Raw genomic sequence first — 103,755 nt, forward strand, 5'->3', positions numbered from 1 at the left:
GTTCAATTACTGCTTCTTCCTGATGTGGAGAATGGCTCTGCATGCCCTAACCAGGGGGCTGTGCACTAGTCTGACTGATGTCTTGGGACAGAAGTGTCACCATTCTGCCAAGTGATGGGATGCTTTTCATCATTCACCCTGTCTGTTCTTTGCAGCTTGGCCTGTGTAACTAGGCTGGTCAATTTCATTATTTCCCTAGTCAATTTCACTTCCTGCTGCTCCTGCTCTTAAACCCGCACCAGGGAGAGGTGAAATCAAAGCCAGGAGTTTTAATTAATTTTTTGTAAAGGACAAAACCTAGTATTAACAAACACAGTCCAAACTTTTGTCTCACCTACCTGAGAGCCTCTGTTTGAACTGTGATCAGCGTATATAATCTACACATTTTAATTCAATGGCCAGACACATTTTGTATGTAAGAAGAAAATTGATTTGGTTTAAAAGCCTGATATTTCCAAATAAAAGGTTGACCAGCTGTGCCTTTATCCTTAGATTGTAGCAATTTGGGAGGTAGATTCCAGCTTTCCATTTCACCTGTGTACAATGCCTAGAACTATTTATTTGTTTATATCATAGTGGTGGCAGCTGTATATATTACAGATTCATAGATTTTTAAAGCCAGCAAAGACCACTGAGATCATCTAGTTTCACGTCCTGTATAACCCAGGCCAGAGCACTTCCCCCACTGCTTTCTGCATCAATCCCAGAACTGGTGCTTGAGCTAGATCTTTTGGAAAGATACCCCATCTCGGTTTAAAGACCTCAAGCAAGGGAGGAATCTACCATTTCCCTGGGTGAGTTGCTCTGGCCTCTCAAACAGAGCAGTGATTCTGGGCACTGTACATTCACACGACTCTCACTCCCTGCCCCAGTGTGCTTACAATCTCAGGGTATGAGCTGAGATAACAAGGGCACGTGCCCAAGAAAGGGGGAGCATGGGCTGACAGACTTGATCAGTGTAGTAAGCCGTCCAGCTGCTCCCTAGCCAATTTTTTTGCAGGCATCACAGCCAAGGGGGACTCAAAGGAGGACAAAGTATAAGGGTTTTGCAGGTTTTTATGGGGCACTCCTCCCAAAAGGGATGGATCCCTGCTCCTTTCTTGGGGGCCTCTAGATACTACTGTACGCTTTCTCCTGCTATCCCACAGGTGTGCAGGCTGATTGGCTAGTAGGTGCATGCAGGGGGCAGATAGGCACTTCAGTTGCGCATGGGTGACACCTGACACACAGGCATGCTGGAACCTTGCTTCTACCAACCTGCCCCCATTGCATGCATTGCAATCACACGAGCCTAAAATGCAGGGTGTGTGTGTGTGTGAGAGACAGCGAGAGTGTGACCTGGTCTCTGTGGGAGGCGAAGGCCTCACACAAAACCTCCAGAGGGCAGCGTTCAATCTTTTGCCTCCCTTTTTCAGGGCACTGTTGCTTTAAGCTGCAGCCGGAGAGAGACCCAAGCTAGCCCGTGCTGTAGCCAGTGTGGCGGCCAGGCGAGGCTGGAGGAGGCATTGCGGAACCACTCGATCCTGCCTCTCTCGCTATTTTCATGACCTAGTGATCTGACATTTTATCGGATTGTATTTTTTGCGGTGGCTTTGGCACAGGTTTCTTTCTTCCCCTCTCCTGGTACCCCCTCGGCTAGCCCTGCCCACCGCTTGCCCAGACTCACACACAGACACACAACTCAGGAAACAGAAGCAGTTGTCAACGGGGTGGGAGACCAGCAAACCCGTAGCCGCATCCACGGCGAGGCAGGCCCGCCTCTCGTGCAAACACGCGCGGCGCCGCAGAGAGGAAGGGGAGCCGCTCGCAGAGGAGGCGAAGCTGATCAGAAATAAGGAAGAAGTGGAAGGGGCTGTCGCTGCAAAGCATCATGTGGATCTGTTGGTGAAAGGGGTGGGGGAACAACACCCCCCCTCTTCTTTCCCACCCCGGCCCCTCCGGCATCTAGAGGGGCAGAGAGGGGGCTCGGTCGGTAGCTGAGGCCGGAGACGCAAAAATTAATAATCTCTTAAGGTATTTAAAAAAAAGAGAGGAAAAAAAAAAAAAGAAAGGAGAAGAGAGAAGATTGCCTGGCAAGATGGCCGACCTGGAAGCGGTGCTAGCGGATGTGAGCTACTTGATGGCTATGGAGAAAAGCAAATCCACCCCTGCAGCCCGGGCCAGCAAGAAGATCCTGTTACCTGAGCCCAGGTGAGCTGGGGGCAGGTGTGGGGCAGCCGGCTGTGCCTTGCTGGCCCTTCGGTTGGAGATGGACCTCCCCCCCCCCCCCCCCCCAGCTCCCTGCAAGGTGTCTTGACCTAAGCAGAGTGGGCGCCCCAGCTTGGGCATGGGGGGGGGGGGCGGGCAGCAAAGTGGCATGGTTCTGTGAGTGTGTGTTGGGGGCAGCTGTGTGTTACTGGGGGAGGCTGGCACACTCTGCCCTGTTCAGGTTGTTTCTTCCTGATTGTTTCCCCCCTGTAGGCTGGATAGTTTTCCATTATTCTGTTTTTTTTCTGGCTCCTGTGTCTTGCTCTCCAGTACCAGGGAGATGGGAGAGGAGGGGCTGAGTTGACCTCCGCACCCCCTTTAAAACCCAGAGACCCTTCCCCACACCACCCCCTCCTCCTTTGTATCTGTCAGTTCCCAGTACCAGGGTTGTGATCTCCCTGCGCTTGGGAGGCTCTGAAGAGCAGCCCCTTTGTGCCCAACACGATCCTGGCAAATCAGATGCACTGTGCCTGCCATAGGCTGATCTGCACAGCTAGCGACATGCAGGCATGCATCAGACACAACCGTGCAATAGGGCTGCACTGGCGCCTGTCTAATGGTTGGGAGACACATGCAACGGGGTTTGAGATGCAATCCGTGCTAAGGATCATCTGTGCCCAGCACCAAACTTCCAACCCCACGTGCAATATCCATGCTTTTTAATGAGCTAGTGGCACTTACCCCGTGCCTGGGGGCCAGGGCCACTTGTGGCACAACAGACATGTACAATAGCGTGCGTGGCACCTTTTTTGGCCTTCGCTAATGCTGGGCATCAACCTGGCTTCAGGGGGAAGGGGGCAGAGAAAGTCATTGAAATGCAGCTGGCTCTGGGGTGGGAGGGAAAAGCTGCAGAGCGAAGGGCTGACCTCCTCTCTTATTGCATCCATGCCCTTATGGGGTCTGCAGTGCCTATGGTGGACAGACAGGGACACTTGGGTGTCGGAGGAGGTCATGTCAGAACTGGGCTAGGGCTTAGTGTATATAGCTGGGAAGGGAGCAGGGTTAGGTAGGGGGGATGGATGAGTAAGGAGGTGGGTGGATGGATGGGGGCAGAATCTGCCCTGCTGGGGCTGCTTTCCTGCTCTCATGGGCTGTTGACAGCACAGCACAAAGCTGGACCCATGGAGGCCCCCATCCCCACCAGTCCCTGCTCTTGAACCCCATCCCTTCCAGAAAAGAGCCCAGCCTTACGGGGGAACAGGGCTGCAGGATGAGGGAGAGGGGAGCTCAGAGTCAGGGCTCCTCACTGAGATATTCCCCCCTTCCCCCCGGCCACCCAGAGTAGAGGCTGTTGGCTCCAGCCCCCGAGCTCATCTCAGGCCCACAGCGCAATGGCAGACAAGCCCCAGGCTGGGCGGGGTGTGACTTGGCTTGAAGTGACACCTGTGAGTGGAGGGGAAGCTGGGGCAGCACGGGGCCTGGTATTACCTGGCAGTCACACAGGCCCAGGCCACTGGCATGTGTGAGAGCATCCATCCCCTGCCTGCTGAGCCCCCTTTGCTCCCATAGCCTGAGGGGAGCAGGCCCTAGGGCCGGCCAAGCTCCAGTCCCCTGTTTCCAGCTTCTCCATAGGGGCAGGTGCCCACGGGGATGGTAGGGAGACCCTTTTTAGCTAGGAGTCCCTAGAAGCACCGGGGGCTGCCTGGACTCCAGATTTCTCTGTGTTGGGCCCATGGAGGGCAATGGCTGGATGGTGCCCCCTGTCCTGCTCCCCGGAGCCAGGCCTGTCTGACCCCAGACCCCTACTTAGCTGCAGATTCCCCCACCCCAACTGCGCTGCTCCCCGTCACTGTGTGAGAGCAGGGTAGGCCTTGTGGGGACTGGGCCTGTGTGCTGGGGTGCAGCGGGGGCAGGGAGGGGCCAGGCCTGTGTCCTGGGGTGCAGTGGGGGTGGGGAGGGACTAGGCCTGTGTGCTGGGGGGCATGGGGAGCAGAGACATTTTCCGTAGCTGTGATAAGATGTCTGGGATGGTAGCCTAGGGCCCCCCCTGTCCTGGAGAGGGGTTACATCTGGGCCTTACCCAGTTGCCCCCTCTGGGGAGGGCTGTGGGCAGAGACTGCTGCTGAGTCTTGGCGCCGCAGGGAGCTGCTTCCTGCACTGCCCTACTCCTACGTGGCCCGTGAGATGGCCATCCCAGCGCTGCGTAGTGCCCTTGCTGTGGGGGATGGACCTGGGGGGGTGTTGGGGGCTGGCCATCTTTGTGCATGGGGGAGCTTTAAGGGGTGGGGTGGGGAATGGATCTCTGGGGGAGATGTAGTGGGGAAGGCATATCTCCTGTGTGGAGGTGACCTTGGGTTTGTAAAGTGGATGGGAGGTTGGATTAGGGGCTGGGGTCCCTCTCCCTTTGATCCCCACAATACCCTCCTCTGTGTTTTCCCTGGGAGCCTCTGGTGGCTCACACCTGGGCCAGCCCAGCCCTCATTTCCCCACATCCCACCAGCCAGGCCTGTGGGAAAGGCACTGCCGGCTGCTGCCTCGGGCCGGGACCCTGAGGGGATGGCCCTGGGGGCCAGGGACTAGTAGGGGCAGGGCCTGGGGTTGGGGTCTGAAGGAAGGGGCATGATAGGGCCCCATCATGCCGAGCCAGCTGTGACCCCATGGGGTCAGGAACTTGGTTGAGAGGGACATGCTGCCTTATGTCCGATCTGACTGTGGTGTGGAGAAGGAGGTGCAGGGGCTTCTGTGTCACACACACACACACGCACATGCACCCTAACCTGCTCCCCCACCCCTGTTGGGTTTGGGTTTACACTGGCCACAGAGGTGGGGACGGGAAGGGTCAAGCCTCCTGCCTCCCAGGCACTCCTCCCCCGCTGTAGGGCCCAACCAGAGGGGTTCCTCTTTTTTGCCTGCCTCTCTAGATACTAAAATCCTGGAGCCAGAGCCAATCAGGGAAACAGAACCCTGCGCCATGCTGGCATTGCCCACAGCAGCCATGGGCATGCAGCAAGGCACTGCCAGGTGTGTCTGGGCGGAGGTAGCCGGGGGTCATAGGCTGGGGTTGAGGGACATGGACAGGGCTCAGAGAGGAGCCCAGAGCTGGGATAGCAGAGGGGCTGCAGGGTGGGATGGAGGGGCAGCGGCAGAGCTGTGGGGGGAGCCCAGGGCTGGGCTAGCCCAGGTCTCTGGGTTGGGATTGAGGGGAGATCTGCCAGGAGATTGGCAATGACTGTGAATGACCGATCAAGCCCAGAGCTCTGCTGCAGGGAGGTATTGAAATATCTTGACAGAGCCAGTCTTTAAGGGTCGGACTGGGGCCAGAACTGAAATGTGGCTCCCAGGGACCCACCACCCCATCGTGCGAAGGCTGAGGCCCTCCTCCATCATCAAGGGAGCCTCTGCCCCCTGGCCCAGCCTTGGGGGAGGTCCCTCCCTTTTTCCCATTGCCTGTGGGACTAAGGAGAGTTTTTGGTTCCAAGTTTTCGTGAATTCGCCCAAGATCCTGAGACCTGGGAGGCTGGAAAGATGAGGGGTCGAGTCCCTCTGGATGCCCAGTAAGAGGGCAAGGCCAGAGGGCAGAAGTGGAGTTGATTAGGGCTAATCAGTCCTGGGGCCAGGTTTCCATTCTCTTTGGTGTCATCGAGAGCAGCCTCAGGGCTTCTCCAGTACCCCATAGGGCCTTGACACCAGCTCTGGCCACACCCTCAAAAACCCCACAGGAGCAGGTGGGGCAGAGCTGCCTCAGTCCCAGCAGAGACCTCCCCCTCCCAGGCCAAAGGAGCCCTTGGCTGCCCCAGCATGAAAGACCTGGCCCGGGCAAGCACCTGGCCCTAGTTCTTTGGCCCATGGTCTGTTAAAGAATCAGAGCACTGCTGCCCTTGGCAGGGCCAGGAGAGGATGGCACCTTCATGGGCAGGGCTTCACTGGCCAGCAGAAAGGCCTGTAGCCATATGGGCATGTCCAGACCAGGGGCCCATCTAGCCTGGTATCCCGTCTCTGATAATGCTCATGTCTGGCTGCTTCATGGGGAGGTGCAAGGAGCCTCCCAGTGGGCAGTTCTGGACCAGAGCTTTCACTTTTATCCCCCTTCCAGTAGCCACTAGGGAGCCCCAACTGCAGCCAGGGCCCTGCTGTGCCAGACGCTGCACGGACATGTGTTGAGAGAGCCCCTGCTCCGAAGAGCTCAGTCTGCATAGACCTGGCAGACCATGCCAGGGTTGTCATCCCCGCTGTACCAATGGGGAATTCAGGCACCGAGAGACGATGGTCACATGGAGTGTCTGCCGTAGAGCCAGGAATAGAATCCCAGCCCACCCTACTGTAACCTCTAGACCCCACTCCCCTCCCAGAGCTGGGAGAGAACCCAGGAGTCCTGGCTCCGAGCCCCCCCTGCTCTAATGATGAGACCTCCACACCCTTCCCAGAGAACCCAGGAGTCCTGCACAGCTCAAGTTCTTCTCTTTGCCCTGAACACTGTCAAGCCCTATTTGTACAGATCCCAGAGGAGGATGTTGCAAACCCCCACCCCTCCCTGTGGGTTGGAATGGAGGCAGCAGCCTCTCTCCATCTCCCCATTATCCACCAGACTTGACTTTCCTGCTGGTCTGAGATGTTCCTTGTGCCACAAGGCCTGGTGTCTTCCTGCTCAGGTCTGCTGGGTGCCAGCTGCTGTCTTGCAATGGCATTCATGCCCCTTGGGGAGCTGCCCATGGATACACTGGGCAGGTGGGATGTTCCCTAGGTTGAGATTTTGGCAGCCTGGTCAAGCATCATAGAAGCACCAGCTGGATCCCGGTGGGGCTAAAGGACTTGGGTGGGGCTTTAAGACTTCAGGACAGAGCTGCTGAGCCCCACAGGACTCCAGCCACTCTGACTGCCCCATGACAAAGGTCTCTGGCCCAAGCCCTGCAGGGACCGGCTGGACTGAATGACATTACACAGCCTGCAGGCCTGGCTTGGCTGGGCTGGGCCTCGTGTTGAACTCAAGGAGCCCGTCTGGACTCAGTGGCCATGCCACTGAAAGAGGGAGTGGCTCAGGTGTTAAGCTGGGGGGCAGGAGACCTGCTTTCAATTCCTTCCTCCTCCCTGTGTGACCTTGGGCACATCACTCAGCCACTCTGTGCTTCAGTGTCCCCATCTGGAACATGAGGCTACGAGCACTTCCCTCCCTCCCAGGGACATTGGGAGGCTAAATCCATTAAAGATCACGAGGTTCTCACCTGGAGCAGCGTAGGGGCCAGATGAGCCTGAGACAGATGGAAAACGATGGAGTTACGCTGGAGACCTGGACCCAGTTCTGGCACTGCTCAAAAACAAACCATGATTGTTTCACAAACATAAATTGTTGTGCAAAAGTCAACATGGCTTCTGTAAAGGGAGATCATGTCTTACTAATCTATTAGAGTTCTTTGAGGGGGGTCAACAAACATGTGGACAAGGGGGATCTAGTGGACATAGTGTACTTAGATTTCCAGAAAGGCTTTGACAAGGTCCCTCACCAAAGGCTCTTACGTACATTAAGTTGTCATGGGATAAGAGGGAAGATCGTTTCATGGATTGAGACAGGGAACAAAAGGGTAGGAATAAATGGTAAAATTTCAGAATGGAGAGGGATAACTAGTGGTGTTCCCCAAGGCTCAGTCCTAGGACCAATCCTATTCAACTTATTCATAAATGATCTGGAGACAGGGGTAAACAGTGAGGTGGCAAAGTTTGCAGATGATTCTAAACTGCTCAAGATAGTTAAGACCAAAGCAGACTGTAAAGAATGTCAAAAAGATCTCACAAAACTAAGTGATTGGGCAACAAAATGGCAAATGAAATTTAATGTGGACAAATGTAAAGTAATGCACATTGGAAAAAGTAACCCCAACTATACATACAATATGATGGGGGCTAATTTAGCTACAACTAATCAGGAAAGAGATCTTGGAGTCATTGTGGATAGTTCTCTGAAGACGTCCATGCAGTGTGCAGCAGCAGTCAAAAAAGCAAATGGGATGTTAAGAATCATTAAAAAAGGGATAGAGAATAAGATGGAGAATATCTTATTGCCCTTATATAAATCCATGGTACGCCCACATCTTGAATATTGTGTACAGATGTGTTCCCCTCATCTCAAAAAAGATACACTGGCATTAGAAAAGGTTCAAGAAAGGGCAACTAAAATGATTAGGGGTTTGGAACGGGTCCCATATGAGGAGAGATTAAAGAGGCAGGACTTTTCAGCTTGGAAAAGAGGAGACTAAGGGGGGATATGATAGAGGTCTATAAAATCATGAGTGGTGTGGAGAAAGTGAATAAGGAAAAGTTATTTACTTGTTCCCAGAATATAAGAACTAAGGGCCACCAAATGAAATTAATGGGCAGCAGGTTTAAAACAAATAAAAGGAAGTTCTTCACTGTGGAGGTGTGAAGGCCAGGACTATAACAGGGTTTAAAAGAGAACTGGATAAATTCATGGAGGTTAGATCCATTAATGGCTATTAGCCAGGATGGGTAAGGAATGGTGTCCCTAGCCTCTGTTTGTCGGAGGGTGGAGATGGATGGCAGGAGAGCGATCACTTGATCATTACCTGTTAGGTTCACTCCCTCTGGGGCACCTGGCATTGATCACTGTCAGTAGGCAGGATACTGGGCTGGATGGACCTTTGGTCTGACCCACTATGGCCATTCTTATGTTCTTATGATGTGGCCAGTTCGTGTGTCAGCGTCAAGAGGCAGCAGGGGCTAGTGAGTGGGGCTGGGTGACCTTGGGCCAGTCCCTTCCTGTCTCTGTGATTCAGTTTCTGTTCCTGGCCTTTGTCCTGTGTAGCTGGATTGGGAGATTCTAAGGGTAGAGGCTATTTCTTACAAGCGTGTACTGTGCCCGGTACAATGGGGTGCTGATCTCAACTGGGGCCCTTGGATGGCTACCTAATGGATGTGCTAGTGAGTGACTAATGCTCCCCCATGGCTGTTGTTTAAACAAACAAACAAGGAAATTCCCACCCAAAAAACTTGGTGAAGCTGCAGCTGGAGGCAGCTACTGAAGGGAGGGAAGGGTCTTAAAGGGAGCTGGAATTTAACAAACTAATCAATATTGGAAAGTCAAAGAAGGTTCGGTTCAGGGGAAAAAGCATATATTAAAATCCACAATATGGGAAAGCCTGGGGCTCCGGTGGGGAGATGCCTTTTCAGACACCCCCAGGCGTATAGATGCAGAATCCAAATGGGCCCAGGTGGTTTCTACTGGAGGAGAGAACAGGAGTGAGGGGTGGGTATCTCAATTAACCCCTTGTGTGCTGTGTGTCTCACCAGCATCCGCAGCGTCATGCAGAAATACCTGGAGGACCGGGGCGAAGTGACCTTTGACAAGATCTTTTCTCAGAAGATCGGTAAGTGGAGGGAGTGGGGGTGAAGTGCAGCAGGGGATGCACAGACACACATGCAGATACACCTATGCACATCCCCCTCCCCCCCCCCCCCCCGCCCTTGGTATGACTGTGTGTCTGGGAGGGTTGGGATTGAGGGACAACAGCAGAGCTGTGGGAGGGAGCCCAGCGCTGGGCTAACAGGGGGCTGCGGGTTGGGATTGAGGCACCAATAAAGCTGGGGGGGCTCTGTGCTCACACCTGTCTCCAGGGCTGGCCCTGCTCCTCACTGAACAGCTCCAGCCCTGGGGGAGGCAAGAGACCGTCTGTGAACACGGGTGGAGGGTGTTGAAGCACAAGAGGAAATTCTCCTTCCTCTTTGTGTGGCTTGGGCAGCTCCCATCCCCGCGCCTCCTCCCCACCACCCAGGCCCAGATCCCTTTCCCGGGTCTCTGGCTGGGGCAGGGGGCATGGACTGGAATGGGGAGGCGCTTGGTGAGATTTTCCAGTTGGGGGAGAATCCCAGGGTGGGGGTTGGAGGGAAGGGTCAGGTGGTGACTCCAATCAGGTGGTGAGTTGGGAGAAGGGTGGGTTTGGGATCGGGGGGGTGGGGGTGGGGGTGGGTTTGCTGGGTGGGTAGAGGTGTGTGGCAGGAGTGGGGGTGGGGGGAGTGTCATGTTTTGGTGCAGGATGGGAGGAGGCTGGGGTTCCCCAGTGGGTTTGGAGTTTGGGTTGGGGGTTGGGTGGGCATTAGGAATCCAGAGTCCTCCCAGTCACTTGGGGCTTCCTGGGAGTGGAGGGTACCTGGTGGATTGGGGTCTCTCGGGCAGTGGTGTCAGGATTGGGAGAGGGGAGGAGTCCCTGGTGGGCTGGGTTTGGGATGGGGATTGGAGTCAGAGGCTGGGGTCTCTGGTGAGTGGGGATCCCTGGGGGAAGGTCAGAGATGGGGATTACCAGGGGGCTTGGAGGTAGGGGCTTCTAAGGGGCTGGGGGCCCCCGTGGTCTCTGGCTGGCGTGGTGGGACACTTCCCCTTTCTGTCATTGGTAGCTAACGGCCTCCAGCAGGAAGCCCCTGTCACTTCCTCCCCCGCCCACGCTGGCGTTTGTGGTTTCCGTGCCAATACGCCCCATGCTCCCCTGCCTCCTCCCCCGCACTCCCCTGCCTGCTCCACACCACCTGGCCTTTTGCCCAACTAACCCTGTCAACTGCAGCCTATCCAGCAGGGTAGGAGCTGGCAGCACCTGGAGCCATTTAACCTCAGGGCCCCCGGGGGTACGATGGAGCCATCCGGAGAGCCTTGTGGCCCAGCCTGGCTCTGGGGAGAGGCCTGCTGCTACTGTCACCCTTTCTGGCAGTGACTACAGTAGGGGTGCTGGGCAGAAATAGCCCACTGTTGCTACCACTGGTATAGACAGGAGCTAGGTTTGAGGGAGTCAGGAGGGATTGCATGACTCGGGTGCAGGGAAGGGACATGGGGCCTTTGCCCTCTAGAGGGTGCTGGCTGCTATCCAGCCCCAGGAGGTTAGGGGCTGGGTTCAGGGCTCTGGGGCCCTGACTCTCTCCCTGTTTCCCAGGGTACCTGCTGTTCCGGGATTTCTGCCTGAATCAGGTGGAGGAGGCGAAGCCGCTGGTGGAGTTCTATGAAGAGGTGAGGCCCTGGGGGGCTGACCCCCATGCCATTGTAGACACACCGGAGTTTCCCTATCCCCACCCAGCAGGAAGGGGGAGGGGTAAATTCCCACCCTGTGGGTTGTTAGGGTGGCTGCTGGAAGGCTCCCCTGCCCTCTGGGGTGTTGGGAGATCACAGCCATGGCTTTGCAGCCTGCCCCAGGGTGACACTGTGCCCCCTGTCCCCAGATTAAGAAATATGAGAAACTGGACTCGGAGGAGGATCGAGCCACCAAGAGCCGCCAGATTTTTGACCAGTACATCATGAAGGAGCTGCTGTCCTGCTCCCATGTGAGTGTGCTACCCCAGAGGGGACCCAGAAACCACCACAGACCTTGCACTGGGGGGGACCCGAAAAACCACCACAGACATTTCCTGGGGAGACTCCAGAAACCAGCACAGACCCTGCCCAGGGGGACCCCAGAAATCTCCAGAAGCCCCACTCAGATGGGACCCTGAAACCGTCACACCCCTTGCCTCAGAAGGGACCCCCAAGACCTCCAGGAGCTCTGCCTCATGGGTGACCCTGAAGCAGTCACAGACCCTGCCCCAGATAAGAACCCTACACTGCTCCCCTGGCCCTCCCATCCTGGCCTGAGAGTTGGATTTCTCCTTGTTCACATAGTCCAGAGTCTCCCCTGGTGCCCCAGCCCTGCCCTGTAGGCTACCGTGGGATGGGGGTGGGGATAACCTAGACCCAGACCCACCCTGACCACCTGAGAAGGGGTGTGAGGACCACACAGGCTTTCATTGCTCCACTGCTTTCCCCACAGCCCTTCTCCAAGAGCGCCACAGAGCACGTGCAGAGCCGGCTCAGCAAGAAGCAGGTGCCACCAGATCTATTCCAGGTGTGTCCCCACCCCCCACCTTTTCCCTACCAACCCCACGGGGTCAGCCCCACGGGCCCCTCTAGGCCCGGATCCCCCCTGTGGTGCCAGTCCAACCCCATGGGCCTCTCTAGGCTAGTGCTGCACCAAATCAGTCCCATGAGTCCACGTAGCTCAGTATTTCCTCCCCAGCTGCACCAGATCAGAGCAATGAGCCCCTCTAGCCCGGTCTCCTGCCCCTTCCTGATGCTGTGTGGGAGGGGGTTGCTGTCGGGGAGGGTAAGGGGGGTGGGGCTGCCCTGGTGGCTGGGGAAGGGAGAGATACTAAGAAGCTCTGTCCCTCCCTCAATGCAGGGTGGGGTGGGGTTGACAGTCCCCAAGAGAAGGGTGTCCCATCCCATTCGCCACTGGGGGAGGATGGGGGGAAGGAATTTCCTGGCATGGCCCATCCCACTGGGGGTGGGTGGGGTTCCCTGCTGACCCCCTCTCTTCCCCACCCTGATCCCCATGTCTCCCCCAGCCGTACATTGAGGAGATCTGCCAGAACCTGCATGGAGCCATCTTCCAGAAATTCATCGAGAGGTGAGAGGAGCCACCTGCTGTGGGGACTGGCTGGGGGCCTGGACCTGGGGGGATCTCTGTCGAGGGCTGGAGGTTCTCTTCCTGCAAGGACCTTGGCAGGCGGGGGATGGGAAGGTCTCTGCACAGGGCTGAGGGGGTCTCTCTGGTTGCGGGGATGGGCAACCTCTCTTTGCAGGGGTCTCTCTGGGATGCGGTATGGGGTGTGTCTCTGCAGGGCTATGGGGGTCTCTCTGGGTGGTCTTGCTGCAGGGCTATGGGGGCAGGGGTCTCTGCATGACTGGGGTGATGCAGTCTCTGCAGGCCCATGGGGCGGGGGGGGTCCTCTCTGTGGGGGCTTCTGTAGTTTTTTCACCTCTTTCTGCTTTGTTGTAGCGACAAATTCACCCGCTTCTGCCAGTGGAAGAACGTGGAGCTGAACATCCATGTGAGTGTCTCCCAGGGCATAAGAACATAAGCACTGCTGCAGACTAGGGACCAAGTGGCTAGGCAGCAGTTCTGCAGAAAAGGACCTAGGGGTTACAGTGGACGAGAAGCTGGATATGAGTCATCAGTTTGCCCTTGTTTCCAAGAAGGCTAATAGCATTTGGGCTGTATAGGTAGGAGCATTGCCATCAGATCGAGGGACGTGATCATTCCCCTCTATTAGGCATTGATGAGGCCTCATCTGGAGTACTGTGTCCAGTTTTGGGCCCCACACTACAAGAAGGATGGGGAAAAATTGGAAAGAGTCCAGCAGAGGGCAACAAAAATGATTAGGGGACTGGAGCACATGACTTATGAGGAGAGGCTGAGGGAACTGGGATTGTTTCGTCTGCGGAAGAGAAGAATGAGGGGGGATTTGATAGCTGCTTTCAACTACCTGAAAGGGGGTTCCAAAGAGGATGGCGCTTGGCTGTTCTCAGTGGTGGCAGATGACAGAACAAGGAGTAATGGTCTCAAGTTGCAGTGGGGAAGGTTTAAGTTGGATATTAGGAAAAACTTTTCCACTAGGAGGGTGGTGAAGCACTGAAATGGGTTACTAGGGAGGTGGTGGAATCTCCTTCCTTAGAGGTTTTTAAGGTCAGGCTTGACAAAGCCCTGGCTGGGATGATTTATTTGGGGATTGGTCCTGCTTTGAGCAGGGGGTTGGACTAGATGACCTCCTGAGGTCCCTTCCAACCCTGATATTCTATGATAAAAACGGCCACACTGGGTCAGACCAATGGTCCATCTAGCCTAGTATCATGTCTGCAGACAGTGGCCGGTGCCAGGTGTTTCAGAGGAAATGAACAGAACAGGGCAATTATCCAGTGAGCTATCCTCTGTCATCCAGTCCCAGCTTCTGGCAAACAGAGGTTTAGGGACACCCAGAGCAGAGGGTTGTGTCCCTGACCGTCTTGGCTAATAACCACTGGCAAACCTCTACTGTTGGCTGTCACAACATCCCCTGGCAAAGAGTTCCACATGCTGACTGTGGGTTGTGTAAAGCACTTCCTTATCTTTGTTTTAAACCTGCTGCCTAGTAATTTCACTGGGTGACCACTGGTTCTTGTGTTATATAAAGGGGTAAATAACGCTTCCTTATTCGCTTTCTCCACACCAGTCATTATTTAATAGGCCACCAGCATATCCCCCCTTAGGTGTCTCTTTTCTAAACTGAACAGTCCCAGTCATTTTAACCTCTTCTCATACGGAAGCTGTTCCAGACCCCTCATCATTTTTGTTGCCCTTCTCTGAACTTTTTCCAGTTCTAACATACAATTTTTGGATTGGAGCAACCAGAACTGCATGCATTATTCAAAGTGTGGGCACACCATGCATTTATAGAGTGGCAGGTTCTATCTGCGGGGAGCCTGGCCTGGGCAAGGGATGGGGCTGTAGTCCATCTTGGGGGGCTTGGCCTGGAAGGGTTGACGGTTTGTATTTGGGGGGCAGACTTGCACGGAACTGTATCCCATTTCCATGTGCCCCTGGCACGGCACAGCGACCCCCTACTGCCCCTACCCCACCTCGCAGCTCCCTATGGAGCCCCTGGGTCCCAACCTAACCCCACTGCGACCGAATTGTCCCACATCCTGGGGCTATGCTCATTGTGGGGGAGACTGTGGGGGGCAGTAGCTGTGGGCAAGGGGGTCTCCTCAGCCCTGATTCACTGCGAGCTGGGGCTCCCTGGCTCGTACTGCGCGAGCCCCAACATTCAGATGCAGGTTGAGATCCAAGCCCCTCCCCCCCGCCCCTCCAGGGCTTAGAGGGAGCATGGCACAGAGAGGAGTTTTCCCCTCAGTTCTACAATGAACGTGCTTGTAGCGGTGGGAATGGCCAGGGAACAGGTGCTGCTGTTCCAATGAATGGTTGTCATTGTGCTGTGTACTGTGCATACATGCACATGCAGAGAAAAGTTGGGCCTGCCGCCGCCCGCCCCCCCCACCGAACATACAGTCCAGACGTAGGACGGATTATTCTCCCTGCTTTGTATCTGTGGAAACCGAGGCACAAACAGGGCCGGGGGGCAGGGGGAGTGACTTCCTCCACATCACCCAGGGAGTCAGTGGCAGAGCTGGGAACTGAATCCAGGAGTTCTAAATCTGAGGCCTTAATGCCAAGCCCAGCCTCTCGCTCCCTGCCTAGGCGTGGTGTGCCCTGAGAGCCCACACTGCGCTGTGCGATGTGCCATGAGTTTGCAGCAGTACAATACAATTAATGTGTGGATTTCTCCCCACCCTCACCTGCTCTCCCGTTGCCATGGGCCCAGCTGACCATGAACGACTTCAGCGTGCACCGGATCATCGGCCGCGGCGGCTTCGGAGAGGTGTACGGTTGCCGGAAAGCGGACACGGGCAAAATGTAATTAGCCAACACCGGGGGTGGGGTCCCCGGGGAGATGAACTGTGAGGGATATTATAGCCAGGAGATGGAGGGATATCTGCTGGGATTCTCCCGAGGGGTGGGGTATTATAGCTGGAAGGTGGAGGGGTATCTGCTGGGAATCTGGGGGTGGGGGAGTGTGTGTGTATTATAGCCGGGAGGTAGAGGGATAGCTGCTGGGGGCCGGGGGGGGGTATTATAGTCGGGAGGTGGAGGGTATCTGCTGGAGGTTGGGGGCGGATATTATAGTCGGGAGGTGGAGGAATATCTGTTGGGTTTCGGAGTGGGGTATATCTGCTGGGATGGGGGGTGCTGGAGCTGAGAGACACCTGTGAGAGCGAGGGAGAGTTGTTGTGGTCCAAGGGTGCAAGGGAGGATACCAGTAGTGCTGGTGTTGCCCTGGCCAGCAGAGGGATACCTTCAGTGAGGAGGAGGGTATTGTGGAAGTAGGAGAGATGAAAGGATACTTGTCATTACAGAGGATACCGGGGTGAGGGAATTTGCTGTGGGAGTGGAAGGAGATCAGCAGGGATTATTTTCTCTCTCGGGGCAGGTATGCCATGAAATGTCTGGACAAGAAGCGCATTAAGATGAAGCAGGGGGAGACGCTGGCCCTAAATGAGCGCATCATGCTGTCTCTTGTCAGCACCGGGGTGAGGACAGCTCTCCACACGCCATGCACTGCAGCCATGGGGCCTGTCTGGCTGGGCCAGCCTCGCCACAGGGCATACAAGGGGTGGGGGGTGTGTCAGAACAGGGCAAGCCTGATCTAAGGTAAAGGGGGGGCCTGTGTCTGGGGACAGCAGTGGAGGCGGTTAGCACAGGGGAGGGCAGGAGTGAGTGTGTTCAGAGAATGGGGGGTGCAAGCAAGGGGTGGGGAGCACATGGGGACAGGGAGCTTGAGGGGGCAACATGTAAGGGGTGGGAGCACACGTAGAGAGGATTGAAGAGGGGTGGGGGCAGCACGTGGGTAATGTGGAGGTTGGTGGGGGGCAGCATGCAGGGGAGCATGCAATGGGGTGGGGGCAGCACATGGGGCAGTGTGGAGGGAGGGGGAATCTGTGGGAGGGCAGTGCAAGGGGGAATGTAGAGGGCAGCGTGTGGGGGAGAAGGAGAGCCTGCGGTGGCACAGTTTGTTGGGTTCCCTTGATCGGTGGGTGACCCATCTCGACCTCTCGCCCCAGGACTGCCCCTTCATCGTGTGTATGTCCTACGCCTTCCATACCCCTGACAAACTCAGCTTCATCCTGGACCTGATGAACGGTGAGAATCCCCTGCTATCCTTGGGGGATACCCCAGCCCCCACACTGCCCACCCCTTACAATTAATAATACACCCTATCTCAAGCTAGGCGCCACTGTCCGGTGCTGCACATGCTTAGTGAGATAGTGCCTGCCCCGAAGAGCTTACTGACCACACAGGCAAAGAGTGGGAGGGGAACCGGGGCACGGAGTGGGGATGTGATTTGCCCAAGGAACCAGTGGTAGGGCTGGGGATTGAACCCAGGAGTTCTAGCGCCCAGCCTGGTGTTCTAGCCACTAGGCCACACTGCCACCTTGTGCATGGCCCACGCTGTATTTCCTGTGGGGCAGGGCCTTGTGTTGACCAGGAAGTCGGCTGTCTCTCGTGCAGGGGGCGACTTGCATTACCACCTCTCTCAGCACGGGGTCTTTTCCGAGGCCGAGATGCGCTTCTACGCTGCCGAGATCATCCTGGGCCTGGAGCACATGCACAACCGCTTCGTGGTGTACCGGGACCTCAAGGTAGCCCCACCACCCCCCACCACGGAGGGGTGTCTCCCACCCTCCCACACCAGGACCTCAAGGTAATCCCATCCCCTCCTGGAGCCCTGCCCCATCCCACCATGGGTGTCCCTTCTTCCCACACTGGGATCTCAAGGTAACCCCTCCTCCTCCCACCACGGGTGTCCATCCTCCCACACCGGGACCTCAGTGACACGCTGGCTGGCGTTCACGACCTCAGGGCAGAGACCCATGGGGGCGGGGGTGTTCTATAATTATGTTTCACCAACCCCATAAACAACTGTGAACTCCTAAAGCACTATACCAGTCTTACCATGGAGTCACAGCCAGTCACCTTGGGCATGCCAGTCTATGTTGCCGCCAGGCCAGCTGGACTTAATGATGATTCATTGCTATACACCAAAGCTCACAAAATATTCAGGTTGCTTCTAGTCCCGAGAGATCAGACACTTCCCCCCAGTCAATCTGTACCTCAGATCTCACACCAAAGACAACGCCTGTAGCCAGTCCTATAGTAAACGAACTAAGGATATATTAACTAGGAAAAAGAAATGAGCAAGTTACTTACAGATTAAAGCAGGCAAACATGTATACACCAATGAGTTGCAGTCTATGGTTCCAAAAGCTGACAGAGATGTAGTAATCTGTCAGCTCTGAATGTCTTTTAGGGCTAACCCAGGTTGACCCTGGGGATCTCTGCTTCTGCTTCCTGGCTCCAGTCCTGTGAGAGGCCAAACAGCAAAGAGATCAAAAATTTTCATGTCTGCTATCTTTATTTTCTTCTTCCAGAATTCAAGCTGATGGGACGAGCCTTTTGCACATAGCCTGTGCAGGGGCAAGTAGCAGTCTTTGTATTGTGATGTCCCACAGTGGGCCATTTAGTTTTGATAGCCCTTCCCGATGGGCAAGAGGTAATGCCTTTCATAGAGATTTAGCATTTTGCACTAGGCAAAGTTTTGTTCTTGTCTGGTGAGTGACATAGTTCAGAGCAAACATGTTAGAGCTCTATAGCAAACACTTACGTTTCACCTAACAACGTGGGATACCGACATTATAAGTAGGGTTAATACATGTAGTAATGTACAAGCATTTCATGAAATCTAAATACATTGTTGTAAGTCTGACACGTCTGACCCATACTGACACACAGGTGAGCTGGACAGGTTTCCAGCAATGAATATGTCTATGCTCGGCTGAGGCCTAAAGCCTTGGCAATAGCTGGCACCTGGTTTGCCAACATCACACCCTCCTCCTCCTCCTCCTCCTACCACATCTGGACCTTAAGGTAAACTCACCCCTTCCACCACAGGGTTCCGCCATGCCAGGGCCTCAGGGTAACCCTGTCTGCTCCCTCCTGGGGTTCCCACCTGCTCAGCCCCCTTGGGGGGGTGCTTGGAGATCTTGGGGTGAGAGCAGAGCCCCCATTCCAGGACCCCACCTCCATGGGTAGTAAAGTTAAGGGGAGAAGGGCAGGAGTGAGGGACTGGCTTTGCCCAGCTCCCACCTGCTGGCTTCTCTCCCATTCACAGAGCATTTCAGATGCTGCACTTCCCCTCCATCCCCACCCTGGGTCTCCCCGTCCCATCACCCCGGCTCATGGGGCTGCTCTTCTCTCTCTGCAGCCAGCAAATATCCTGCTGGATGAGTTCGGTCACGTCAGGATCTCGGACCTGGGACTGGCCTGTGATTTCTCAAAGAAGAAGCCTCATGCCAGTGTGTGAGTGTCCAGGAGCTCCCTTCATAGTCAGTGCCCCCGCCCTGCTCCCTACGAGTGCCCCTGTCTGGGAGAGGCTGGGGCTAGAGTAGCCAGGAGCACCTCCCAAAGCCAGTGCCCCCACTCTGCTCACCATAGCGCCCCCTGCTGGGAGAGGCTGGGCCTGGAGTAGCTGGGAACTCCCTTCACAGCCAGTGTTCCTGTCCCGCCCCCTACAGCGCCCCCTGCTGGGAGAGGCTGGGTGTGTAGTGGTTCTGTGATGGCTCTTTGACGCCCCCTGCAGGGAGAGTGGGGCACTGCAGTTCCTGGGCTGGCCATGGCTCTGTTGTACTCTGACCCCCTTCTCTTTCTATCTCTCTCTCCCCCCCACATGCCCCACAGTGGCACGCATGGGTACATGGCGCCGGAGGTGCTGCAGAAGGGTGTGGCTTATGACAGCAGTGCCGACTGGTTCTCTCTGGGCTGCATGCTCTTCAAGTTGCTGAGGGGGTGAGTGAGCAAGCAAGCTTGGGGGAGGGAGGGGGCGCATGTGGGACAGAGGTACCCATGGGGCAGGGGTATGGCATGGGCAGCATCTAACCACACTCTCCCCTCCCATCACAGGCACAGCCCCTTCCGGCAGCACAAGACCAAGGACAAGCATGAGATCGACCGCATGACCCTGACCATGGTGAGTGGGGGATCTCCGGTGGGGGGATCAGGCGCAGACAGGATCTCTGCTCTCCTCAGGGCTGCGCGGAGAGGGGCCCCGACCCATCTGTCGGTCCAGGCCAGGAACAGCCCTGCTTTTCAGCTCTGAGCCCATTGTACCTGCCACCCGTCCCGTTGGTCCTCAGCCAGGGCCCTGTCTAGCCCAGCCATACACACCCCACTCCATGGACCCGAGTCTGGCCCCGCCCTCCAGCCCCTGAGCAGAGTGGAGCTCCAGTGTGGCTGTGTGGATGAGACTGCCCCTGCAGGCTGGGATTGTGTGTGTGTACACAGCTGACCCGTGCTGGCTGGGTTTGGAACTGCAGTGTCCCTCCAGCCCCAGGAAGGGTCTGCCTAGCTCCCAGGGCTGGGGATTGGCCCCTCCCCATAAAATAATCCTCTCCCCACCCCCACAGCCTGTAGAGTTGCCCGACTCCTTCTCGCCTCAACTGCGCTCCCTGCTGGAAGGGCTGCTCCAGAGAGACGTCAACCGGAGGCTGGGCTGCATGGGGCATGGGTGAGTCTGTGACTGGGGAGCAGGGGGGTTATGCCACATCCTGGGGTGGCACTGGGACCCAGCAAGCATGTGGCAGGAGCCAGCCCAGGAAGGATGGGTGCATTGGGCTACAATCCCCCAACTGGAAGAGATCCATCCTTCAGCCTGAGTGGTGCTGTTTGCATAGGACCTTCAGAAATACAGTCATTGTGTTATTAGAACAGGTAGCTCTGGAGTTCCCCCTGCTGGTGTGGCAGCACCATCTCTCTCTGTCTCTACCCCCATGCTCCAGTCCTGCCCCTGCTAGAATTGGACCCCTTGGCTCCAGCATAGGTTGCTGCATCCTTTGCCCCTCATGTGGGGGGCCAGAGGGACCCTAAGGCCAGCTCTGCTGATTCACCCCACCCCTGGTCTTCCTCCCCAGGGCACAAGAGGTGAAGGAGGATCCTTTCTTCCAGAGCCTGGACTGGCAGATGGTTTTCCTGCAGAAGGTAAGTGGGGTGGGTAGGGAGAGTGGCTGGGTAAGGAGAGGGACAGGGGCATGTGGCGGGTGCTGCTGTCCTGTCCCCCCAGATTCTCTAACGCCTCCCCTGACCCCGCAGTACCCACCGTCCCTGATCCCGCCACGTGGGGAGGTGAATGCGGCTGATGCCTTCGACATTGGGTCTTTCGATGAAGAGGACACAAAAGGGATCAAGGTACCAGAGGGACCTCACGGGGGTTAGCACCGGCTGGAAATGGCAGGGCTGGGCCATGCAGGCTCCTCCCCCTCCCTGGTACAGGCTCCCATCCCCTCTCCCAGCACAAGCCCTGAGTTTGAGCATTCCCAGTGCAATGCGTAGGGACTCTGGTCATTAGGCCTTAGTGGGGCTCAGCTCCAACAGTAGCACAGGTATACAGTGGGGCGGGGGTCCCTCAGGGCACAGTGCCAGCTGCTGCCATTGGAGGGCGTCCCTAATGTGGCTTGGGGGCTGCAGGACACCCAGCTGCCCCTGTGGGAATTCTGACACTGTAGGCAGCAGAGGGAGGAGGCCCTGAGTGGGGTTATGGCATCACACAGTCCCAGCAGCATGGGGAGTAGATCTCAGCTTAGGGGGATGGATCTGTGGGGGTGTCTCTGAGTGGGGGGGGGGGGAAGGGAGGGGTGGGTCTCACCCCCCACCCCCATCATCCCACCCAGGGTGTCTCTGAGCGGGTGAGTGGGAAGCAGGGGTGGGTCTTGGTATGGGGGGTGTCTGGGAGTGGGTAGGAGGCATGGGTCACAGCCTGGAGAGAGAGAGAGAGACACACACACACACACACTCTGTGTGTGTGTGTGTGTGTGTGTGTGTGTCAGGGGTGTTTCTGAGTAAGGGGAAGGGGAGGAGAGGTGGGGTTCAGCCTGTGGGTGTCTGAGCTGGGAGAGGTTGGCTAAGCAGTGGGCGGGTGGGGCATGTTGGAGGATCTCAGGGAGGAGGGGACAGGGCTGAGGCTGGAGTCGCTTGGGGTTGGCAGCAGGAACTGGCTGGTGCTGGGATGAAGCTAGGAGGGGTCGCAGGGGAGCATATGCAGCATGCCCCACCTGAGTTTCCTCTAAGCTGTGTGGCTGCCTATTAAGCCCCATGCAGGGGCTCAGGGCTGTGGTGGGGAGGGCTGCCTCTCCCCCAGCATGGACCTGCCCTGGACTTGCTGAGGCTGGGGGAGAGGCGTCTAGCCCCAATCCAGCCCGGTACGGACCTGCCGCGGCTGGGGGAGAGGCGCCTCTCCCTCCACAGCCCAGATGCTGCTGCGGGGAGAGAGAGAGCTGAGGGGGGTCCTCTCTCCACGCTGTAGCCACCAGGCACCTGCACCCCAAACGCCTCAGCTCTGGCCCCTCACCTGTCCGTCCCCCCCACACCCCAATCCTCTGACCCAGCCCCACCACATGAGTTTTGTTATGTGCACCAATATTCATTCTGCACATGCGTGGGAAAAATTAGAGGGGGAACGCTGCCCCCCACCCGGCCCTTTACTCTCTCTGGAGCCCCAGTTCCCAACTGTGGAGGGAGAGGAGGCCCCTTCACCTTGCCACCAGCCTCCCACCACCCAGCCCTTCCCCCAGAGAGCTTGATGCCAGGAGAGTGTGTGGGGGATACCCAGCCACCTGGGTTGGGGGAGCTCCCAGCTGCCCACCCACCTGTCGTCTTTCTGTCCGTTCCCAGCTGTTGGATAGCGACCAGGAGTTGTACCGCAACTTCCCGCTCACCATCTCGGAGCGCTGGCAGCAGGAGGTGACGGAGACCGTCTTCGACGCTGTCAATGCTGAGACTGACAAGCTGGAGGCCCGCAAGAAGGCCAAGAACAAGCAGCTGGGCCACGAGGAGGGTGAGTGGGGGGAGCCCCCTCCCCACGGTGCCCCCTGCTGGGAGATACCTACTATGGCCGGCCCCCACGGTGACCTTGTTGGGAGATCCATCCTCCACCATGGCCTCCCCTGCTCTCTACAGTGTCCCCTGCTGGGATCTTTCCCACATGGCCAGCCCCACTCACCATCGCTCCCCACCTTCCCTACAGCCAACCCCTCTCCCTACAGTGTGCCCCACTGGAGGAGGCTGAGGCTGGAGTAGGCGGACGTGCCCCCAAAGCCAGCATTCCTGCCCTGCTCTCTACAGCGCCCCCTGCAGGCACTTCCCTGTGTGTTGATGGCTGGCTGGTGCTGCGATCTGACTCTCTCTCTGTCTCTCCCCGGCACAGACTACGCCCTGGGCAAGGACTGCATCATGCACGGGTACATGTCTAAGATGGGCAACCCCTTCCTGACACCATGGCAGCGGCGATACTTCTACCTGTTCCCCAACCGGCTGGAGTGGCGAGGGGAGGGCGAGTCCCCGGTAGGGAGCTGAGGGCAGGGCCTGGGGCATTGGGGAGGGGGATTCTTGGTGGGGGAGATGAGCCATGGTCTCTCTCTGACCCCCTGGCGCTCTGTCCTCTGCAGCAATCCCTGCTCACCATGGAGGAGATCCAATCCGTGGAGGACACTCAGATCAAGGAGCGCAAATGCATCCTCCTCAAGACTCGGGAGCACAGGCAGCTCATCCTCCAGTGTGATGTGAGTGTGCCCCAGCACCTCCCTCCCCTGCCACTGGCACCCTCTACTGCACCAGGGCTGCTCGATGTGTCTGCTCCACCCCCTCCCCCCTCCGGTTGTCTGCTCCCTAGGGCTGCTCCTTCCACGTCTTGGGCTCCCCTGGTTAATAATGCATCCTTTCTGTGACCTCTGACCCCTCCGTGTTGCTCCTGTGGCTGACCCCACCCCTGACTGTGACCTCTGACCCCTCCATGGTGCTCCCGTGCTAACCCCACCCTGTCACCCGGCACAGAGCGACCCTGAGCTGGTGCAGTGGAAGAAGGAGCTGCGTGACGCCTACCACGAGGCCCAGCAGCTGCTGCAGCGGGTGCCCAAGATGAAGAACAAGCCGCGCTCGCCCATAGTGGAGCTCAGCAAGGTGCCGCTGCTGCAGCGCTCCAGTGCCAATGGCCTCTGACCCCCACGCCCCCCTTTTTCCCCCGGCTTTAATTTATTGGGTTGGGTTTTACTCGCACCCCCAGCGGAACCGTAACTGTTAATTTGCTGATCCTTGTGACTCCCGCCCTGCCCCCTACTGGAGGAGGTGGGGCATCTGGAGGGGGTGAGGCAGACTCCGCCCTCTCCCTATTTGGGGATGGTTCCTACATGCTGGATCCATTTCTCCCCTCCTTCCCATCTCAGCTCATGGGGCAGGGGCCATGCTGGCCGTGCCCCTAGCAGGACGCGGGATGCAGGGATCACAGGGAGGAACTTCCTCTTTGGCACTTAACTTCCTCCTTTCTCTCTCCATTATCAAATCATTGCTGGTGCTGGAGAGCTCTGTGGCGGGGGGCATGGCCCAGATCCCTGACACACTGGAGGGCTCTGTCAGCAGGGGGGTTATGGCCCAGGGTATGCCCTTCCCAGCCTGTAGAATGCAGTGAGCATTGGCGAGTAGGGGACAGACCTTGCCTCCAGCCCCTTCTCCATGGGTTACCAGCTCTTACTGGAAGGGAATCTAGCCCCAGCAATGCTGTCCCATGGCTGAGGACCTACAGTGCCATCTGAGAGCCTTGGGGCTCAGAATTGGTCCTGCTTTGAGCAGGGGGTTGGACTAGATGACCTCCTGAGGTCCCTTCCAACCCTGATATTCTATGATTGGCCAGGGGCCCAAAGGGGTGGGGGCTGGGTGTGGGAGGAGCTTCACTGCCTGGCAGGATCAGGCCGGGGGGGGGCGGGGGAACCACCAATTCCAAGAGGAAGAGTCACATTAGGAATGAACAACGAATTATCTGATGGAGGCAAATACCTTCCCCCCACCGCACCCCTTCCCCTGGCAGCCTCTGCCCACGCCGACAGCCCCAGCCCTGCGCTCCTGCCCCCACTGTGCCAATGCCCCTCAGTTCTGACCCCACAGCCCCACCCTCCCCGCTATTGCATTGCTAGGATGCCCGCCTCCCAGGGTATTTATAATAAACTGTGCCAAATAGCAAGATGCCAGTCCCTGACCTGGCAGACCCAGGCAACTCGTTTCACCCATGAGTGATCCCAAACCCAGGTCTGTGCAGGTGGAACTGCCCCCATTGTGCCACGTCTCTGCCCTCCCAAGGAGACAGGCGCTTTGCTGGGCCCTAGCCTTAGGGGCACCTGGGCCTTGTGCCAAAGGAGAAGGAAGAGTTGCCTGATGCCAGTGCTGTCCGGCTGGCTGGGGTAGGGGCTGAGCTTTGCGGGAGGGAGGGGGGCGGTTGTTGCTCAGCTAGCCGGAGGGCCAGTGCCAACACCAAGTGCTGTGTGTCTGAGTTTGAGGACGGCCAATGTAAATATGTCTGTGCCATGGAGCCCCTGTGCCCAGGGGTGCTGGCCCTGCTGCCCCCTCCCATCCATGGCCCCCTGTATTATTGCTCCAGCCAGACCCCCCAGCTCCTCTCCCCTCCCCCACTCAGTGTTATAACACCCCCTCCCCCCGGGGCAGGGGGCTCTTGGGGTGACTTAACCCTGGGTCCTTTTCCACCCCCTCCATGGTGGGGTAGGAGAGAGGGCAGGGTATGGGGGGAACATTTGGCAAGGAGACTGGGGGAGAGGTCTCCCTTCCCCTGTTCTCCCACATCTCCATGGTCTCCCAGCCCCCAACCGCATGCGAACCTGGCTGTGCTGCATGCACCCTCCTCCCCCGCCCCGTGTGATGAGTTCTACCCGTTCTGCCAGTGGCTCTTTTTTTCCCCCTTGGGGAGCGATTTCCTTGGGGGGGGGAGGTTGGCCCTCCCCCCTCGCAGTGTCTGTAAATATTGGTTTCTGGACAGTCTCTTCTCGGGGTTAATTTTTGGCCGAGATTTGAATGTGATTTTAACGAGTGGAGAAGAAAAAAAGACAACTGAGTTTTATAATAAAAAAGTGAAAAAATGGGGCTTTGCCTGTGGCGGCCGGTCCGTGGGCTGGGCTGGGCTGGGGTGACTCAGAGCCGGTGCCCCCACCCCTTCTGGCAGCCTCCTAGACAGGGGTCACTTGGGATCCTGTTCCATGTGGGTGGTACACAATGGGGGGCTCAGCTGGGAGACCCTGGGCCTTGGGGGGCAGGAAGAGTTGTCGGGGGCTCAGTTGGGGGATCCTGGGCCACAGGGTTGTACATGGATGGGGGTATATGCTAGGGGATCCTGTGCTTTCGATGCTGAGCCGCAGCTCCCCCAGCTCTACCAATAAATCCTCTCCCCCTGTCAGTTTCGGTTCCCCTCTGCTGGGCCTTGTGGCTGTATCAAAGCCACCCCCTCAAGGCAGCTGTTTCTGGGCTACAGGAGCAAAGCCCTGCCTACCCGATGTGGGCCCTGCTCCTAGTCCGAGAAAAGGGTCCCTGGTCCTCGGAAAGAGCCCTGCGTTCCTGCTGGGAAGGCTCAAAGCCAGTGGGTCCCAGGGACAGTCCCTCTGTGCCCAGTATCCCTTCCCCAGCATCCCAGAGCCAGCTCCACCCTGGTTTTCAAACCCCTCAGTGGATAATGAACTGGCAGTGAACTGTTCCCATGGCTCATGCCTGGCTGGAATGGGAACTGCAGAGCTGTGTGTCAGAGACCCCATGCTGCTCCCCGCCACTGGAGATTCTCCCTGTTCTCCCCATGCCCCAGGCCTGTGTTCGGCTTCAGAAGCTGCTGGGCCCTTGTCCTGCCACTATTTCCTCCTGAGGGATTTGCTTCAAGGCAAACAGTGGCTCCAAGATGCTGAATGGGGGAGGTACGTTCCAGCTGAGAGGTGGATTTAACCAGCTGTAATAGAACAAGAAAACAACCAGGCAGTGTTATCCCCTTCTCCAGCGCTGGCACTAGACAGGCAGGGCTGGCACTAGGAGGTGCTGTGCTGTGCTGAAGGGAGCAGGGTGGGGACTCAGTTGAGGGCACTGTGTCCCCTTGCAGTCAGTGCTGACCCCAAAGTACCTGCAGAGTGCCATGCTCTGGGGGAGGGGGGGTGTCTTTCTCATGCCTAGCCAATCTTTGCCTTGTGCCCCTTGTGGTGGGTAAAGATCCCTGGCATGTTTGGGGAGAAGCAAGTTCATCATCCTGGCTTCCCGGCCAGCTTGACTGACTCCAGCCTGCCTCCCTGCATTCCTTCTTCGGCATTCCCCATGATTCACCATTACTGCCTTTCCTAACCTCTCATTATCCCTGCAGAACGTGGTGCCCTGTACCCCATGGGGGGGCACCTCCCCAGATCCAGATGCCCTCGTGCCAAACCAGCTCTGCCTGCAAACAGGAAGCACAGATGGCAGCAGGGCTTGCATCACAGCAACTGACCCAGCCTCCCTGAGATCCTCCAAGCTGGCCTGAAGCAGCCAGGATGCCCAGGGTAGCCAAGTCCCGGGCTTGCAGCGAATGCAGGACCCCAAATTGGGAGATGCCTCAGCAAGCTCCCAGGCTGAGGTGTATGGGTGGGAAGCAACCAGAGCAAAATGTAACCATTCCTGCTAGCCAGATTCTTGTGATGGGGGTTGCTCTGGTCTTTTAAACTGCCACTATGGCTCACCCCAGAGGTGACTGCATCTCATTGTTGGGTAATGCTTATAAATATGGCTGCTGCATCCCACCCCAGAGGTGGCTGCATCTCCATGTTGGGTATTATTTATATATATATGGCTGCATCTTAGTGCCTGGTTTTAGTTATATATACAGCCACTGCATCCCACCCCAGAGATGGATACATCACAGTGCCTGGTATTACTTACATATAGAGCAGCTGCATCCCACTCCAGAGGCACCTGCATCTCAGCACCAGGAGAGGGATCCCAGTGTAAACAGCTACTGCACCATGCCCCAGAAGAAGCTGCATCTTAGTGCTGCTGGATTAAGCAATTCCACCCTCATGCTACGTAGCTGGTTAAAGAACTTTCTGGTTGGCCAAGATGAACAGTGCTGCAAAAAGGGGATGAGCCAATTTGAGGCTGATTTCACTGGAAACTACATTCCACCCATAGGGGCAGCGGTAAGGCTGCAGGTAGTTATTTGCATGGTAGTAGCACAAGAGCCCAGCAGTGTACCAGGACCCCTGTTGTGCTAGGTGCTGTACACACAGAACACAGTCCCTGCCTCAGAGAGCTGACAGTCACAGGGTACAGTGTTACAGCCAGTGGAGGTGGCAGACCTGTGCTAGCCCTAAACTAGCCGGGGTAGGGAAGAAAAGCCATAATGATATGGCGGTTTGGGCTAGCCACCCCAATACCAGCCTGTCCTGGAGCCTGAGTACAGGCTGCGGGTGCCAAGAGTCCTACTATGGCCAAGACTCCATGCATCTGAAAAAGTGGGCTTTTTACCCACAAAAGCTTATGCCCAAATCAATGTTAGTCTTTAAGGTGCCACCGGACTCCTGGTTGTTTTTGTGGCTTCAGTCTAACATGGCTACCACTCTGATAAGAGTTCTGGCATTGCTAGTCCTGCCCACATGACAACTGCACCTTCACTTTGGAGTGTAGACGCATACTGTGTGCTTCCACAGTACAATAAGGTACTATTATCACAGGGGGCGGCTCAGGTGACCTATGGGGCAGGCAGGGCTAAGATGCCCAAGGGGGACAGTTAAGATGCAGGTGGCCCATGGAGGGGGACAGTTAAAATGCAGGAGGCGGGCAGAGCTAAGGTGGCCTCAGGGGAAGGGAACAGGGATCAGATGCCCCAAAGGAGGGCAGTTAAGATGCAGGGGGCTGGGCTAAAATGCCCCAAGGGGGCCAGTTAATCTATGGCTGGGCAGGGCTGAGATGCCCCAAGGGGGTAGTTAGGGTGCAGCGGGGCAGGGCTGAGATGCCCCAAGGGGGGGTAGTTGGGGTGCAGCGGGGCAGGGTTGAGACTCCCCGCAGGCAGTAAGCTGGGGGGCAGGCGCGGGGCGGCCCCCCAGGGCGGTGTAGGGCTCGGGCGGAGCAGGGTCCGGGGCGCCAGGGCCCAGCGAGGCCGCCCGCCGCGCTCCGCCCAGCGACGCGCCGCGCTCCGCCCCGCCGCCCCCGGCCGCTGCAGCGATTCCGGGCCAGGCCCCGCGCCCGCCGCCCGGAGCCGCCAGCGCCGCGCAGGGCAGCCGCAGCCTCGGCCGGGCTGGGGACATGGTGACGGGATGGCCCGGGCCGGAGACGCCTTCCCGCTGCACCTGCTGGCCTGGCACAACCGGCACCAGGCGCTGGAGAGCGAGCTGCGCACGGGGCAGGTGCGGGACCCCCTGGGATTTTCCCCACCCCGCCGGGCACCCGCGGGACCCCTCACCCCACCCCGCCGGGCACCCGCGGGACCCTCTCCGGGACCCCCCACCCCACCCCGCGGGACCCTCTCTGGAACCCCCACACCGCCGGGCACCCGCGGGAAGCTCCCTGGGACATCCCACCGGACCCCACTGGCACCCCTGGGGATCCCCCCGCTCTGCTGTGCACTCCTGGACCCCCCGGGATCCCCTCACCCCACCAGGCACCCCTAGAACCCCCCTGCTCCACTAGCCCTGGGATATCCCCCAGTCCGCTGGGCACCCCTGGGACTCCCTACCCAGCTTTGCCCAGCACCCCTGGAACTCTCCCCAGGACTTATCCCACCCCACCAGGACCCCCCACATCCCGCCAAGCACTATGGGATCCCCTAAGCTCCCAGAATCCCTCCATCCCATTGTGACACCACCAGAACCCCTCACTCGAGCACCCACTACCCTACCAGGCACCCCTGGGCAACACATTGCGGGCACCCCCCCACCCTGCTGGGTGACTCCCTATTCCTCCAACCCCCCACCCCCACCCTGGACCCCCTTGCATTCTCCACCCCACCAGGCACCAGCCATTCCTTGACTCCCCAGCACTCTCCACCCCAGGACCTCCATCCCGCGAAGCTCTCCCCATTCCACTGACCCCCGTCCCAGCAAGCACCCTGCCAGTCTGCTGGGTACTGGTCACCTGGCAACCCCTATACCCCCAGGACCCCCCATTCTGTTGGGACTCCCCAGAATCCCCCACTCCACTGGGCATCCCTACCCTGCTGCAGCCACCCGTGGTACCCCCTGGGGAACCCCACCCATCAGGCACTTCTGGGACCCCCTAATCCCACCAGGAGCCCCACCCTACCAGGCACCCCTCTGGACCTCTCACCCCACCAGGCGCACTTGGAACTCCACACTGCTGGGACCCCTCAGGGCACCCCACCCCCCATGGGTAGCCCCACCACAGGGACCCACTAACTCCTCCCAGGACCCCCACCCCACTGAGCACACCCCTCCTCTGGGGCTCCCTCCATGGGGACCCCTGGGACTTCCCCCACCCGATCAGGAACCCCCACCATAGGTATCCCGTAACCCACTTGGGATATCCCACTCTGGCGCGCGCACACACACACACACCACTGAGCATCCCCTACTAACTCCTATTCCTACACTAAGTACCCCCCACCCCTGAACCTCAATCCAGCATCCCACTAACCCTGCATCACCACTCCCCAGGTGTCCCCTAATCCCATATCCCCCCACTGGGTACCCCCTAAACCCGGGTACCCCCTAATCCCCATTCCTCTACCCAGGATCCCCACTCTCCATTTCTCCACTCTGGTACCCCCACCCCAACCCAATACCCTCTCTACTCACCCCTCTGGGTAGCCCCCATCCTCCATCCCTTCACCTGGTACCCCACACCAGGACCTCTATCCTTTCCACTTTGGTACCCTCGCTAGGTACCCCCTAACCCCCTCCTTCTGGTACCCCCCAGTACCCCTATCGAGGAGTCACCCCACATCCTCACCCCAGTATCTGCACCAGGTACCATCTTAATCCTACTCCTATCATTGCCCTATTATATACCCCGACCCTGGTACCCCCACCCTCCATTCCTCCACCTGACGCCTCTACCCAGCATCCACCCTACCAGGTACCCCCCACCCCAGGTTCCCCTGGTTCCTCTTTCCCTCCACCTGCCCCCTCCCTCTCCACCAGCATCACTCCAAATGGCACCAGGTACTGGAGAGCAAGCAGCACCCGGGCAGCCCCTGGCCCTTACTTCCCAATCAGCTCCCCCTGCCCCAATCCCTCTCACTAGGTCCCCACATTCCCCAACTGGTACCAGGCACTGGAGTGTGATCTGCTCACAGGGCAGGTGTGGGATCCACCCCAACCCATAGCCCAACCAGCACTGGGCTCTGGAGAGTGATCTCGGGGCATAAACCCACATCCCCTGCCCTCAGTGCCCCCCATGACCCGTATCTGCCTGCAGCCCTCCACAACCACAGTCAGGAGCTTGACAAGAAGTTGGGAGGAGCCATAGGGGAAGGGGGCAGGACAAGGCACCCCTACGTCCCCTCACTGCCATGGGAGGGGCACCTCTCTGCATAAGTGAGGCTGAGGAGCTGGGCAGGAGAGTCTCCTTGTGGGGGAAGGGGGCAGGCAGGAATGGGACCCAGGAGTCCGGGATGGCAGTGGGGGTGTTCACCCATAGAGGCCCAACAGCTTCCAGCCCCAGCAGAGAGGCCAGAGCCCAGGATGGTGAATGGGACCCAGGCCTCCAGAACGGCAGTGGTACAGTTGGGGCCCTAGCTTAGCCCATTGGGGAGTGGGGGGTGTACAGCTGTTGACCCTGCGGTTCCCGTTCAGCATGATATCGAGTTGATCGACCCACGGGGCCGCACGCCCCTGGAGCTGGCCGTGTCTCTGGGCAACCTTGAGTCGGCCCAGGTGCTGCTGCGGCACAACGCCAACGTGGGCAGGGAGAATGCCAATGGCTGGACAGGTACTGGCAGGGGGAGCACACGGAGCTGGGGGAGGGCAGGTATTGGGAGCTGGGGGGGCAGATATGGGGAGTCGGGAGGCTCTGGTGCCAGCCCCTCTGCTGCATGGCTCCTGCCCTATGGCACGGAATTTCTCCCCCACCAGCTGCTGGAGGTCTCAGCTGGAGTCTCAGCCTCCCCTCTGCCATGCTCCTCGGGGCTGGTGCCCATGGACCTGGCATTCAGACCTGGACTTCGCCAGCAAAGGGCCCTGTGTTGTGCCGTTGGGTACCTGGCTTTGCCTGCCCAGGGCAACGGGTTGGTGCTGGCCATGCCCGGGGGTGTGTGCAGGGGAGGGAGCTGGCTTGGATGCCAGTGTTCAGGGGGGACAGGCAGTGCCCTGCACCTGATGGCTCCGTGTTGCTCCCTCTCTACTCCCCCTCTCCTGCCGTCCCGCCCCCAGTCCTGCAGGAGGCCGTCAGCACTGGGGACCCTGAGATGGTGCAGCTGGTGCTCCAATATCGTGACTACCAGCGTGCCACTAACCGCCTGGCTGGCATCCCCGAGCTGCTCAACAAACTGCGCAGGGTCAGTGTGTGCGTGTGCCCCCAGCCAGCTTTGCCCTGGGGTACAGACACCCCCCCGGGACCCCAGCTCCCTGGCACCCCCATTCTGGGGTACAGACACCTCCCCCGGGACCCCAGGCCCTTGGCACCCCCGCCATGGGGTACAGACCGCCCCGGGACCCCCGCCGTGGGGTACAGAGCCCCCGGGACCCCAGCCGCCTGCCAGCCCTGCCCTGGGGTACAGATACACACACCCTGGGACCCCAGCCCCCTGGCCACCCCCGCCCTGGTGTACAGGCCCCCCTCCCCCCCCGGGACCCCAGCCTCCTGCCATCCTTGCCCTGGAGAACAGACCTCTCCCAGAACCCCAGCCCCCTGGCACTGCTGCCCTGGGGTACAGATGCCCCCTCCCCGGGACCCCATTCCTCTGGCACCCTCCCCCTGCCAGCCCCTAGGTGCTCCCTGAAAGCTAAGCCCTGGGCACCCGCAGTGCAATGGATCCTCCTGCTGCTCCTCTGGGGATGCATCTGGGATCCCCCAGGATCTCGGACAGGAGCACACCTCGGATCTCACCCAGCCCTGGGGATTTCCCAGTCTGAGATCTGTCCCCCAGGATCTCTGCTGGGATCCCCTCAATTCCCCTGGGATCCTGTTCTTACCCCCCACCCCCAATCAGGTCAGGGAATTCCCCTCATCTCCAGATCCGGATCTCTCTTCCCCTGCCCCTCCCCGATCTGATCACTGCAGGGAATCCCCCCATGATCTCCCAGACCCCAATCTCTGCAGGGATTCCCCCCTCCCCGCAGACCCTGATCTCCCCTAACCTGATCTCATCCCTTTGCTGTCTCCTCTCTTCCAGGCCCCTGATTTCTACGTGGAGATGAAGTGGGAGTTCACCAGCTGGGGTGAGTCCGTCCCTGGGGGCTCACAGCAGGACACCCCCAGTCGCCTTCCCCAGTGCCAGAGACCAGGGCTATCCGGCTACATGGAGGGGGGAGACTAGAGCCCCTTGGTCATTGTGCCCACCCAGCCCCTATCCTGCCCCTGATCTGCCAGCAGCTGGTGCCTCCCTTTCTGGGAGCTGAGCCCTAGGGTGGGGGTTTGGGGTGAGGGAGCTCTGCCTGGCAGTGTGAAGCCCAGCCCCATACTGGAGTTCCCGGTGGCTGGGAGGAGGAACTGCAGGCATGTAGACACAGACCCTCCCCAGCGGGGCGCAGGGCTGGGCTGTCAGCATGCAGGTGGGGCAGCTGCCTCCACTGCCACGCCCCTCCCCTGCTCACTCTCTGTCCCTCCCCCACAGTGCCCCTGGTCTCCAAGGTGTGCCCAAGCGACGTGTACCGGGTGTGGAAGCGCGGCGAGAGCCTGCGGGTCGACACCACCCTGCTGGGCTTCGAGCACATGACCTGGCAGCGCGGGCGGCGCAGCTATATCTTCAAGGGGGAAGGTCAGAGATGCCCCCAGCCTCCCCGGGTGGCAGGGCCCCTACCCGTTCCTGTGCCCCTGGGGGAATTGGGCTCTACTCCCTCTGGATGTCTGTGCAGGATGCACCTCCCCGATCTGGCTGAGTAGTAGAGCTGGGCCTCTTTCCACTCCCCCACATGAGGAGCTCCCAGAGATGGGACTGAGACCACAGCTGGCCCAGCCCCAGGGAGGGGAATGGGGTCACCGCCAAAGGGAGTTGGTGCTCCATTGGGATATGGCTGCTGGGAAGGGCCAGGGAAGCAGTCTGCCTGCACCTAGAGTCCCAGAGGATCCTGGAGGGAGGCTGAGGCAACATCACCATGGCACCTCCAGCCCAGCCACGGGTGGGGTGCGGCTGTGGCACTGATATGTCCCTTCTCCCCCGGCCAGAGGAGGGCGCCGTGGTGATGGAGGTGGATCACGACAAGCAGGTGGTCTACACAGAGACGCTGTCGCTGGCCCTGCACGAGCCGGAGCTGATGCTGGCTGCCATGCAGCCCACCGAGGAGCATGTGGCCAGCCGGCTGACCTCACCCATCGTCTCCACCCACCTCGACACCAAGAACATCGCCTTCGAGCGGTGAGCTGGGGAGTGGAGGCACGCGTGGGGGGCATTCATGCAGGCTGACCGCATGGGAGCGGGCCTCTGAGAGGGGAGCGAGTGTGGGAGGCAGGGTGCACGAGGACATCCATGAGGGAGGTGGGGGAGTACATGACTGGGGAGGGAGGCTAGTGAAGGAGGAGCATGCGCACAGGTGGTGGGTGAGGTGGCTGTGCACAAGATGTGCTTGTGCTAGAGGCTGTGGACAGTGGGGGAGGGGGGATGGGCACGACTGACATTTGTGTGGTCGCAAATGGTGAGCGGGGCCGTGGATCCATGTGTGTGATGGGCCCTTGTACAACCGCGTGTGCTAGTGAGCAGGGCAGGGGACCTGCATGTGTGATGGGCCCTTGTATGACCGCGGGCGCTAGTGAGTGGGGCAAGGGATCCGCATGTGTGATGGGCTTTTGTACGACCGCATGTGCTAGTGAGTGGGGCAGGGGATCTGCATGTGTGATGGGCCCTTGTACGACCACGTGTGCTAGTGAGCGGGGCAGGGGATCCACATGTGTGATGGGCCCTTGTATGACCATGTGTCCTAGTGAGCTTTGGATGCGGGGATAGTCTGTGTGTGCGACAGGCCCTTAAACAACCATGCGTATTAGTGAGATAGGCAGGGGATCCTCATACAACTGCATGTGCTAGTGAGAGGGACAGAGGAATCCACATGTGCAACAGGCATTCATGTGACCACATGTGCTAGTGAGTGGGATGGGGGTGTCTTCATGTACAACGGACCCTTGTACGACCGTGTGTGCTAGTGAGAGAGGCAGGGGGTCCACATGTGCAATGGGCTTTCGTATGACCACATGTGCTAGTGAGCGGGGAAGGGGGCGGTCCGCATGTGCAACCGGCCCTTGTATGCAATGGGCCCTCATATGGCTGCATATGCGAATGAGAGGGGTAGGGGGTCTGTATATGCAACAGGCCTTCATGTGACTGCACGTGCTAGTGAGTGGGGTAGGAGAACTGTGTGTGCTAGTGAGTGGGTCGGGGGGTCCGCATGTGCGATGGGCCTTCATATGGCTGCGTGTCTGAATGAAGGGGCAGGCAGTCCGTATATGCAATAGGCCTTCATATGATTGTGTGTGCTAGTGAGCAGGGCAGGGGATCTGCGTGTGTGATGGACACAATTGTGTGTGCTAGTGAGTGGGATGGGGGGTCCGCATGTGCGATGGACCCTCATACAACTGCGTGTACTAGTGAGCAGGGTGGGGGGGATGTGCATGTGACAGACCCTCATAGGACTGCTCATGCTAGTGAACAGGGTTGAGGGGTGACCAGGCCTTTCCTTGGGCATCTTGTCCTTCAGCACCATACCTGCCCTTGGGGTTGGAGAGCAGAGCCAGGGCTGGGAGGTGCACATGCCTGCAGCTCTTGTGCAGCAGCCCTACTCACACCTAGACACTGAAAGGAGGCGCCAGGGAGGAGCAGAGCTGGGCTTGAGCAGCTCCTTCTGGAGGGAGCCTGGGGGAGACGCAGCCAGGCATTGGGGCATATGGGGGAGGGGAGGGGTCTGTCTAGGGCAGGCTGGGGCAGAAGTGGAGGAACGCAGCATCTGACCCGGCCATTCCCATCTTGGCAGGAATAAGTCTGGGATCTGGGGCTGGCGCTCGGAGAAGATGGAAGTGATCAGTGGCTATGAAGCCAAGGTAAATTCCCATCCTGGGGGTGCAGGGGATGGGAACCTTAACTGGGAGGGGAAGACTGGGATGGGGTGGGACCTAGACCTCTGGGATGGCAGTGTGAAGTCCTTGCTTGTAGGGGCTTCACAGCTCACAGTTCCCCGAGGGAGGAGAGACTAGGAAGGGGAATGGGACCCAGGTGTCTAGGAGCAGGAGGAGGTGCTTACCGATACGGGCCTCGTACGACCGCATGTACTAGAGACACCAAACCAGCAAATGGGACCCAGGTGTCCAGGATGGCATGGTCAGGGGAGTAGCTCATGGGTGGGCCGGGGGGGCTGGGAAAACTGATTTGCACCCCATGTCCTGGCAGGTTTACAGCGCCAGCAACGTGGAGCTCATCACTAAAACAAGAACCGAGCACCTTTCGGACCAGGACAAGTCCCGCACCAAAGGTAACACGCTGTTCCTAGCCAACCAATCAGAACATGCAGTCTGCAATGACCCGCCCCCTTCCCCTCTGACACACCGACCCTGGACATCCAATCACAGTGCCAGATCCACACACATGCACAGCATAGGATTGCCAACTTGCTAATATTCAAAAACTGGGTACTCCAGCAGGAGTGCCGGAACCTCCCCTGCCCCGCCTCTTCCCCTGAGGGGCCCCCCCTACTCCTTCCCCCCCCCTTCATCCCTGTTGCTCGCTGCTTTTCCCCTCCCACCCCCCGGGTCACGATGGGCTTGCCTGCGGAGCCAGGGCTGGGAGCTGCAGCTGCCCGATAAAGGCAGGAGGTGGCCGTGGCTGAGTGGGGCTGGAGCAGATGATGACCCAATGCCTCTCCACCTCCCACACCCGAAGTAACTGGACATTGGGCGTCCAGTCAGTAGATCTGACCAGACACTGTCAGGTCCCCATTTCAGTCGGACTTTCCAGTCGAAAACCGGACACTTTGCCACCCTAGCACAGCACCCCTTCCCCTGCGACTGTCCACCCTGGCCCCAGCCCTCTGTTCAGACTGCCCCCTCCTACTCTGATATACCCACTCTGGACATCCAATCACAGCACCCCAACCCTCCCCCTCTGACATGCCGACCCACTGTGCCCTGTACTTCCCCTTTTGACAGACCTTCCAATCACAGCACCCACCTACAAGGGCCTGGCCCCACGCCCTGACCCTCCCGTTACAGTACCACACCCATCCCTCCCCTCCAGTCACTACCCCACAGACAACAGCCCGTCTCTCCACCTGTCCATCATGGCTCAGGCCCCACTCCCCGAGCACTTGTGTAAGCTGCCCCCCATGCTGAGCATTCTGTATCCACACCCACATCAGACCTGATTGGCCCTAGCAGATTAGCCTACCCCAGGGCACAGAATGAGCGTGGTGGATGTTTCCTCAGGGGGCGGGGGAGGTGTGGGAGGGAATTCATACATTCTAGGGAGGTCTTTGAGTCTAACCTACTCCCACCCACCCCATAGGCTCCAAGACACCCTTCCAGTCCTTCCTGGGGATCGCCCAGCAGCATGCCTCCCACAACGGGGTGAGTGACGGGCCCCGCATCTGCTCTGGGAACTCGAGACGCGCGCCTGGTGTGGCAGGGATCAGGGCAGAGGTGTCACGTTCCCAGCCACGAGGGTAGAATCTGGGGATGGGGCTGTTTGAGGGTTAGGGGTGGGGGGAATACAGCAAGTGAGGGGGAATTCAGCACAAGGGGCACAGCCAGAGAGCATGTGAATGGGGGATCTGACTCCCCCTCCTCATGCCTGCCCCCTCCAGGCCCCGGTGCTGCAGTCCGCCACCCTCACCAACCCCACGGCCATCACCCCAGAGGAGTACTTTGACCCCAGCTTCAACCTGGAGGCCCGCAACATTGGCCGCCCTATCGAGATGTCCAACAAAGTGCAGAGGTGAGGTGCGGGGTCAGGGCCTGGGATGACAGCAGAGTGGGAGAATGCGCTAGAGGAGTGGGAAGAGTCGCTCTGCACTCTCAGCCAGTGATACTGCGGGGCATGGAAAATCCACCCTAATTCTAGCTCCCCTCTGTCAGAGAATGGGACCCAGGTGTCTGGGATGGCAGGGCAGGTGTTCACCCCTAGAAGTTCCTGCAGCTCCCAGCCCCCAGAGTGAAGGAGAGGCCAGGACAAGGAATGGGACCCAGGCATCTGGGACAACAATGTTGAGTGCTCGCCCCTAAAGGGCGCCAGGCCTGGTCCTTTGCTCTGCGTAGCCAGTGCTGTGCAGGAAGAGGGGCTGGGGCAACTGGTTGTGATGCTCCCCCGGCCATGACAGGTTCAAGGCCACGCTGTGGCTATGTGAGGATCACCCCCTGTCACTGGTGGAGCAGGTGACGCCCATAATTGACCTCATGGCCATCAGCAATGCCCACTTCGCCAAGCTGCGTGATTTCATCACCCTCAAGCTGCCGCCTGGATTCCCTGTCAAAATCGGTGAGTGGGGCTTTTGGGGAAGGGGCGGGGCTGCAAACAGGGGAGGGGCAGTAGTGAGGGAGAGAAGGGAGCAGATCTGATGGGGAGTGGCCTGGCTGGATTTGGAGAGCAATAGATGTGGGCAGGGGATGGGTGGAGGGGAAGGAATGGCTAGTATCTGGGGAGTCTGAGGGGCACAGGGATGGCTGGAGATGTGGTGGGAATTGGGGGAAATGAGGGCCAATTGTGGGGGGGATGAGGGTTGGCAGGGGTCCTCCAGAGTGGGGGGGAGTTGGAGTGGGGTGGCAGGGATTGGGGGCAGGGGAGTTGGGAGGGGTGGCAAGGATCATGGAGAAGGGTGACTGGCATGATGGGCAAGGAGTGGCAGGGATCATGATGGGGACAGGTGGCTGGGGGCCATGGGGAGCTGGGTTGGGGAGAATGGGGGAGCTGGAGAGGGGTGATTACGGGGCAGGGGAGGGGCAGCAGGGATCACGAGGGGGACTGGAGGATGGGGGAGCTGGGGGGGGTCTGAGGGGCAGAGGAGGTGTGGCAGGGATCATGAGGGGGAGGGGTGGCTGGGTTTGTGAGGAGCTGGGCTGGGGTGGCCGGGGGAGGTGGGGAGGGGTGGCAGGGATCATGAGAGCAGTGGGGTCTGGGGGCCAGGGAGGATAGGGCAACTGGGGATGAGGGTCTGAGGGGCGGGGGAGGTGCAGCAGGGATCATGAGCAAAGAGGGGTGTCTGAGGGTTGTAGGGAGCTGGGCCGGGGGGGCTGGGGGCCGGAGAGGATGGGGGAGCTGGGGAGGGGCAGCAGGTATCCTGAGGGGGAGGGAGGCTGGGAGCCAGAGAGAGTGGGGGAGCTGGGGAAGGGAGTCTGAGGGGCAGGGGAGGTGCGGCAGGGATCATGAGGGGGAGGGGTGGCTGGGGGCTGTAGGGAACTGGGCTGGGGGGCTGGGGAGGATAGGGGAGCTGGGGAGGGGTGGTTATGGGGCAAGGGAGGTGCAGCAGGGATCATGACAGGAAGGGGTGGCTGGGGGCCATGGGGAGCTGGGCTGGGGGGGCTGATGGGCGAGGGGCATGCCTGGGGGCTGTACCATCTGTTGCTCCCAGTGTCTCACGCTGTCATGTTCATACACACACACACACGCACACACACACACACACACCAGAGATCCCCCTCTTCCATGTGCTCAATGCACGAATCACCTTCAGCAACCTGTGCGGGTGTGATGAGTCGTTGAGCTCCGTGCGGGTCTGTGGCCCTGCCCCCAGCTCCTCTCCAGGGGACGCCAGAGAGCCAGCTGCAGGGGCAGAGGCGCCCCCCAACCCCAAAGGTAGGGGAACCTGCAGGGGGCTGGGGGGCTGTGCACACCAGGCATCCCACTGCAAATCCCACAGTGACCCCAGTCTCCATGGGGTCGAGGGCCAAGGCAGTGTGTGTGTGGGATGGGTGTCTCTCTGGGCAGGGCAGACTCCTACGGGTGGAGCAGTGTGTCTGTGATCCCAATAGGGTATGGGACCCCCCACTCTCACCCCTCCCCCTTTCCCCAGTATTCCCGTTCCCCTGCGAGGTGGACCCGGTGGTGTTCGAGGTGCCACAGGGCTACGCTATGCTGGGCGCTGGCCGCAACGAGCCCATGCGGGACGAGGATGACGACCTGCTGCAGTTTGCCATCCAGCAGAGCCTGCTCGATGCTGGCACCGAGACTGACCAGGTGAGATCCGGGCCGGGACTTTTCCCTCTCAGGGTGCCAGCTCCGATCCGGCCTTAGGGTGGGGGGACTGATGGGCTCAGGGGGGCAGGGAATGGGACATGGGACCTCTCCCCACGTGGGGCACTGGCTCTGATCCAGCCCCAGGGTGAGGGGACTGGTGGGCTCAGAGGGGCAGTGAATGGGACATGGGGCCTTTCGCCTCTCAGGGGCACTGGCTCCAATCTGGCCCCAGGGCAGGGCACTGGCTGGCTCAGGGGGACCCGGAATGGGGGACAGGGCCTTTCTCCTCCAGGGCATGCCAGCTCCCTACTTTTGTTCCTGTGCGGTTGATGTGGGGAGCTGTCTGGCTGGTTCAGGGGTGTGGGATTTGGGGTCTCTGATTCAGCCAGGGAGGGGAATATTCCCGTGTTCTGATTGGTGCCCTGGACTGCAGGTGACTATCTGGGAGGCGCTGACCAACACGCGCCCAGGCTCCAACCCCCCTTCCTATGATGAGGAGTTGCAGCTGGAGCGGTGAGTGAGTGGAGCTGGGGTGGGACAAGATTCATGCCAGGCCTCCATGGGCAGCAGGCCCCTACCTTCCATCCCTGGCCTCCCACATAGCCATTCTCTGGGCTGGCAGGGTGAGGCAGGGGCTGGTCAGTGCGGGTGGGGCTGAGAGAGGCAGGTGCTGGTTGGTGGGGGGGTGGGGCTGTGAGGGAGGGGCTAGTTGGTGGGGGCAGGGCTGTGTGGAGGTGGGTGGGGCTGTGAGATGCAGATGTTGGTGGGTGGGGGCAGAGCTGTGACCGAGGGGCTGGTCGGCAGGTCCTTTCCTAGCTATTCTGGTGTCTTACGCAGCCCCAGGCCTCCACAGGCGGGAGCGGGGCGGGGGAGGCGGCTGTGTGGGCCCCACCCCAGGCCTCCATGGGATGGGGGGGACTGGCCACTTCCTGCAGGAAGTGGAATGACCTGGCCCCAGCCTGCTCCGCTCCCCTGGCTTTCAGCCGTGCTGCCGGCGAGTGCTGGGGGGGCGGTTCCCCCCAAGTCTGGGAGCCAGGGGAGCGGAGCAGGCTGGGGCTGGGTCACTCCACTTCCCGCAGGAAGTGGCCAGCCCCTGTCTCCCACAGAGGCCTGGGGCCCCACACAGCCCCCTCCCCCCGTGGAGGCCTGGTGCCAGCTCCCCCTGCTCCCGCCCGCGGAGGTCTGGGGCCCCAAGCTGTCATCCTCCCCGGCTCCTGGATGCAATCTTCAGGGGATTGGGGGCAGGACTGGGGAGAGGTGGGGTGGAGCAGAGGCGGAGGCCCTGCGCAAGAGCCGGAGCAGGGGCTGGAGGAGCACGCAGCTGTGCCGGGCACCAGGAAATTTGGTGCCCCAAATTTCTTAGTGCCCTACGCAGCTGCGTACTTTGTGTATGAGTAAGGACGGTCCTGCTGGATGGTGGAGGGGCTGTGAGAGGCAGGTGCTGGTCAGTGAGGGGATGGGATGGGACTGGGAGAGGCAGTTCCTGGTTGGTGGGGGAAGAGCTGTGAGGGAGGAGCTAAGGACTGTGTGGGAGAGGCTAGTCGGAAGGGGGCTGTGAGGGAGGGGTGAGTTGGTGGGGGCAGGGCTGTGAGGGAGGGGCTGGTCGGTGGGGGTGGAGCGGTGAGGGAGAGGTTGGTCATGGGGAGCGGTGCTGTGGGGGGCAGGGCTCTGGGGGGGGGCTGTGCGGGGGCTGCGAGGGAGGGGATGGGACTGAGAGGCAGGTGCTGGTCGGTGGGGGCAGGGCTGTGAGAGGTAGGTTCTGGTTGGTGGGGAGCATGGCTATGGAGAAAGGACGGGGCTGTGAGGGAGGGGCTAGTTGGTGGGGGCAGGTGCTGGTCGGTGGCGTGATGGGACTGTCAGAGGCAGATGCTGGTTGATGAGGGTGGGGCTATGAAGGAGGGGCTGGTTGGTGGGGGGTGTGGCTGTGAAGGAGAGGCTGGTCATGGGGGCGGTGCTGTGAGGGAGGGGCTGGTTGGTAGGTGGCAGGAGCGGGGCTGGTTGGTAGGGGGACGGGGCTGTGAGAAGCAGGTGCTGCTTGCTGGGAGTGAGGCTGTGAAGGGGCTAGTTGGTGTGGCGAGTGGCTGTGAAGAAGCGATGCAGCTGTGAGGGAGAGGCTGGTCTTGGGAGGCAGGACTGTGAGGGCAGTTGCTGACACGCATCTCTCTCCCCCAGCGCCATCCAGGAGAGCATATTCCTGCAGTCGGGGCAGGGCCTGGCTGCAACGGAGTCTGGTGGCGGAGGCAACGGCAACAACAGCATCGTCCCTCCTGAGGACAGCCTGGCACCCAGCACCAATGGCTCCTCCTCCTCGGCCCTGCCTCCCCCGGCCTACCCCAGCTTCGACGAACAGCTGCGCCTGGCCATGGAGCTGTCATCGCGGGAGCAGGAGGAGCAGGAGCGCCGGCGGCGTGAGGAGGATGAGGAGCTGCAGCGCATCCTCCAGCTCTCCCTGACGGAGAAGTAATGCCCCGCCTACCAGCAGGGGGCCCTGAACCCAGCCTCCCCCAAGACTCCCAGGGGTTCCCCAGTGCCCTGGCTTTGCTGTTGTATTTTTAACCTTGTGGGGGGTACCCGTCCCATTCCCCACCCCCTGTCTTGCAGGGGGCAGGACTGGACTTGACGAGACACCCTCTGCCTTTCCCAGGGCTCTTAGTCCCGCTGCCTCTTGGGTCTTATTTAATTTAACTCTTTTTTTTTTATGGTTATTCTATTCCCCCTGCCTGGTGGAGGAAAGTTTTGTACAGCTAGGAGGAAACTGAAGAATGAGGGAACAGAGGAGAGGAGGAGCAACAGAGTGGCAGAGGCTAAGGAGAGCCCTTGGCTATAGAGAAAGCAGTTTCCAACTGGACTCTTAATACGTGTTGGTGGAGGTAGTGGGATTCTGAAACTGGGACACACTCACTCTGTCCTGTCAGCCCACGTGGGCAATAGAGGTGAGGGCAATGAACGGGGTGGGGTTAGAGATGATGGGGCAGGGCCAGAAACCAGATGACTAGGGTGGGGATGCTACATTCATGGGAGCTGTGGGATGTGGCACTCAAATAGAAGCAGGGCCAATAATTTTCAGTCCTCTGTTTCGCCTCCTGAACCCCCTGTGTGTAGCTGCCATGTCCTCTCCTGCCTGTTTAATTTATTTTATTTATCTCTCTGCAGCTCTAGAATGGGGAGGGCGAAGGGTGGGTTTTGTTTTTTTAACTCAACTCCAAAGGTTGGAAAGGGAACAGCTGCGTTGAACGGTGGCTCCTGGCACCTGCAGGGGCTGGGTGTGGGCCTCTGTGCAGCAGGAACCATGAAATAAAAAGGAGAAACCAACCAACCCCCTGGCTCCAGCTCCCTTCATTCTGCATGTTGCACCCTTTGGCCTGGGCCTTTACTGGTGCATCAGCTGCCTGAGAGAGGGAATGGAGCCAGCATCCTGCTTGGAGCATTCCCTCCGCTCTGGGGTCCCTCTCTGGCCAGCTTCCCCCAATGCAGATGGGATCCCCAAGGGGGCACCGTGTCCTGCTGGCATTGGGAGGCCTTGCTGCTTATCTGGGGGCTTGGTTGCATCTTGCTTCTTTACAGGACAGAAACACCCAGGTGTGCTAGGCCTGGCTATGTGCCCACTGCTGTTCCGGGTGGGTTCCTGTGGTTTCTGAGACAGAGCACAGTGAGCGCTGCTAGAGGGCTCACGTGCCAGTGGGCAAGGGAGCCATTTCTGCGCCTGGGAGTCTAGAGAAGAGAAGGGGCCAAGTGGTTGCACTGGCTTTCATTAACTCCATTAATCCCTGAGCTGCAATTCAATATCCACCCCCTAGTTTACCCCCTTCTTGTCACCCCCACCCCATTAGTAATGTCTTAGGAAGAAGAATTTCTGCTCTAAATTGTGTGCTCATCAGTTGGAAAGAACAGAGGAGAAAGACTTGCACATACGAGCGGATTACAGGATAACGATGAGCCACCAATGTGATATGGCCGTGCAAAAGGCAAATGGAATCCAAGGATGTGTCAGGTGAGGTATTTTCTGTACCGGTAGGGAAGTGTTCGTGCTGTTGTACAAGGCACGGGTGAGACCTCATCTGGAGTAGTGTGCGCAGTTCTGGGCACCTGCGTTCAAGAATTCAGAACTGGTGCAGAGAAAAGGGTCGCTAGGATGTGTGACACAGGAGGTAACTGTCCCACTCTACTTAGCTCTAGTGAGTCCACAGCTGGAGTCCTGTGTCCAGTTCTGGGTGCATGCTTTGGGAGGGATGTGGGCAAACTGGAGAGAGGCCAGAGGGGAGCAACAAAAATGGTCAGAGATTTTAAAAGGAGGAAAGGTTAAAAACAGCACGTTTAGTCTTGAGGGGAGAACCTGATAAGTCTTCAAATATGTAAGGACTGTTATAATGAGGCTGGGGATCAATTGTTCTGTGTGTCCACTGAAGGCAGGGTGAGAAGTAACGGGTTTAATCTGCAGCAAGGGAGATCTAGGTTCGATGGTAGGAAAAACTTTCTAACTCTAAGGGGAGTTCAGCTCTGGAACAGGTTACCAAGGGAGGTTGTGAAATCTCCATCATGGAGGTTTTTAAGAACAGGTGGGACAAACCCCTGTCTGGGAATGGTCTAGGTTTACTTGGTCCTGCCCCAGCATCGGGGGCTGGACCTGATGACCTCTCATGGCGCTTTCCAGCCCTACACTTCAATGGCTCTATGAGCAGGGGCCTGTTTGACAAGAAAAGACTTGGGAGAGTTTGGCTTGTTTAGCCCGGCAAAACAAAGCTGGAGCGGGGCTGTCTCTATAAGTACAGCAGGGAGGGAGATGAGCGATTTAAAATAAAGGACAATGTTGGCACAAGAATGGAGGGGGAGAAAGTGGCCAGGAATAAACAGATTGGGAACTAGAAGGTTTCTATCCACTAGCGGAGTGAGGGGCTGGTTCACCTCCCACTAGGAGCAGTGGGGCAAACATCTGGCCTGGTTTTAAGGTGGATCTTGGTAAATATATGACCAGGATTATATGATGGGGTTACATGGGAGAGCAGGGGACTGGATATGATCACCTGGATGGTCCCTACCAGTTCTGTGTCCCCATGGCAATGTTTCCCATCTCCCCATCAATTTTCCCTATTAGATCCCAAGAGTTGCTGTCAACATGGCCTTGAACTGGAGCAATCAAAGCACACCCCTCCCCCCAGCCGATGGGCAGCTGCTGCCTGGGTGGGAACAGGGTGTTATGTTGCCGGGACAGAGAGGTGCTGCCCTGGCCCATCCAGCTTCAAATTCCAAAGCACTGCGTTCCTGGGCAATGGGTTTGCTGGGGCTCCAAACCCTGTGCACCTGGGACATGCAGGCCTGGGGAATTGGGAGGGGCAAGTGCCTAGGACGGGAATAGCAGGTTCAGCGGCTACCAGGGATTGAGGTGTATTAACAGAGCGTGGGCTGGGATAGCAGGGGGTGGTGGGGCAGAACAGAGGGGCCCCTGGCAGAGCTGTGGGGGGCAGCCCAGGTGGGGTTGTGGGGCAGGACCCAGGGGCACTGGCAAAGCTGTGGGGGCCAAGTCAGGACTGGGAGAGCAGGCGGCTGTGGGGCAGGACCCAGGGGCACTGGCAGAGCTGTGGGGCAGGGCCCAGGGCTGGCAGAGCAGGGGGCTGTGGGGCAGGACACAGGGGCACTGGCAGAGCTGTGGGGGTCAGTCCAGGACTGGGAGATCAGCGGCTACGGTGGGGATTGAGGGGCGCCACCCTGGGAAACGCTAGCAGGGGCTCAGCTCACCCCACGCCCCCTTCTCGGCAGCCCCTGTCGCCCGGGGAAGCCCAGGGGCCGGGCTGTCCCTTTAAGAGCCGCCCCCAGGGGAGGCGCCTGGCGCTGCAGCCTCCCGGCTCTTCCTGGTCCAGGCGGCGGCGGACGGCCGGGGTCGCCCAAAGTTTGTGGCAGGTGGGGCCGGGGAGCGCATGGCGCTGGTCACCGTCCGCAGGTCCCCGGCCGGCAGCGGCCACAGCTCCCCCACCGGCCGCAAGGTGAGTGCCTGTCCCGGACCAGCCGGGAGCGCTGCCCGGACTTCCCTAGGGACCCCTGCCCAGCCCCAGCTGGACTCCCCGAGCCGGGCTCCCCCTTCCCTGACCCACCCCCGGGCCACCCAGCCCCTGTCCCAGCTGGGCTCCTCTTCCTCCTTTCCCATCCTCTCCGTGCCTCGGCGCTAGTTCCTGCGCCGGCTTTGGGTTGTCTCTGCTTCCTGCCGAGCTCCATGACTGGGGGAAGGAAGCTTGTGGAATGGTTAGTGCCCTGCAGCGCTGGCTGTGGGGTGTACCCGGCTGCTCCATCCCCAGCCTCTCGCTGCAGGGAGCGGGGTGGGAGCCCTGGCTGTGGGGTGTGTCTGGCTGCCCCAGCCCCTCGCAGCAGGGAGCGCTGTAGTGCACGTGTCAAGAGGGCTGCCATCACACATGGGTGCCCAGTGCCTGTGGCTGGCTCTAATTCCCCTTGCGCAGCCTGTGTTGCCCTGTGGTTTATCAGGCACCGGTACTGACTTGTCATTAAGTTTCACAAACGGACACTTCCTTAGGAGGCTGCTTCCCCTTCAGTTAGTGTTTTGCAGTCTGCAAAGTCACGCTGAGTGCACCGGGATCCAGGGCCCCAGCGCCTGGGCTCACGCCCCAGTGCCCCTCCAGCAGGATCCACACCCCAGGCACTAGGGCTAGGATTCACCCCCCCCCCCCCCCCAGTCTCCCTCCAGCAGGATCCACACCCCAGGCACTAGCATTAGGATTTATACACCCAGCCCCCCTCCCCCAAGCAGGATCTATGCCCCCAAGCAGGATCCATGGCCAGGATTCGGAGTCCCAGCTTCCCCTTGTACAGCCGTCTCCTGGCTGCGTGGGCTTGTGAGCATCGTGTCTGGTTGCGTGCACTCTGCTGGGAGCTGCCGCTCAGGAAGGGTTGGGATGCTGTTAATTTTATTTTCCACACTAAAAAATGTCAGAGGAAATTGTTGCTGGGCTGCTAGACCCGTTCCGGCTCCCAGGAGGGAACGAAAAGATCCTGATATGCAGGCTGAGGCTATGGATGATGCCCGAAAGGGCTCATGGCCCAGTTGTTGCTCCAAATAGGTGGGAGGTGTCACGGTGATGCCTGCCCCGAATGTGGCTATTTCCCCGTTGCAGCCTGGCAGTGGGTGGCAAACCCCAGCCAAGGTTTTGGAACTCCAGCTTCCTGTGTTAGTGAATGACCTCAAGCGAGTGCCTTGCAGGCTGGAGGGATCTGCAGTAGCTCCAGGCTCCATTGGAGTAGAGGGCACAGGGTGCAGGAGTCCCTGACCCTGCTGCCAAGCCTGGCTCCTCTGGCACATCAGCCACACTCCCCTGCTGTCCCTTCAGCTCTCTGTGCCCACTCCTGGGAGGAGCAGGAGTCAGGTGACCCCTGCGGGCTGCCAGAGCTGAGCAGGAATCCTCCTGCAGGATGCTTCTTGGACACAGGGGGGCGCTGCACTGAGGGCAGGGGTTCTCTCCTCTCCCCTCTGCTCCCCCCTGCTAGGTCTGCTATCTCTGCTATGTCCGCAGTTCCCCCCTAGGCTGCCCCTTCCCCACCTACATGCCCCCAGGAGCCCTCCCTCATTGACTTTCCAGGCATCCCTGGCTCCCCTTGCTCTGTTGCTCTCATGGGGAGCTTGGCACACCCCACCCTCGGGAGAAATGCCTGGTACAGGGTGGATGAACCAGGCCTGTGTTTCAGACTCCCAGCGCATGCGTGTGCCTGGCAACACTGCTGTTTTGTTTACAGCCTTCACGAAGTATTTTTGCTGGGGAATTTCCCCCATTGTTTAAAGGAAGGTATTCAAGAACGGGATACAGGGACTGTGATCCTCCCCTGATTCCAGCTTCTTGTTTTTAGGTCTGGGGCACTAAGGGTGACACAATACAAGGCCACCGTCTCTGAACTGAGAGCTCTGCTGGCAGAGTGTGAGACTCCATCGGCACCACTGGGCCCCTGGCAGGGTGATCAGTTGGCCGGCTCCTATTCAGACATCTGCAGGCGCTAGCTGCTGCCCAGCACTGCCGCTCAGGAATCTCCCTGCGGCCCTGCAGTGTCAACTTGTTCCTGGGGGGCTTGAGGTGCCGCTCACACCCCAGAGGGTTGGAGGAGTTGCCCCATCCTCATTCCTTGCTCTGGACCTGCCCACCCTGTGCTGGAGTTTGGGGGATGGGACCACCTCATCTCTGGCCCCAGCTGAGTGCCATGGGGTCATAGCCCACACGCCCACTCCCTGCAGGGGAGCAAGTCCTGCACCCAGCCTGGGGCTGATCTATCTGTCTGTGGTTCTTTTGCAGGATGAAGAGCTTTCCAGGAGGAGCCAGCTGCAGCGACGGTGAGGTGCCATCCCTATAAACTCCCCCCCCCCAGCCAAAGGGGAGCTGGTTCCCAACCCCAGCCCCCCTCTACCTGCTCCCTGGTCACTGGCGGGAAATGGGAGGCAGGTAAGGGGGTCCCACCAGGGAGGAGCAATGACCATGCACCCTGCTGTTTGGAAGGAGGAAGTGATGCTGGGATTCCCACGCTGGGCACTGCCTGTTGCATTTGAAGGTCTTGCCCTATAGCGGCTGGATAGGAGAAGGGACTGTGCCCCATATTGGCCCCCCAAGCATCCAGGCTGCTGAGTGGGTGGGTGTTCCTATCAATCCCTCTTCACCCTGCTGACTTTTGAGTCCTGCCCCCATGAATCACCCCAGCCTTCCAGAGCCCCAGGGTGAAACTAACCTGCCCCTGGAGAGTTTTACCTCTGCCCCCTGCAGGCATCTGATCACCTGCTCTGAAATTGACCAGGGGCTTGTTAGTGGCCAAGCTCTGAACAGCTGCTGAGGCACAGGAGCCACCTGCCTGCAGACTCAGGCAGACGCCTCACATCTGGGCAGTTGTCTTCACAACCCTAAGGGTTACAACTCATTTCTTTTTCTCAGTGGAAGCTGGCGTGCCCAAATTTGACAGAGTAGGTCCCTCCCCGCCCCTGGGGCCGGCTTCCTTTGTAGGTGCAGGATGTTCCTCTGTTTCATGCCCATGTCCCCTCCCCATCTGCCCCCAGCCACAGCTTCGTCATGGTCAAAGGGGCCGCCCTGCTCCTGCAGGAAGAGGAGAAGCTGGAGACACTGCAAGAAGCCCCGCCCTCCCCGGACCAAATGCAAAGCCAGCAGGAGCAGCACCTGCAGCTGATGATGGGGCTGCTGCGGCAAGAGGACGCCATCCACCTGGTGAGACGGGGCACAGCTGGCACAAGGTGGCTTCCAGGAGAGACCAGACTAGGGGGCAGAAACAATGGGACAGGGGGCGGAGATGGGTGATGGGGACAGTTGCCACATCAGATCATCAAACCATTGGGTCCATCCAGCCCAGGATCAACGCTTCACTTCACCTCCTTCCTTGCCAGCTTGCCCCATATCAGCCCCATGGACCCATCCAGTCCAGCATCCCCCCACTGTGCCCCATATCAGCCACATGGGTCCATCCAGTCCAGCATCTCCCCCGCCGCCCCAGATCAGCTCTATGGAACCATCCAGTCCAGCATCTCCCCACCATCACCCCTTACCCCAGATTAGCCCAATAGGCCGATCCAGCCCCACAGGCTCCAGTGCTGCAGGAGCAGCTATCTCTGTGTACCCACAATGCATTGCTCCCACCCCACCTCGTCCTGGCACCCCCATTTGGGGGGCCGAGGTCCCCAGCCTGTGCTCTGGGCGGTGAGGGTGAGCACAGCTTGGAGCAGCCTAGTGGGTTTGATCCTGGTGCTCAAGGAGGAAGCAACAACAGGATATATACTGTAGGTGGGGAGGGGAAGGGGCAGACTGCGCCCTCCATGCCTGTGTCTCCCTGCACTCCTACTGCCCCTCTCCTGAGCCCTGTTACTCACTGCCCCGCCCCCTCCCTTCTTCCCAGTCCCAGCTGCAGCTGCCCCTCCCCATCCTGACTGCACCGGCCCAGTTCCTGCAGCACCCTCTTCCCCCCCCATCCCACTCCCCACAGCCCTGTGTGCACAGACTCCCTCCCTGGCAGGCTGGCTCAGGGCTGAAGTCCATCCATTGCATGAGCATTATTCATTGTTTGCGATCCCAGGCCTGGTCCCTCCCCCTCCCCGTCCCTGGCACTGGCCCAGCCTGACTGGAGAATTGTTAACCACTCCGGCGTGTGGGCTGCTCCACTGACCGGCAGGGTACAGGATGTCATGCCAGGCTGGAGAGGGCAGGGCTGGGCTGGGCAAAATAGGCTTCTCCCCCTCCCTGGTGTCACAGCACCCCTTGCTGTGGAGGATGGGGCTGGGCAAAGTAGGCTCCTCCCCCCTCCCTGGTGTCACAGTACCCCTTGCTGGGGAGGACAGGGCTGGGCAGGGGAAGGTGGGGTGCTGTCTGTGTGCAGCATGGAGGTTGTTGGGGGAGGGGATCCCTGCCTGTGGAATTTCATTTCTGAGCAGCCAGTTCCCCATTTATGGCTGAAGGGCTCTTGCTCTCACCTCCTGGGCTGGCAGCCAGAGCCAGCTGCACAGTCCAGCCCAGGGGACTCTGCAGGGAGCTTCCCTTGCTTGCAAGGCTGAGTCACGCTGCCTATGCCCCCAGGGGCCCCCCAGCCCTGAGAGCTGTGTGTGGATTGCTGAGCCCCAGTCACACACTGACCCCCAGAGCAGAACAGAGACCCAGGGGTTCATCTCTTAACATCCCCCTTACAGAGCCCTGACACTGAGCTGGGAAACCACTGCCCAGCCCTGCCCTCTCCAGCGGGGGATGCTGGGAAATTGGGGAGAAGGAGGCGCCTTCACTGCCCAGCCCTGCCCTCCCCAAAGGGGGTGCTGGGTCACCACAGAGGGGGCGGAGCCTACTCTGCCTAGCCCCGCCTTCCACAGCAGAGGGCACTGTGACACAGAGGCAGGGGCATATCAGGGGCACCGGGAGGTCACATGAAGAGGCAGGTCTCAGTCTGCCTTTGGCTTCATCTCCAGGCTGTGCGACTGGAGTCAACCCGACCCCACCGGATCCGGTATCTATTGCTCGTGTCGACGGAGGAGCTGGAGGGCAAGAGCGAGACAGTGCTTCTGGGCGTGGACTTCCCTGAAGAGGGGTGAGGAGATTGCGGGGGGTGCAGTGAGGAGCACGGAGGGATAGGGGATGCAAGGAGTGTGTTGGCGAGTGAGGCATGGGGAGGGGGAGCACAGAGGAGAGGGGAATTAGGGTGGGGGGGAGCAGGACTGAGGAGTGGTGGGTTCATGCCCCACGACCCATGGGGGGAGCCACCTGAGCTCTCAGCACCAGAATGGCCAAACTCTTTGCTCTGCCCTTGGGCTGCCCCCCAGCACCAGAGCAGAACCCTGGAGAGGCACAGGGAGCTGGAGTCTGTGGGGTCCTTGTTCCAAGTCTTGTCCTTGTTCCAACCTCCCCCATACCCCAGTGGGGACCCCTACACTCACCCCCTAGTCATGCCGTGCGCTCTGACCCCTCTCTCTGCCCCTAGGTCAGCCAAATGCACCCTGGGGATGGTGCTGCCCCTCTGGAGCGACACCCAGGTCTTCCTCGATGGCGATGGGTAAGAGATCTCAGTCGTCTGTGCTACCACACTGGGGAGATCTCCTGTGCAGGGAGAGAGGGAAATTCTGCTTTGTGTGCAATCAGGACTGCGTTTCACCCCCCCACATGCCACACACAGTGCCCCCAGTGAAAACCTGTCCTGCCCTCTGCTGGACGGAGATGGGAGTACAGGCTCCAGACTCATTGCCTGAACCACTGCCTGGCACACAGCTCCCCCTCCTCTCTCTGAACAGGGTCGTGGGACTCTGAGAGCCATGCCAGCTCCCACAGCAGCACCACCAGCCATGGCCCACGCGAGGTGCTCAAGGTCCCGTGTGCTCTGCTGGGGCAGCTGCATCTTAACCAGCCATCACCAGCCCAGTCAGCAGTGAGAAATTGTACCAAAATGTTTCCTAACGTAGGAAATGTTTATGGGCCACCCTTACATTTCAGAGTCAACATCATAAACTGATACACATTTGTACCTCTCCCAGCTGTTGCTCTGAGCTGCCTGCATACTCAGGCAGATGCCACTATGGTGATCTAAGCAATAATAACAACACTTGGCTCCTATCTAGGGCTTTTCATCAGTAGATCTCAAAGCACTATACAAAGAAAGTCAGGAGCATTAGCACCATTTTACAGATGAGGAAACTGAGGCACAGAGGGGGAAGTGACTTGCCCAAGATCACCCAGCAGACCAGAATCCAAGCCAGAAATAGAACCCAGGTTTTCTGAGTCCTAGGCCAGTGCTCTACCCACTAGCCTCACAGACCTCCTTAAACAGGAAGCATGTATTAAAGGAAACAGCCTTCTGTTCTTCAACTTGAGTCCCAGCTTTTACTCTTTTGTTTACCAGGGTCCTCCCAGTATTTGGAGCTCTTTAGTGCACACTGCGACCTCTGGTGGCTGTATGAAGTACTGCAAGGCCCAGATGTCACTTTTTCTAAAGGAAGCTGAGAGTCTGTGTGGGGATGGGCTTCTCAAATGGGCAGGGCTTGGTTTGTGGGGCGGAGGTTGGGAGAATACCAACACACTCTCCTCCCCCTGCAAATGGCTCATGTGGATCAGTGGTGCTGGCGCTGCTGTATGGAGCAGAGAAAGCCCAGCTTGATTCTCAGATCCCAGACGCTGCAACCCACCCCACCTCTGCTCATGCATGTGATCTGGGTTCCAGGGAGCTGCTGGGCTTGCACTGCGCATTTACAGAGCCTCTCAGTCCAGCCCTGTGTGTGAAGGGTGAATGTCCTCCTCTCCTCCTGCATCCAGCCCCCTCTCCCTGCCCAACCCCCCTGTGAAATCCCTGCCTTGCTCTCTGTGTCTAGGGGCTTCAGTGTGACGTCCGGGGGGCAGACGCGCATCTTCAAACCCATCTCTGTGCAGACCATGTGGTGAGTGACCCCCACACTGCCTGTCAAGTGCAGCTGGTCAGAGCTTTGGGATTATGCGGGGGATGGAATATCACTGTGGCTGGGACCCACTAGAACAAGGGTTTAGGGACAGAGTGGGAGAGATGGGATTTGAGCTGGACTGTGAGCTTTCCATTTGTTCCCCCCATCAGACTTGGAAAACAGGGGATATCTGTGGGGATAGCCCCAGGGAGGAGGTGTCATGGCTGCAGAAAGTAGAGGGATACCTCTGGGGTTTCCTTTGGGGGAGCTGTCAGGGCCACTGGGGCAGAGGGATATCTATGGGGATTGTCCTGGGGTGGAGGTGTGGTGGCTGTGGGAGACAGAGGGATATCTGTGGGGATTACCTTGGCGTGGAGGTGTGGTGGCCACAGGAGGTGGTGGGATATCTGTGGGAATTGCCCTGGGGTGGAGATGTGGTGGCCACAGGAGGTGGAGGGATATCTGTGGGGATCTCCTCCCCCTTATGTGTCCCTGTGCCGAAGCCCTGCAATCAATGGAACAGGATGTCAAGACTGATTCCCCACTCTGGCACTTCGAGTGCAGAAGGTGGGGACCCGCAAGGATTCTAAAAATTAATACTGGCCACTCCAGGCTGGTATTGAACTCCCAAGGTCACGGTTTCTCTATGACCTTGGATGGGTAGCCACCCAAGTGCAAAAACCCCTTTGGGACCCAGGAAGGCTCCCTTGGGAATTCCTTCCTATGGCATACCCTCAAGCCCTTTCACCCCCACCCCCCCACCAGGGAAGAGCTGAGAAAGAAAACAAAGGAAATCAGCTGTTGCCACCAACTAATTACACAACATCTGCACAAACCTCTTAGGGACACAAAAATCCAACCCTGTTCTTAAAAATGGTAAATTTTATTAAACCCCAAAAGAAAGGAAATACATTTGGAACCTAGGCTTTTTGGTAGATCTTAAAAAAACAATTACAAAAATTAAGTATCAAGATAGCTCTCTTGAGGTTCAGCTTAAAAGTTACAAGCAAACAAAAGCATCTGGGGTTAGCACAGAGGAGTCCACAAGCCAATAAGAAATAAAAGAAATAACCCTAATTGCATCTTCCTAGACATTCGCTGATTATTACATATTTGGGGTTTCAGATAAGTAGGGTTGAGGTATGATTTGATGCTTTTTCATACCTGGTTTTAAAGCTGCATACAGCATTGCTGCTCCGCTCTTTCCCGGAGAACCACAACACAGACAAAGGGAAGTTATTTCCCTATTTTAAAAAGTTCTAGCCCTCCCATTGGCTCTTTTGGTCAGGTGCCCACTCCTTTCCTTTTACCTGTGGGCTTGTTAACCCTTTACAGGTAAAGCACAGAATCATAGAATATCAGGGTTGGAAGGGACCTCAGGAGGTCATCAAGTTCGACACCCTGCTCAAAGCAGGACCAATCCCCAACTAAATCATCCCAGCCAGGGCTTTGTCAAGCCTGACCTTAAAAATATCTAAGGAAGGAGATTCCATCACCTTCCTAGGTAATGCATTCCAGTGTTTCACCACCCTCATAGTGAAAAAGTTTTTCCTAATATCCAACCTAAACCTCCCCCACTGCAACTTGAGACCATTACTCCTTGTTCTGTCATCTGGTACCACTGAGAACAGCCTAGATCCATCCTCTTTGGAACCCCCTTTCAGGTAGTTGAAAGCAGCTATCAAATCCCCCCTCATTCTTCTCTTCCGCAGACTAAACAATCCCAGATCCCTCAGCCTCTCTTCATAAGTCATGTGTTCCAGTCCCCTAATCATTTTTGCTGCCCTCCGCTGGACTCTTTCCAATTTTTCCACATCCTTCTTGTAGTGTGGGGCCCAAAACTGGACACAGTACTCCAGATGAGGCCTCACCAATGTCGAATAGAGGGGAACGATCGCGTCCCTCGATCTGCTGGCAATGCCCCTACATATACATCCCAAAATGCCATTGTCCTTCTTGGCATCAAGGGCACACTGTTGACTCATATCCAGCTTCCCGTCCACTGTAACCCCTAGGTCCTTTTCTGCAGAACAGCTGCCAAGCCATTCGGTCCCTAGTCTGTAGCGGTGCATGGGATTCTTCCGTCCTAAGTGCAGGACTCTGCCCTTGTCCTTGTTGAACCTCATTAGATTTCTTTTGGCCCAATCCTCTAATTTGTCTAGGGCCCTCTGTATCCTATCCCTACCCTCCAGCGTATCTACCTCTCCTCCCAGTTTAGTGTCATCTGCAAATTTGCTGAGGGTTCAATCCACACCATCCTCCAGATCATTTATGAAGATATTGAACAAAACCGGCCCCAGGACTGACCCTTGGGGCACTCCACTTGATACCGGCTGCCAACTAGACATGGAGCCATTGATCACTACCCGTTGAGCCCGACAATCTAGACAACTTTCTATCCACCTTATAGTCCATTCATCCAATCCATACTTCTTTAACTTGCTGGCAAGAATACTGTGGGAGACCGTGTCAAAAGCTTTGCTCAAGTCAAGGAACAACACGTCCACTGCTTTCCTCTCATCCACAGAGCCAGTTATCTCGTCATAGGAGGCAATTACATTAGTCAAGCATGACTTGCCCTTGGTGAATTCATGCTGACTGTTCCTGATCACTTTCCTCTCCTCTAAGTGCTTCAGAATTGATTCCTTGAGGACCTGCTCCATAATTTTTCCAGGGACTGAGGTGAGGCTGACTGGCCTGTAGTTCCCAGGATCCTCCTTCTTCCCTTTTTTAAAGATGGGCACTACATTAGCCTTTTTCCAGTCGTCCGGGACTTCCCCCGATCGCCATGAGTTTTCAAAGATAATGGCCAATGGCTCTGCAATCACATCCGCCAACTCCTTTAGCACTCTCGGATGCAGCGCATCCGGCCCCATGGACTTGTGCTCGTCCAGCTTTTCTAAATAGTCCCAAACCACTTCTTTCTCCACAGAGGGCTGGTCCCCTCCTCCCCATGCTGTGCTGCCCAGTGCAGTAGTCTGGGAGCTGACCTTGTTCATGAAGACAGAGGCAAAAAAAGCATTGAGTACATTAGCTTTTTCCACATCCTCTGCCACTAGGTTGCCTCCCTCATTCAGTAAGGGGCCCACACTTTCCTTGACTTTCTTCTTGTTGCTAACATACCTGTAGAAACCCTTCTTGTTACTCTTAACATCTCTTGCTAGCTGCAACTCCAGGTGTGATTTGGCCTTCCTGATATGAGTCCTGCATCCCCGAGCAATATTTTTATACTCTTCCCTGGTCATTTGTCCAATCTTCCACTTCTTGTAAGCTTCTTTTTTGTGTTCAAGATCAGCAAGGATTTCACTGTTAAGCCAAGCTGGTCGCCTGCCATATTTACTATTCTTTCTACACATCGGGATACTTTGTCCCTGTAACCTCAATAAGGATTCTTTAAAATACAGCCAGCTCTCCCGGACTCCTTTCCCCCTCATGTTATTCTCCCAGGGGATCCTGTCCATCAGTTCCCTGAGGGAGTCAAAGTCTGCTTTTCTGAAGTCCAGGGTCCGTATTCTGCTGCTCTCCTTTCTTCCCTGTGTCAGGATCCTGAACTCGACCATCTCATGGTCACTGCCTCCCAGGTTCCCATCCACTTTAGCTTCCCCTACTAATTCTTCCCGGTTTGTGAGCAGCAGGTGAAGAAGAGCTCTGCCCCTAGTTGGTTCCTCCAGCACTTGCACCAGGAAATTGTCCCCTACCCTTTCCAAAAACTTCCTGGATTGTCTGTGCACCGCTGTATTGCTCTCCCAGCAGATATCAGGGTGATTGAAGTCTCCCATGAGAACCAGGGCCTGCAATCTAGTAACTTCCGTGAGTTGCTGGAAAAAAGCCTCGTCCACCTCATCCCCCAGTGGTCTGGTGGTCTATAGCAGACTCCCACCACGACATCACCCTTGTTGCTCACACTTCTAAACTTAATCCAGAGACACTCAGGTTTTTCCGCAGTTTCATAGCGGAGCTCAGAGCAGTTATACTGCTCCCTTACATACAGTGCCACTCCCCCACCTTTTCTGCCCTGCCTGTCCTTCCTGAACAGTTTATATCCATCCATGACAGTACTCCAGTCATGTGAGTTATCCCACCAAGTCTCTGTTATTCCAATCACATCATAATTCCTTGACTGTGCCAGGACTTCCAGTTCTCCCTGCTTGTTTCCCAGGCTTCTTGCATTTGTATATAGGCACTTGAGATAACTCGCTGATCGTCCCTTTTTCTCAGTATGAGGCAGGACTCGCACGCTCCTGCTCGTGCTTCCTCTCGGTATCCCACTTACCTCAGGGCTTTGGTCTCCTTCCCCCGGTGAACCTAGTTTAAAGCCCTCCTCACTAGGTTAGCCAGTCTGCTTGTGAAGATGCTCTTCCCTCTCTTCGTTAGGTGGAGCCCGTCTCTGGCTAGCACTCCTCCTTCTTGGAACACCATCCCATGGTCAAAGAATCCAAAGTCTTCTCTCCGACACCACCTGCGTAGCCATTGGTTGACTTCCACGATTCGACAGTCTCTACCCAGGCCTTTTCCTTCCACGGGGAAGATGGACGAGAAGACCACTTGCGCCTCAAACTCCTTTATCCTTCTTCCCAGAGCCACGTAGTCCGCAGTGATCCGCTCGAGGTCATTCTTGGCAGTATCATTGGTGCCCACGTGGAGAAGCAGGAAGGGGTAGCGATCCGAGGGCTTGATGAGTCTCGGCAGTCTCTCCGTCACATCGTGAATCCTAGCTCCTGGCAAGCAGCAGACTTCTCAGTTTTCTTGGTCGGGGTGGCAGATAGATGACTCAGTCCCCCTGAGGAGAGAGTCCCCGACCACCACCACCCGCCTCCAAGCAAGTAGAGAATAGCTAGAAACGGGGATTTTGCAGCTAACTGGCTGGCTATGTGTCCACAAAAGGGAGCTCTCCCCCCTCTCATTTGTCACACAGGGGCTGTGACAGTAAAGTAGTTCTAGTGCAGATGCCCCATTCCCAGGCACTAGCCAAGCAGCAGGGGAGCAGGTGGGGTCCCACATGGGGAGGACCCCCTCTCCCGCCAGTGGGCAGGAGTCTGAGCCTTGCGCTTGTTGTGTCTCCAATCTGATGTCTGTGTGCCTGTCTGCTCCCCTCCCCCAGGTCGGTGCTGCAGGTGCTGCACAAGGCATGCAATGAAGCTGTCCACAACAACCACTTCCCCGGGGGCAGCGCTCTGGGCTGGGCTGAGTGGTACCAGCGCACCATAGCCTCAGAGCAGAGCTGCATCAATGAGTGGCTGGCCATGTCCGACCTGGAGTCCGTGCGGCCTGACTCCCCTGCTCTCTTCTCTGACCGGTCAGTACCAGTGCTGTGGGCAGGGAGGGGTGGTATCGGCACAGGGTGGGAGGCCGGGGGGCTCCCCCAACCAGCTTCGTTCAGCGAGCCACACATGTCCCCCTCTCCCTGGGGCAGTCCTCACCTTGGCAGCCAGTGGGGATCTGAACAGGGCAGGGCTCCACATAAGAGCCTCGAACGCTGGATGCTGATTGGCTGGAAGAGTTCCCACCCCCTTGCTGGAGCACCACGTTTGAATCTTCCCTAGAGTGTGTGAATTGGTTGGATCTAAGCCAAACCCTAGTAGGCGGGTGGGGTCTGGGGGCAGAATCTGGGAGCCCTGTGGGCTTTGACACCCTACCTATTTCTGTGTCCCAGGCCAACAGAGCGTGAGCTTATGGAGCGGAAGATCCGGGCCAAACTGCGTGAGCTGATGGCCACGGCTGATCTGGAGAGCATCACCTCCAAGGAGGTGGGATGCATGGGGAGGAGGGAGAGGCGGAGGAATGGGTGGTGGAGGAAGGGGTTTGGGGTGGAAGATGGGGATGGGCATGCATTTGTGAGTAAAGATGGGCCTGGGAAGCGATTGGCTGCGGGAACGGGAAGGAAAGAGGGGCAGGATGTATGGGTTAGGGGGAAGTGGGAGTAACCAGCCAACCTTGCCTCCCACCCTGGGGCCAGAGCGGGATCTTCCCTCTGATGCTCTGTTCCCCTTGCAGATCCGCACGGAGCTGGAGCACCGCACTAGCTGCAGCCTGAAGGAGTACAAGGAGTTCATTGACAACGAGATGCTGCTCATCATGGCCCAGATGGATCGTCCCTCCAAGATCTTTGATCACCTGTACCTAGTGAGGAGCTGCCAGGGGCTGGGGAAAGCTCTGCCCTGGCCTCTTCCAGCAGGGGGCACTGCAGGGAGTGGAGCAGGAATGCAGGCTGTGGGGAGAGCTCCCAGCTATTCTAGTTCTGGCCTCTCCCAGAAGGGGGCACTGCGGGAAGTGGGGCAGAAGCACTGGTTGTTAGGGGAGCTCCCAACTACTCCAGTTCCATCCTCTCCCAGCAGGAGGAGCTCTTGCAGTTACTCAGGGCTGGACGTAGCCCCCTGGGGGTTGGACTTTCCTTGAGAAAGCGCTAAGGGAGCGGCTGCAGTCGCTGCCCCGGATTTCCCCATTCGTCCATTCACCCTGCTGTCCCCCTCTCTGCCTGTCTCTAGGGCTCCGAGTGGAACGCAGCCAACTTGGAGGAGTTGCAGCGCAACAGGTGTGTGCTCCGGCCCTGGGGGAGGGTTGGGGGAAGATTCCTCACCTGGCCCGTGTTGACCCAGGGCATCTTTCCATTGCCCTGCAGTGGCCAGACAGTGTAGAGAGGTAGTGAGTCTGCTGCTGCTCCTAGGGCAAGGTCTGTCCCCACAGCCATCCTGACCGGGGTGCATACCAAAACACTGGAGCCCAGGTGCTGGGGGATGGGCGTCTTGGACGGCTCCTGCCCCTGCCTGCCTATTGTTCTTCAGGATGCAAGGGGCTGTCTGAGCTGACTTTGAAACCTGCCTCCTGCACTGCCTCACTGCACTGCTGGTGCTCCTAGTGTGGGGGCAGGGCAGCTTGTCTCCAAGGCTGCCTGCTGGGATGGGCACTGGGAGTAGGGTGTTTCGGGGTGTGGTAGTACTGGGGAGCCCCCAGCACCTCCCTCACTCCTCCTCTGTGTCAGAATCAGCCACATCCTCAACGTGACCCGGGAAATCGATAACTTCTTCCCGGCACTTTTCACCTACCTGAATGTGCGGCTCTATGATGAAGAGGCTTCTCAGCTGCTGCCCTACTGGAAGGAGACATATCACTTCATCTCGGCTGTCCGGTAAGCGGGAGGCTTGGGGGAAGGAATCGCACATGTGCTGATAACCGAGCGAATCACCCCTCCCATCCCTGGGGAGCTGCTGCCTTGTCTGCTCCACACACCCCGGCTTCTGTCACTGGAGCTAAATGAGATCCCCAAGATGGTAGTGGCAATTGGTCCTTTGTCCTCTCTGTGCCTGCACTGTGGGCTGCAGCCTCTAGGTCAGGGGCGGGCAAACTTTTTGGTCTGAGGGCCACATCAGGTTTCTGAAATTGTATGGAGGGCCGGTTAGGGGAGGCTGTGCCTCCCCAAACAGCCAGGCATGGCCCGGCCCCCACGGGACTCCTGCCCCATCCAACCGCCCCTGTTCCCTGACTGTCCCCCAGGGACCCCTGCCCCATCCACCCCTCCTTCTCTCAGTCCCCTGACCGCCCCTGGACCCCCTGCTCCTAACTACCCCCCCGGGACCCCTGCCCCATCCAACCACCTCTTCTCCCTGACCGCCCCCGGACCCCTAACTGCCACCACCACCCTATTCAACTGCCCCTCTCCTTCCTGAGTGCCCCCTCCCCGGGACCCCTGCCCTGCTCCCTGTCCCCTGACCACCCCCCACTGCCCCATCGAACCCCTCCTCTCCTTCCTGACTGCCCCCCGGGACCCCTGCCCCCATTCAACCCCCTGTTCCCCACCCTCTGACTGCCCCGACCTCTATCCACGCCCCTGACCACCCTCCAAACTCCCCTGCCCTCTATCCAATCCCCCCTTGCTCCCTGCCCCCTTACTGTGCTGTCTGGGACACCTGTGGCTGGCAGTGCAGCTGCATCAGGACAGGCAGCTGCTCCGCGCAGCACAGAGCACCAGGTCAGGCCGGGCTCTGCAGCCCCACTGCCCAGAGCATTGCGCCGCACGGTGGCATGGCTGCAGGGGAGGGTGGACAGCTGGGGAGGGGCCGGGGGCTAGCCTCCTGGGCCAGGAGCTCAGGGGCCGGGCAAGACGGTCCTGTGGACCGGATATGGCCTGTGGGCCGTAGTTTGCCCACCTCTGCTCTAGGTGGCAACATAAACTGCCTCTTGCAGAGTCCATTAGAAAAGGAGTGCGTGTGGGGGAGACATGTCCAAAGACATGCATGGGAAGGATCATATGTAACCTGGGTCATGTGTGGGCACTGGAAAAGGAAGCGTGGAGGGCATCTCTGAGATAATCATCATAGCTTATCACTCCAAAACAGCAGCCATGACCTGGTGGTGTCTCTAATCTTAAACAGCTCCTCAGGAGGACAGATGTTGACGGGGGAAGCATTCAGATGTTTGCCTAGGCTCTCCACATTCACATCTGGGGCTGTTCCTCAGCTTCCACTTGATTGTATTGTCACCTGTCTCTGCCACCCCAGCTCTCACTCGATTTAGAGTACATCTGTGTGTGACGGAGCAGGAATTTTCTGTAGTATTTTTACGAGCCCTGTGTGTACCTCAGTTTCCCCTATACCTTGCATGGCGACCTGGTGTGGGGAGAAAAGTTTGCTCTCAGTGAAGGCTGAGACATGGTGCGTGTGTGTGTGTTTGTGTGTTCGTTCATATGGCCTAGCTGACAGAGTGGACAGAATGGGTTGTTAAAAAAGGGGTTGGGGGGGTAGCTCAGTGGTTTGAGCATTGGCCTGCTAAACCCAGGTTTGTGAGTTCAATCCTTGAGGGGGCCATTTAGGGATCTGGGGCAGAAATTGGGGATTGGTCCTGCTTTGAGCAGGGGGTTGGACTAGATGACCTCATGAGGTCCCTTCCAACCCTCCTATTCTAATACTAGCAGAGGCCGACCCATATCAATGGAACATCTGAGAAGACAATGGAAAGCCCACTCACCAGGACATTGACACCTAGCAACCAATGACCCCAGAGGGCTGAGGATTTCCCTGCCTCTCAGGAGGGAAGCTGAGCAGAGCGCCCCAGAGGTTCAGGCTCAGGTGGCAGGGAGGCCATATGGCCTGCCCTGTGAATCATAGAATATCAGGGTTGGAAGGGACCTCAGGAGGTCCTCTAGTCCAACCCCCTGTTCAAAACAGGACCAATCCGCAATTTTTGCCCCAGATCCCTAAATGGCCCCTCAAGAATTGAACTCATAACCCTGGGTTTAGCAGGCCAATGCTCAAACCACTGAGCTATCCCTCCCCCCAGAAGGAGACTGCTTCGGTGTCTGGCACCACAAAGGGGGTCCCCCAAGAGATTGTTCAAATTTGGGGGTGTTGCACCGCCCTTGGGGATCCGCAACGCAGAGTTTTCGTTCAAGGTCGTGCCTGGAGGGAGTGGTTGTGAAGGAATCAGGTTCTCCAAGTTCTTCTGCCTCTTTATTACTCTGGAGCTTGCCACAGAGGTATTTGGGGTAAGGGGTTTTCAGAGACAAAGCTCTTTCGGGACTTCAGCCTCATGGATGAAGAGAACTGGATAAATTCAAATTTTAAAAGAAAACTGGATAAATTCATGGAGGTTAAGCTATTAACCAGGATGGGTACGGAATGGTGTCCCTAGCCTCTGTTTGTCAGAGGGTGGAGATGGATGGCAGGAGAGAGATCACTGTTAGGTTCACTCCCTCTGGGGCACCTGGCATTGGCCACTGTCGGTAGACAGGATACTGGGCTGGATGGACCTTTGGTCTGACCCAGTATGGCTGTTCTTATGATGGTGGAATGTGTCCGTGCAGTGGGTATCTGGGATCATACACCTGTTTTGGTCTCTCCTTTCTACCTCACTGACGATGGTGTAGTCCCTGCAAGGCAGTATAGCCACAGTTTAAAAGTGCCTGTGATGATCCTGCGGGATTGATTGAGTTTCAGTAACAATTTTGTGTGCATAACTCATGCTGGACCATATGGGGCACAGTACTCTGGAGCTAGTACCACAGGGCAAGACTGGTTAGTTGGTGTGCTTTGGGGTGAGCTCCCCTTTTACGTGGGCCAGTTTTTGGAGTACGCAATTCCTGGAGTTCACTTTCTTTTTCAGTTTCTTGATGTGCTCTTTGAGTGCCAGCGTTCTGTCTGAGGGAAGGGATCAGAAGGAGACTCCGCTGATTGGAAGGCATGAGATGCACTGTCCTAGGGTTGGGGGTTCCACAACCACCGCTCCCAAGAGGCGGAGGTGGGTGGTGGTGGTTGGGGACTCTCTCCTCAGGGGGACTGAGTCATCTATCTGCCGCCCCGACCGGGAAAACCGAGAAGTCTGCTGCTTGCCAGGAGCTAGGATTCACGATGTGACGGAGAGACTGCCGAGACTCATCAAGCCCTCGGATCGCTACCCCTTCCTGCTTCTCCACGTGGGCACCAATGATACTGCCAAGAATGACCTTGAGCGGATCACTGCGGACTACGTGGCTCTGGGAAGAAGGATAAAGGAGTTTGAGGCACAAGTGGTCTTCTCGTCCATCCTCCCCGTGGAAGGAAAAGGCCTGGGTAGAGACTGTCAAATCGTGGAAGTCAACAAATGGCTACGCAGGTGGTGTCGGAGAGAAGGCTTTGGATTCTTTGACCATGGGGATGGTGTTCCAAGAAGGAGGAGTGCTAGCCAGAGACGGGCTCCACCTAACGAAGAGAGGGAAGAGCATCTTCGCAAGCAGGCTGGCTAACCTAGTGAGGAGGGCTTTAAACTAGGTTCACCGGGGGAAGGAGACCAAAGCCCTGAGGTAAGTGGGGAAGCGGGATACTGGGAGAGAGTGCGTGAGAGGGGAGGGCTCCAGCCTCATAATGAGAAAAAGGGACAATCAGCGGGTTATCTCAAGTGCCTATACACAAATGCAAGAAGCCTGGGAAACAAGCAGGGAGAACTGGAAGTCCTGGCACAGTCAAGGAATTATGATGTGATTGGAATAACAGAGACTTAATGGGATAACTCACATGACTGGAGTACTGTCATGGATGGATATAAACTGTTCAGGAAGGACAGGCAGGGCAGAAAAGGTGGGGGAGTGGCACTGTATGTAAGGGAGCAGTATAACTGCTCAGAGCTCCGCTATGAAACTGCGGAAAAACCTGAGTGTCTCTGGACTAAGTTTAGAAGTGTGAGCAACAAGGGTGATGTCGTGGTGGGAGTCTGCTATAGACCCCCGGACCAGGGGGATGAGGTGGACAAGGCTTTCTTCTGGCAACTCACGGAAGTTACTAGATCGCAGGCCCTGGTTCTCATGGGAGACTTCAATCACCCTTGTATCTGCTGGGAGAGCAATACAGCGGTGCACAGACAATCCAGGAAGTTTTTGGAAAGGGTAGGGGACAATTTCCTGGTGCAAGTGCTGGAGGAACCAACTAGGGGCAGAGCTCTTCTTCACCTGCTGCTCACAAACCGGGAAGAATTAGTAGGGGAAGCTAAAGTGGATGGGAACCTGGGAGGCAGTGACCATGAGATGGTCGAGTTCAGGATCCTGGCACAGGGAAGAAAGGAGAGCAGCAGAATACGGACCCTGGACTTCAGAAAAGCAGACTTTGACTCCCTCAGGGAACTGATGGACAGGATCCCCTGGGAGAATAACATGAGGGGGAAAGGAGTCCAGCAGAGCTGGCTGTATTTTAAAGAATCCTTACTGAGGTTACAGTGACAAACCATCCCGATGTGTAGAAAGAATAGTAAATATGGCAAGCGACCAGCTTGCTGATCTTAAACACAAAACACAAAAAAGAAGCTTACAAGAAGTGGAAGATTGGACAAATGACCAGGGAGGAGTATAAAAATATTGTTCGGGAATGCAGGAGTGAAATCAGGAAGACCAAATCACACCTGGATTTGCAGCTAGCAAGAGATGTTAAGAGTAACAAGAAGGGTTTCTTCAGGTATGTTAGCAACAAGAAGAAAGTCAAGGAAAATGTGGGCCCCTTACTGAATGAGGGAGGCAACCTAGTGGCAGAGGATGTGGAAAAATCTAATGTACTCAATACTTCTTTTGCCTCTGTCTTCACGAACGAGGTCAGCTCTCAGACTACTGCACTGGGCAGCACAGTATGGGGAGGAGGTGACCAGCCCTCTGTGGAGAAAGAAGTGATTCGGGACTATTTAGAAAAGCTGGACGAGCACAAGTCCATGGGGCCGGATGCGCTGCATCCGAGAGTGCTAAAGGAGTTGGCGGATGTGATTGCGGAGCCATTGGCCAAAATCTTTGAAAACTCAGGGCGATCGTGGGAAGTCCCGGACGACTGGAAAAAGGCTAATGTAGTGCCCATCTTTAAAAAAGGGAAGGAGGAGGTTCCTGGGAACTACAGGCCAGTCAGCCTCACCTCAGTCCCTGGAAAAATCATGGAGCAGGTCCTCAAGGAATCAATTCTGAAGCACTTAGAGGAAAGGAAAGTGATCAGGAACAGTCAGCATGGATTCACCAAGGGCAAGTCATGCCTGACTAATCTAATTGCCTTCTATGACAAGATAACTGGCTCTGTGGATGAGGGGAAAGCAGTGGATGTGTTGTTCCTTGACTTTAGCAAAGCTTTTGACACGGTTTCCCACAGTATTCTTGCCAGCAAGTTAAAGAAGTATGGGCTGGATGAATGGACTATAAGGTGGATAGAAAGTTGTCTAGATTGTCGGGCTCAACGGGTAGTGATCAATGGCTCCATGTCTAGTTGGCAGCCGGTATCAAGTGGAGTGCCCCAAGGGTCGGTCCTGGGGCCGGTTTTGTTCAATATCTTCATAAATGATCTGGAGGATGGTGTGGATTGCACCCTCAGCAAATTTGCAGATGACACTAAACTGGGAGGAGAGGTAGATACGCTGGAGGGTAGGGACAGGCTATAGAGGGCCATAGACAAATTAGCCGATTGGGCCAAAAGAAATCTAATGAGGTTCAACAAGGACAAGTGCAGAGTCCTGCACTTAGGATGGAAGGATCCCATGCACCACTACAGACTAGGGACCGAATGGCTCGGCAGCAGTTCTGCAGAAAAGGACCTAGGGGTTACAGTGGACGAGAGGCTGGATATGAGTCAACCGTGTGCCGTTGTTGCCAAGAAGGCCAATGGCATTTTGGGATGTATAAGTAGGGGCATTGCCAGCAGATTGAGGGACATGATCGTTCCCCTCTATTCGACACTGGTGAGGCCTCATCTGGAGTACTGTGTCCAGTTTTGGGCCCCACAGTACAAGAAGGATGTGGAAAAATTGGAAAGAGTCCAGCGGAGGGCAACAAGAATGATTAGGGGACTGGAACACATGACTTATGAGGAGAGGCTGAGGGAACTGGGATTGTTTAGTCTGCAGAAGAGAAGAATGAGGGGGGGATTTGATAGCTGCTTTCAACTACCTGAAAGGGGGTTCCAAAGAGGATGGATCTAGGCTGTTCTCAGTGGTGGTAGATGACAGAACAAGGAGTAATGGTCTCAAGTTGCAGTGGGGGCGGTTTAGATTAGATATTAGGAAAACCTTTTTCATTATGAGGGTGGTGAAACACTGGAATGCGTTACCTAGGGAGGTGGTGGAATCTCCTTCCTTAGAAGTTTTAAGGTCAGGCTTGACAAAGCCCTGGCTGGGATGATTTAGTTGGGGATTGGTCCTGTTTTGAGCAGGGGGTTGGACTAGATGACCTCCTGAGGTCCCTTCCAACCCTGATATTCTATGATTCTAATGTGACCATTAAGTATACTGGATATTCATAGAGCTCAAGGATTGTACCAGCCCACGATAGTTTTGCTTGGCCTGATGGTGTTTCAGGTGGAAGGCATAAGCTGGTGTCTTGGTAGGGCTGGCATTCAGGATCCATGTGTGATAGTACACTCAGGAAGCCAGTTAGAATGTCCTCCAATCTTTCCGACTGAGTAGTGATGCAAAGATCATCTGCCTAAATAAACCTTCACACATCGGGAATTCTAGCTGGTCATTTGTGTAGACATAAACCACAAAGGGTGACGCCACGGAACCTTGGGGCAAGCTGTTCCATTGAGAATGACAGACTTTTCTGGCCATCCATCGCAACAAAAAAAAAGGTCACTTTCTGAGCAGGCAGGTGACTTGGGCCACCTTGCTACTTCAGTAGAAGCACACAATAGTTAACAGGGTTATAAGTAACTGACAGGTCAACAGCACAACTTCTCTTAATTTTACAGGCTTTGAAGACATTTTCGATGTATTGAGTTAGGTTTACAACTTGGCCACAGGCAGGAAGGTCCTGGGCATGGTCATCAGTCAACTGCCCTTCTACTGCTGGTGCTATTCCCTGTTCATATAGCTTGTAGGGCAGGGGTGGGCAAACTTTTTGGCCCGAGGACCACATCTGGGAATAGAAATTGTATGGCGGGCCATGAATGCTCACAAAATTGGGGTTGTGTTGCGGGAGGGTGTGAGGGCTCAGGTTGGGGGTGTGGGCTTCGGGATGGGGCCAGAAATGAGGAGTTCAGGGTGTGCGAGGGGGCTCTGGGCTGGGGTGGGGCAGTGGGGTGCCGGGGTGGGTGAGGACTCTGGGGGTGTGGGCTCTGGGGTAGGGCTGAGAATGAAGGGTTTGGGGTGCAGGAGGGTGCTGTAGGCTGGGATCAAAGGGTTTCAGAGGGTGGGAGAGGGATCAGGGCTGGGGCAAGGGGTTGGGGCATGGGGAGAGGCTCAGGGGGGCAGGCTCCATGTGGCTTCCAGAAGCAGCAGCATGTCCCATCTCTGGCTCCCATGTGGAGGTGCAGCCAGGCGGCTTTTGCACGCTGCCCTGTCCACAGGCGCTGCCCCTGCAGCTCCCATTGGAGCGCCGGAGGGGGCCATTGGAGCTGGAGCCTAGGAGCCGGAGCGGGGCCATGCTGCTGCTTCCGAGAGCTGCATGGAGCGGCCCCCGATCCTGCTTCCTGGCCAGAGTGGGGCAAGCCCCAGACCCTGCTTCCCAGCAGGAGCGCAATGGCCAACTTAAAACTGCTGGCGGGCTGTAGTTTGCCCACCCCTGTTGTAGGGTAGGCAGAATAAGGCTCTTGAGTGGTAATGTTACAGAGTTTAGGGTCTTTATGTGGTTTGAGTAGTGCGACAGCTTTGGCCTGTCTTCACAGCGTGGGTACCTCCATGCAGGAATCAAAGAAGTCAAACAGCCACTTCTGTGCTCCCACCCTGAAGCAAGGGTACCAGAAAATGGGGGAGCAGGGGGCCATGGCCCCATCACATTTTACCGGCTGTAAGGGTGAGCGATGCGTGGCGGGGTCTTGGGGGGGAAGAGGTGGCACGAGGGCAGAGGCTCAGGAAGAAGGGGTAGTGTGGTGGGAAAGGGCTAAGAGTACATTCGATCTCCCAGAATCCAGCTGCCTCTCCATGTTCCAGCGTTTTTGTGGCCGTGTCAGCTCCTGGTGTTGGAGCTGATCATTGTGGACTTTGCTGTCTCCTGCTTGACTTGTTCCATTCAGCACACAGCTGTGTGGGCGGGTTTACGGGTTGTGATGCGTCATCATATGACTGCGGCGGTGCACTTTGGTTGTAGTCCATGGGGGTCAGCTCGCGAATGGTGGCCTGTGCTTTTTTGCTTTCATGGCACAAGTTTGTTGCCAGAGGGATCCAGGTCAAACAGGTCTGAATATCTCCTTGAATTGCTGGTTTGTCTGTTCTGAAGCCCCAGTACAGATAGTGTCCGAAGTCCCTGGGACGCTTCCTGGCGGTACCCAGGATTGTGCACCACCTACCCTTAGCATGAGAGAGCCTTGTCTGTGCCTACCAGAAATCAGCTCCGTGACTCCACCAGCAACACAATCGCCCCACTCTCAGTCTGCACAGACACCACTGTCCCTCTGCAGATGAGCAACAGGCACGCTTCAACCCCCGAGCATCCCCCTGGAGCATTCAGCCCCTGCTCCACTGGACACTCGCAGTATGTACCGATCTGTTGTTCGTTTGGGACCGTGCCCCGCAGCTTCCCACGTACATCTCAGCTCACCGCACTGCGATACATTTATAGGGAAAACAAGGTGAGGCAAAATACCTTGTTCGCCTCAGCAGGCTCAGTCCTTTTTAGCCTTGGAGACTCAGGTCTGGGACAAGGTGAATCCTTACAGGTGGCACAGGGTCCTGCTACTCCTCTCCTCAGTCAGTCCCTTGTGCTTGTTTTCCTTCCCTTCTGGGGAGTGAGTGCAGCCTCCCTACTGGGAAGGTCAGGTGTCTTGCTGCAAACAGCCTGCTGGCAGCTTCCCTGCTCCTCTCACTCCCTCACTGTTCCCCTCCTTCCACCCAGGAGAGGGTTTAAAAAGGTCCCAAGTAGTTGGAGTCAGCTGACCCTAATTGGTTCCCTAGCAGCCCCTTTTCCCGCTGAACCTTATTGCCCCGTGGTTATCTCTCCTCAGTGGATAGCGAGGGGCCTTTTAATCTCTTGGGACTAATTACTAGACCCTTTTGTAGCTGTTTGTCCTGGGTTTACCACATATTCCCCCCTCCCCCCCGTCAACACTACGGGGTTGGGCTACTTGGGTTGGCAAACAGTGCACTCTCGACAGGCCATCCGCATTGCCATGTTGGATTCCAGACCTATGTTGTACTCTGAAGTGGAAGGGTTGAAGCAACAGGAACCATCTCGTCACTCTCGCATTTTTGTCTTTATTTTGGTGTATCCACTGCAGAGGGGCATGGTCCGTGACAAGGGTAAACCTCCGTCCCAGTAGATAGTAGCGGAGGCTTTCTGCAGCCCATTTTACTGCCAGGCATTCTTTTTTGACAACGGCGTATTTCCGTTCCCTAGGCAGGAGCTTCCTACTAAGGAAGAGGATGAGGTGTTCATCATCCCAGACCATTTGTGAAAGTACTGCCCTCAACCCTACATCAGAGGCCTCGGTTTGTAGGATAAACTCCTTCCCCCAGTCTGGGGCCACGAGTATGGGGTCAGTGCAGAGGGCCGTCCGTAGATCTGAAAAAGCGTCTTCAGCCGCGGTCGTCCATCTTACTATGTCTGGGCCCCGAGCTTTCGTTAGGTCCATTAATGGGCATGCCCTGGTGGCAAAGTGGGGAATGAACCGTCTAGAGTACTCCACTAGTCCCAGGAATGCTCTGACCTGGTTTTTTCGGAGTGGTCGGGGCCACTTCTGTATAGCTTCTAACTTGTTGAGTTGGGGCCTCATCCACACCCCTCCCCACTATATACCTGAGGTATTTGGCTTCAGCTAGCCCGAGCGAACATTTGGAGGGGTTTGCCGTCAGCCCCGCCTTCCTCAGGGTATCCAGCACTGCCTCCACCTTCTCCAAGTGCGTCTCCCAGTCGGTGCTATATATGATAACGTTGTCGGTTAGCTCATCTATCTAGGGTATAGGGTACACATCAAACTGGGATACCTCATTCAGCTTTCGGAAGTCGTTGCAGAACCTCACGCTGCCATCAGGCTTAGGCACTGAAACCACTGGGCTTGACCATTGGCTATGAGAGTCTTCAATGACTCCTAAAGGCCAGCATTTTCCTGACCGCTGTCCTGATCTCCTCGCTTTTGGCCTCCGGGATCCGGTATGGCTTGACGTTCACCTTCACTCCAGGCTCTGTGAGGATGCGATGGTGAACCTCAGTAGTCCTGCCTGGCTTTTCTGAGAACACATCCTGGTTGCGTTTAATCAGGCTGATCACTTCAGATCGTTGCTCCGGAGTCAACTCCGGGGATATTCGCACTTGATCAGGCTGGTCGCTTTTAGGGGATGGTGCCCCTAGCGCAACCACATGCGCTTCTCTATCCTGCCATGGTTTCAGCAGGTTTCTATGGTAGATCTGCTCCAGCTTCTGGCAACCTGGCTGTCGGACCTTATAGTCAACTTCTCCTATGGCTTCTATTATCTCATATGGCCCCTGCCACCTGGCCAGGAGCTTGCTGTCTGCCGTGGGTATGAGCACCATTACCCGGTCTCCCACCTGGAACTTCTGGGTCGTTGCTTGGTGATTGTAGTATGTCCATTGGGCCCCTTGGGCCTTCTCCAGGTGTTCGCGCACAAGGGGGGGCGACTTGGGCTATCCTGTCTTTCATTTGCAATACATGTTCAACGATGTTTCTCCCGGGGTTCGGCTGTTCTTCCCAGCCCTCTCTGGCCATGTCCAATATGCCTCTGGGGTGGCGACCATATAACAGCTCGAATGGGAAGAATCCAGTGGAAGGTCCCATACAGCAAACAGCAAGTAAGGTAGCAGGGCCACCCAGTCTTTCCCATTGTGACTAACCACTTTCCGTAGCATGTTCTTCAATGTTCTATTGACGAGTTCAACAAGCCCATCGGTCTGGGGATGATAGACTGACGTCCTGAGGGTCCATATATGGAGCATTGTACATGGGTCCTTCATTAACTTAGACACAAAGGGGGTCCCTTGGTCCATCAGGATCTCTTTAGGTATCCCTACTCTGGAAAAAATCCGGACTAATTCTTTGGCTATGGTCCTGGACATGGTGTTCCGTAGGGGTATGGCCTCTGGATATCGGGTGGCATAATCTAGTACTACCAGAATGTACTGATGACCCCGGGCTGACTTCTCCAGTGGCCCTACTAGATCCATAGCTATTTGGTTGAATGGGATTTCAATAATTGGTAGAGGTACCAAAGGGGCCCTTAGGTGTGGTCGGGGCTCATGTAACTGACATTCCGGACAGGAGGTACAATATTGCCGGACCGCCGCATAGATGCCAGGCCAAAAACACCTCTGCAGAATCTGATCAAGGGTCTTATCTACCCCTAGATGGCCCCCAAACAGATGGCTGTGGGCCAGATCCATCATGCCCCTCTGATGCTTCTGTGGGACCAAGAGTTGTTCTACGACTTGCTCTTGGACCCGGACTACTCTGTGTAGCAGATTACCCTTAATCACATAATATGGCCCTGGGCCCTTGACTCTCCCCTCGACGGGGACCCCATTTACCTCAACTACTACTTTATGAATATTGCTTTATATTGGATCATTGGCCTGATCCTGACCAAAATTCCCGAGTGAGGTCCCCATTTGTCCAAACTCAGGGGGATCTACCTCTGTCTTCCCCTCGGGGAAAACCCCCGGGGAACTAGGTCCAGCTATTAGTTCATTGACCTCCTGCCCTGCCCCGCTGTCCGTTGAGCCACCTCTTTCCTCTACAAGCGTAGATTTTTGATACTGGGTCAAGATCCTCGTTCCCCTCCTTTTATCCGCCCTCCATTCCCTCTGAGTCTTCCGGGGCTTTCCCAGTGGGGAGAACAAATCCTGGCCAAATTCGTGGAAGGCTCGGGGGGCGTTATCTATCTGGGCCACCTCCTGGGTCCCGGGTTCATTATTTTCTTCCACCTTCTCCCCAGGGAGTAGGCTATCAAATCCCAGGACGTCTCGTCCAATAAGGACTGGGTAGGGGAGTTTTGGAACTACTCCCACCGTCACCTTAGTGGGGTTTCCGAGAACTTCTATTTTTACGGGGATGGTCGGGTAGTAACTGACATCCCCATGCACACAGGATATTCCTGAGCATTTGGCCCGGGATAGTTGGTCCTGCCCGACCAGCTTTCCTGAGACCAGCATGATTGCACTTCCCAAGTCTACTAACGCGGTGGTCTCTATACCGTTCATCTTAACGGGTCTAGTGTATCTATGAGGGACCATCGCAACCCCTACTAGACTTATTAGATCACATGGTCCCCCTATATCTCCCAGTTCGTATTTCATGGGCTCTTCTAGATTTGGGCATTGGGCAAAGATATGTCCCAATTTGCCACATGCATAACATCGGTACTCTGCTCAGGGCAGCCCCCGATTTTTCGGGCTGCTGAGCTTTATCCATAGCTGTCTCTGTGGTCATGTCGAAATAGGCCTTCTGGGGCTTCCCACACAGAAATGGAGCCAGGATACCTGCCCACAGTGCCATCCTCCCGACTATCGTCCTCCGTAGTCATCTTCTGTAAATGGTTGCTTGCCCTCAGCGGCTGGATCCCCTGGGGCCCGTGCGTCAGTGTGGTCAGGGCTTTTAACTGGTTCATTACTTCATTCAGGGTGGCTCGATCTTGAGCCGCCTGGTTCATCAGTAATTGGTTCATCTCCTGTCCTGACTCTTGCTGGGCAGCCATCTGCACCCTGGTAGCCTCTTGTTGGGCCGCAGTGGCCTGTACCAACGCCTTCACTACATCCCTCCATTTTGTGATTTACCCTGCCCTGAGATGGCTTGCCACAGAGCCTTACTCACTCACCACATCCCACTGCTGACACCATGTGTGGCAAAATACCTTGTTCGCCTCGGTAGGCTCAGTCCTTTTTAGCCTTGGAGACTCAGGTTTGGGGCAAGGCGAATCCTTACAGGTGGCACAGGGTCCTGCTACTCCTTTCCTCAGTCAGTCCCTTGTGCTTGTTTTCCTTCCCTTCTGGGGAGCGAGTGCAGCCTCCCTACTGGGAAGGTCAGGTGTCTTGCTGCAAACAGCCTGCTGGCAGCTTCCCTGCTCCTCTCACTCCCTCACTGTTCCCCTCCTTCCACCCAGGAGAGGGTTTAAAAAGGTCCCAAGTAGTTGGAGTCAGCTGAACCTAATTGGTTCCCTAGCAACCCCTTTTCCAGCTGAACCTTACTGCCCCCTGGTTATCTCTCCTCAGTGGATAGGGAGGGGCCTTTTAATCCCCTGGGACTAATTACTAGACCCTTTTTTAGCTGTTTGTCCTGGGTTTACCACAAAGGATAAGGTTACTTATCAAAGAACAGAGACTGAAATAACAGCAAGTAGTTAGAAGCACTGCAAGCAGCTGGTTACCTCTAAAACAAAATCATAACCTGCCTTCCAGAGCTTAGACACTGTCCTGTCTCGTACAGGCTTAGCTTACCCAGAGTCATTTTCCCAGCTATTAACCAGGCCAGCTGTTGCCCTCCATAAGACAAGCCACCTCACAGCTTGTCCCCTAGGTGAAGGAATATAGATGTCTTTCTGCATTCTCCCCATATACCAGACTAATTCTTTGATCTTAGTCAGAACCTGGCCGCCTCCCTGCTGGGTGTTCCTTCCTGTAGACATTGTGAGAGTTTGTTGCCCTCACGGTCTTGATTAGCTGGTGGCTTCGTACACAGATTGATTTATATTGTAAGCCACGCACAACACCATGGTCAGTCAGGGAGAGAGAAGCGCCTCCACCTTCCTGAACAGAACCTGTTCCTTCCCTTCATAACTTATATACCTGACAGAACAAGGAGCACTGGTCTCAGGTTGCAGTGCGGGGAGGTCTAGGTTGGATATTAGGAAAAACCATTTCACTAGGAGGGTGTTGAAGCACTGAATGGGTTGCCTAGGGAGGTGGTGGAATCTCCTTCCTTTGAGGTTCTTAAGGCCCAGCTTGACAAAGCCCTGGCTGGGATGATTTAGTTGGGGTTAGTCCTGCTTTGAGCAGAGGGTTGGACTAGATGACCTCCTGAAGTCTCTTCCAACCCTAATCTCCTATGATTCTACCTTAAGAATGAGTGTCCTGTAGATACATTCACATGTCTCACCATGATTAGTGCAACTGGAACATTACTGGCTGTTGGTAGAGGCCTCACGTGCCTCCCTTCGGTGCACTATTATGTAGACGTTAGACCCAGGGGAATCCCTGTAAAAACCCTGTGCCCCCTTATGCCCTCTGCCAGTTGGCACCAAAGGGTCTCCATGTAGCAGTCCCCAGGGATGTGCTCTGGGGCAGTCGTCAACACTGGGAGACAAATTCTCCCCAGCGCTCACACATTGGAGTGATACTACTAATGGACTTATCCACTTCCAAGTTAAAGCAGCTGTTCTGTAGGTGAATCTCAGCCAGTACTTAGCTTGCACCACAGCCTCTGTTGTCACTTGCACGGCCTGTGCTGCAATCTTGGGCCCTTCAGGAGTTGTCTGCAGACAACTGGGGAAGGGGAGGTGAAGAAAGTGCATTGAGCCCCTTGCGCCTGCCTCACCAGCCCGTATCCTGCAACAGGGCCCAGAACTCGCGGGTGTTGGTGCACTGCAAGATGGGTGTAAGCCGCTCAGCCTCCACGGTGATCGCCTACGCCATGAAGGAGTACGGCTGGTCGCTGGAGCGGGCCTACCGGCATGTGCAGGACCAGCGCCCCATCGTGCACCCCAACCCCAGCTTCATGAGGCAGCTGGAGTTCTACCAGGGCATCCTGGATGCCAGGTAACTGCAAGGAGGGGGAGAGGCCTTGCCCCCCAGGAGGGGTTCTATGACATCAGGGAGGGGGAGGAGACTGCCCAGCCCTGCCTTCCCCAGCAGGGGGCACTGTGACATCCAGGTGGGGAGGAGCCTACACTGCCCAGCCCCGCCTTCCCCAGCAGGGGTTGCTGTGACAACCGCAGTGCCTCATGTTCAGCTCAGTGTGTCTCTGCATAGCCGACACAGCAGCCTGTGGGAGCAGAAGGCAGGAGATGGCCAGTGGGAGGACACGGTGAATGGGAGTGACACTGGCAGCGACCAATCGGAGAGTGAGGGGAGCCTGTGCCAGGAGATGCTGAGTTTGGAGGAGGAGCCAGGGCGGCAGGAGGAGGAGCCAGTCACGACACCCCAGTATTGTTTCCGGCCCCTGCGGGAGCCCCCTGAGGAGCCAGCCCAGACCCAGGCCCCAGCAGGGGGCAAGGGGCCCCGGACCTTGGTGCAGGAGGCAGAGGAGCCAGGGGGCTCAGACGACTCAGGGGCTGAGGAGGTCCGGGGGCACCTGGCCGTGCTGCAGGTGCCAGAGATACCCAGGACACCGCGCGACCGGCGCATCAACCTCTATGCCGTGATGAGGAGCATCAGTGAGATGGACAGCCCTGATGCCCCCACCCCGCTGGGGGGTGCTGCAGAGGGGGAGGTAAGTGGCACAGCCAGCAGGCATCATGGGGGAGGGAGGAAGCCCCAGGAGGTGAGATCTAGGGCTGTGGGAAGGTGCCATGCAGCTGGAGGTGGGGCAGGAGAGGAGGGATTGGGGCCCAGCAGAGAGAGAGCCTGGGTCTATCAGTGACCCGGGCATACCTGTTCTCTGATCGCCGCCTCTCCTCTTTCCTGCAGGTGTTTGTTGCCTCAGGGCACGAGTCCCCTGTGGAGTGCCCCCACCCGGAACCTGCAGCCCCACCATCACCGCCACAGGACCAGGAGGAGCCGGGGGCATCAGCGCCAGGTTCCAAGGCCAAGCAGCACCCACCGCAGGCCCCAACAGACAAGACAGGCAAGCGACGGGGCCGACAGCGCAACCGGCAGGTCCCTCGGAGCCATGCCCAGGTGTGCAAGCAGATCTCCTACCACCCGGTGCCAGGCAAGGTGCACAAAGCCTTGAAGCACGTGGAGGGCCCCAGCCCCAGAGCCACAGCCCCACACCGGGCTCGTGTCATGGAGCACCGCTACTCCGTGGCCCAGCTCATGGATGCTGCCCTGGTACTCAGCCGCACCAGAGAGTTTGAGGAGCGGCTGGAGGCTGCTGGCCAGGAAAGACCCACAAGGGAGGATCCTGCTAGGTCCCCGCCCCCATCACAGGCGCCCCAGCCTGGAGGAGGCGCTCTCCCCCCATCACGACCCAGAAAGATGGTGCGGCAAGCCAGCGTGGACCTAGAGCCTGGCTCGGGGTGAGACTCCACCCCCTTAGCCCTGCCTCTGGCTGTGGCTCTGCCCCCATATCCCAGGGTACTGCCATGGATGGTATTGGGGCCTAGCAGCTGCCCTGTGCCATTTGGGGGCAGGGCATTTGATACCGGGGACCTCAGTGCAGATCACCCTTGGGGGGCAGGGCCTGAGTGCTGCTGGGGGTGTGGCCAATGGAAGAGAGGGACTCTATGGTGAGGACAGCCCCTCCCCCAAATATGCATCCCTCCCATCTCCCTGCAAATCTGGAGGAAGGATGGAACATTCCCCTGTGGGGATTGCTCTGTCCGCCACTCATGCTGCACATCCCCATGCTGCCCTGAGGCTCCTGCCGTGCAGTTGAGCAGGTATTACTGGGGGAGGATGGGGGGCATGATGCCCTGTGTTGTCTCTCCCCACTAGCCCTTTGCTTTTGTGCCATTGAGCACTGCTTTGGTCAGTTGGGTCAAAAGGTGCCAACCCCGTCACTGTGCCTGAGGAGAGAGGGGGTGAACCCCTCCTCCCTTTCCCAGCTCTGCACACATGGACACCATACCATTTCGCTCTGTGCCAGCCTCACTCCGTCTGTGAATAAAGAGTTAATTCACTTTGCAGTTGGCTCTGGGCTCCTCCCTTCCCTGGGGTCCCCCTTCCCACGGGGGACACGGGCTTCTGTGTCCTAAGGATGGGACAGGAAGCAAGGAGCAGTCACCCAGGCCAATGCCCTGGGAGGTGGGTTCTGGGACTCAGCCATCCAAGGGAGAACTAGGGAAAGGTGCTGGCTCAACAGCCCTGTGATCCCTGATGCCCAATAGATCAGGGGCACTGGTGGTTCCCCTGCCCCTGCCAGTCAATTCCCACCCCACCTCTGGGGGACAGAGAGGCTCTTGGACTCCTCCTCAGATTGAACTTAAAGCAATTTACACACATGGGTGCTGGCTCCAAAGAGGGAAACTGAGGGCAGGAAGGCCTTGCCCGCTTGCTGTGGCTAGGGTGAGAACACAGGCTCCCGACTCATGTGCTCTGACCATTAGCCCCATGCTGCTCCAGAATGAATCAGCTCAAACCCAGGAAATGCAGCATGGAGGGGACACTTCCTAGTGCAGCTCCACACCTTTCTCTCTGCCCCACAATTGAAGCACAATAGCTAACCCCTCCTTGGTCTTTGCCAGGGAGATCTCTGCCAGCTTGCAGCAAGTCCCCACCCACATCAATGGGCCCGGAGTATGAACACAGCCCTGATCTTGCTGGGGGGTGGGGAAAGTGCAGTTTGGCTCAGGGAGGTTCTGCCTGTTGGAGTCTCTGTGGGGCAGCACTATGGCTGTGTGAGCGATGCCATGGTGGGAGCTGGGTGCATTAATGAATTATGCTTGCCCCGCTGAGAACTGCCCCTCCCTAGCTGGTATCAGTGCCTGCTCAGCACCACAGCCCAGGGGGTGTGGCCAGAGTGCACAGCACATCAGCTAGGCTCTGCTTTCTGCTAGGAGCAGAGCATAACTTAGAGCAGCCGCAAGGCCACCTGGCCACCCAGCACAGGGAGCACAAAGGTGGCTTAAAGCCCCGTCCTAGGCACGGATGAGCTGAGTCATGGCCTGAGGAGGTTTGAACATCCCCTAGCTATCAGTCCAGTCTCAATCCCCTGATGCCTCTGCCATCCACCACCAGGTTCTGTGCCCATCACCGGAGTGCCTGGCCCTAACAGCACACCCCTCTGCCATTCAGACAAATCCTGTCATCAGAAATGGGGGTACAAGGTGATTTGTGTCCCTGCGCCAGCCCCCTAAACCCTCTGGTGCCTCCCAGGCTATTACTCAGCATGGAACCAGCTCCCACAGGGCAATGAATTGGGCTGAAATCAGAGTGGCTGGGCAGGAGTGACGGATCCACAGGATCAGTGCTCCACCCCAGTTTTTAAACTGTCCCTTAGAGGAGCCCCTTCAGTGTGCCAGTTCCCCGAGGGGGCTCTCTGTTCCTCCAGGGCTGGCCACATGGCCTCAGTGCCTCTGAGACAGAGCGGCTGGGCTCCAGCCCTCCTGCTTTGTGCCGTGAGCTCTGCCCTGCAAGTCCAACTGAGCCAGGAGCCTGGTCAGAGATATTTCCCCTCTCCAGGCACCCCAGCCAGTCTGCAGGGACACCAGGCTGCCTTTTCCAACCAGAGCAGGGTTCGTTAGCCCGCTGGCACACGGCCCAGGGAGTCCTGAGGGGAGGAACAGAGGGCCAACGGTTAAGACATCATCCGTCCTGGCCAAGCTTGTGCTCCACCCAGCCAGCCTGCTGTGGAATCCATGGTTGGCGCTCTCCCTCTGTGTGTTTCAGGCTCACATGAGAGCTGCTGAGTCTCCAATGGGCCAGTGGGTCCCAGTGCCGTTGTCCTGCAGAGCCACGCTGAGTTCACATCTTCCCCATTGTTAGATGGCAGTCATGCAGCCCTGGGGGTCCCCATTGTCTTTCTAGGCCCTCTGTGGATAGGGGTTGCTTTCAGCCAGGCCTTAATGACCCTGCATTCCAGCCTGGCCTGGTTACGTGACACTAACCCCTTGTGGCTCCTGCTCCACCCCAGGAGTCGCTGTCACTGCCAGGCAACCCATTCATAAAGCCACTGCAGGAAATTCCCACTCCGTCCCAGCAGGGAACTGGGCGCCACTGGCTTTCCCCTTGGCCTGGGCAGGCTGGCTGATGCAGGCAGCTGCCTCCTTGAGGAACACCAGCTGTCTGGCTTGGGTTTCTGCAGCTGGCTGGGAGTTTTCTGCCAAGCCTGGTTTTCAACAGAAAATTGGATTTCCCCAATTGGAAGCAAGTAGGCACCTAAATACCTTTGGGGAAGCAGAGTCAGGCACAGAGCCCTGCCCCTGCCATGTGCCTTCTGCATTCAGGGACACCCTCGGCTGCTTCTGTCTCTGCACCGGAGCATAGTCTCCCACAGTATTCTTGCCAGCAAGTTAAAGAAGTATGGGCTGGATGAATGGACTATAAGGTGGATAGAAAGCTGGCTAGATTGTTGGGCTCAACGGGTAGTGATCAATGGCTCCATGTCTAGCTGGCAGCTGGTATCAAGTGGAGTGCCCCAGGGGTCGGTCCTGGGGCCGGTTTTGTTCAATATCTTCATAATTGATCTGGATTGCACCCTCAGCAAGTTTGCAGATGACACTAAACTGCACTAAACTGGGAGGAGAGGTAGATACGCTGGAGGGTAGGGATAGGATACAGAGGGCCATAGACAAATTAGCTGATTGGGTCAAAAGAAATCTGATGAGGTTCAACAAGGACAAGTGCAGAGTCCTGCACTTAGGACGGAAGAATCCCATGCACCGCTACAGACTAGGGACCGAATGGCTCGGCAACAGTTCTGCAGAAAAGGACCTAGGGATTACAGTGGACGAGAAGTTGGATATGAGTCAACAGTGTGCCCTTGTTGCCAAGAAGGCCAATGGCATTTTGGGATGTATAAGTAGGGGCATTGCCAGCAGATCGAGGGACGTGGTCGTTCCCCTCTATTCGACACTGGTGAGGCCTCATCTGGAGTACTGTGTCCAGTTTTGGGCCCCAAACTACAAGAAGGATGTGGAAAAATTGGAAAGAGTCCAGCGGAGGGCAACAAAAATGATTAGGGGACTGGAACACATGAGTTATGAGGAGAGGCTGAGGGAACTGGGGATGTTTAGTCTTCAGAAGAGAAGAATGAGGGGGGATTTGATAGCTGCTTTCAACTACCTGAAAGGGGGTTCCAAAGAGGATGGCTCTAGACTGTTCTCAGTGGTAGCAGATGACAGAACAAGGAGTAATGGTCTCAAGTTGCAGTGGGGGAGATTTAGGTTGGATATTAGGAAAAACTTTTTCACTGTGAGGGTGGTGAAACACTGGAATGTGTTACCTAGGGAGTAGTGGAATCTCCTTCCCTAGAAGTTTTTAAGGTCAGGCTTGACAAAGCCCTGGCTGGGATGATTTAGTCGGGGATCGGTCCTGCTTTGAGCAGGGGGTTGGACTAGATGACCTCCTGAGGTCCCTTCCAACCCTGATATTCTATGATTCATAGCAGCTGGAAAAGCCAGGCTGGTCAGCTGACTGCGCCTTTCCAGAGTGCATCCACACCCACAGATGGGAACAGGCCCATCACATGCAAAGCATTACTAGCAGCCATGTTTGCCAGCTGGGATAATCAAGGCACAGAGAGGCAGGGTGCTGGCTCTCTAGCTTTGGGCTGCATACTGCGTCCCCTCACTGCTCTTGCTTTGAGGACAGATCACCAGTCTGGGGCTGAAAAGACCTGGGTTTTTATTCCTGGCTCTGCCTCACTAAGTGAGCTTGGGCAAATCACTTCCCTCCATCTCTTGTCTATTTAGTGTGTAAGCTCTGTGGGGCAGGGGCCATCTCTCTCTGTGCGTACAGCACAGTGGGGTCTTGGGCCACGCCTGGAGCTCCTAGGTGCCAAAGAAACGACAAGGAATCTGGTGGGACCTTAAAGACTAAGATGTATTTGGGCATAAGCTTTCATGGGTAAAAAAAACACTTCTTCAGATGCATGGAGTGAAAATTACAGATGCAGGCATTATATAATGACACATGAAGAGAAGGGAGTTACCTCACAAGTGGAGAACCAGTGCTGACAGGGCCAATTCGATCAGGGTGGATGTAGTCCACACCCAATAATAGATGAGGAGGTGTCAATTCCAGGAGAGGCAAAGCTGCTTTTGTAACGAGCCAGCCACGCCCAGTCCCTATTCAAGCCCAAATTAATGGTGTTAAATTTGCAAATGAATTTTAGTTCTGTTGTTTCTCTTTGAAGGCTGTTTCTGAAGTTTTTTTGTTCAAGTATAGCTACTTTTAAATCTGTTATAGAATGTCCAGGAAGATTGAAGTGTTCTCCTACTGGCTTTTGTATGTTACCGTTCCTGATGTCCGATTTGTGTCCATTTATTCTTTTACATAGGGGCTGTCTGGTTTGGCTAATGTACATGGCAGAGGGGCATTGCTGGCACATGATGGCATACATAACATTAGTAGATGTGCAGGTGAATGAGCCTCTGATGGTGTGGCTAATATAGTCGGGTCCTCTGATGGTGTCGCTCGAGTAGATATGGGGACAGAGTAGGCAACGAGGTTTACTACAGGGATTGGTTCCTGGGTTAGTGTTTCTGTGGTGTGTAGATTTAAAAGTAGCTATACTTGAACAAAAAAACTTCAGAAACAGACTTCAAAGAGAAACAACAGAACTAAAATTCATTTGCAAATTTAACACCATTAATTTGGGCTTGAATAGGGACTGGGAGTGGCTGGCTCATTACAAAAATAGCTTTGCCTCTCCTGGAATTGACACCTCCTCATCTATTATTGGGAGTGGACTACATCCACCCTGATCGAATTGGCCCTTTCAACACTGGTTCTCCACTTGTGAGGTAACTCCCTTCTCTTCATGTGTCATTATATAATGCCTGCATCTGTAATTTTCACTCCATGCATCTGAAGAAGTGGCTTTTTACCCACGAAAGCTTATGCTCAAATAAATCTGTTAGTCTTTAAGGTCCCACCACACTCCTTGTTGTTTTTGTGGATACAGCCTAACACGGCTACCCCCTGATACTAGGTGCTATAGTAATACAACAGTGCATATTTGTAGCATGTCAGACACACAAAATGCAGCAGGGCTTGTTATTAGAAATGCCAGCACTGCTCACTTCTTTGCTTTAATGATCTAGTGACTCACCCTTTCTATTCATTTCATTTTTTTAAAAAACGGGTCTTATTTACCAACCCAAAAGGAAACAGGAAAAGATGTTTTTTTTAAAAAAACCCCCACCCACGCACATACCTGGGAAATGCTCAAAACAAAACACTTGGTTTCAAAAACCAGTTATGATCCTTGCTAAGTGTCGCCAATCTACTTCCTTCTCTTTTCATTTGCAAATATTTAAAAGCAAGGCAATTAATGGTTAAAGCCACACCTCACTCTGATGCTACGCACGCACTCCACATCAGCAGTCTCTCTAAGCATGAAGCAATGCATTTTTCAGTACAACCTTAATGTCTAATTAAGGTATTATTAAATATACATAGGCTTGGCCAGCCTTCAGTTTGTATTTTTTTTATAATTTTGATGGATAATTGATGTTGATTTTCAGCATTTTTTCTATTTTTATTTATTTAAATTTTCACAGTTGTATAAAATTAGGGGTTTTAAGCATTTTTTTTATTATTTGTATCTATTTACATTTTTACAGTGGTAGGAAATAATCAGGGGGTCAGACAATAATTCAAACATGTTAAAGTTTTGTATGCAAGGGAGATTTAGGCTAGATAGTAGGGAAAGTTTTTGACTACATGTTGTTTGCAGTGCTGTTGTAGCTGGGCTGGTCCCAGGAGCTTAAATTCACAACTTTGCTAGATGCTAAAAATAATGCATTTAGTAAAGACTCTGGATTTATGGTTTAGTCCAACAATCTGTAATCCACTAGCCCTCCCCCCCACCCCTGCTTTTTGTCCTATGACTGGAGGGGTGTTAACAGGCCATGTCACCTTGAATGATCTCTTACAATATGTGGTAACTACTTATGCTAAACAATTGGTCTCACCTTGTATTTAGCTGTGACCCTCTGAGTAGCTCGAAAATTTGTCTCTTTCACGAACAGGAGTTGGTCCAATAAAATATATTACCTCACCCACCTTGTCTTTCTAACTAGGTAATTCAGCTCTGGACTAGGATTCCAAGGGAGGTTGTGGAATCCCCATCATTGGAGGTGTTCAAGAACAGGTTGGACAAACACCTGTCAGGGATGGTCTAGGTACACTTGGTCCTGCCTCAGCACTGGGGGCTGGACTTGATGACCTCTTGAGGTCCCTTCCAGCCCTACATTTCTATGATTCCATGAAAACAAAAATTGTCAATGTCACATGTTAAAATATATACACTAAATATCCTTAAATCAAACTCTGATCAGGTCTTAAAAGCAACATTTTTCTTACATGGCCTATCTATGAATTTTCATGATTATTGATGGAAATAGTTTTAGTTGGTTTTTGTGTGCATGGTGAAATAGACATTCACTGATAAAAACTTAATCTGTCTAAGCCTAAATATATGTTAGTTTCATTAATAACCTCAAAATATAAATTACAGGTCACCTGGAAATGAAATATAGGTGAATGATAGATGCTAAAGCCAGAAGGAAACCTTGTGATCATATAGTCTGACCTGCATAACACAGGTCATAGGGACGTCTCTAAATTAATGAATGAATCAGTTATAACAGAGGGACACATTAATTATACTGATTGACCATTCTCAGACGTGCACCAACTTATGACCATTCTCAGACGTGCACCAACAATATTTTTACCATAAATTGATAGAAATCAGATCTTCTTATAAAACTATACGTACAACATGATTCTTGGGACACAGCAAATGAGCGTATTGTACCAACAATCGATAAGCCTAATGACTGATCATCTATCCCCATTGAACACATTGAGCAATATCATTTGCAGAGCCATTGGCCATTATCTATGAAAACTCCTGGTGATCAGGGGAGGTCCTGAACAGTTGAAAAAAGGCAAATATAATGACCATCTTTAAAAAAGGGAAGAAGGAGAATCCGGGGAACTACAGGTCAGCTTCACCTCAGTCCTTGAAAAAATCATGGAGCAGGTCCTCAAGGAATCCATTTTGAAGCACTTGGAAGAGAGGAAGGTGATCAGGAACAGTCAATATGGATTCACCAAGGGCAAGTCATGCCTGCCCAACTCGATTGCCTTCTATGATGAGATAACTGGCTCTGTGGATATGGAGAGAGCGGTGGACATGATATATCTTGACTTTAGCAAAGCTTTTGATATGGTCTCCCACAGTATTCTTGCCAGTTAAAGAAGTATGGGTTGGATGAATGTACTATAAGGTGGTTAGAAACCTGGCATGATTGTCAGGCTCAACAGGTGGTGATCAATGGCTCGATGTCTAGTTGGCAGCCAGTATCAAATGGAGTGCCCTAGGGGTTGGTCCTGGGGCCAGTTTTGTTCAACGTCTTCATTAATGATTTGGATGATGGGATGGATTGCACCCTCAGCAAGTTCGCAGATGAAACTAAGTTTGGGGGGAGCAGTAGATACGCTGGAGGGTAGGGATAGAGTCCAGAGTGACCTACACAAATTGGAGGATTTGGCCAAAGAAGTCTGATGAAGTTCAACAAGGACAAGTGAAGAGTCCTGCACTTAGGATGGAAGAATCCCATGCACTGCTACAGGATGGGGACCAACTGGCTAAGCAGCAGTTCTTCAGAAAAGGACCTGGGGATTACAGTGGATGAGAAGCTGGATATGAGTCAGCAGTGTACCCTTGTTGCCAAGAAGGCTAATGGCATATTGGGCTGCATTAGTAGAAGCATTGCCAGGAGATTGCGGGAAGTGATTATTCCCCTCTATTTGGTTCTGGTGAGGCCACATCTGGAGTTTTGCATCCAGTTTTGTCCCCCCCCCCCAAAAAAAACTACAGAAGGGATGTGGACAAATTGGAGAGAGTCCACCGGAGGGCAACAAAAATGTTTAAGGGGCTGGGGCACATGACTTATGAGGAGAGGCTGAGGGAATTGGGCTTATTTAGTCTGCAGAAGAGAAGAGTGAGGTGGGATTTGATAGCAGCCTTCAACTACCTGAAGGGAGGTTCCAAAGAGGATGGAGCTCGGCTGTTCTCAGTGGTGGCAGATGACAGACCAAGAAGCAATGGTCTCAAGTTGCAGTAGGGGAAGTCTAGGTTGGATATTAGGAAAAACTATTTCACTAGGAGGGTGGTGAAGCACTGGAATGGGTTACCTCAGGAGGTGGTGGAATCGCCATCCTGAGAGATTTTTAAGGCCCAGCTTCACAAAGCCCTGGCTGGGATGATTTAGTTGGCGTTGGTCCTCCTTTGGGCAGGGGGGTTGGACTAGATGACCTCCTGAGGTCTCTTCCAACCCTAATATTCCATGATTCTATGATTAAGATACCAAAACTGAGATAATTCTGTGTTTGTGCAACAGGGTCCTGGCCCATGACTGGCAGGGCTCCTAGCTGCTACGTTAGTGCAAGAAATAAATAACAATGCTGCATAGCAATTGTCAGTACTACGCGGGTCAGAGTGAAGGCTGTCATGATGAAATATGCATTTTGTTGCACTTAGTAAGAATTCTGTCTCTCAGAAAGCGACTGTAGGATTTAACGGGTGCTTGATGGTTTCCTAGCTTCGATGCGCTGGTGCTTTCTAAACGAAGGGGTTGCTGTTTGCATTGTGGCCACATAGCAACATTAGCTGCTTTCGGAGATGAAGCACTCTTTGAATGGAACAGCCATTAGAGGAGCACAAGGAATACACTGGCCTCATAGGGTTGCCAGTTTTGGATGGATGTATTCCTGGAGGTTTCATCACATGACATCTTTAATTAATGATTAATTTTTAATTCCTGGTGACTCCAAGACAATCCTGGAGGGTTGGCAACCCGAACTGGTCTCGTGAATGTGATCATGATGCTGATTCAATAGAGTATATAACTGCTGGACACAGTTACTAATAGCAGAGTAACTCTTTATCTCCAAAACAACGAGGAGTCTGGTGGCACCTTAAAGACTAACAGATTTATTTGGGCATAAGATTTTGTGAGTAAAAAAACCCACTTCTTCAGATGCATGGGGTTGAAAATTACAGATGCAGGCATTATTATACTGGCACATTAAGAATACAAAGGGACAAAGCCCAAGATTTTGGTGCTGAAAGCCACATATTTGACCCCCCGCCCCACCCCACTTACTTCCATAGCAAACCAAGGTTTAAATAATAGAGCTAGGCCAGGGTGGAAATTTCCCATCATAACTGTTCTTTGGTGGAAAATTGGGGTTTTTAATAAATGATTTTTTGTGAAAAAATGTCTGCAGGAAATGTGGATTTTTCATGACAAATCTGAGCCCCTAAGCCCCCAAATATTTCATTTCTGAAATGCAACCGTGATGCCTCTTGGGAGTTTTAGGTCGGATGCCTCATGTCCCTGATCTCCTGTACAGACAGGGTTCTCTCGCTGGACTACATTTCCCATGGTGCACTGTGGCTGCCATGTTGTGCCACCTCCTTTTCCATGAGGTGCACTATGGGAGATGTAGTCCAAGAAGGAAGCCCGGCCTACAACTCCCATGAGGCATGTCTGAACCAAAATATTGGCCATCTAACAAAGCTTTCCCCACCTGTATATTCCCCGTTACTCTTGTCTGCCCAGCCCAGCACCAGCAGGGGGTGTCATGGTGAGACCCCAGTTCCCTGTCCTCCCTGGCCACAGGGAGATTCACCCTATGTGGGGCAGGAACTGTGATGCATGGCTGAGCTCGCTCATTTTCATTGGGCTGGGGCAGGGGGTTGGGGTGTAGGAGAGGCTGAGGGCTCCAGCTGGGGGTGTAGGCTCCAGGGTGGGGTCAGAAATGAGGGATTCAGAGTGCAGGATGGGGCTCTGGACTGGGGCAAGGGATTGGGGTGGGTGAGGGGTGTGCAGGCTACGGGCAGTGCTTACTTCAGACAGCTCCCAGGAAGTGGTGACATGTCCCTCCAGCTCCTAGGCAGAGGCACAGCTGGGGGGGGGGGGGGCGTCTGCACACTGCCCCTGCTTGCAGCTCCTATTGGCCGTGGTTCCCAGCCAATGGGAGCTGGGGAGCCAGTGCTTGGAGTGGGGGGCAGCACACGGCGCCTAGGAGCCAGAGGGACATCCTGGCTGCTTCCCAGGAGCTGCTCTGAGGCAGGCAGGGAGCCTGCCAGCCCCACTGCGCAGCCAACCAGACTTTTAACAGCCCGGTCAGCAGTGCTAGCTCCAACTAGCCAGGGAAGGCCATGTTTGCAGTGTTGCCAACTCTTGCAAGCTGACCGGGGTGCGGGGGGGAATGATTTTTGTGCCTGCAGGACACGCTGTTGTAATGACACAAGAACCTCCTCCAATCCCATGGTTTTCACAGCTGGGCATTTGGGCAGAGCACTGTGCAAGAGCCTCAGGGCTGAGACTGCAGCACAGCCACTGAGCCCTATCTGCATGGATGGGCCTAGAGTGGAGAGCGGGTCCTGGGGCAGTGCAAGGCACAGGAGGGGGGGAAAATCAGGGAAGTGGGCCTGCTGACTCCCAGGTAAAGGAGATTCCCTGGGGCCAGAGAGCAGTGGGGAATCGAGGAAGCACCAGGACAGCAGGAGGTGTCGCCGCTGGGTCAAGACCGTAACAGGAAATGGATGGCACCTCCCTTCACAGTAGGGTCAGGAAAGGGTTAGTGGAGTTGCCCTCTAAGCAGCCAGGGAAAGGTGTGTATTAAAGGTTGACTTTTCCACCTGCAATTATCACACACACATTGGCAGAGGAGTAGAGGGGAGTTAAAAAGACAGACTAAAAAACAAATCTATTTGTAACCCTTCTGCCAGTCAGAGTTGGGTTCAGTATCTAGTGGTTACTTTTCAACAATACAACACAAAACCGGCTCGAGCCTCCACCCAGTGACCTGGGACAATTACACACCACCCCCAGGCACCCTCTAAGAGGCAATATTTCCCCTCTCACAAGCACAGAGTCTGAGTGTAGCAAAAAACTTTTAATAAAAAGGAGGGAAATAATGCAGTATTAATTTAGGGAAACACTGCAAACAGGGGTTATAAAGATAAACCATGATCAAAAGACCCACCAGCAAGTAAGTTGTGCAGTGTCCTTTCCCCCTCAGGTTCTTAAGTCCAGCAACCCAAAAGTCCCTTTAACATGCCCATCCCTTCTCTGCACCTCACTCTTAGTTGCTGTCCTTGGTCAGCGCAGACCCAGAGTTCAGAGGTACATCTGCAGAGTCTACCTCCCACCCTGGGGGAAGGGGGAGCAAGGAGGCACCTTACTCACTCTGCTGCTCAGGCATTCATTCACTACCCCTCTCTGCAGGACTCTGCCCTGGCAATCTCTGCCAGCCCCCCTACTGGCTGCACCACTCCACCAGCCCTGCTGCTGGCCACTCACCACACCAAGATGTCTTCAGGGCCCCCCACTTAACACATCTCTGTGATTCCAGTTGTTAGTGGGGAAGCCTTGCTGCTGGTGCACACCTGTCCCAGAGCAGCATTAGTACTTGAACCCAGGTATCAGTGATTTCAGCATTGAAGCATGCAACAAGACTGTCACTTGAGTCTAAATTAGTTCTGTTATTATACAGTGAAGAGGGGAGGGCTCAAGTACTGTCTGAGGCACCTTGGCTACTACCCAGCCCAAATACCCATTCCCCCTGCCCCTCTCTCCACTCACTAGGCTTTGGAACCCATGTCCCCTGCCTAGCGAGTGCGATTTAGTTGAGGGTGCATCCTTCAATCAGGAAGTGCCAAGTACAAGTCTGTGGCCCTTGGTTCACACAAAGATAACAACCCTTTATTCACACAAAGATAACAACCCTTTATTACTCCTGCCACAATAACAAGGAGACTGGGGATCCCACACCAGCCAAAAGTGACCATTTGGGCAAGCAATCCCATCATGCTGAACACCTAGGCAGGGTGGGTGTGCCCATGCAAACGAGATCAACTCCTGAAGTCCTTTTCCACAGCTCACCACTAGATGTCAGGGGAGAGCTCATTCAGACTCTGCTTACCTATTTTTTAAATCTCATGATTTCTGAGCTCTTAAGGAGGTCTGACTCTTGGGTTTTGATCACTGAAGGTTGGTAATACCAAGTCTGCGTCTCTTCTTTGGTCCATAAAGGTTCTTGTGACTGCAGCTCCACAGATGACCTATCTCCAAAGGGGCCACGTTCTTCTGATCCAAACTGCTGAGGGAGTTACTCAGACCCCCCCCCCCCCCACTGCCTCTTTAGAGGAACAGTCTAACACTTGGCTAGTCTCAGCAAACAAGATCAGCTGGAAGTGGGAAGGGAGACAGTAGCCAAAACAGGAGAATGGATTTGCAGAACAGAGCTAGATGTAAAGGTCTCATCACCTACCATAGATAAATAAGCAAGAGAAGAAAATTTTGCCTGCCTGCCTGTGTGGCCTCCGTGCTATTGGTGGTGAGAGGGAAAAGTGGCATGAGAAAGAGTAGGTCATGGGATGGAACAGAAGGCAAACTACCACAATCCACTGAGCAGAGTGCTGGTATTCCACTATATGCTGCAAAAATTTCCCACAAGGCAGTGCACCAGATGGGAGCATTGGGATGTCTCCCCCAGTGCCATGTCTTTTACCATAAGAGCCAGATGCTGCCAGGATGCACTGGCCTTACAAAGGCAGCCAAATGTGAATGCCCTCTGCCCAAATAGCTGTGTCAGTAGCTGTAAACCAGCCCAACTTTTGCCAGTAAAGCTTTCTAGTGTGGACAAGACCTTAGTCAATAATCTTTAGGGCCCAACTCCAATGGGAGGTAAGTGCCTAAACACCATTGAGGATCTGGGCCTAGGTGCCTTCTGTATGACCCTCTCTTGCCAAAGACCTGCACTCAGCTGCCTGCCTCCCTTTTGTCTCCTCCAGGGCCTCTGCTCAATCTCCCAGGACCAGGACCCATTTTGCAAGATCAACATTTAGCCCATCTCCAGATCACGGGTGTTTCCAGAACTCATTATAGATTCATAGATTCTGAGGCATGGTCTACTACATGGTTGGGTCGACGTAATCTGCCTTGCATCAACCTAGCTGAGGGAGTGTCTTCACTTAAATTTAGTTCCTGCCAATGTAAATGCCTCTGTATGCCGATTTAGTAACACCACCGCACCTCCCCGAGTGGTGTTGAGTCACAGTTGATGTAATTAGGTTGATACAGTATCAGCGTAGACACTATGTCGACTGTTACTGTGTATGTGCACCACTGACACAAGGAGCCACATGTGCACATACACAAATGATTTAATAACTCCAGTGGCTGTATGCCATCATAAGCTAGGTTGACATAATTTTGTAACGTCCAGAGAGGAACCACTGATCATCTGCTCTGGCCCGCGTTATACAACTTTCCCAAAACCATTCCTAGAGTAGATCTTTTAGAAAAACATCCAATCTTGATTTAAAACTTTCCAGTGATGGAGAATCCACCTCCGCTCTTGGTAAATTGTTCCAGTGGTTAATTACTCTCACCACTAAAAATTGACAACTTATTTCCACTCAATGTATCTAGCTTCAGTTTCCATCACTAGATCAATCTAGCAGAGAGAGGTATAATATGAAGAGCCATTATTTGATCCCCATGTAGGTACTTACAGACAGTAATCAAGTCACCCCTTAACATTCTCTATATTAAGATAAATAGATTGAGCTCCTAGAGTCTGTCACTACAAGGCATGTTTTCTAAGCCTTTGATCATTCTCGTGGCTCTTCTCTGAGCCATCTCCAATTGATCAGCATCCTTCTTGAACTGTGAACACCAGAACGAGTCACAGTAATCGAGTAGTGGATGCACCAGTGCCAAATACAGAGGTAAAATAATCTCTCTATTTCTACTCAAGATTTCCCAGTTTATGCATCCCAGGATCACATTAACTCTTTTGGCCACAGCACCACGCTGGGAGCTCATGTTCTGCTGATTATCCACCATGACCCTTAAATCACTTAGTATCACTACAGAGTCTAATGGTTCCTATTATGACCAAGCATGCATTGTTGTTGTTATCGATTTGTATTTATTTGTATTAGTGTAGCACTTAGGAGAGCTAGTGTGACTGGGATTCTGGGGGAGCCAGCTGAGGTCACTCAATTAAGGTGAACTGCAAATAATGGGGCAGACAACTCCCAAAGCTGATGGATATTCCAATACTTAGATTTACCAAACCAGCACAAAACAGCTTCTATAATACCTCACTGGTTACCCAGAAGTCCAAACAACACAGTTCCCTTAAAGTAACCCAGCCTCAGGCCTCCACTTAGTTACCCAAGTCAGATATGGTGAGGATTAATGAAAATCTTATTCACCATAAAAAGAAAAAGGTTCTACCAATCCCAAAGGATCGGACACATCACCTGCCATGTTAATGAATATTCCAGATCTTACCCAAATACATGCTACAGCCAATTCTTATTAACTAAACTAAAATTTATTAAAAAAGAAAAGAGAGTATGGTTAAAAGAGCAGCATACATACAGACATGAATACAATTTTTGAGATTCAGATTCATAGCAGAGATGGTGAGCTTATTAGTTGCAAAGAGTTCTTTTAGAATTTAGTCCATAGGTTATAATCCAATCATAGAATATCAGGGTTGGAAGGGACCTCAGGAGATCTAGTCCAACCCCCTGCTCTAAGCAGGAACAATCCCCTATTTTTGCCCCAGATCCCTAAATGGCCCCCTCAAGGATTGAACTCACAACCCTGGGTTTAGCAGGCCAATGCTCAAACCACTGAGCTATCCCTCCCCCCAATATCAAATTCATGGTGTTCCAGCTTAACTGGGACCTCAGTCTTACGACTCAAACTTCCCCTGATGACGCTTAAGCAGATCTGAGATGACAGGATCAGGACCCAAGGGTCTTTTATACAATGTTCTAGTATCCACTTGACTATACAGTCCTGGGTAAACAATGGGCAATCAGGGCAACTTTGAAGTAGGTCTTCTTCCTAAGCATCCCTGGTAATTATTCACACAGATTAACATAAGGCAATTGCCTGTTTTTCCACCATTTGCAGATGATCGGCTATACATTTCAAAGAGAGATGAATACAGCAATATCCCATTGTTTACAGTTCATTTAAATGGTTCTTTTGCTCTCTGAATTAACAGAATACAACATAGACAGGGACTGCTGATTACATTGTTGACCACTACCAATATACATGTAAATACAGAAAAACACAAACATTATCTCCCCATATGTCTTTAAGGGTTGAATTTGAGCCAGTGTACAGAAATGTTTGCTGCCTTTCCAATTTCAAAGTCCCATTCCATTAATTTATATTTAAAGTTTGTATAGCGTTGCCTGTTTTTTGCAGATTGTTTTTCTGCACTGTTTTTGCACTCAATACATTTCTGTTTATGGAGCATAAAATTATATTTTTTTTAGTTCATCACACATACTGCCAAATGCACAGTGCTACTCAAAACACATAGTTGTTGTAAATATACAGCAAGCACCACACAACTCGTAGGTTTTGGAAAAGTCATATTTATAAATGTACAGCAAGCGCTAGACAGTTCCTTCTGCTCCAGGGCCAGAGGACAGCCCAGCACAGAACACTACTTTGGCTGACAGTTAAAGGGCTCTTTCAAAGCCTCCCTCACCTGGCATGGCTCCATGTTGAATTCTTCTAATGGCCCTTGTATCTCGCTGTTTGAAGTCATCAGAGAGCCGCTCCACCACCACCCTTGATTCTGGCAGCAGCTTTTCCCCCTTTGCCTCACAGATAGTGTGCAGGACACAACAGACAGCTATAACCATTGGAATATTTTTCTCATTGATATCCAATCTAGTGAGTAAACACCACCAGCATCCTTTCAATCTGCCAAAAGCACATTCAGCTGTCATTCTGCACCTACTGAGTCAATAGCTGAATTTTCCTTGGTGTTGTCAGTGTACAGCTTCTTGAACCAAGGGTACGCTGGGTCCCCCAGGATCACTATTGGCATTTCAACATCACCAAAGGTAATCCACCAGGTGGGAAAGAAAGTCCCTGCTTACATCTTTCTGAACAGTCCTGTGTTCTTAAAGATGCAGACGTCATGCACCTTCCCTGACCAGCCAACACCGATGTCCATGAAGTGTCCCTGTTAATCCACCAATACTTGCAAAACCACAGAAAAGTTGATATACTCTGTTATTATACTCTGTGGTGAGGTGGTCTGGTGCCAAAATAGGGATATGCATGCTGTCTATTGCCCGACTGCAGTCTGGGAACCCCATTGCTGCAAATCCATCCACTGTGTCCTGCACATTGGTGAGAGGTGCAGTCAGGACCAGATTTAGGTGCAAGTGACCCAGGCGACTGCCTAGGCTTAGGGGGTGCCAGGCTTGGGGTGCTGTTTTTGTTGTTAGTGACTGTGATGGGGTTCACACCACTGTGGTGGCTCCGGCTGGCTGTCCTGGGGATTAGCTCCTCTGGTGGTGCCTCGCTGCCATCACTTTTGTGACGCACCACTCCCAGAACTGCAGCAACCTCTTCAGTGACTCTGTGCTCCCCCCTTCCAGGGGACAGTATCGCAGTCCCTCAGTCCAACCACTTCCTCAGTGGGAGTTGGGGCTGGGGGGACCCAGGCCCGCCCTCTACTCCAGGTTTCAGCCCAGGGACCCTGTAGATGGCCACCACTTGCTGCATCCCTTCCAACTCCCCTGTAGGCCTCCCTGGGCCACTTCCCTGCAGCAGCCTCTTTGCCCTTCCCCCAGGGCCTCAGCCTGAAGATTCCTGCAGCCCACCAGGAGCTGCCTTTAGCTCTCTGGGTCTCTGCCTGCAGCACTGCTATGTCCAGGGTGCTTGCTGCCCTCCACCTGCAAGGTAGCCAGTCCTCCTCTCTTCTCAGGCTCCAGGGAGTGACTGAAGCTGCTCTGTACAGCAGCTCTTCTTATATGGGCCTGCCCAGCCCTGATTGGCTACTCCTATAAACCCTTCTCTAATTGGCTCCCTCCTGAGCAGCCTCCCTAGGACTCTATTAAGCCCCTATGGACCAGAGGCCCCATCACAGTGACAAAGGGAAAATAGAATGTTTGAAGTAAAATGTTTCAGGTATTCTGTATGTAGATTAATTTTTCACCAGCCTCCTAGAATGTTTTGGACCTTTGTTGAATCTTGTGGAAGCTTTCAGACTTTCTGAGAACTACATTTTCCTTGAACCTCCTTAAATGTTGTCAGCCATGCCCTTGTGGGTATATAAGGGGCAGAGCGTTGCCTGTCAGTCAGTGAGATATAAGAATTAAATCAAGTGAGAAACCAGCTGCAAGATTGTGAACCTTGTTTTATTGTGTAAGTGTACTTGTGTTTTGACTTGAAGAATGTAAATAGCAATTAATAAAGGACATATTTAATGAGATGCCAGAACCTCATGTAGCAGACCGTGGACCCAGTGGCGCAGCACCTCCGGCTGGTCATCTAGGAATTAGCTCTTTTCTAGCCTCAGAGCACCCTCTGCTGGCCAGAGACTTGCTTGCCTCAGGCCCCATGTCCCTCCCAGGCCACGGTGCCCCTTACCTTGGGGTGCTGCCCCATGGCAGTCCCCACACTCTGGGTCTCCCCTCCCAAGGGAACCCCCAATCTTCTACACCCACCTTGTCTCAGTGGCTACTGCCAGTCGTCATCATCATCTAGCCCCCTCTCACTGGGGCAGACTACAGTCTGTAAAGGCTGCTCATCATTGGCAAGGAGGTTGGACCAGCTGCCTCTGCCTATTCCCAGGCTGTATCTCTGCAGCCCCAGTACCTCTGTAGGCCTTCAACAATGCCTTCAGCCTGGGGAGTTGCCAGGCTAGAGCTCCCAAGCACTGCTCCAGTTCAGGTACCCTCCTCTCAGGCAGCTAGATTCTTCTCACTCCAGGACTAGAATGAGACTCTGCTCGCTCCTAGCCCTCTTATCAGGGCCAGCTGGGCCCTGATTCAGCAGGCCACACCTGTGGTCAGCTACTCCCTCAGCTGCTCTCACTCCTTATCCCAGCCACAGCCCTCTCCAGGGCTGCTTTCAACCCCTGTTCTTCAGGAGTGGGGCAGCTACCCCACTGCAGGGAGAGGTCAGTCTGCTTGGGCTGCCCTGCTGGCTAGGCTTCCTCTCTGGCTGCTGCTGCTGCTGGCTGGAACCCTCTCCTTCCCTGGGCTGTTGCTGCTTCTGCTGGCTGGAGTCTCCCCCAGCTGCGTTTGGCTGGTGGGGCCTTTCCCTACTGTCCTCCCCAGCCTCCCTGTGTTAGTTTGCCTCTCCCACCCTGCAGCCTGCCCCTCCCACTACTTGCTTTGACCCTTCCGGAGTTCCCCTTCTGTTAGTTTGTCTCTCCCGCCCCAGCCCTTCTGTGTTTGCTACCTGCCCTGCCCCAAACTTTAAGTTTTAGTTTGGTTGCCTGCCCCACCCTTCCCCTTGTAGCTCCCATTTGTGATTTGCCTAGCTTTCCCTTTTTCCCACTGTCCTCCCTTGCTCCCTCTGGTTCAGTTCCTTATCCCTGTACGCCCATGCCCCCTCCATAAGCACTTGTGCCCCTTTCAGTTGCCCCCCCCACCCACTGTTCACAGCCTTCCTAATAGAATTGTAATCCCTCCCCTTCCCAGTGCAGCCGGAGGAGCCGGTATCCCTGTCCCATAACTGTGCCCCCACCCCCTTTTTTGCCCCTGCCGGCACCCTCCTCCCCTGCCTGCAGCCTAGCAGGGAGGAGTGGTTGCTTTTTCCCTTTCCCCTGCCCTTGGGATGCCCTCCTCTCCTGCCTACAGCTCAGCAGGGAGGAGTGGGTGGTCTCTCCCCTCCCACAGGACCCTCCTTCCCTACTTACAGTTTAGCAGGAAGGTGTGGTTACTTGTTCCCTTGCTCCCCCTTCCCCATTACCTCCCCTGCAGTGCCCCCCCCCTTCCCTGAATAGAGCTTAGCAGGGAGGAGTAGTTGCCCACTCCCCACCCCATCCCCCCACCCCTCCTGTTAGCGCTCTCCTCCCCTGCGTGTTGCCTAGCGGGGAGGAGTGGCTGCCCATCGCCCCAACCCCATATTAAGGTCTCCTCCTGTCTTTTGCCATCATCGAGGAGGACCCTGCCCCTGCTGACATCGTGGTTCCCCCCTTGCCACCGCCCCTGCCTGCCCCTCGGCCACCACTAGCCCAGACTCCGCCGCTGCCATGGCCGCCCCTTCCACTGGCAAAAAGGGCCAGGGGAATAAAAAGGGCAAAGGCCCTGCCTGTAAAACAGAATCTCCCGCCAGCAGGGCTGTCCTTCCTGCCATGGCTCCGACACCTGCCGCGGCCCCTCCATCCCCAGCCATTCCCTCCACCAGCTCTGGGGGCGCTCCATCCCTAGCGCCCAGAGCATATGCCCAGGTGGCCACCGCCCTGCCACGCACCACCGTGCCATCTGCCCCAACTGCTGTCTCCAGTAACATCTCTGGCAGCCGGTCCCTTCCCCTCGCTGACCAGGAGGCAAGGCGTCTGCTGCCTCCTGGTGCCCACCTCGCCCCACGTCAAAACATACATGCGGGCGCTGGCGAGGTTGGTGGGGCCCACGGCCAGCATGGCAGCCTCCAAGATGTATGATAAAGTTGTGTTCTTCCTAGCATTGGAGGGCACCGCTCAGGAGGTGGTAGAGAAGGGCCTGGTGATGGGGGGGCGTATTCGTCCCCCTAGAACACCTGGAGGACTTGGGCATATGGGTGGTATTGACCTCCATCCTGCCCTTCTGCCCAACGCTGCCCTGTTGCCTGCCCTCTCCACCCTGGGGAAATCCATCTCCGTCATCAGCCCTCTCCCGCTGGGCTGCAAGGACCCTGCCCTCCGTCATGTCCTGTCTTTTTGCCGGGAGGTGCAGATTCAAGTGCCGCTGGTGACGCGTGGCGGTTGAGGGGTCCTTCCTGGTGCCCAATACCAGGTCCATTATTCGACGGGGGAGGCCCGGTGCTTCCTCTACTGGGCGATGGGGCATGTCTGGAGGTACTGCCCTCTGGCCCGGCTGGAGGGATGCCCGGGACCCCCGAGACGCAGGAGGGCGCCGGCCCTGTCACCGCCGGCAATCATGTCAGCCTGGCTGCCGCTGCCTATCCTCCCGTGCCCCAGAACTCTTGCCCCCTGGCGCTGGCCCTGCCCACCAGCCCTCCACCTCCACCTCGGAGGGCTCGGTGCTCGTCCAGGGGAAGCGTGGCGCCCGCAAATCGCGGGCATGATCCCTCCCCTCCGACGAGGAGGGAGAGGAGGCCCCCTGAAAGATGCTGCGGGGGGCTGACATCACTACGTCTTCCGCTGCACTCCTGGAAGGAGCCCAGCAGGAGAGTTTGCCACGGAAGCCATGGCAGCGGACGGAGACGCCACCGCCTCCCTTGCTGAGTCCCCCCCGAGGATGCCTCTGCAGAAGTTCCCACAGCCCCTATACCACCTGTGCCCCCTGCCGCCACCAATACTGGGGCAATCGTTGCCCCTGTGACTGGCGGGAGGTCGCCGGAGCCGCGGGGACTGAATTCACCTCAATAGTTGACGAGATTGAGGCCCTGGGTCTGACCCCGGTCACCCAGGGGAAGGATGACCCTCTGCCAGCGGGCCTCGATCTGGGAGGTGGCTTACTCCCTCTGCCCCCTCCCCCCCCCCTTACCCCCAACTGTTGTCCCCGCTCTGGTCCTTGGGGCGCCCCTGGCCCTTTCTTTCTCCCCGGCCGTGGATGGCACCTTGTCCAAGGCCGCCGAGCCCCTCGGGGCAACAGCTGAGGCCGAGTGGCCAAGCCTTAGGCCTGTGGGCGCACCCTCCACCGCCCAGACAGAGCGGTTGGCCTCCCCTTCGGAGGGGTGCCCCCACTGTATATCCCATCGTACCTGGCGCCGTGGCTGCAGGTAACGCGCTTGTCATGATGCCCGTGCCTGGCATTGGGGAAGGCCCACCTTCTGCCCCGACCCTTTAGTCCATAACCCTGGCCGAGAGAAGCTGCACCCTGACAGCTCGGCTGCCAGGGATCATGAACCCACCTCTGTCCCCGCTCCTGCCCCTATCCCTGCTCCTAATCCTGCTCCAATCCCCTCTCCTGCCCCAGCCCCAATATCAGTCCTTGTCACTGCTCCCACCCCTTCTTCTGCCCTAGTCCCCATTCCTGCCTTTGATCCAGTTCCTGTCCCTCTCCCGTCCCAGCCCCCATATCGGTCCCTGCCCCTGCTCCCACTCCTTATCCTGACTCAGTCTCTGCTCCTGCCCCTGATCCTTTTTTTGCCCCCCTCTCCCATCCCAACCCCAGGCTCAGCTCCTGCTCCTGCTCCCGCCTCTTCTCCTGCCCTAGCCGTTGTTCCTGCTCCCACCCCTCCTTCTGCCCTACTCCAAGTCCACGCGCTGGCTTTGCCGGGCTTGGGCCACTGCAGCAGCTTGGCAGGGAGGAGCCACCTTCCGGAGGCACCGGAGACCCAGAGTGTCCTGCTTGCAGCCGCAGCGAGCCCCAGCCATGGAGGAGCTGGCACGGCGCAGGGGGGCAGCAGCCCTGCAAAGGCGGCAGCACTGCTAGTGGGAAGCAGCCACTCCCCCTGCCCCTCCTGCCCAGGCTGTGGCCCGGCACCCCCTCCTGGGGGCTCCTGCAGGCTGCAGCGGATACATGCGGGCACCGGCCCCCATGCGCTCCCCCCTCGCCTTGGGTTACCATATTTCAACAATCAAAAAAGAGGACGGGGAGAGCCCCGCCCCTATTCACTCCCTTGCACTTCCCACCCCGTGACTGTGCACCTCATGCCTTCCAGTCGGCGGAGTCTCCTTCTGCTCCCTTCCCTCAGAGAGCAGAAGGAGACTCCGCTGACTGGAAGGCATGAGATGCATTGTCCTAGGGTTGGGGGTTCTACAACCGCCGCTCTCAAGAGAAGGAGGCGGGTGGTGGTGGTCGGGGACTCTTTCCTCAGTGGGACTGAGTCATCTATCTGCCGCCCTGACCGGGAAAACCGAGAAGTCTGCTGCTTGCCAGGAGCTAAGATTCGCGATGTGACGGAGAGACTGCCGAGACACATCAAGCCCTCGGATCGCTACCCCTTCTTGCTTCTCCACGTGGACACCAATGATACTGCCAAGAATGACCTTGAGCAGATCACTGCAGACTACGTGGCTCTGGGAAGAAGGAAAAAGGAGTTTGAGGCACAAGTGGTCTTCTCGTCCATCCTCCCCGTGGAAGGAAAAGGCCTGGGTAGAGACCGTCGAATCGTGGAAGTCAACGAATGGCTACGCAGGTGGTGTCGGAGAGAAGGCTTTGGATTCTTTGACCATGGGATGGTGTTCCAAGAAGGAGGAGTGCTAGGCAGAGACGGGCTCCACCTAACAAAGAGAGGGAAGAGCATCTTCACAAGCAGGCTGGCTAACCTAGTGAGGAGGGCTTTAAACTAGGTTCACCGGGGGAAGGAGACCAAAGCCCTGAGGTAAGTGGGGAAGTGTGATACCGGGAGGAAGCAAGAGCAGGAGCACGTGAGAGGGGAGGGCTCCTGCCTCATACTGAGAAAGAGGGGCGATCAGCAGGTTATCTCAAGTGCCTATATACAAATGAAAGAAGCCTGAGAAACAAGCAGGGAGAACTGGAAGTCCTGGCACAGTCAAGGAATTATGATGTGATTGGAATAACAGAGAGTTGGTGGGATAACTCACATGACTGGAGTACTGTCATGGTGGATATAAACTGTTCAGGAAGGACAGGCAGGGCAGAAAAGGTGGGGGAGTTGCACTGTATGTAAGGGAGCAGTATGACTGCTCAGAGCTCAAGTATGAAACTGCAGAAAAACCTGAGTGTCTCTGGATTAAGTTTAGAAGTGTGAGCACCAAGGGTGATGTCGTGGTGGGAGTCTGCTATAGACCACCAGACCAGGGGGATGAGGTGGATGAGGCTTTTTTCCAGCAACTCATGGAAGTTACTAGATCGCAGGCCCTGGTTCTCATGGGAGTCTTCAATCACCCTGATATCTGCTGGGAGAGCAATACAGCGGTGCACAGACAATCCAGTAAGTTTTTGGAAAGGGTAGGGGACAATTTCCTGGTGCAAGTGCTGGAGGAACCAACTAGGGGCAGAGCTCTTCTTGACCTGCTGCTCACAAACCGGGAAGAATTAGTAGGGGACGCAAAAGTGGATGGGAACCTGGGAGGCAGTGACCATGAGATGGTCGAGTTCAGGATCCTGACACAAGGAAGAAAGGAAAGCAGCAGAATACGGACCCTGGACTTCAGAAAAGCAGACTTTGACTCCCTCAGGGAACTGATGGGCAAGATCCCCTGGGAGAATAACATGAGGGGGAAAGGAGTCCAGGAGAGCTGGCTGTATTTTAAAGATTCCTTACTGAGGTTACAGGGACAAACCATCCCGATGTGTAGAAAAAATAGTAAATATGGCAGGCAACCAGCTTGGCTTAACAGTGAAATCCTTGCTGATCTCAAATACAAAAAAGAAGCTTACAAGAAGTGGAAGATTGGACAAATGACCAGGTATGAGTATAAAAATATTGTTCGGGGATGCAGGAGTGAAATCAGGAAGGGCAAATCACACCTGGAGTTGCAGCTAGCAAGAGATGTTAAGAGTAACAAGAAGGGTTTCTTCAGGTATGTTAGCAACAAGAAGAAAGCCAAGGAAAGTGTGGGCCCCTTACTGAATGAGGGAGGCAACCTAGTGACAGAGGATGTGGAAAAATCTAATGTACTCAATGCTTTTTTTGCCTCTGTCTTCACAAACAAGGTCAGCTACCAGACTGCTGCACTGGGCAGCACAGCATGGGGAGGAGGTGACCAGCCCTCTGTGGAGAAAGAAGTGGTTTGGGACTATTTAGAAAAGCTGGATGTGCACAAGTCCATGGGGCCGGATGTGCTGCATCCGAGAGTGCTAAAGGAGTTGGCGGATGTGATTGCAGAGCCATTGGCCATTATCTTTGAAAACTCATGGCGATCGGGGGAAGTCCCGGACAACTGGAAAAAGGCTAATGTAGTGCCCATGTTTAAAAAAGGGAAGGAGGAGGATCCTGGGAACTACAGGCCAGTCAGCCTCACCTCAGTCCCTGGAAAAATCATGGAGCAGGTCCTCAAGGAATCAATTCTGAAGCACTTAGAGGAAAGGAAAGTGATCAGGAACAGTCAGCATGGATTCACCAAGGGCAAGTCATGCCTGACTAATCTAATTGCCTTCTATGACGAGATAACTGGCTCTGTGGATGAGGGGAAAGCAGTGGATGTGTTGTTCCTTGACTTTAGCAAAGCTTTTGACATGGTCTCCCACAGTATTCTTGCCAGCAAGTTAAAGAAGTATGGATTGGATGAATGGACTATAAGGTGGATAGAAAGTTGTCTAGATTGTCGGGCTCAATGGGTAGTGATCAATGGCTCCATGTCTAGTTGGCAGCCGGTATCAAGTGGAGTGCCCCAGGCGTCAGTCCTGGGGCTGGTTTTGTTCAATATCTTCATAATTGATCTGGAGGATGGTGTGGATTGAACCCTCAGCAAGTCTGCAGATAACACTAAACTGGGAGGAGAGGTAGATACGCTGGAGGGTAGGGATAGGATACAGAGGGACCTAGACAAATTGGAGGATTGGGCCGAAAGAAATCTGATGAGGTTCAACAAGGACAAGTGCAGAGTCCTGCACTTAGGACGGAAGAATCCAATGCACCGCTACAGATGAGGGACTGAATGGCTCGGCAACAGTTTTGCAGAAAAGGACCTAGGGGTTACAGTGGACGAGAAGCTGGATATGAGTCAACAGTGTGCCGTTGTTGCCAAGAAGGCTAATGGCGCTTTGGGATGTATAAGTAGGGGCATTGCCAGCAGATCGAGGGACATGATCGTTCCCCTCTATTTGACACTGGTGAGGCCTCATCTGGAGTACAGTGTCCAGTTTTGGGCCCCACACTACAAGAAGGATGTGGAAAAATAGGAAAGAGTCCAGCGGAGGGCAACAAAAATGATTAGGGGACTGGAACACATGAGTTTATGAGGAGAGGCTGAGGGAACTGGGGATGTTTAGTCTTCAGAAGAGAAAAATGAGGGGGGATTGGATAGCTGCTTTCAACTACCTGAAAGGGGGTTCCAAAGAGGATGGCTCTAGACTGTTCTCAGTGGTAGCAGATGACAGAACAAGGAGTAATGGTCTCAAGTTGCAGTGGGGGAGATTTAGGTTGGATATTAGGAAATACTTTTTCACTATGAGGGTGGTGAAACACTGGAATGCGTTACCTAGGGAGGTGTTGGAATCTCCTTCCCTAGAAGTTTTTAAGGTCAGGCTTGACAAAGCCCTGGCTGGGATGATTTAGTTGGGGATTGGTCCTGCTTTGAGCAGGGGGTTGGACTAGATGAGCTCTTGAGGTCCCTTCCAACCCTGATATTCTTTGATTCTATGACTGCCCCCCTCAGAACCTCCAACCCCGCCCCGCTCCTTGTCCCCTGACTGCCCCCTCCTGAGACCCCCCCCCACCCTAACTGCCCCCCTAGGAACCTACCCCCTACCTGTCCCCTGACTGTCCCAACTCTTATCCACACCCCCACCCCCTGACAAGACCCCCAGAACTCCCGACCCATCCAACCCTCCCCCTGCTCCCTGACTGCCCCCCCCGGCCAGGAACTCTCCTTATCATGCCCATGCCGGTCAGACGCTAGCTCCACGTGGAAGCAAAACACGCTGCCGGGCTGCTGTGCACACAGTCCCTCCCCGCAGAGTGCTGAGGGGCGGCGGCTGCTCACACGCCCGAGAGCTGCAGAACCCGAGCGCTGTGAGGGCGGAGCTGGGGGGGGCGCATGGGGGCCACCACCTGCATGCATTCGCTACAGCCTGTAGGAGCCCCTGCGGGGGGTGGCGCTGGGCCGCAGCCTGGGCAGGACGGGCAGGGGGCATGGCTGCACCCTGCTAGTGGCACCACCGCCTTTGCAGGGCTGCTGCCCCCCTGCGCTGCGCCAGCCCCTCCATGGCTGGGGCTCACCACCCCCACAAGCCGATGCTCTGGCTCTCCGGTGCCTCCGGAAGGCGGCTCCTCCCTGCCGAGCCAGGGCACCGCTTTTTGGCAACCCCAAGCACTTGGCGCCCTAGGCAACTGCCTAGTTCACCTAGTGGTTGCACCGGCCCTGGGGACGGGGCAGGGGTTTGGGGTGCGGGAGGGAGTGTGGGGTATGGGAAGGGGTGCGGTGTGCAGGAATGGTCTCAGGGAAAGGGATGGGGCAGAGGAGGGGTGCGGAGTGCATGAGGGGGCTCAGGGAAGGGGGTTGGGGTGCAGGAGCGGTGCGGACTGCAGGAGGGAGCTCAGGGCAGGGGGTTTGGGGTGCAGTAGGGGTGCAGGCTGGAACAGGGGGCTCACAGCAGAGAGTTGGGGTGCACTGGGTGCAGGGTGCAGCAGAGGGCTCAGGGCAGGGGTGCAGGAGGGGTGCGAGGTGCAGGTAGGGGGCTCAGGGCAGGAAGTTGGGGGGCAGGGTGCAGGAGGGGTTCTGTCTCTGGCCCGGTGCCGCTTACCTAACGTGGCTCCGGGGTGGCAGTGGCGCACACCGGGGCCAGGGCAGGCTCCCTGCATGCCTGCCCTGGCCCCACACGGCACCACTCCAGGAAGCCGCCAGAACCATGTCCCTGCGCGGCCCCTGGGGGAGGGGGGTGGGCACAGGGTTCTGCACGCTGCCCTTGCCACGCCTCCAGGTACCTTCCCCGAAGCTCCCATTGGCCGTGGTTCCCCCTTCCTGGCCAATGGGAGCTGCGGGGGGCAGTGCCTGGAGGCAAGGGCAATGCACAAAGCCCTCTGCCCCACTACAGGAGCCCCGGGGATGTGTTGTTGGCTGCTTCTGAGAGCGGCCTGCGGCACCACGGCGGGCAATCCTGCGGGCCGACCCAAGCTTGCCAACCCCTGGCATGGACAGAGGGGTGAAGGTGCAGGCTGGAAAGGGCAGTGAAAGTGAGAGACCGAGAGAGGGATGACATTTAAAAAGGAAAATTAAAAAAAATCATTTTGTTCTAAGCAGGGAAGGGGGCATTAATCTGCCCCTTATAAGAGGTGAATCTGGGTGTGGCTGGGACTCAGCCCTGCTCCCTGTCTAGCCATGCAGGGTCTGCCTCCCTGCA

General features: G+C 55.8%; 3 protein-coding genes across 5 annotated transcripts; all 3 read left to right on the plus strand.

Moving 5' to 3' along the window:
* The first annotated feature begins 1,331 nt into the window (after positions 1-1,331).
* GRK2 (G protein-coupled receptor kinase 2) lies at positions 1,332-24,336 on the plus strand. The gene is made up of 21 exons (XM_074954556.1): positions 1,332-2,190; positions 9,487-9,563; positions 11,115-11,188; positions 11,398-11,499; positions 11,982-12,056; positions 12,556-12,617; positions 12,990-13,041; positions 15,349-15,440; positions 16,015-16,114; positions 16,646-16,724; positions 17,094-17,224; positions 18,847-18,941; positions 19,320-19,427; positions 19,542-19,608; positions 20,045-20,145; positions 20,549-20,615; positions 20,727-20,822; positions 22,305-22,467; positions 22,837-22,973; positions 23,078-23,191; positions 23,463-24,336. The coding sequence occupies exons 1-21, from the start codon at positions 2,078-2,080 to the stop codon at positions 23,625-23,627; spliced, it is 2,070 nt and encodes a 689-aa protein (XP_074810657.1). The 5' UTR covers positions 1,332-2,077; the 3' UTR covers positions 23,628-24,336.
* A 4,314-nt stretch (positions 24,337-28,650) lies between these two features.
* Positions 28,651-42,211, plus strand: ANKRD13D (ankyrin repeat domain 13D). 2 transcript variants are annotated; one of them, XM_074954559.1, is made up of 15 exons: positions 28,651-28,816; positions 31,223-31,358; positions 31,799-31,923; positions 32,761-32,806; positions 33,202-33,345; positions 33,753-33,942; positions 35,549-35,615; positions 35,962-36,043; positions 37,072-37,133; positions 37,370-37,500; positions 37,883-38,040; positions 39,190-39,354; positions 39,572-39,735; positions 40,169-40,248; positions 41,908-42,211. In XM_074954559.1, exons 1-15 carry the CDS (start codon positions 28,727-28,729, stop codon positions 42,197-42,199), a joined length of 1,932 nt encoding a protein of 643 aa, XP_074810660.1. In that variant the 5' UTR covers positions 28,651-28,726; the 3' UTR covers positions 42,200-42,211. The 2 variants fall into 2 exon arrangements, with proteins under 2 accessions (XP_074810660.1, XP_074810661.1); XM_074954560.1 differs by lacking the exon at positions 39,190-39,354.
* Positions 42,212-42,543: 332 nt separating this feature from the next.
* SSH3 (slingshot protein phosphatase 3) lies at positions 42,544-76,747 on the plus strand. 2 transcript variants are annotated; one of them, XM_074954558.1, is made up of 15 exons: positions 42,544-42,668; positions 43,566-43,726; positions 48,018-48,055; positions 48,767-48,932; positions 50,669-50,787; positions 51,178-51,249; positions 52,556-52,621; positions 57,723-57,917; positions 58,275-58,368; positions 58,616-58,744; positions 59,107-59,153; positions 59,601-59,747; positions 74,538-74,738; positions 74,952-75,411; positions 75,609-76,747. In XM_074954558.1, the coding sequence occupies exons 2-15, from the start codon at positions 43,718-43,720 to the stop codon at positions 76,161-76,163; spliced, it is 2,298 nt and encodes a 765-aa protein (XP_074810659.1). In that variant the 5' UTR covers positions 42,544-42,668; positions 43,566-43,717; the 3' UTR covers positions 76,164-76,747. The 2 variants fall into 2 exon arrangements, with proteins under 2 accessions (XP_074810659.1, XP_074810658.1); XM_074954557.1 differs by lacking the exons at positions 42,544-42,668; positions 43,566-43,726 and adding an exon at positions 45,561-45,713.
* The last annotated feature ends 27,008 nt before the right edge of the window (positions 76,748-103,755 follow it).

The sequence above is a fragment of the Natator depressus genome, chromosome 6 (assembly GCF_965152275.1).
Source record: "Natator depressus isolate rNatDep1 chromosome 6, rNatDep2.hap1, whole genome shotgun sequence".
In the NCBI taxonomy this organism is placed as follows: domain Eukaryota; kingdom Metazoa; phylum Chordata; order Testudines; family Cheloniidae; genus Natator; species Natator depressus.

Bases quoted from the DNA above. Each gene is read 5' to 3' on its own strand.
- GRK2 (XM_074954556.1), top strand. From the start codon at position 2,078: ATGGCCGACCTGGAAGCGGTGCTAGCGGATGTGAGCTACTTGATGGCT. The intron at 12,618-12,989 runs GTGAGAGGAGCC...GCTTTGTTGTAG, and splicing joins TTCCAGAAATTCATCGAGAG to CGACAAATTCACCCGCTTCT. The intron at 15,441-16,014 runs GTAATTAGCCAA...CTCTCGGGGCAG, and splicing joins AAAGCGGACACGGGCAAAAT to GTATGCCATGAAATGTCTGG.
- ANKRD13D (XM_074954559.1), top strand. From the start codon at position 28,727: ATGGCCCGGGCCGGAGACGCCTTCCCGCTGCACCTGCTGGCCTGGCAC. The intron at 37,134-37,369 runs GTGAGTGACGGG...TGCCCCCTCCAG, and splicing joins AGCATGCCTCCCACAACGGG to GCCCCGGTGCTGCAGTCCGC. The intron at 39,736-40,168 runs GTGAGATCCGGG...CCTGGACTGCAG, and splicing joins CTGGCACCGAGACTGACCAG to GTGACTATCTGGGAGGCGCT.
- SSH3 (XM_074954557.1), top strand. From the start codon at position 45,648: ATGGCGCTGGTCACCGTCCGCAGGTCCCCGGCCGGCAGCGGCCACAGC. The intron at 52,622-57,722 runs GTGAGTGACCCC...CCCCTCCCCCAG, and splicing joins ATCTCTGTGCAGACCATGTG to GTCGGTGCTGCAGGTGCTGC. The intron at 57,918-58,274 runs GTCAGTACCAGT...TCTGTGTCCCAG, and splicing joins CCTGCTCTCTTCTCTGACCG to GCCAACAGAGCGTGAGCTTA.